Source organism: Gavia stellata, chromosome 11, assembly GCF_030936135.1.
Source record: "Gavia stellata isolate bGavSte3 chromosome 11, bGavSte3.hap2, whole genome shotgun sequence".
NCBI lineage: Eukaryota > Metazoa > Chordata > Aves > Gaviiformes > Gaviidae > Gavia > Gavia stellata.
Genome location: NC_082604.1, coordinates 16272922 through 16412449, shown reverse-complemented (window position 1 = coordinate 16412449; position 139528 = coordinate 16272922). Strand labels below are relative to the sequence as shown.

General features: G+C 46.2%; 3 protein-coding genes across 3 annotated transcripts; 1 reads left to right on the top strand and 2 right to left on the bottom strand.

The window, feature by feature from the left end:
- Window positions 1-47024: 47024 nt before the first annotated feature.
- On the top strand, window positions 47025-50413 carry PLAAT1 (phospholipase A and acyltransferase 1). Its single transcript, XM_059822721.1, has 4 exons — window positions 47025-47059; window positions 47675-47906; window positions 48099-48367; window positions 48754-50413. Exons 2-4 carry the CDS (start codon window positions 47768-47770, stop codon window positions 48853-48855), a joined length of 510 nt encoding a protein of 169 aa, XP_059678704.1. The 5' UTR covers window positions 47025-47059; window positions 47675-47767; the 3' UTR covers window positions 48856-50413.
- A 1005-nt stretch (window positions 50414-51418) lies between these two features.
- Window positions 51419-85176, bottom strand: ATP13A5 (ATPase 13A5). Its single transcript, XM_059822856.1, has 30 exons — window positions 85114-85176; window positions 80012-80185; window positions 78708-78854; window positions 78414-78484; window positions 78257-78337; window positions 77634-77703; window positions 75383-75517; window positions 73023-73095; window positions 72133-72264; window positions 71343-71513; window positions 70949-71106; window positions 70475-70663; window positions 70166-70227; window positions 67353-67503; window positions 65989-66072; window positions 64735-64891; window positions 63198-63315; window positions 62460-62584; window positions 62145-62308; window positions 61435-61557; window positions 60610-60689; window positions 59565-59607; window positions 58631-58740; window positions 57807-57903; window positions 56714-56786; window positions 55942-56116; window positions 54689-54879; window positions 53324-53412; window positions 52370-52450; window positions 51419-51619 (listed from the first exon to the last, which is right to left on the bottom strand). The coding sequence occupies exons 1-30, from the start codon at window positions 85174-85176 to the stop codon at window positions 51419-51421; spliced, it is 3588 nt and encodes a 1195-aa protein (XP_059678839.1).
- An 8491-nt stretch (window positions 85177-93667) lies between these two features.
- On the bottom strand, window positions 93668-136777 carry LOC104258683 (probable cation-transporting ATPase 13A4). Its single transcript, XM_059822968.1, has 30 exons — window positions 136715-136777; window positions 129027-129200; window positions 126378-126515; window positions 124060-124130; window positions 123887-123967; window positions 122934-123003; window positions 121972-122106; window positions 121484-121556; window positions 120699-120830; window positions 119321-119491; window positions 118729-118886; window positions 115260-115448; window positions 114882-114943; window positions 114004-114154; window positions 110995-111081; window positions 110127-110280; window positions 109414-109525; window positions 107433-107557; window positions 106266-106429; window positions 105087-105209; window positions 104373-104452; window positions 103040-103082; window positions 102021-102130; window positions 101108-101204; window positions 100304-100376; window positions 98877-99051; window positions 98190-98404; window positions 96598-96686; window positions 94402-94482; window positions 93668-93889 (listed from the first exon to the last, which is right to left on the bottom strand). Exons 1-30 carry the CDS (start codon window positions 136775-136777, stop codon window positions 93668-93670), a joined length of 3618 nt encoding a protein of 1205 aa, XP_059678951.1.
- Window positions 136778-139528: the final 2751 nt, after the last annotated feature.

Here is a 139528-nt window from a genome sequence, read left to right as displayed (position 1 = left end):
TAGCGGGTACCTGCTCTACAATGACCGCTGCGTGCCCAGCCAGCAGTGTGGGTGCTGGCACAACGGGCAGCACTACCCCGTGGGCTCGGAGTTCTGGACGGACAACTCCTGCTCCTCAAAGTGCACGTGTCCTGCGCGGGGAAGCAAAGTCCAGTGCTCCGATGCCTCATGCCCTGCGGGCCAGTACTGCGGGGTGCAGGATGGGAAACCTGAGTGCCTCGAACAATCCTACGGCATCTGCCACGTCCACGGTGACCCTCACTACAACACCTTTGACAAGGTGACACACGACTTCATGGGCAACTGCACCTACACCCTGGCCAAAGTGTGCTCCAACACCACCTCCCTGCCCTACTTCAACGTTGAGGCCAAGAACGAGCATCGTGGGAACACCAGAGTGTCCTATGTGCGCGAAGTCCTCGTTGAGGTGTACGGCGAGCGCGTTGCCATTGTCAAGAAGGAGAAGAGCCAAGTGCTGGTAGGCAGCGGGGCTGGCACGAGCATGGCGCGGCTGCAAGGCAGGGCTGGCTTTTCTTGGCAGGGCCTGGCACGTACCAGACACCTCCATTGTCCCGGGCCCGGGTGGGTTCCCCTGAAGCCAGTGGCTTGCTTTGTTTTTCCATTCTGGAGGGGTTGGAGGAGGAAGAGGCAAACGGGGAATGTGGCCCGTGTTGTACAGAGGCCCCTGCAGAGTGCAGGACACCGACACGGCTCTGCAAGCCACAGGGGCGTCTGGGTGTGAGGGCATCACGGGCACCGGTTTGCCGTGCCCGGCCTGGCAGCTGGTTTCCCTGGGGCAGGAGATCCCAGGGAGGCCAGGGACAAGTCCAGGGCCCATTGCGGTCTGTCTGCCCTAGGTCAACAACGTGCGCCAGACCTTGCCGGTGAGCGCAGCGGGAGGTGCCATCACGGTGAGCAGGAGCGGCCGCTACATCGTCCTGGAGACAGACTTCAACCTCAGAGTGTCCTACGACACTGACCACTCGGTGGAGGTGAAGGTGCCCACCACCTACTTCAACCTGACCTGCGGCATGTGCGGAAACTTCAACAGCCGGAGAGAGGACGACTACATGATGCCCAACGGGCAGCAAGCTGCGGACTCCAATGCGCTGGGGGAGAGCTGGCAGGTCCCAGACAGTGACTCCTCTTGTGGTGTCCCCGTCCCCTCCCCACCCTGCAGTGCAGAAGAGGAGAAGCTCTACCGATCGGACCAGTTCTGTGGCATGCTGACTGCCAGGCCTGGCTCTTTTGAGAGGTGCCACGCCGTGATCAACCCCCAAAGCTACTTTGAGACCTGCTTCTATGACCTTTGTGCCCTGAATGGTGGCCAGGAGGTCCTGTGTGCTACTCTGGAAGCCTACGCTGACGCATGCCAGGCAGCCGGCGTGACTCTTCTTCCCTGGAGGAATGCCACCTTCTGCCGTGAGTACCTGCCTTGCAGTTGCCAGAAGGGAAATGTGCTGCTCCCTGTGCCCTGAACCTCTGGCCAAAGCAAGTCTTTGGTCTTCCCCTTCCCAGAAGGCTGTCCTTCCTTGAAGACTTGCTGGTCCTAATCATCCCCTTCCCATTGCAGCCCTGCTGTGCCCTGCCAACAGCTACTATGACCCTTGCATGACCGGCTGTCCTGCCACCTGTGTTGACCAACAAGCCCCGCAGAACTGCTCCAAGCCCTGCATGGAGGGCTGCGCCTGTACTTCTGGCTTCCTCCTCAGCGGAGACACCTGTGTGCCCGAGGCCCACTGTGGCTGCCTCTTTGAGGGCAACTACTACAGTGTGAGTGAAAACCCTGCCCTGGCTTGCACCCCTCCCAGGGCACTCCCTTGCCTCTACTTTCCTGCCTGATATGCCGACACTCGGTGTTTCTCTGCCTGCAGGAGGGCGAGTACTCCGTGAGCGAGAACTGCACTCGACAGTGCCGGTGTGAAGCCAACGGCCAGATGGTTTGCTCTGCATTGTCCTGTGGTGAGGACGAGGTCTGCAAGATCCAGCACGGCCAGAGGGGCTGTTACCCAGCCAGCACTGCTCTCTGCCACATCTACGGCGACCCACATTACAGCACCTTCGATGGGAAGCTTCACCACTTCCAGGGCTCCTGCAACTACACGGTGGTGACGGGCTGTGACAACTCCTCCGTTGGGTTCAGTGTCACCACACGCAACGAACATCGTGGCAGCCGGAGATGGACAGCTCTGAACTCCGTGGCACTGTCCGTGGAAGGCCTCCACATTGCACTGCGCAAGAACAAGGCGGTCTACGTAAGCCCCTCCTTTTTACACCTGGGAATAACAGATGCCCTAGGCACCATTAAGGTGCCGCTCTGTCCCCAGGAAGAGCTTGGTATTCGCTGAGCCTGCTGGCGTGCCCACAGCAGAGCACAGCGGGGCTCCGGGTGCGGCAGATATGGCTGCTTGCGCAGCAACAGATTTTCGTCTTGTTCTCCTGGGCTTTCGGTGTGCCACAATTAGAGTCGCTGCTGTTCTCGTACCTGGGCAGGGTTTCTCATGCCATCAGTGCTTCTGACTCACTGGGCCCCGGCACCATCGCAGTGAAGAACAGTGACCTCTCAGTGCAGGGCACCTCTTTATGCTTCCGTCTCCCTCTCTCCCCCTTATTCAGATCAACGGTGCTCTGGCCTCCCTGCCTGCTTCTCCTGCCCCCGGTGTGACCGTTTCCTGAGTGGCTCCTACGTGCGCATTTCTACCAAGCTGGGCCTGCAGCTGCAGTTCAATGGGGACCATGAGCTCCTAGTGAAGGTGTCTGAGAAGCACAAGGGCAAGCTGTGTGGGCTGTGTGGGACGTACACTGGGAGCCAGCAGGACGACTTCATGCGACCCAATGGGGTCGTCGTGCCCGACTTCAATGACTTTGGAGCCAGCTGGATGGTGCCGGATGATGAGTGGCTGTGAGTCCTTGTTCCGTCGCGTAGATGACGGACAAAAGGGAGCGTGGAGGAGTGGAGCTGTGAGGGGCACAAGGAGGGAGGGAGGGTTGGTAATGGCGTCTCACTGTTCCAGACCCCAGGGAGAGTGGGCCGGAGCCTTGGCGTGATGCTTTTCCCCAAGCGGTTGCGATCGCAACTGCCTTGGCCATTTGCTTCTGTCTACCCGATGCCACGGAGGGGCATGGTGGCTGTGGGCCGTGTTGCCCACCCTTGCAAATGACAGCCGCGGGTGCCTTGTTGTAGCGAGGGATCTGGACTCCAGAGGCTGAGCTTTTGGCTGGGAAGGAGGTCAGGAAACGGTGTGGCTGGGATCCACAGGCTGCTGTGAGCTCAGGGCTGTCTGTCTGCTTTGTAGGTGTGACCCAGCCATCTACCCGCCTGCGTCCTGCTCCCCCTCCGAGGAGGAGGCAGCTAACAAGCAGTGTGCAATCCTCACGCAACTCGGTGGCCCGTTCCAGCCATGCCATGCAGTTCTGCCACCCAAGACGTACTTTGAGAGTTGTGTCTATGACCAGTGTGCCACGTATGGCAGCACGGAGCAGCTCTGCGATGACCTGGGCGCCTATGCTGCAGCCTGTGCTGAGGCAGGCGTTGCTCTGGGAGACTGGAGTGCTGGCACTGTCTGTGGTAAGTTGATCTCCTTTGTGGCCCAGATTCAAGGAACGGGGCAGCTGTGGTGGAGGTTTCTCCGTGTGTCACCTAAACGCTCGGGTGGGCCGGCCCTTGGGTGAGGAGACTCTTTGTGGCAGGGATACCGTAGAATTCCTGTCCTGCGCTCCTTTTGCCATGGTGTGGGGGTGTTTGGGAAGGGTGCAACATCCCCATTTGGGAACAAATCCCCATTAAGAAACACATCTTCTCCACCTCTGTTTCACCGTACGCCCAGCAGCTCCAACAACCTCGGCCCCCTTACCAGACACCTCAACGCGGCCTCCACATACAACAACATCACCAGCACCTGGGACAAGCACAGGTACTGTTGTCTCCCATCCATGTTTTTTACTGGCTGTGCTAGGCACTCAGCTCGTGCACTTCCACTTGGTTGGCCATCCTCGCCTGGCCATGAGCATGCCAGGGATGTAGGTTTTCCCTGTGGGACATGGGGAAAAGGTGGCCCCACCCTCACTCTAGGAACTCTGCTTTCCTTTCTGCACCATATCCAGCTTCCACAATGGACTGCAGTTTCACCTGCACATTCGACAATGATTTCTGTGAGTGGGTCCAGGCAGATTACAGCAGCATTGACTGGAAAAGGAACAAGGGTCCAACGCCCACGCCAAATACCGGCCCCTCCTCTGACCACACGACGGGAGGTAGGAACAGCAATCAGTACACAGCGGTCCTTCGAGCAGAGGGATGTCCCTGGGAAGAGGGCGACAGACCTCTTACAACAGCAAATACAGGCCACGTGTTTCCTGGCCTTGATCCAGAGCCGTTTGTGGCAGTGTCCCCCAGAGCCAGAGCCTCCCTTCAGGAAGCCTTCCAGCCCTGGGAATCAGTCTGTGGTACCCGCAGGGCAGGCAAGGACCTGCCATGCAAGAGGGAAAGTAATGCCAAGCTTGATGACCTGTCTGACTCAGGGGAAGAGGAATAGGTCTCTCATTTAGGAGACGCTGGCTTCTCCGGAAGCCAATGATGAGTGGGCCCCAAAGCTGCAGAGCCATGCGAGGATTGTGGCGATGCTTTGGAGGTGGTGCCATTGCCCAGTCCAAGCCATACAGCTGCCGTGGCGCAGAGAGCACGGTTCACAGGTGGACTCAGGGCTGGGGAGGGTTGTGTCTAGCAAAGGACCTGTGTTTGCTCTCCCCTCCTCTTGCCTGCCTTGAACTGCAGTGGGGGGTGCTCCCAGGGCTGTGCTTGGCTTGTCCCTGGCTGCTTTGTCTAGATTTGATATGCCTGTGACAGTGTGGCTCACGCTTTGTTTCAGACGGCTACTACATCTACCTGCAAGGGATCAATGCCCACCCCGGCTTGGTGGCTCATCTGGTCAGCCCGGCGTGTACTTTGGAAGGACCGCACTGCTTCCGCTTCTGGTATCACATGTACGGAGTGGCTGAAACAATGGCCCTGCGGGTGTACGTGACTGAGGGCGAAGACCTAATGCTGGTCTGGAGCAGCACTGGGAACCACGGGGACAGATGGAACTTGGGAGAGATCACGGTGCACAGCACAGGAAACATGCAGGTAAGGGCACGGGCTCTCACTGCCATCTGAGATGAACCGTGCTTTCTAATGGCACTTCACCTATGCGGCCGGAGCTAATGCTGGGAACCGTCCCTTCCCTTAGATTGTCCTGGAGGGAGAATGGGGTGAAGATGTCCGGAGCGACGTAGCATTGGATGATCTGTCCATTGAAAAGGGATCCTGTGCAGGTACAAGGCTTGGCTTGGGGAAGGGCGGCTTGAGAGATGTCACTGACTGAGGTGGCAGGCTGCGCTAGAGGCAGGAGCACAGGCTGTCTTTGCAGTGCCCTGTAGGCCAGTGATGCAGCCTGTGCCCAAGCAGGCTTTCCTCTGGGAGGCTGGAGTGCTGGCACTGCCTGCAGTCACTATTTAGTTCATGTATTACAAGGCCCACGGCCAAGACATTGAGCATAGGTACTGAAGTGCCTAATCTGCTTTTGTCACCCAGCTATGCTGGTGGCAGAGCCCTTGAGTGGCAGGGCTCTTTCTGAGATGACACTCTGCGATCACTGCCCTGGGCCTCTCTCGTCAAGGTGTTGGGGTGTTTGGGAAGGGCGGACCAGCTGCCTGGAACAATCTCCCATGTTGGCACAGATCTCCTCTAGCTCTCTCTTGTGCTAGGTCCATCAACACCAAAACCCACAAGCCCCTTGCCAGGCACTACAACGCAGCCTCCACGCACGCCATCACCACCAAGACCCACACCGAGCTCAGGTACTGCCACGTCCCATCCCCATCTTGTTGAAACTGTTCATTTCGCTTCCTCCAAGGCCCACGACCATGGCATGGAGTGGCTGTAGTGAAGGGTCTGTGTGTCTCCTTTTGTCTCCCAACAACGCTGGTGGGAGAGCACTTGAGTGCTGGTGGTTTTGCTGAGGAGTCACTGTGCAATCCCTGTCCTGGGCCTCTCTGGTCAGGGTGTTGGGGTGTTTGGGGAGGGTGGACCAGCTGCCTGGAACAAAACTCCCATGTTGGCACAGAGATCCTCTAGCTCTCGCTTGTACTAGGTCCATCAACTGCAGAACCTGGGACCGACTTGCCAAACACCACCACGCTGCCTCCGCATACACCAACACCCACACCGAGCTCAGGTACTGCCACATTCCATCTCCATGTTCTACTGCTTGCGGGAAGTGTTCCGTTATCTTTCTTTGAGGCTCATGGCCAAGGGATGGAGTTGCTGTAGTGAAGGGGCTGCATGTCTCCTTCTATCTCCCAACAATGCTGGTGGGAGAGCACTTGAGTGCTGGTGTTTTTGCTGAGGAGTCACTTTGCCATCCCTGTCCCGGGCCTCTCTGGTCAGGGTGTTGGGGTGTTTGGGGGGGGTGGACCAGCTGCTGGAGCAAAACTCCCATGTTGACACTGACCACTTCTACCTCTGTCTCTCCACAGGTCCACTTCCTTCTACACCCTCGACCCCATTGCCGGGCACCACCACGCAGCCACCAACAGCAACACCTGGCACGACGTCAGGTACTGCTATTACTGGTAGCGTTTTGACTCATCTTCAAAACCCATCGTGGATACATGGTGCATTTGCATTGGAGAGCTGGTTTTTGCTTTGTGTCACTCTCCCACCATATTGAGACACACACTGAGTGCTATTCCCTCCCTAGGGTTTGGGTGGGGCACCTGTGCTTCTGGCATTTAGGTGTTTGAGGAGGTTTGAACCAGATGCCTGGAAAAAGTAATCCTGTGTTGACATAGATCTCCACTAACTCTGTCTCTTGGTAAAAGCAGTAGACCAGCCATGGCGCTGGTGTTCTTTGTGCAAGGTGGGCTGGGGAGCAGAGGCAGCAGGAGGTGCTTAACTGAATGCTTCCTCTGGTCCTTCCACTGTCAGGGACCTGTGTGGTGGAAGGAGACCCTCACTACCACACGTTCGACAAGCAGCTACACCACTTCATGGGCACCTGCACCTACACCCTCTCCAAGTTGTGCGAGAGCAACAGCTCGCTGCCCTACTTCAACGTGGAAGCGGCCAATGAGCACAGGGGCGGCAACACTCGCGTGTCCTATGTCCAATATGTGGATGTCGATGTGGCTGGCCAGCGGATAAGGCTGGGGAAGGGTGGAGTGGTGACGGTAAGCACAAGGGGGAGAGGCGGTGGGGCTGCGTGAGAGGAGAGAGCTGTGCCAAATGGTTGCTCCAACCCTGTCTTGGTTTCTGTTGTTCCAGGTCAACGGAGTGGCAGAGGTCCTGCCCTGCACCCCATCCACGGGCGTGCAGGTCTCGTCCAGCGGGTTCTACACTGTGGTCACGACAGACTTTGGCTTGAGAGTGAAGTTTGATGGGAACCATCGGGTGGAGGTGACGCTTCCGAGCACCTTTGGGCAGAAGGTTTGTGGCATGTGTGGGAACTACAACGGGATGGCAGCAGATGACTTCCTGAGCCCGGAAGGGGTGCTGGAGCCAGACTCCACCAGCCTGGGCAACAGCTGGCAGGTGTCCAACGACAGCAGGTGTGTGTGGCCCCCCAGCAGGTCTGGGGAGGTGTTGGGCAAGGGGAGGGTGAGGCACCAGGAGAAGCCCACAGATGACCCAGGGGCCCTTCTCCCTGTCTTTCCACAGCTGCTCAGCCGGACCACTCCCCACCCCAGCCTGCAATGAGACGGACAAGCAAGTCATTGCCAGCAGCCTCTTCTGTGGGCTCCTCACTGACACCAGCGGCCCGTTTCAGATGTGCCACGCTGTGCTGAGCCCCAGCGGTTACTTTGCCACCTGCCTTTATGACCTGTGTGAGCTGGGGCTGGACCACGAGGCCCTGTGCAAGAGCTTGCAGTCCTACGCGGATGCCTGCCAGTCGCTTGGTGTCAAGATACCCGCGTGGAGGAATGCAACCTTCTGCCGTAAGTGCACACAATGCACCACGGATCGTTACTCTCAGGAAAACACAGAATAGGAATGAAAGAGTGGGGTGGGGAATAAGAAATATTTTTATTATGTGCCGTGGGGATTTACAGGTAGTTGTCAGTATTAGAGGCACCATTTTCTGTTTCATTTGGTCAGGTATGACGTAGGATACCCATGGAGCCAAGCAGACCGCAGAGAAAATACAGATTCTTAATTTTTCAAAGGAGAAAAACACAGCACAAAGAAGTATTATGTTCTCCAAGTAATGGCCATGTCTTGTATCTCGGCAGCTGTCACCTGTCCGGCCAACAGTCACTACGAGCCCTGTGCTGCAGCCTGCCCTGCCACCTGTGTTGACCCGATGGCTCCTGCTACCTGCAGCCTGCCGTGCGTGGAGGGCTGTGTGTGCGACAGCGGGTACCTGCTCTACAATGACCGCTGCGTGCCCAGCCAGCAGTGTGGGTGCTGGCACAACGGGCAGCACTACCCCGTGGGCTCGGAGTTCTGGACGGACAACTCCTGCTCCTCAAAGTGCACGTGTCCTGCGCGGGGAAGCAAAGTCCAGTGCTCCGATGCCTCATGCCCTGCGGGCCAGTACTGCGGGGTGCAGGATGGGAAACCTGAGTGCCTCGAACAATCCTACGGCATCTGCCACGTCCACGGTGACCCTCACTACAACACCTTTGACAAGGTGACACACGACTTCATGGGCAACTGCACCTACACCCTGGCCAAAGTGTGCTCCAACACCACCTCCCTGCCCTACTTCAACGTTGAGGCCAAGAACGAGCATCGTGGGAACACCAGAGTGTCCTATGTGCGTGAAGTCCTCGTTGAGGTGTACGGCGAGCGCGTTGCCATTGTCAAGAAGGAGAAGAGCCAAGTGCTGGTAGGCAGCGGGGCTGGCACGAGCATGGCGCGGCTGCAAGGCAGGGCTGGCTTTTCTTGGCAGGGCCTGGCACGTACCAGACACCTCCATTGTCCCGGGCCCGGGTGGGTTCCCCTGAAGCCAGTGGCTTGCTTTGTTTTTCCATTCTGGAGGGGTTGGAGGAGGAAGAGGCAAACGGGGAATGTGGCCCGTGTTGTACAGAGGCCCCTGCAGAGTGCAGGACACCGACACGGCTCTGCAAGCCACAGGGGCGTCTGGGTGTGAGGGCATCACGGGCACCGGTTTGCCATGCCCGGCCTGGCAGCTGGTTTCCCTGGGGCAGGAGATCCCAGGGAGGCCAGGGACAAGTCCAGGGCCCATTGCGGTCTGTCTGCCCTAGGTCAACAACGTGCGCCAGACCTTGCCGGTGAGTGCAGCGGGAGGTGCCATCACGGTGAGCAGGAGCGGCCGCTACATCGTCCTGGAGACAGACTTCAACCTCAGAGTGTCCTACGACACTGACCACTCGGTGGAGGTGAAGGTGCCCACCACCTACTTCAACCTGACCTGCGGCATGTGCGGAAACTTCAACAGCCGGAGAGAGGACGACTACATGATGCCCAACGGGCAGCAAGCTGCGGACTCCAATGCGCTGGGGGAGAGCTGGCAGGTCCCAGACAGTGACTCCTCTTGTGGTGTCCCCGTCCCCTCCCCGCCCTGCAGTGCAGAAGAGGAGAAGCTCTACCGATCGGACCAGTTCTGTGGCATGCTGACTGCCAGGCCTGGCTCTTTTGAGAGGTGCCACGCCGTGATCAACCCCCAAAGCTACTTTGAGGCCTGCTTCTATGACCTTTGTGCCCTGAATGGTGGCCAGGAGGTCCTGTGTGCTACTCTGGAAGCCTACGCTGACGCATGCCAGGCAGCCGGCGTGACTCTTCTTCCCTGGAGGAATGCCACCTTCTGCCGTGAGTACCTGCCTTGCAGTTGCCAGAAGGGAAATGTGCTGCTCCCTGTGCCCTGAACCTCTGGCCAAAGCAAGTCTTTGGTCTTCCCCTTCCCAGAAGGCTGTCCTTCCTTGAAGACTTGCTGGTCCTAATCATCCCCTTCCCATTGCAGCCCTGCTGTGCCCTGCCAACAGCTACTATGACCCTTGCATGACCGGCTGTCCTGCCACCTGTGTTGACCAACAAGCCCCGCAGAACTGCTCCAAGCCCTGCATGGAGGGCTGCGCCTGTACTTCTGGCTTCCTCCTCAGCGGAGACACCTGTGTGCCCGAGGCCCACTGTGGCTGCCTCTTTGAGGGCAACTACTACAGTGTGAGTGAAAACCCTGCCCTGGCTTGCACCCCTCCCAGGGCACTCCCTTGCCTCTACTTTCCTGCCTGATATGCCGACACTCGGTGTTTCTCTGCCTGCAGGAGGGCGAGTACTCCGTGAGCGAGAACTGCACTCGACAGTGCCGGTGTGAAGCCAACGGCCAGATGGTTTGCTCTGCATTGTCCTGTGGTGAGGACGAGGTCTGCAAGATCCAGCACGGCCAGAGGGGCTGTTACCCAGCCAGCACTGCTCTCTGCCACATATACGGCGACCCACATTACAGCACCTTCGATGGGAAGCTTCACCACTTCCAGGGCTCCTGCAACTACACGGTGGTGACGGGCTGTGACAACTCCTCCGTTGGGTTCAGTGTCACCACACGCAACGAACATCGTGGCAGCCGGAGATGGACAGCTCTGAACTCCGTGGCACTGTCCGTGGAAGGCCTCCACATTGCACTGCGCAAGAACAAGGCGGTCTACGTAAGCCCCTCCTTTTTACACCTGGGAATAACAGATGCCCTAGGCACCATTAAGGTGCCGCTCTGTCCCCAGGAAGAGCTTGGTATTCGCTGAGCCTGCTGGCGTGCCCACAGCAGAGCACAGCGGGGCTCCGGGCGCGGCAGATATGGCTGCTTGCGCAGCAACAGATTTTCGTCTTGTTCTCCTGGGCTTTCGGTGTGCCACAATTAGAGTCGCTGCTGTTCTCGTACCTGGGCAGGGTTTCTCATGCCATCAGTGCTTCTGACTCACTGGGCCCCGGCACCATCGCAGTGAAGAACAGTGACCTCTCAGTGCAGGGCACCTCTTTATGCTTCCGTCTCCCTCTCTCCCCCTTATTCAGATCAACGGTGCTCTGGCCTCCCTGCCTGCTTCTCCTGCCCCCGGTGTGACCGTTTCCCTGAGTGGCTCCTACGTGCGCATTTCTACCAAGCTGGGCCTGCAGCTGCAGTTCAATGGGGACCATGAGCTCCTAGTGAAGGTGTCTGAGAAGCACAAGGGCAAGCTGTGTGGGCTGTGTGGGACGTACACTGGGAGCCAGCAGGACGACTTCATGCGACCCGATGGGGTCGTCGTGCCCGACTTCAATGACTTTGGAGCCAGCTGGATGGTGCCGGATGATGAGTGGCTGTGAGTCCTTGTTCCGTCGCGTAGATGACGGACAAAAGGGAGCGTGGAGGAGTGGAGCTGTGAGGGGCACAAGGAGGGAGGGAGGGTTGGTAATGGCGTCTCACTGTTCCAGACCCCAGGGAGAGTGGGCCGGAGCCTTGGCGTGATGCTTTTCCCCAAGCGGTTGCGATCGCAACTGCCTTGGCCATTTGCTTCTGTCTACCCGATGCCACGGAGGGGCATGGTGGCTGTGGGCCGTGTTGCCCACCCTTGCAAATGACAGCCGCGGGTGCCTTGTTGTAGCGAGGGATCTGGACTCCAGAGGCTGAGCTTTTGGCTGGGAAGGAGGTCAGGAAACGGTGTGGCTGGGATCCACAGGCTGCTGTGAGCTCAGGGCTGTCTGTCTGCTTTGTAGGTGTGACCCAGCCATCTACCCGCCTGCGTCCTGCTCCCCCTCCGAGGAGGAGGCAGCTAACAAGCAGTGTGCAATCCTCACGCAACTCGGTGGCCCGTTCCAGCCATGCCATGCAGTTCTGCCACCCAAGACGTACTTTGAGAGTTGTGTCTATGACCAGTGTGCCACGTATGGCAGCACGGAGCAGCTCTGCGATGACCTGGGCGCCTATGCTGCAGCCTGTGCTGAGGCAGGCGTTGCTCTGGGAGACTGGAGTGCTGGCACTGTCTGTGGTAAGTTGATCTCCTTTGTGGCCCAGATTCAAGGAACGGGGCAGCTGTGGTGGAGGTTTCTCCGTGTGTCACCTAAACGCTCGGGTGGGCCGGCCCTTGGGTGAGGAGACTCTTTGTGGCAGGGATACCGTAGAATTCCTGTCCTGCGCTCCTTTTGCCATGGTGTGGGGGTGTTTGGGAAGGGTGCAACATCCCCATTTGGGAACAAATCCCCATTAAGAAACACATCTTCTCCACCTCTGTTTCACCGTACGCCCAGCAGCTCCAACAACCTCGGCCCCCTTACCAGACACCTCAACGCGGCCTCCACATACAACAACATCACCAGCACCTGGGACAAGCACAGGTACTGTTGTCTCCCATCCATGTTTTTTACTGGCTGTGCTAGGCACTCAGCTCGTGCACTTCCACTTGGTTGGCCATCCTCGCCTGGCCATGAGCATGCCAGGGATGTAGGTTTTCCCTGTGGGACATGGGGAAAAGGTGGCCCCACCCTCACTCTAGGAACTCTGCTTTCCTTTCTGCACCATATCCAGCTTCCACAATGGACTGCAGTTTCACCTGCACATTCGACAATGATTTCTGTGAGTGGGTCCAGGCAGATTACAGCAGCATTGACTGGAAAAGGAACAAGGGTCCAACGCCCACGCCAAATACCGGCCCCTCCTCTGACCACACGACGGGAGGTAGGAACAGCAATCAGTACACAGCGGTCCTTCGAGCAGAGGGATGTCCCTGGGAAGAGGGCGACAGACCTCTTACAACAGCAAATACAGGCCACGTGTTTCCTGGCCTTGATCCAGAGCCGTTTGTGGCAGTGTCCCCCAGAGCCAGAGCCTCCCTTCAGGAAGCCTTCCAGCCCTGGGAATCAGTCTGTGGTACCCGCAGGGCAGGCAAGGACCTGCCATGCAAGAGGGAAAGTAATGCCAAGCTTGATGACCTGTCTGACTCAGGGGAAGAGGAATAGGTCTCTCATTTAGGAGACGCTGGCTTCTCCGGAAGCCAATGATGAGTGGGCCCCAAAGCTGCAGAGCCATGCGAGGATTGTGGCGATGCTTTGGAGGTGGTGCCATTGCCCAGTCCAAGCCATACAGCTGCCGTGGCGCAGAGAGCACGGTTCACAGGTGGACTCAGGGCTGGGGAGGGTTGTGTCTAGCAAAGGACCTGTGTTTGCTCTCCCCTCCTCTTGCCTGCCTTGAACTGCAGTGGGGGGTGCTCCCAGGGCTGTGCTTGGCTTGTCCCTGGCTGCTTTGTCTAGATTTGATATGCCTGTGACAGTGTGGCTCACGCTTTGTTTCAGACGGCTACTACATCTACCTGCAAGGGATCAATGCCCACCCCGGCTTGGTGGCTCATCTGGTCAGCCCGGCGTGTACTTTGGAAGGACCGCACTGCTTCCGCTTCTGGTATCACATGTACGGAGTGGCTGAAACAATGGCCCTGCGGGTGTACGTGACTGAGGGCGAAGACCTAATGCTGGTCTGGAGCAGCACTGGGAACCACGGGGACAGATGGAACTTGGGAGAGATCACGGTGCACAGCACAGGAAACATGCAGGTAAGGGCACGGGCTCTCACTGCCATCTGAGATGAACCGTGCTTTCTAATGGCACTTCACCTATGCGGCCGGAGCTAATGCTGGGAACCGTCCCTTCCCTTAGATTGTCCTGGAGGGAGAATGGGGTGAAGATGTCCGGAGCGACGTAGCATTGGATGATCTGTCCATTGAAAAGGGATCCTGTGCAGGTACAAGGCTTGGCTTGGGGAAGGGCGGCTTGAGAGATGTCACTGACTGAGGTGGCAGGCTGCGCTAGAGGCAGGAGCACAGGCTGTCTTTGCAGTGCCCTGTAGGCCAGTGATGCAGCCTGTGCCCAAGCAGGCTTTCCTCTGGGAGGCTGGAGTGCTGGCACTGCCTGCAGTCACTATTTAGTTCATGTATTACAAGGCCCACGGCCAAGACATTGAGCATAGGTACTGAAGTGCCTAATCTGCTTTTGTCACCCAGCTATGCTGGTGGCAGAGCCCTTGAGTGGCAGGGCTCTTTCTGAGATGACACTCTGCGATCACTGCCCTGGGCCTCTCTCGTCAAGGTGTTGGGGTGTTTGGGAAGGGCGGACCAGCTGCCTGGAACAATCTCCCATGTTGGCACAGATCTCCTCTAGCTCTCTCTTGTGCTAGGTCCATCAACACCAAAACCCACAAGCCCCTTGCCAGGCACTACAACGCAGCCTCCACGCACGCCATCACCACCAAGACCCACACCGAGCTCAGGTACTGCCACGTCCCATCCCCATCTTGTTGAAACTGTTCATTTCGCTTCCTCCAAGGCCCACGACCATGGCATGGAGTGGCTGTAGTGAAGGGTCTGTGTGTCTCCTTTTGTCTCCCAACAACGCTGGTGGGAGAGCACTTGAGTGCTGGTGGTTTTGCTGAGGAGTCACTGTGCAATCCCTGTCCTGGGCCTCTCTGGTCAGGGTGTTGGGGTGTTTGGGGAGGGTGGACCAGCTGCCTGGAACAAAACTCCCATGTTGGCACAGAGATCCTCTAGCTCTCGCTTGTACTAGGTCCATCAACTGCAGAACCTGGGACCGACTTGCCAAACACCACCACGCTGCCTCCGCATACACCAACACCCACACCGAGCTCAGGTACTGCCACATTCCATCTCCATGTTCTACTGCTTGCGGGAAGTGTTCCGTTATCTTTCTTTGAGGCTCATGGCCAAGGGATGGAGTTGCTGTAGTGAAGGGGCTGCATGTCTCCTTCTATCTCCCAACAATGCTGGTGGGAGAGCACTTGAGTGCTGGTGTTTTTGCTGAGGAGTCACTTTGCCATCCCTGTCCCGGGCCTCTCTGGTCAGGGTGTTGGGGTGTTTGGGGGGGGTGGACCAGCTGCTGGAGCAAAACTCCCATGTTGACACTGACCACTTCTACCTCTGTCTCTCCACAGGTCCACTTCCTTCTACACCCTCGACCCCATTGCCGGGCACCACCACGCAGCCACCAACAGCAACACCTGGCACGACGTCAGGTACTGCTATTACTGGTAGCGTTTTGACTCATCTTCAAAACCCATCGTGGATACATGGTGCATTTGCATTGGAGAGCTGGTTTTTGCTTTGTGTCACTCTCCCACCATATTGAGACACACACTGAGTGCTATTCCCTCCCTAGGGTTTGGGTGGGGCACCTGTGCTTCTGGCATTTAGGTGTTTGAGGAGGTTTGAACCAGATGCCTGGAAAAAGTAATCCTGTGTTGACATAGATCTCCACTAACTCTGTCTCTTGGTAAAAGCAGTAGACCAGCCATGGCGCTGGTGTTCTTTGTGCAAGGTGGGCTGGGGAGCAGAGGCAGCAGGAGGTGCTTAACTGAATGCTTCCTCTGGTCCTTCCACTGTCAGGGACCTGTGTGGTGGAAGGAGACCCTCACTACCACACGTTCGACAAGCAGCTACACCACTTCATGGGCACCTGCACCTACACCCTCTCCAAGTTGTGCGAGAGCAACAGCTCGCTGCCCTACTTCAACGTGGAAGCGGCCAATGAGCACAGGGGCGGCAACACTCGCGTGTCCTATGTCCAATATGTGGATGTCGATGTGGCTGGCCAGCGGATAAGGCTGGGGAAGGGTGGAGTGGTGACGGTAAGCACAAGGGGGAGAGGCGGTGGGGCTGCGTGAGAGGAGAGAGCTGTGCCAAATGGTTGCTCCAACCCTGTCTTGGTTTCTGTTGTTCCAGGTCAACGGAGTGGCAGAGGTCCTGCCCTGCACCCCATCCACGGGCGTGCAGGTCTCGTCCAGCGGGTTCTACACTGTGGTCACGACAGACTTTGGCTTGAGAGTGAAGTTTGATGGGAACCATCGGGTGGAGGTGACGCTTCCGAGCACCTTTGGGCAGAAGGTTTGTGGCATGTGTGGGAACTACAACGGGATGGCAGCAGATGACTTCCTGAGCCCGGAAGGGGTGCTGGAGCCAGACTCCACCAGCCTGGGCAACAGCTGGCAGGTGTCCAACGACAGCAGGTGTGTGTGGCCCCCCAGCAGGTCTGGGGAGGTGTTGGGCAAGGGGAGGGTGAGGCACCAGGAGAAGCCCACAGATGACCCAGGGGCCCTTCTCCCTGTCTTTCCACAGCTGCTCAGCCGGACCACTCCCCACCCCAGCCTGCAATGAGACGGACAAGCAAGTCATTGCCAGCAGCCTCTTCTGTGGGCTCCTCACTGACACCAGCGGCCCGTTTCAGATGTGCCACGCTGTGCTGAGCCCCAGCGGTTACTTTGCCACCTGCCTTTATGACCTGTGTGAGCTGGGGCTGGACCACGAGGCCCTGTGCAAGAGCTTGCAGTCCTACGCGGATGCCTGCCAGTCGCTTGGTGTCAAGATACCCGCGTGGAGGAATGCAACCTTCTGCCGTAAGTGCACACAATGCACCACGGATCGTTACTCTCAGGAAAACACAGAATAGGAATGAAAGAGTGGGGTGGGGAATAAGAAATATTTTTATTATGTGCCGTGGGGATTTACAGGTAGTTGTCAGTATTAGAGGCACCATTTTCTGTTTCATTTGGTCAGGTATGACGTAGGATACCCATGGAGCCAAGCAGACCGCAGAGAAAATACAGATTCTTAATTTTTCAAAGGAGAAAAACACAGCACAAAGAAGTATTATGTTCTCCAAGTAATGGCCATGTCTTGTATCTCGGCAGCTGTCACCTGTCCGGCCAACAGTCACTACGAGCCCTGTGCTGCAGCCTGCCCTGCCACCTGTGTTGACCCGATGGCTCCTGCTACCTGCAGCCTGCCGTGCGTGGAGGGCTGTGTGTGCGACAGCGGGTACCTGCTCTACAATGACCGCTGCGTGCCCAGCCAGCAGTGTGGGTGCTGGCACAACGGGCAGCACTACCCCGTGGGCTCGGAGTTCTGGACGGACAACTCCTGCTCCTCAAAGTGCACGTGTCCTGCGCGGGGAAGCAAAGTCCAGTGCTCCGATGCCTCATGCCCTGCGGGCCAGTACTGCGGGGTGCAGGATGGGAAACCTGAGTGCCTCGAACAATCCTACGGCATCTGCCACGTCCACGGTGACCCTCACTACAACACCTTTGACAAGGTGACACACGACTTCATGGGCAACTGCACCTACACCCTGGCCAAAGTGTGCTCCAACACCACCTCCCTGCCCTACTTCAACGTTGAGGCCAAGAACGAGCATCGTGGGAACACCAGAGTGTCCTATGTGCGCGAAGTCCTCGTTGAGGTGTACGGCGAGCGCGTTGCCATTGTCAAGAAGGAGAAGAGCCAAGTGCTGGTAGGCAGCGGGGCTGGCACGAGCATGGCGCGGCTGCAAGGCAGGGCTGGCTTTTCTTGGCAGGGCCTGGCACGTACCAGACACCTCCATTGTCCCGGGCCCGGGTGGGTTCCCCTGAAGCCAGTGGCTTGCTTTGTTTTTCCATTCTGGAGGGGTTGGAGGAGGAAGAGGCAAACGGGGAATGTGGCCCGTGTTGTACAGAGGCCCCTGCAGAGTGCAGGACACCGACACGGCTCTGCAAGCCACAGGGGCGTCTGGGTGTGAGGGCATCACGGGCACCGGTTTGCCATGCCCGGCCTGGCAGCTGGTTTCCCTGGGGCAGGAGATCCCAGGGAGGCCAGGGACAAGTCCAGGGCCCATTGCGGTCTGTCTGCCCTAGGTCAACAACGTGCGCCAGACCTTGCCGGTGAGTGCAGCGGGAGGTGCCATCACGGTGAGCAGGAGCGGCCGCTACATCGTCCTGGAGACAGACTTCAACCTCAGAGTGTCCTACGACACTGACCACTCGGTGGAGGTGAAGGTGCCCACCACCTACTTCAACCTGACCTGCGGCATGTGCGGAAACTTCAACAGCCGGAGAGAGGACGACTACATGATGCCCAACGGGCAGCAAGCTGCGGACTCCAATGCGCTGGGGGAGAGCTGGCAGGTCCCAGACAGTGACTCCTCTTGTGGTGTCCCCGTCCCCTCCCCGCCCTGCAGTGCAGAAGAGGAGAAGCTCTACCGATCGGACCAGTTCTGTGGCATGCTGACTGCCAGGCCTGGCTCTTTTGAGAGGTGCCACGCCGTGATCAACCCCCAAAGCTACTTTGAGGCCTGCTTCTATGACCTTTGTGCCCTGAATGGTGGCCAGGAGGTCCTGTGTGCTACTCTGGAAGCCTACGCTGACGCATGCCAGGCAGCCAGCGTGACTCTTCTTCCCTGGAGGAATGCCACCTTCTGCCGTGAGTACCTGCCTTGCAGTTGCCAGAAGGGAAATGTGCTGCTCCCTGTGCCCTGAACCTCTGGCCAAAGCAAGTCTTTGGTCTTCCCCTTCCCAGAAGGCTGTCCTTCCTTGAAGACTTGCTGGTCCTAATCATCCCCTTCCCATTGCAGCCCTGCTGTGCCCTGCCAACAGCTACTATGACCCTTGCATGACCGGCTGTCCTGCCACCTGTGTTGACCAACAAGCCCCGCAGAACTGCTCCAAGCCCTGCATGGAGGGCTGCGCCTGTACTTCTGGCTTCCTCCTCAGCGGAGACACCTGTGTGCCCGAGGCCCACTGTGGCTGCCTCTTTGAGGGCAACTACTACAGTGTGAGTGAAAACCCTGCCCTGGCTTGCACCCCTCCCAGGGCACTCCCTTGCCTCTACTTTCCTGCCTGATATGCCGACACTCGGTGTTTCTCTGCCTGCAGGAGGGCGAGTACTCCGTGAGCGAGAACTGCACTCGACAGTGCCGGTGTGAAGCCAACGGCCAGATGGTTTGCTCTGCATTGTCCTGTGGTGAGGACGAGGTCTGCAAGATCCAGCACGGCCAGAGGGGCTGTTACCCAGCCAGCACTGCTCTCTGCCACATCTACGGCGACCCACATTACAGCACCTTCGATGGGAAGCTTCACCACTTCCAGGGCTCCTGCAACTACACGGTGGTGACGGGCTGTGACAACTCCTCCGTTGGGTTCAGTGTCACCACACGCAACGAACATCGTGGCAGCCGGAGATGGACAGCTCTGAACTCCGTGGCACTGTCCGTGGAAGGCCTCCACATTGCACTGCGCAAGAACAAGGCGGTCTACGTAAGCCCCTCCTTTTTACACCTGGGAATAACAGATGCCCTAGGCACCATTAAGGTGCCGCTCTGTCCCCAGGAAGAGCTTGGTATTCGCTGAGCCTGCTGGCGTGCCCACAGCAGAGCACAGCGGGGCTCCGGGCGCGGCAGATATGGCTGCTTGCGCAGCAACAGATTTTCGTCTTGTTCTCCTGGGCTTTCGGTGTGCCACAATTAGAGTCGCTGCTGTTCTCGTACCTGGGCAGGGTTTCTCATGCCATCAGTGCTTCTGACTCACTGGGCCCCGGCACCATCGCAGTGAAGAACAGTGACCTCTCAGTGCAGGGCACCTCTTTATGCTTCCGTCTCCCTCTCTCCCCCTTATTCAGATCAACGGTGCTCTGGCCTCCCTGCCTGCTTCTCCTGCCCCCGGTGTGACCGTTTCCCTGAGTGGCTCCTACGTGCGCATTTCTACCAAGCTGGGCCTGCAGCTGCAGTTCAATGGGGACCATGAGCTCCTAGTGAAGGTGTCTGAGAAGCACAAGGGCAAGCTGTGTGGGCTGTGTGGGACGTACACTGGGAGCCAGCAGGACGACTTCATGCGACCCGATGGGGTCGTCGTGCCCGACTTCAATGACTTTGGAGCCAGCTGGATGGTGCCGGATGATGAGTGGCTGTGAGTCCTTGTTCCGTCGCGTAGATGACGGACAAAAGGGAGCGTGGAGGAGTGGAGCTGTGAGGGGCACAAGGAGGGAGGGAGGGTTGGTAATGGCGTCTCACTGTTCCAGACCCCAGGGAGAGTGGGCCGGAGCCTTGGCGTGATGCTTTTCCCCAAGCGGTTGCGATCGCAACTGCCTTGGCCATTTGCTTCTGTCTACCCGATGCCACGGAGGGGCATGGTGGCTGTGGGCCGTGTTGCCCACCCTTGCAAATGACAGCCGCGGGTGCCTTGTTGTAGCGAGGGATCTGGACTCCAGAGGCTGAGCTTTTGGCTGGGAAGGAGGTCAGGAAACGGTGTGGCTGGGATCCACAGGCTGCTGTGAGCTCAGGGCTGTCTGTCTGCTTTGTAGGTGTGACCCAGCCATCTACCCGCCTGCGTCCTGCTCCCCCTCCGAGGAGGAGGCAGCTAACAAGCAGTGTGCAATCCTCACGCAACTCGGTGGCCCGTTCCAGCCATGCCATGCAGTTCTGCCACCCAAGACGTACTTTGAGAGTTGTGTCTATGACCAGTGTGCCACGTATGGCAGCACGGAGCAGCTCTGCGATGACCTGGGCGCCTATGCTGCAGCCTGTGCTGAGGCAGGCGTTGCTCTGGGAGACTGGAGTGCTGGCACTGTCTGTGGTAAGTTGATCTCCTTTGTGGCCCAGATTCAAGGAACGGGGCAGCTGTGGTGGAGGTTTCTCCGTGTGTCACCTAAACGCTCGGGTGGGCCGGCCCTTGGGTGAAGAGACTCTTTGTGGCAGGGATACCGTAGAATTCCTGTCCTGCGCTCCTTTTGCCATGGTGTGGGGGTGTTTGGGAAGGGTGCAACATCCCCATTTGGGAACAAATCCCCATTAAGAAACACATCTTCTCCACCTCTGTTTCACCGTACGCCCAGCAGCTCCAACAACCTCGGCCCCCTTACCAGACACCTCAACGCGGCCTCCACATACAACAACATCACCAGCACCTGGGACAAGCACAGGTACTGTTGTCTCCTGGGCCTCTCTGGTCAGGGTGTTGGGGTGTTTGGGGAGGGTGGACCAGCTGCCTGGAACAAAACTCCCATGTTGGCACAGAGATCCTCTAGCTCTCGCTTGTACTAGGTCCATCAACTGCAGAACCTGGGACCGACTTGCCAAACACCACCACGCTGCCTCCGCATACACCAACACCCACACCGAGCTCAGGTACTGCCACGTTCCATCTCCATGTTCTACTGCTTGCGGGAAGTGTTCCGTTATCTTTCTTTGAGGCTCATGGCCAAGGGATGGAGTTGCTGTAGTGAAGGGGCTGCATGTCTCCTTCTATCTCCCAACAATGCTGGTGGGAGAGCACTTGAGTGCTGGTGGTTTTGCTGGGGAGTCACTGTGCAATCCCTGTCCTGGGCCTCTCTGGTCAGGGTGTTGGTGTGTTTGGGGAGGGTGGACCAGCTGCCTGGAATGAAACTCCCTTGTTGGCGTAGATCTCCTCTAGCTCTCTCTTGTGCTAGGTCCATCAACACCAAAACCCACAGCCCCCTCGCTAGGCTCTACAACACAGCCTCCACTCACACCATCACCACCAAGACCCACACCAAGCCCAGGTTCTGTCATTTCCCGTGTCCACCTTCTTCTGCCTGTCCTAACTTCTCAGTTTTCTTAATCCGTGTCCCACAGCCAAGTGACTGTTTTTAATACTTCAGGGTTAGAGCTTTTTCTTGCTCACCCAATCGCACCAGTGGACAGTCCTTCAGCACTGGGACTCTTTCTGAGTAGTCACTGTTCAAGTTCTGCCCTGGGTCTCTTTTCCAATAGTGTTGGGATTTTTGGTAACAGTAGACCAGCTGCTTGATAGTTATATCACATACCCTTTATTGCCATATCCATAAATATTTCAATTACCCTTTTCTATGGCAATTTTTCACCTGTTATACAAGTGTTATTTTTGTAGTATTTGGAAAGTTAATTTAGCGTCCAAATTCTGTTTTTATTGTGGATATAATCTAATTATATTGTCCTAGAAAAGACTGAGTCATTGTAGTTATTGTTATTTTAGTTCTTAGGAATACACTAGAATGTCAGTTTAGGTAAGTTTTAACTGCTTCTTTCCTCCAATTTTAAGCACCAAGTCTTTACATGTGTAAGCTTGTTAAGTACAAGAGAGTAGTAGCTCACCCAGTCAGTTTGAATGTCTTCTGGGTTTTTTTGATAACTGCTATGTATGTAATTCCTAGAGTTTGTGTGTAAGCAGTTAAGGTTGACATGTAGATACTCTAAGTGTACATAAGTGTAGCTATTTTTTTAGCATGCCATTGAAAAGCAGAGAAGAGGTAAGGACCTCTTTTCATTATTTTTTGTTGTTGATAAACACCATAAAACATCTGCAAGCTCAACTCTGCTAAGGTTTGATGGGAAGATTTTTTTTGTTGAAAATGGGAATTTCTTATTAGCACTCAAAACCTCATTCAGCTCACACACACAAATGCACACACACTGTGTAGCTCCACTTGTACGTATTATCACTGGCTAATTAACTTCAGTGTATTTAAAAGTGTGTAAAGGGCATATTGTGTATACAGTGTTCAATAGGAGTTCCATAAATGATGTGAGTACAGAACCCCAGACAGCTGTTAGTGTAGCAGTCTATTCTGACTATCCAACCCCATAGAGTTTTTGAGTAGATTCCTCCTATTTAGGCAGAAATAACCTTTCAGACATGGACACTAATAACTCAGTGCTCACTTTATATAACGATGTCTTAATAACAAAGGTTTTTTAAATATCAAAGCTTTTTGCTCATATTTCTTCCTCAACCTCTAACATTGATTTCTGATACATAAGAATACAGATTCTTTATGGGTCCAAAGATGGGAGGCTGGACTGGGCTTTGGAATATTCGTGACTGATGCCATCACTGTTATATCTGAGCAGCAATTACAAAGTATAACAAACAAAGTGGGAACAAAGCAACTGCAGAAATCTGGTAGAGATTTGGAGGGAATTATTCTGTCTTTCTTTCTTCCCAGGCCGTGCTTCCTGCAGTGCCTCTGGGGATCCACATTATAACACTTTTGACCACAGAGTTCATAATTTCATGGGGAATTGCACTTACACCCTCTCCAAAGTGTGCAACATCTCTGAGAGGCTTCCATACTTTGATGTGTCCACAACGAATGAGCACAGAGGAGCCAACACCAAAGTCTCTTACGTGAAGTCAGTGCAAGTGGAAGTCTATGGCAACCAGATTTCTTTGCTGAAAAACAAGAAAGTGAATGTAAGAAAATACTTGTTTAAAAGATATATATAATATTTTTAAACTGACATGCAGATAAAGAAATATTTTCTCTGATTGTAAGGTTCATAGCAAACTTTCTCTTTTTATTAGTTAAATGTACCTCTTTTAATGAGATATCCAAGAAATTTGCTCAGATGAAGTGTTCTTTAATTACTTCCAGTTCCCTTGTGCACAAGATCATATCTTTCACTGATCTGTTTTAGCTGCTGGTATTTGTAGGAGTCCCAGCAGCCATACACTAACTTTTACAATTTCCTGTACAGGTGAATGGCAGCAGAATGAACCTACCTGTATTTATTGAAAAGAAGATCAGTATTCAAACCAGTGGTGGATATGTTCTCTTGGAAACTGACTTTGGACTGTGGGTGAGATATGATGGAAATCACTATGCAGAAGTCTCTGTGCCCTCTCATTACAGTGGTCTGCTCTGTGGCCTCTGTGGTAAGTCATAGACTTAGTCACTTTTTAGTGAGTTGTGGAGGCTGGTGAACACTTAAACTTTTTTTCTTAGCATGTCATACTTACTCAATGCACAACTAGTCCTTGTCAAATGGAGTAGAATTTACAGCAGTGAAGAAAACTTGCTAGAATTTTTCAGTTTCTAAGAACTGTTACTTAGAAAATTCCTGGTAACATGCTATCCATTTGGAATGTTGTGAAGTATAACTACAAATAACATATTTAGCCAAATACAAAACCTCACCTCAGTCCTACAGTTTAAATATAGGAAGAGTAATGATTTGCACACATCTACTCAAGAATTCCACAAATACATTTTTCTGCTGTTTACATTCTGATATATTTGTCTTTTGTTGGGTGTGAGGAATGCTATACCATTTCATTTTGTGAATCATAAAAACTTGAGGCTGTTTCCACAGCAGAGGACAATCTTCAGAATAGCTTACTGTCAACATTGTCACACTTCCTTGCTGCTGTTTTTTCTGTACTGTTTTAGGAGGTATTTATATAACCTGAATAATCATGTTTGTATGATCAAAGAAAAAAAAAAAGAAATAATAAAAGAAAAAGAAAGAAAAGAAAAATTAGACTAGTAAGGCTTATTTTTACCTACTTTTTATTCCAGCTAAGATAGGCACTGTCTACATTGAAACAAAGCAATGACAAGGATCCAATATGAATAATCCTGATCTGACAGACTTTATGAATAAGAAAGAAAATTCATACTTTATTTCCAAAATTCAAATACCACAAAACATTAGTGCTATATATGAAACAAAACATAGAGGCCGTTTAGAGTCCTGTGAGAAAGATCAGACACAAAGGGCACATTCTACTGTGTTCTGTAAGATATTCTGTTGCAATGGGATAGCAAAGTAAGTAAGAGTCACAGGTGGCTTATGCAGCTGATGAGAGTAGGAGCTCGCTGGAATTAGTCGTGACCAGTAATTTTTCATCAGCAATGTTGCTAATGCCTGAACCTGAGCAGGTTTAGTTGGAACAACACTGTGAATTCCAGGTGATTATATGAAGTGTACTTCAGGATGGAAATGGGACTGTAAAAATTACAGGAGTAGCTTGTCTTGTGAATTTCTGATTATTCTTTGATTTGGATCATCTGAAATTTCCTAGTTCAATTATCTCACGATGGGTTTTTCACACTTTCAATTCAAAAAATGTACCTAAGAATATAATGGTGCGAATAACACCGTTTGATTTTTAGTCCAACATTCCACAGGTAGAATCCAAGGAAACGAGTCAGGTTTTTTTAGCTAAGCAATTATTTCTTGTATGCAAGATGATCCAGTTACATACTAGATACTTACAGACTTCTTGCTTGAAGTCCACAAGTCTCTGAACAGCAGCTCTTGTCAGTGGTCAAAGTCTAAAACACAACTGAGCTCTTTTTATTTTGCCTAGTACACATCAATGTTGCATATATACTCTCCCTAGTTCATTGTAATTTATTTCACAGCCTGAAACCTAGGTTTGTACTTTATATGTCCCATCAATCTCTTTTTACTCTCACAGGTAATTATAATGGTGATCCAAATGATGACAACATAAAACCCAATGGTGATGTTGCAAGCGATTCCACTGATCTTGGACAAAGCTGGCTTGTGCCTGAGAATAACACCATGTATGTATATTAATTTAATCACATGGCATTTGCTAATCAAGCTCTACAAAATCAAACATCCATCCACTCACTGGCTTTGTCATCCAGTACCATTTTACATCTTCTAACTGCCCGTTAGAAGTAGGGACCTGCTCCTTTACCTTAAACAGGGAATGAGAAGAGGGCTTACATCCTTTAAGTCTTGTTTTCCAAAGCAGGAAATGACTGCTGAGTGTGAGGGGGGACAGGACTTCAGTCCAGTTCCCTCATTGGAAACCATAACTGACTGGATCCCACAGGTCTTTCTTCAGCTAAGAATAAGCCTTTGAATAGCCCAGAAGGCATCAAAAAGGGAGTCCCTTCAGTGAGAGGGCTGACATCAGCTTTTCAAAGAAGCTGGATAGTCTTGTGACTGTAATAAAATACACCCTGTTGTGCAGGGTTGTCATGTGTCAATCTTCCACTGAAAATCTGACAGTAACAGATGTGAAACACACACTTGATTTTGCTTGCTTTCCCCAGATGCTCCAGCGGGACAGAAGAGCAATGTGATCCTGTGCTGGAGAGTGAAGCAAAGAAGAACACAGCATGTGGCATGATCACAGACCCAACAGGTAGCATGTTGGTAGTTCTCTGTGAGCCATGTGACAGAGCACTTTATAGCTTGTGCTGTCTCCTCTCTATAGTCCATTGTTCTGAGTTCACATTGGAAGCGTATAAAACCTCCAGTGTGAATGGCCGACATAAAACTCATAGGTGCTTGGTCAAGATACATCAACCATTCGGACAGTGCCAACATGGCCGTGAAGATTATCTGAGAATGTGCGCAGGGAGCCATAGCTGCTCTTTGCTTTATAGTGACTTGCACTCTGCTTGCTAAAAGAAATAGTTCAAAGGGCACTGTCACTGCATGTATTACAGATACTTTATCTGAAATTCTGTACGTGTTCCCTGCATTGGACAGCCCCTGCAGTTGTCTAGAATTAGTGGCTTGCCTAACCAGCAACTCTTAATTTATGTAAGCTATGTTGTATCAATCATGCAAAAAGAAGAAAGCCTGATCCAGAGGGCCAAGTCTCACTGTGCATGCTCTGTTTCAAGTGTTGGCTTAACTTACTAAACAAAGCTAGCCTGGAGCACTCACAACACATTTGCCATGACAGAAAATAGATTGTGGTGGTGAGCTTATAATTTGAAATTTTTTTCTATCCTTCTATATATCTTTCTTGATTTACACAGGAATCTTCAAGGATTGTCATACCAAAGTGCCTCCAGAGAATTTCTTTGAAAACTGTGTTTACGACATGTGTTTTGCTGGTGGACAGGTGACATCCTTATGCTATGGACTGCAGGCCTATGCTGAGTCATGTATCAATGCTGGGATATGCATAGAGTGGAGGAATGCTACACTTTGCCGTGAGTGTCGTGACTTATCAATATCTATTCTGGATTTAAACTTCAAAAGTATGCACATTCTCCTCTACCTTTTTCATGCATGTTATCTCATTTTATGTAATGTTTTGAGTACAGTCTATCTTTTGTCATGTCTTGAGCCCGCTTGAGCTTCAGTACCATTCCAGTATTTCTATAAAACACTAACTTTCAAGAACATTTGGATACATGCAGGTCTAATCATTGAAGTTTTAATAATTTACTATTAGTTTCTTGGAAAAGTTTGATTACATTCAACTGTATCTTATGTGAGCTTCTGCATTGGGGAAATAACTGCTGCTTTGCTCCACTGAAAATCTACCATCCTCAATGTAAGTGGAGCTGGCAGTCCTCCGTACACAAATGCTTATCAATGGCTTTTGGTTAAAAAACTAGTTTAATAAGAGACCTTGAGAAACAGCTGTTTCGAGGAAGTTTACAAGTATTTCTCTACAAAGCAAAGAAATCAAGTTTTCTCACTTATCTCCTGATTAATTCTCTTCAGATGACCTTATGGGAAATTTCATACAGTGAACTCACATTTCTTAGAATAAAGCTTCCCGGAGGTTCCACTGGTGCTGATTTTATGCAGCACTGGGCAATTTTCTGCTTGCCAGACATCTTCTAAAGGACCTTTATATCCACAAAGTACACACCTGGAGAGAAAAAAACAAGTCTTCTGAAGGTCAACCACACTGAAATAAACCATAATTCTTCCTATTTCTTTTGTCTTTTACACTAATTTTGATTATACCAGTTACCACTGTATTACCTTCTGCAGATTTGCACCTTTTTTTTCTTGTTCTTTTTTTTTCTGTGATCAACAATTAGCTCTGTACTGAAACTAAACCATAAAAAAATATTGAGAGATTCTAGGAGCTTCTCAGTCTGGAAAAAGAACTACTGTGACTTTAGAATGGTTTTAAAGCACCTAGTAAATCAGCCCTGGGAGGACAGAGCACAGAGAATTCATATATAAAAAGAAGACAGAGCAAGAAACAAGCTTCTAACCCTCCAAATCATATTAAAACTATGGACATCCAGACTCCATAGTCTGAGGCCATAGCACAGGACCTAAATATCTATGGCCTGATTATAGTGATAGAGAAGACTCAGTCACATTAAGAAGATTGACTCTCAAGTGCTCCCTCCACCAGTAACTCAAATAAAAACTCAACTAAGAACCTGACAAAGGGCAGGTACTCTGGCTAGATGACTGGAGATGTTGGCTGTAATTGCCTGACAGGACTAAGAGATCCTGCTGTAGGGACAGAAGTAAATGAGAGTCATATGTAGTGATTTATCACAGAATCTAACCAGAAACATTTTTTAGGGTTTTTTTTAGGTGACAGAAATGGACAAATCCTTCAGGATTTCTGTAAAATGTAATGTCTTTCCTGGGGAGCATACTTTGAGTGATAGAAGCCCAATTGTACCATGAGCAGGAGGGCTGTGACAGTACAATATATTTTCCTCAAGGGGTCTCAGTGAAAGACAGAGTCAGATTTTTAGTTCTATTTTTAAATATATGGCAGGTGTTCAAATAGTAACTACAGTAATGGGGCCAACAACAGCTGGTACATGAAGACATTCTTCTATTCCCTTAACGGAGTGACTTTATGTCTTTAAACCTGCAGAAAAAGGTTTACTGAACCAAGCACAATTAGTCCTGTATGATCACAACAGACCTACCCTCAAAGCGAGCCTGCAACATTTGACTTCCTTTGTGAGGTGAAGTGCAGGGTGGCCCACCTGTCTTACCCACCCCCACCAAAAGTCACCCATCTCACACAGCAAGAAAATCGTTTGTACACAGAACTCTCCAGTGTCAGACTTTCTAACAGCAATTTTGTGTATTTTCAGGAGCAAACAGTGAAAGCATCAGGAAAACTTTTATCATGATTTTGCCCTTTTGAGTGATCTTATTTTTTGTTTTTCTCTCTAGCAATGTCCTGTCCTGGAGGCAGCATCTACAAGAGCTGTGGTACTAGGTGTCCCTCTACCTGTTTGAACATTTCAGCAGTTGATTCCTGCAGTTCCTTACCAGTGGAAGGTTGCTTCTGTAAGGAAGGCTATGTTTTGAGTGGAGACAAATGTGTGCCAGAAAGCAGCTGTGGTTGTGTTGATGAAAAAAAACAGTATCACCAGGCAAGTTACCTCAGACATTTAAAGAAGAAAAGAGAAAGAATAGGGGATCTCATTCATCATGAGAGAAAAACATGTTAATAACACTAACACAAGTATTATTTACACAATTAATAATAACAAAATAGACTCACTTTGCCAGCCTTCTTGAGTTCCATGAGCTGTGTGGCTACAGTTGCCCAAATGATCATACATCATGCACATTCAAATACTAATAATTTGATTGTTCCTTCCGGTATTACCTTCCAATTTATCTTATAGTATATACTTCACACTCTTTTTTCTGCTCAGCTGGATGAAAGCTGGTTTACCAGTTACCCCTGCAACAAACGCTGCACCTGCAAGGCTAATAACACCATTGTATGCACATCCTGGGAGTGTGGAGTCCGAGAGGAATGCAGTATTCAGGATGGTGTGCTGGGCTGTCATTCCAATGGTAAGTCCTGCCTGAAAATGTCAATTCCATAATTAGATCCTTCTCCTCCTTCTAACCTTATTATAAATATCTTTTCATATGTGATGGCAAGGAAGTCCCAACTGACTGCTGCCAGTGCTAACAGAGGGAAAGACATGATGATCTGTCTTACAAGCACAGATCCCCTTCTGTTGTAGTGGGTATCAGCAAAAATTGATGCTCCCCGAAAGCTTGCAATATCACTTGGGTTCTTTTTGTCTTGATAATACAAATTCAAGTCCCACGTCACCAGTGCTGCAAGCTCTACAATTGGGAATAATTGAGAACTGCATTTCTGAGAGTCTGGGTGATGGCAAGTGCTTTAAGTATCTATGTATATAGATGCAAATTTATTTACTTTTATATTTACACCTATATTTATACATATAATTATGTATTTTTATATAGTTAAGTAGAAAATCTCTGTATTAATCTCAACTACGATAAATCATAGCTACAACAGCATGTAGAAATGTATAAAGAGGTTCATTCGCTGCCAAGTTGCCAGTTTGTACATAATTTACAAATTAAATTTAAGAGACACTTTCTGGAAATTTCTTATTTCCAAATAAATGTCATTGGCATGAACCTGAGACACCTCTGTGAAGGTTTGCCCACATAATAATGATGAGGATTAGGTTGCTGCACTACTGCAGACATCTTTGGTCAGCTGAATCCATGGTGAAATCCAGTCCAAAGTTCTTAGAAAATTTTTTCGCCTTCAGGCCAAGCAACGTGTCAAGTGGCAGGAGATCCCCATTATTTCACTTTTGATGGAATGATGTACACTTTTGTGGGTACCTGCACCTACACCTTGGTTGAGGTTGTCAACACCAACAGTGTCATTCCTATAACCATCCTTGGCAAGAATGAAGACAGAGGACTAAGAGGGGCCACATACTTGAAAGAAGTCTACATAGATGTGTATGGTGTACGAATCACCCTTCAGAAAAGCCAAGGAATCCTGGTACGTGGTGGTGGTCTTTATTCTGGCAAGAAGTATCTTAAAATTAGCTCACTACAGTAGCTGTAGGAAAAAGGGTCTTCATGTTTCCTAAGGAATATGTACGTGTTTGCTTAATACTCGTGGGCACCTCCATTAACTGGATATCATGGGGAAATATCATTTCTCACTAGTTCCCAAGGCTTCTGGTTTGGGTTTATTGTTCTATTGGCCGTATCTTGGAGATGGAGCTCAGGGCCTCCAGGCTGGAGAATTGTTGCCTGAACTAAAGAATGGGGCTCCCCACTTCAATAGCTGTTGTCAACACAATCACCTGTAGCTAGCTAACAAGAGCAGAGGAAAAGCAAGTCGTACTGTATTGATCTAGAATAGCACAGGGATCCATGGCAGTACCGGAGGCAGGGAATCGACCCTATGGGTGGGTAAAAGCTTGCTCATTACCAGGGATCTTTCCAGCTCCCTGTTAAAGGCACAGGCCATGAGTCCTGCCCAGCTGTCCTCACCTAAAAGGCTGATTCCTGCAACCCATACTTGGAATATGCAATGGTGGAAGTGTAAAGGAGCTAAAACTGTCATAGAGAAGTCTTCAGCACTGAAAGGAATATAGATTGTGAACAGAAAAGCTTTCATGGAAGAATGTCCATACTGACAAATGACATGTCTCTCCAGTTGAACAATGAGAGAGTCTACACTCCAGTGGAGAACCGGTTGCGAGGCGTGTCCATTGGAAACGTTGGCAGATTTATAGTAGTGGAAACCAACTTTGGTGTGATAGTGAAATTTGATGGCAATCACCATCTGGAAATCACCCTTCCACAGTCTTATTTCTCAAAGGTAAGATATAGTATGTAAACATCTGGCGCTGTTTCAAAACCACTGCTTTGTGCACTTAAATTTCTTTTATTCCTGTGTTTTGCTATTGCATCTTTCTTTGTAGCTGTATTGTAACACGTGTAATTTTTTTCCTTTCTATTTTTTTCTCTTCACAACAATTTCCTTGTGTTCCAAGGGGGTAGTTAAAGAAAATGACCTGGCTAGGGGAATATATCCAGCTTGTAGAATTAAATGCCTTGAAGCCTTAGGGAACAACAGATCTACTGCAGTTTCTATTTTATTTCTCCATGGGTGCAGTCAGACACTAGTGAGTATGTCTGAAATGTGTAGTACAAGATCGGGTGGTGGTGGTGATTCAGTCACATCATTTCATAGGCGATGAGTAAGAAAATATTGGGGAAGCTGATGTAGAACAGATTTGCTTAGAATATGGTTCTTGTTCATTTGCAGGTCCGTGGCATGTGTGGTAACTTCAATGATAATCATGAAGATGATCTGTCCTTGCCCAATGGTACACTCGTCAGTGTCACACAGTTTGGAAATAGCTGGAAAGTGGAGGAAGACAGTGATGAAGGGTAAACGTAACTTCTTTTCATACCTTCCATCCTCCTTTGGGAAGCAGTCTCCTTTCAATTGTTTTGACTGTTTGCTACTTTGTACCATATAAGTAGTGTATATGAGACTTTTCTCTTCTTAAATTTGAAGCTCAAAAAAAAGCTATCACCACAGGAAACCACTGCATAGGCCAGAGAGAAACCACAGCCATTCTATTGATCTACATATACACTTGGGGAATTAGGCTTTGGGGCAGTCCACAGTGAGGACATAGCCTCTCTTTATTTTACACTGGAAACACCTAGAGCAGGACGATGGTGTTGGGGAACAGTGAGGGCCAGCAGCTCCCTAAGGGATAGGGAGCCAAGTGTGATAACACAGCCAAGAGAACAGTGGCCTCACCAGCCAGGGCCCATCCCACACTACCCAAGCAGGGCAAGCAGGGCAGGCCCAAGGGTGGAAGCCAGGGTCAGCCAAGAGTCCAGATCACCACACAAGTTTGCAGTGATGAGACAGGTCTGAGGTCAAGCTGAGAAGTCGATCCTCTAGTCAGGGTCAAGTTCAGTGAGAGTAACAAGGGTCAGACACAGCATGGTGATTGCCAGGCAGGTCTACTTCTGCCTAATCTTTCACTCATAGACAGAAAGAAGACTGTAATCTCTAGCGTTATTTGTTTAATACCTTTCAGCAGAAACAAATTTTTCAGTTTCAGTCTCCGTCTTACATATGTCTTGAAACTTAAATGCAGATGTGTCTGTGCTTTCATGCAGTTGTTTATCAGACTTAAGAGAAGATGATGTTCCTCCTTGCACTGCTGAGAATAAACCAGTTATTGAAAGCCAGTGCAATGTCCTAAAGTCAGACAAATTCAAAGCATGTCATAATCTAGTCAAGCCTGAAGACTTCATACAGATGTGCATCTATGACATGTGCCAGTATGATGGCATGAAATCCGCTCTCTGCGACATAGTTCAAGTCTATGTGGATACCTGCAGGAATCATGGAATCACCATTAAATGGAGGAATAGCACATTCTGTCGTAAGTGCACAAACAAGTGAAAAAACTGAAAATTGGATGGCTGTTAGCATGAAAACAAATTAGCAGTATTAGGTGAACAAATTATATAAAAGTCAATTAAACCCAAACTCTCACAAAATGCAATTCTATTACTATGGTTTTATGACTCCATTGTTGCACTGAACTGTGTTCAGGTTGAGCTAAAACCAGTGATAACTCAGGACTGGACAAGCTATGGATAGTAATGTAGAGTCAGAATGGCTTTAGTAGCCAAATGAGTGTCATGAGACTAGAAGGCTAAAACAAAGTGGGATACTGTGTTAGGACACAAGGCTTAACGCCACTCACTGTGTTTTAAATGAAAGCTGGCAATTTGGCCAGTTGTTTATTAAGGGTCACGTTCTCGGATTATTTTCTAGTGTATGTGCCTCACTGCACCCATTCAACAAAGCTACAAACAAATTATTTAAAAATATGTAAAGATTACACAGTGGGTTTCTTTTTGTTGTTTTTACACAATTTAGTATTACATTGTGGAATTAATTACCACATAATATTGTGGAGGACAAAACAATTAACTAGTTAAAAAACAAGCCAGATGAATATTGAATAGGTCCATCAGAAATTCCTAGTTGCCTCCTTGCCATGAGTAGAGCAAAATAATGGACAAATAAACCCTTTGTCCTGCTACCCTGTTTCTTGAACTGTCCTCTTACGCATCTCAAGTCATTGGCAGAAATGGGGTATAGAGCTAGATGAATCTTCAGTCTGACAATGCGTATCTGATGTTCTTGCCTATGTTTATGTCTGTGGTTCATCACTGGAGGGCTGAACATTCTAAGGAATTTGCCCTAAAGATTCCCATTTCTAGCAGTGCCCAAATAGGCATTTGCAGCCGAACTGGAATACTGAATCTGAATGATCTAGCACCAGGTGCCACCAGTTCAGGCATACCTGTCATAGAACAGAATCAGCAGCTCCAGAGAGGGTTCTCTGTTTTGGTTTTGTCATTTTTTTAAATAAAATATAAAAAATCAAAACTGGTTGATGATCAAAATCAGCTATTAAAAGGCAATTCTATACTACCATTTTATAGGCAAAGTTGTAGCTTTCAGGCAGGCACATGTGTTTGCAGTGCACTTTTTAAATGTATTTAATAACGCTGGTTCTATTCTCTTCACCCACACAGCATTGCCCTGTCCATCCCACAGCCATTACACGGACTGTGTCTCCACCTGCCCATCAACATGCAATGACATTTTTGCCTCTTCCCTTTGTGAGAAGACAGAAGAGTGCACAGAGGGCTGTGAGTGTGATGATAATTATGTGCTCAGTAATGGCAAGTGTGTACCTCTGAGCAATTGTGGCTGCAGGGATGATGACAACAATTACTACAGTGTAAGTAATTTATATGTGCAGCAAATCTCTGGCTGCAAAACTTGTAGAAAGTTAGTCTCCTGTCTATCTGAATGAGAGAGAGAGAAATCTTCAGGGTCTGCCTCTTAAATACTTTTCACCTGATTATTAAAAGCTGCAGGGTCAGGTAGTAGGAGATGCAGGAGCTTGGTACTTCACACCTGAGGCCAAAATTGAGGCATATTTGAAACTAGTCAATTGATCAGAGTTATTCAGGCAGTCTGTCCTAGTCCTGTTTTGTGTTCAAATTCTCACATGAAAGAAAATAAGATAAATGGACTGGGATCCCTCCTCCCAGGTTCTTGGTGAGGCTACCCCTGGATTGAACAGTTGTGGAATCGCCATCTGGATAGGTTGCACCTAGCCAGCCCCCACACCCTTTGCTATTGAACTTTTATTGCATTGCAAAGCTGAGCACCTTGATAACATATTATTAACACAACTTGCGTCCAGGCTGGGGAGACCTGGATAACTCCACACTGCACCAAAAGATGCCAGTGTCAGAAGAATGGTGTCATCAAATGTAAGAGCTATAGCTGTGATTCTAAAGAAACCTGCGTGATCAAAAATGGAAAACACAAGTGCAATCCAACAGGTATGTGCAGTCACATCTTCACTTGGTGTTCCATGAGGACTGGAGAGGGAGGAAGGATGTGGGTGTCCATTCTTTCTTCCATGGCACTTCCAGTCTTCTCCACAGAGAAAGAAGGTAGCTCTTGGAAAGAAGAGAGTGCTCTTGACGTCACATTATTGAACACAAAAAGGCCTCAGTTCTCAGAATAGAAAATTCCAGTACAGACAGAGAATTTGTAGAGGGAAATGGAACAAGAGTGAAAATTTACTTACATCTAGAGATTTGGCAGTTCAGTCTGACTAGTTTAAATAAAAAAACAGAAAAAATATTTGCACTGCATCTACCAAAACCAAAACTCAGATATGTCTGTGAATCCTTTGGCAATGATCCTGTTTCTTCCATTGCATGTTGAATTGAGAACAGAAAAAAATAAAGGCAGAACAGGACAGAGCAGATCTGAACAGATACCTAATAGGCCAGTCAGACAACTTTGGTGCTTTTCGTTCAATACTTGCTTTGGCTAAGCAAAGTTAATCCCATATTCTCAGGTAAATTGGATTGTTTAGGAGATAGCTTGTTGCCTAGTGCCTCTACACTTCAATTTTGAAGAATAATATGGGATAGGTCCTACTGTATTGATCATCAGTACAAGAGCATAATGCAAATCCAGCTACCCCTTGCTCCATTTTGGCAAAATACCACAGCAGAGGCACCCCAGCAGTCTTAGGGAGAGCCTTGCTTCTGGGACAATGGTTTGCTCTGCGCTCCATGGTCAAGGAGAATTAGACGATAGTCGCTGTGTCTGATCGTTAGGTCTGATGAACCCAATGATGAATTTAGTAACCTCAGAAGAAATCAGTGTGGCAGCAGCGAACCAGCCAAAATTAGACATTGCTTTTCGTGTTCCAGTAATTTTGTAGCAACACACTGTTGAGGATTATGAAACCAACATCCCTAAGAGCCCACTGCAAGCCATGCTATATGGCAGAGTCATTCCTCTGCAGAGGACCAATGTGCACAACTTAGTCTCTATAAAGCGTATAAGCCCCCAAGTTCTGCTTCAGTTCAGTTGGCTCGCACTGGTTCTCAGCAGAGGAATGAGTTTCCCTGGCCATCTCTCCATTTGAGTGCCCATTCACTAGGGTGATGCCTGAGCACCCATCTTTATTTTAAGAGACCTGCATGCTAGCAGCAATCATTTTTATCTAGTTTATTTTAAAGTGATCCATGCATAGGATCTGGCACATGCACATTCAGACTGGAGAGTAATGAAGCTCTTCTCCTTTAGGTTTTGGGAAATGCCGGATTATGGGCGACCCACACTACATCACCTTCGATGGTCTGGTGCACCACTTTCAAGGGAAATACACGTATATTCTGGCTCAGACCATCCCTGACCTACCTGATACTCTGACACAGTTCAGTATTGAAGGCATGAACCATCCTTTTCATCGAAGTCGACACATTACTTACCTGAAAGAGATTCTCGTCAATGTTTACAATCACACAGTGCGATTCAGGCAGAACAAGCAGCTTGTGGTAAGTCTGTCACTGACTGCAGAGCACAGAGCCCTCCCTTGAACTAAAACACCTTTGAGTAATAAATGTCTGTTTTGAAGAATTTAAGTATTAAAGTTAGCTGTATTATTACAGCAGTGCTATGGGGCAACCACAAATGTGATTTTTCAGTTGTGTCAAGTCTTTTTTCTCTATAGCTATGAAGGATATCATTCTACTTCGAACAAATAAATGAATAAACAGAGATTTAGGAATAAAACACCAAATATCCCAAGACTTACAATAAAACCATACAAATTTTTATCAGTTGTAGGGAAATGAGTGAATTATGCCAGGAAATCTTCATTTCCTTCCCCTTTACTGGTGCGTAAGAGTATACATAGCTCATATATACATTTTTAGCTCAATATAGAAATCTCTTTGCATGATATGAAAATACTGTGCCCAGATCACTTTCATCAATACATGATTTTATTAACTTTAAAAAATTGAATACTGAGGTTTTTACCTGGTTAAATTATCTGATATATTTATCATAAAACTAGATAAGAGGAGTGTTCATTTGTAGCACTGACCTGTACTGAAGCCAGATTTGAATTTGGCCTATATATTACGAATTTTAACTTATTCTTTCCCTGTTAGCTGGATGGTGTGAGGGTGAGACCCCCTGCTAGTCCGCATGAAGGTATTCGTATATATCAGAGGACAACAAGAATTCACCTGGAGACAGATTTTGGCTTATACCTGAGCTTTGATGGCAATCAAAATGCAGGTAAGTGATACTAAGACAATGTGCAGGAATATTTATGCACTGTCTCAAAAAATGTTCTCATTCCAAAAGAGGTCTAAACCCAAGGAAAAATTAGAAACCTTCACCCTTGGAGCCTATGGCCCTTTGGGATAGGAACTTCCAGAAAATTAAAACAAATGGTGTTTCCCAGGAACCAGAAAAAACATAAAACTGACATTTCTTTATCTGGATCCACCTGAACTTAGGAGAAATGAGATGTACAGTCAGACTGTTGTACTTTTTTTCATGTTAAGTAAGGCCTGAGTGACAAAAACGAAGGCAAATCACTTAAAATTGCTGATCAGGATGATGGGGTGAAGTCTGGATCTGCCCCTTTGCCAGCTTAACCCAGTCATAGGACTGAGGTCCTCAAGCTATACAGCTGTGAGTGCATCCTTTTACATGCTTCCTCTCAAGCCTATTCCAGATAATCCCATTCTTGAGTGTTTCTCAGCAGGACTCTTACATCACATATACACAACTCACTTATGTAAGTTGAACCCACATTACCTCCTCTGTTCAAAGCAGAGTTACTCCTGATTTACAACAGAATATAGCCATGTCATTTCTGAGTCTATGGTGAAAGTGCCAGGCCATTTATACACATGACCATCACTCCAAACCCTAAAATTCCAACTGCAGAAAGAAAATGTCTGGTTTTATAGGAACTCTGTTTCTCAAAGAGCAAGTGGATTGTAAGTGAAGGGCAAAAAGTGGGTAGTGCATTCAGTTTGTTGCAAAGCAGTAAGCAGCATGTATTAAGAGTACTCAAGTGGTGATGTCATGTTATATAATACCTTGTTGGCTGCAAGAAACAACTTTTTTCATGATTCATGTTGCAGAGCACAGAAACAGTCCTGTGAATACATGTATGAACATGTATGTTCAGGGCAGTGTTCATATCCCACGCATGAGGCCCATGTCACACTACCAACTCTGATCTGAATCATGAAATGTGGTACTTGGCACTGCTTTCCACCTTTTCCATACACTCAGAAGCAAAGATGTCTGTGTAAGGGCTTTTTTTCCTTCTGAACTTCCCTAGATATAAAGCTGGCCAACACCTACAGAAACAGAGTAGAAGGTTTGTGTGGTGACTTTGATGGGAGATACAGAAATGACTTCACAAGTCCAGATGGTGTTAGGGTGAAGAACGTGAATGTATTTGGTGAGAGCTGGAAAGTTCCTCTGAAAAGAACAACCTCTCGTCTCAGGTACTTAATTTTCTACTTAATATCCATGGCAAGCACAGCCACCAGAAGTGAGTGAATTAAGTCATAGTTAATATCCAGGAATAACTACACTGTCTTATTTCTGGTCTTTCTTCTTCCCTTGGTCGGTGTGTAGGGACTTTTCCTTCTCATCACTAAGGTGAACTATCAGTGCCCTTCTATCTAGGCAAAAGAGGCCTGAACTACCACTGCACTACTCCAGTTCAGTACCCCTATTTGGAGTCACAGCCATTACAACTGCTAGGGCACAGGGATGAATAAGATCATGATTCCTGGCAAAGATAAATATATCATGTTGTGCTGGATGGGCCTGATGGAGGGCAAGTCCTGGGTCAGTGTCAGCCCTCCTTCTGGAACACAAAGGTAGCTTTGAAATTCATCAAGGTGAATTCACAATTCTTCCCAGAAGAGGTTCTTGAAGAGTCTGATTTCCTTACTTTCGTGGCTATCCAGTGTTTTCTGCCAGTACACAAAAAGTAAGGACATTCTTTTGAGTATCGGTGAGCGTGATACTTGTGGTCAGGCAAATTCTGTGCTAATTAGCCATACAGAACATTGAAACAGGTAGGGAAAGAAGTTTCCTCCCTCCCTCCCTTCCTTTCTTCCTTCCTTCCTTCATTTGCTTTGAAAGACTTTTGGAGGTTGCTTAGCCACTAACACAGAACTTTTACAGCAAGTAAATAGAATTGTATTTGCTGTCAGGATATAATTTGGCTGCAAAAACTTGTCTGCCAGAATAGTAGAAAGCAGTATGTAGGCTAGTGTTGAGCATAAAGGGGCTCTGGAGGCTATGCCTACAAGGGAATTCTGGCACTTCAGGCGTGCAGCCAGTTGTTCAGGGAAAGTGAGCATGTGTCCAAGAAATAGTGGCCTATTCCATCTGCATCATTCTGACTAAGTTTTGTTGAATAGATTGGATGAAGGAGGCATTAGACGAAGCCTGTGTCGTGCGGAATCTCCAAAGAGATAATTACAGCTATCCCTTTTGATTTAAATACCCATATATCTCTGAGATGGTAGGAAGTGATCTTTGATTTGCTTTAATTATCTCCTTCCGATTTAGGATAAATCATGAGAGGGAAATAAGCTTACACTTACACCACAAGGCAGAAGTACTCTTGTGGTGTTAGAGAGTAGTACCATGAATGCTGGATGTACAGAGAACAGGTGGTTTCATAATGACTTCATTTACAGACGAGATGTCAACTCAAATGATGAGTCTGAGGAGGAACCAGATCCAGGGCTCTTCCAAGGCTGCAACGAAAATCAGCTGGGGCAAGAAAACAGAACTTCAAGATGTCAAATCCTGATTGACTTGAATGGTCCTTTCGTAAAGTGTCATTCTACAGTCTCACCAAATTTCTATTTCACGTAAGTGTCTACTGCAGACAGTTATTCTCTCCATTTGCAAAATCATTTTGGCGTTAGTTTCTGACAAGAACTTTGCACCTTCAGTCTCAAGGGTATTAATAGGAACTGAGGACAGTAAGTGTCTGGAGAACTGGGCCCAGTGATTCCATTATTGATATATTTAAATCCCCTTATTTATTTTTACATAAATGTGATGATCTGTCTTTCCATCTATTTAGAGTTTCACTTTTCTGCTACCTCTAGAAAGTAGCTTTCCTCTTTTCCTACACAGATAAAGCAGCAGTGTTAAGCATTATACCTGCAGGCTGGGATTTCCAGTGTGCTTACAGTTCTCATCCACATTCAATGAGAATTTAGCACCTGGCTCTATTAGTTTCCTTTTTAGCAATTCTAGCTTCAGAAAATCTAGCCTTCATGCTATAGCCACAAAGGCTGAAGCTGTCAGTGACACTTCTTGAATCTTTCATGAAGAAGTGCAAAAAACAGATTAGTGAAGAGTAACTAACCTGATTATCTTCAAGAAAGTTCCTTCTGCTGTGTTTCAAGGCTGCTCTGGCCTCCTACATATACAATTCCTACACACCTAATTTTGAGCTATATGGAACCTGTTGATTCATCCCCGCATTCATCACTCATCCATCATCAGTCACAAAATTGCCAAGTAGTTGCCAGTTTTCTTTAGTCATATCATTGTACCTAATGTTTAAAGATAGATAATGCCAACCTCAAAACTCCTCTTAGCTGTGAGAAGAATGTAAAGGTATCTTAAGCCAAATAAACTGGACCACTGGCTTCAATGTATATATCCTGATTCTTAACATAGGCCTACTTTTCTCCTCACTCTAGCATTTGGTTGGGCAGCCTGTTCTACCTGCTTAGTGGTTGCCTGATTTTTCTGAGGTCCTGCATACTTGCAGATCCCATTCATCTCAGATCTCAGTGCCTCTGAAAATCAGGCCATGGATATTCAGATTATGAGCAAAGCTGAGAAGGTAACACTGGCAAACAAGCACTGGGTAAAACAGAATTCTGTGTCAATATTCAAGGCATATGGACATGGAGGGCACCCATGTATTGAAAGAAGTGTGTAGTCCAGCTATAAGACTTAGTAGCCCTAAAAAGTGCTCTATAAGCAAGATGCAGACATGCTAGCCCAAAACAGAAGCAGATAGCAAAGAATAACTTACTGTGACAAGTGGTCAGGTACCTGTTTATTGCTTGTTCATAATACCTTGCATGTTAGCAGCGAGGCTGGGGGTTTTTTTATTCCTCTGTTTTCCTGTCAGCCAGGTACAGGAAAATGGAACTAACTCAGAGTTAGGCAGAAAAGCAGCTGAAAGTAAACAATAACAAAGGTATTGGGAATGAACACTTTCTCATGTTGCACACAGGAGCTGCCTATTTGATATGTGTGTGCAAGGAGATGAGGATGCTACCTTATGTCACAGTCTGGAGGAATACGTGCTGGCTTGTCAGCAGCAAGGAGTCAGTATGGAAGGCTGGAGGCAACAGACAGTTTGTGGTAAGCACAGGAAGAACCAGCATGTATGGTTTCTGCCTAAAGGACTCTTAACATCTGAGGTTTGAGGCTTTTCCTAGATGCACCATATATCAAAGCTTCTCAGGGAATAGAAGCATGTTGATTCATGCTTCAATCACTGTTCACAGTTTAGCATGCACACTTGCTCTTCTGGCCTCTCTTCTGTGTCCTATGCTGACTTTTGCATTTAGACCCCAGCTTAGAAAGCTACTTAGGAAAGCAAAGCTGTCAGCTCCCCTGTTGTCAGAAGTTTTGTGAGAGAAAAAAATGTCCCCATTCCCAACCGGGAAAAAAAGTTGAAATTTTGGAGACCATCACAAGTCACAAATCTGAAAGAAAAACATCTCATTTCAATCTCTTTTTAAATCTACAAAATATACTAATTCTCTTTTGCCTGTGAAATTTCAAGATAAAAAAGATTCAGCTGAAAATGCCAAATCTTTCAGACTAAAAAATGCTGAAATAAAACTTATAATAATCTCAAACCTTCTTTTCCTAATTTTTTTTTTTCAAGCTGGGAGACTCATCAAACCATATTTCTGCTGCATCACCCACAGTTAGATGACTTTGTATTCCTAGTGAAACACAGTTCCCAGAGTTGTGAAACAGCTCTGATACTTGCAGGGATGGCTACCCTGAATGTGTGAGAAGTTATGTGAGATCAGTGAACACCAGGAATGAGATCACAGCATACAAATAGCTTTGACAATGCATTTCCTGACTTTGGAGTGCTTTACTTACAACTTCAGTACTATTATATATGTATGCACATCTCTGTATGTGTGTTCATGATATTGCCTCCGACAAAATGGTAACGTCCTCTGGATCTCAAAGGGCATTGCATAAGTAATGCACAGCAGCCTGCTATAACTGGTCTCTCCTTATTTTTACAGGTATATCATGTCCTGCCAACAGCAACTACAGTTCATGCATGTCTGCATGCCCAGCATCCTGCAGTGACTTGACCAGCCCCTCTGAGTGCGAATCACCTTGTGTTGAAGGCTGTGAATGTCTCCCTGGCTATGTTCTTAGTGGTTTTGACTGCGTGCCTTACAAACAATGTGGCTGCACATACCTTAACAAATATTATGAGGTACAGTCTCTCTGTGGGTCGGACAGCTCCCGCAGCACCAAACAATATTTTCTTCTGTTAATTATTTTGACAATCATCTCCTCATTCTCCTCATCATGTAATTTTGCATTAGAAACAAAGAGCAATTGTTTCTAATAAAATTCTGTTCTCTGGAGGAAGTGAAGAGAGTAGATGATTACTTGGTCTGCCTCTGAAACTCTGCCTGCCAGAATACTCAAGGCAGGCACTTGGACAAAGTATATGATTACACACTGACCTCCATGTTAATTCTTCACCTTTATTACGCTAAATAGTTGCCTCATAGGCTCTAAAGTTTACAACACAACAGTTAGTTACAGAGAAATTGTGTCAGTCACTGTGGTCCCTCTCGTCTCAGTAAAGAGTGGTATAGGCAGGGTTGAGAGCCTGTAGAGTTGGCTATGACATGAAGAGAGCCCCTAGCAAGGCTGGACTCTGAGGAATACAGAGAATCCTCCATTGTCACTGCAGAATAGAATAGCTTCATAATCTCATAAATTTCTGTTTTAACACTAGAGATTTGGTACAGAAAAGGTCTAAGCCAGTAAAGATTGTTTTATGGGAGGAGGGAGACACACACTACGAACAGGTGTCACTTGCCAGAAAAATGGCACATAGCATTTCCACATTGCCTTGGAGGCATGATGTGATACATCTGCCACTTTCTCTTATCTCCAGCAACAGTTAGACATTGTTGGTTGCATATGTACCCCACCCAGGGCTAGGATCTCATACCCCAAACTCTTCTTTTGCCTTCTTTCTTGGGCCATCCTTGAGTTTCAAAGGCTGCATTAGTACGCTGCTTGCTTTCTTTTTTGTACAAGCTACTAAAAAAAAGAAATCTGCCCTGTTGCCATTCATCAGGAAGTCATCAGACACAGTAGCATGGGGCCCCAGTGCTCCATTCATGTTTTTTCTGGCTGATTTTATTTGATGTTTTTTAACATTTAATTGCCGTCTTCCAGATTGGAGAAATATTCACCACTGATGATTGCTCTCAGAGATGCCAGTGCACAGAAAGCTCCACTGTCTCCTGCTCTAACATAGTGTGTGGATCTGATGAAATCTGTGGCATTTCAAACTACAGTCGTGGATGCTACAGGAGTGAGTCAACAACTATCACATTGTCTTTGATGCTAAGAAGTCTTGATTTACTGCTTATAGGACATCAGTGGGTTGGGGATAGTTGCAACAGAGTGGGTACAGAAGAAAAAGCATACTGGGCATCTTGCTCTGATGCTTCACAGTAGAAACAGTGTTTCTTTCCCTTATTCCTGTTGTCAAGTACAAGTAATGATGTGCCTAAAAATACAGGGGATGTCCAGGATTAGGAGTCAGTGTAATCTAAGCAAGAACAGTTCTCTCAGGGTTGGATTATCTGAGAGACTGAAGTGTTTCTCCTTCCTTTTTGCTAGGTGGACCATGTATGCCAAATCCTTGTAAGAATGATGGAGTTTGCTCTGAAACTACCAACAGCCCCTTTCTCCCCTTCTACTGTGAATGTTCAGAACTGTACACAGGACCAAGCTGTGAGGCTGAAAAGATAGGTAATGAAACTATTTTGGATTTCACTGTCTGCATTATACACACCACTTTCAAAAATTGGTGTCATTATGGAGAAGACTGAGCTTGCTCTTCATTTCCATGCTGTAAATTAGTAACCCAGTGGGTGAGAGCCTGTGGTCATCCAAGTAGAAAGAAGGGGTCAGATCCCCCTGTGGAGAGGTGCTAGAAGGCATGACAGCAGGGCATACAGGACCTGGGTCTGACACCACTCCAGAAAGCCACATTCATCAGAGAACACAGTATAAACCAAGCAGACAGGCAAGGGCTGAGAAAAACATTCTATTCATAGTATGGTTAGCTTTAACTGACAGGGCTTTTATTTCTTCTTCAGCTGAAGACCCTACCACAGAGGATCCTGAGTCAAATACAATTGCCATCATCATTGGAGTTGTGGCAGGCATAGTTGTTATCATCATTCTCATCTCCTCTACAGTGTACCTGTACAGGTAAGGTTTTTCCCATCTTTGCTACATTCAGCAGAGTCAAGACATATACACCCCTTTTAGAACCTGTAAACCTCAAAACTCCCATTAGTCATATACCTGCAGAACCAGAAAGGAACCACAGCATTCAGGATCTCATTTGAGGAATGTGAGGGAAAACTTAGCTTTTTCTACAGAAATGAACATAAGCCATTTCCTTTACACAGGGCATATGCATCACTATCACAAAACTTGGGGCTTCTCCAAAATCTGACTTCATTCATGCTCACACCATTATTTGGCCTCTCACTACAGCTAAGAACAGGAATTTAAAATGGTTGTTCTTTCTTTTTTTCCATCATACAGAAGGAAGAGAAAGATGGATACAGCTGCGAAATCAAGGGATTCTTCTTTGCAACAGTCTAGGGATGTATTGGATGACAGAGTACATGAGCAAGATTTTGGCTGCATCGTGAACACTGCATTTGATCAAAATGAATCCCAAAATACGTACTTATAGTTAGCAATATTTTTCCAATTAATTTGTATTACTTTCTGCTCTTGTATTTTAATAGTATTTCTAACACTTTAAGAAATGACAATAAATTTATCATTGCATTTCCTAAAACCTTTGAAATTGTTCATCTAAAATATCTCTCAGATCTCATGTTGTAGACCCCAATTGAAATATGTCCTAACTCACGTAAGAGACTGTGGTGTCTTCAGAGGCTGTTTGAAAAACACAAAGTCCAGACAGAGGTTGCCAGCACAAGTGTGCTTCATACCATCACACACCTCTGATGATAGATGTACAAACTGTAGACTGATGCAGTCAGACTTAATTATAGCATCCCAGGCAGGTCGTTCTGAGATCATCTTACCCAAATCCTTCCATGGGGAAGGGATTAGCTGACTGAGCTGGACACAGTTCTTACACCTCTTCTGGCAAGGCATGTCCAACTGGGGAACAAAGTATATAAGAAGACACCGAGCTCATCTGGTGACAGGTGTGGTAAAAAGGATGACCCCCATCACCCCCCTGGGAGTCCTGGACTGAAAGAAGTGATTGCTTGAAGGAGAACTGCCTCCTTGCTGTCAGGGTGGAGTGGACAAGAAGTAGGCTTGGCATCAGCTCCTGGCCTGTGGGGGCTAAGCAAGAGCATAACTTAACAAAAACTTCCTGAAGAATGACATCCTGTCATAAACTCTCCTTGGGGTCTTTGCAAACTCTGAAGCTGCCACACTCTGATGAATGTGGATAGAGATCCGCATCGGCTCAGTCCCAGACCATGCTAAGGACTCCCCTGTAGCAGAGGACCAAAGGTGTTTGTGGCAAGGTCCAATAACATGCAGTGTGCGAGACACCCACCCTGTGACAGACCACTCACAAGGCTCAGGGGACCGAGGCACCGCCTGGGCCTTGTACAAGCCCTGAACGAATTTCCAGTGCCATGAGCGAAGGTTTAAGATGTAAGGAATGCACCATTAAGGTTTCTCTGATGCTTTTCCAGTTCTTTGCAGGTTCATTTCTGATTACGGTGAGGAACAGTGAGGGCTTCCCATTGTTTTTGCCATAGTGTTGGTTATAATTTACTTACCCTTTCTCCTTTCTCTTGTATCCATAAACTCACGTGTGCTTTGGCCAGAAAAGTATTTGTAACCTCCATGAACAGTTAGGTAGATAAAAGGTGTTTTATTCCAGTCCATTCAAGAATATGCCAGCTGTCCCTACATGCACAGTGCGGCTATTTTGGAGAGGGTGTGAATGGAAATGGGCTTTCAGCCTCGTAACATAATGAAAATGAAACAACGCAAGAGACCCACTCGTGCGCAAATGAACTATCAACCATATGCTGGAATTTCACCACAATTATAAAAGCACCTCTCCTGCCTGTTCAGCAGCAGCTTCCTATTGTGCTCTCAAGCTTGCTAACAGGGCGATTCTGTGAACGCTGAGCGGTGCTGACCATGCTCGCCTCCCCTTGCAGCCGGTGGGAGCACAGGTCAGCACGCACCCTGCAGGATCGCAGCCTGGGCTCTCCCAAGCAACAGGGCCCAGATGTGCCCAAGTAAAGCAGATTTCTGGGTTTCCATGGATACAGGTGGGGTTTTTTTCAATACCACAAGAATTGCCTTGGCTTTCTACTACAAAGCTTTGCAAACACTTCAGCCTTGAAACAGAGGGTGATATAGAAAGCAGAATTACAATTCAGTGCTGCTCTGAATTAACTATTTCACATCAACAGAAGCCAGGAAGATGACAAACCTTCTGCTGCCCTGATCTTTTAAATCACCTGGCTTGCTCACCTGACTTTAGAACAGCTGGGCTTTAAATACACCACTTAGTTCAACTCAGAGGACAGCGTTGTTAGTGAACCCTCCTTTTCAGCATACTGTGCCAACCACAGCCAAGAAGACAGCCAGACCTGCTCGGCTGTGCTCACCCCTCAGCTCTGAGGACTCTTGCTGGGCACAGTCATGAGACTCCTCTGCTGTCGGGAGGGAAATTCCCGGGCCACCACATGAAAAGCCATCCTAGAAATATCTTTGCCCTAAAACGGCCATTGGGATTTATTCTGAGCTCCACCTCCTTTGCTTCTCTTCACCACCGAAGTGAAACGGCAGCATCCCCTTTCCCTCTCGAAAGGTTTCCTGGTGAGGGATGCTCGCTTACCCCTGGGCCCCGCAGGACAGCTGCCCCGGCTCCGCACACCGGAGCCCACCCCGCGGCTGGCGGAGCGCCGGAGCCGTGGCAGAGGCTCCCGGTGAGGAGGCGGTGGCCCGCCTTACCCGGGAGCAGGACGAGCATTTCCACCCGACGGGCGGTTTTGCCAACACTCTCCGGAGAGGAGCCTCCACCGGCAGAGTGGAGCAGAGCGGCTACTCGCAGGCAGGAAGGGCCGCCCGGACCGGGCAAGCACCGCCTGCCCGGAACCCGCCCGGCTCCTCGCCATTTATAGCGGCCGGGAGGAGCCAGGACCCAGCCCAGCTTCCGCCGCTGCCCCCCCTCCCCGGCAGCAGCGCAGCCACAGCGGTAGCGGCAGTGGGCGCTGGGGGTGAGCGGGGCGCTGGGGGGGGGCGGGATGCAGGGGGAGCTCCGGGGGTGGGAGCGGGCGTCTGCCAGCAGGGTGTGCCCCCCCGGGGTGCCCGGTGCTGTGCTGCAGGGGTGCGGGCGCGGGTCTGCCGAGCTGCTGGGGGTGCCACGGAGCCTGGGACGGGCTCGGCACCCCGGGTGCCATCCCCGGGGAGCTGCGAGCCTCCACCGGTGCTGGCCCAGTGCCGGAACAAGCAGAGCCGCGAAAGGAGCACGGCGGGGAGCGGGCTGCGCGGGACCGGACCCGGGGTGGGGGTGTTGCGGTGGGAAGAGTTGAGACCGCTGGCCCGGGGAGGGGGCAGTGAGGCGGGGCGAGCGGGGGACGGGCGCTGCGAGCTGGATGCCGGCCCGTAATGGCTTCACCCTTCGCCTGCAGCGCTCGGCGGGACGGGTGGCGATTTCATTTCTTACCCTGCGCCAGCCCGTCGCTGGCAGGCGGGACCGGCCGTCCCGAGCCAGGGCCCCGCAGAGAGGGGGACCGCCACAGCGGCGGTCGGGTGCCACCCGACGATGCTCCGCATGCGGTATGAGCATGTGCCAGGCCCTAACGATCACCCTGCCTGCGATCCCCCAGCAGATGCCCTGTGCGCATCCCAAACCTCCCCTCTCCACCGTGCCTTGCATTGAGCCTGCTCAGCAAGAGGGCATGTCCTGACCTCACGCTTTTGAGATGGCAGCTATCGAGAGCTTCAGTGCCACCCACCCCGGTGACCCCCAGCCTGGGGACCTGATCGAGATCTTCCGGCCAGCTTACCAGCACTGGGCCCTCTACCTGGGGGATGGGTACATCATCAACGTGACGCCCGTAGGTAAGGCTGGTGCAGCCCAGCAGGGTGCAAAGGGGGGATTTGGGGTGACCCAGGAGCCCTGTCTCCCTCCGTGGCCCACTGGGGACCCTGTGTGTGTAGATAGCATTTCCAGAATCCAGCCTGCAGCCCCTCTGAGGTCTTGGAGGGGCCAGACAGGGCCTGCCTGGCTCATCCCATCCCTACCTTCTCTAGATGAAGGGCCTCCAGCCACATTCGCCAGCGCCAAGTCAGTGTTCAGCAGAAAGGCCCGGGTGAGGATGCAGCTCCTGAAGGACGTGGTGGGAAATGACACCTACCACATCAACAACAAGTATGACGGCACCTACGCTCCCCTCCCAGTGGAGGAGATCATCCGGCGTGCTGAGTACCTCATCAACCAGGAGGTGTCCTACGACCTGCTCGGCAACAACTGCGAGCACTTCGTGACGCAGCTCCGCTACGGTGAGGGGGTCTCTGACCAGGTAAGTAACATGGGGGAAGCCCCTGCATGCCTCACAGTGCACCTCCTTGCTGCTCTGTGTGAGCCCCTGGACCAGGGCACAGCACGCAAACTGCATGGGGACAGCAAAGCCCCAGGTGTGGGGTCCAGTCACTGCCTCTGGCCTCACCGGAGACCCTGGCCCAGGAGGTTCACTATGGTCTGTCTGGACCTTAATAGAGCCCTCTCACTGAATGCCACAGCCTAAGGGTAAAAGTCTGGGTGTTACCCCTTCTGCTTATGGGGCAGGTGTCTCTCATTCATTTAATTGCCTTGATTATCCCTGCCCGCTCTTCATTAGCATGTCTGGGGGTAAAAAAAAAAAAAATTCATCACGTTTCCAGCCTGTGTTTTACTTTTCCTTTGCAGGCCAACCGAGCAATCAGTGCCATTGGGTTTGTAACAGCTGCCGCCGGTGCCTTCTCCTTGCTGGGCTTGCTCCAGAGCAGATCCAGAGAGAGGCAGTACTGACAGGCTGCCAGGATGAGCTCGGAGCAGGGCAGGGAGCCCCTGGCCAGGAGGGACCCAGGACAGTTTGTGGCCACAGCTGCCACCGAGACTTACTAACAACCATGTTACCCCTTGCTAAGAGCAGCACTAGCCTGTTTGCCACATCTGCTTTTATTTCTGTGCCTGTGATGATTTTTGTGGTAGTCTGGGAGCGCTTGCAAGCAAATTCTCCATCCTCGCACCCCTGGTGCTCTGCTGAGGGCTGGTGCAGGCTTTCTACACACATCCCATTTTTATCAACTACATCCTGTGGGCTCTTTCTGTGAGTAACCTATTTTAACCTGCTTGAAGAAACATTTTTACTTTTTTTTGTTTTTTTCTAAACAAAAGTAACGTAAAAGTATTGCTGAGGGTTTATTGTGTGTCCTCCACCTGAGAGCCTGTGCAAGTGGAAAACCCCAGGTCCCCAGGCCTGTGGAAGGGCAGACAAGGCACGTGCTGTGTCTGGGAGCCTGTGCCTGCGGTGCTTAAACTGAGCCGCTCCTGCGAGGGCAGGAGGTAGGAAGGAAGGGCAGGTCTTACAGGCTGTATCCCTCAGTGTTTTAAATGAGTGCTCTGTTTTTGGCATGATGGTGTTTTACTCTGTTTTCTCTTGCCTGCAAAGTATCCCTTCCCTGGCTCCTCTGACTCCCTTTGGGAGCAGCAGGCCCCCGTCTGCGGGGATCTGACAAACCCAGCTAGCTTTTTCTCTGGCAGCTGTTTGTTCCAGGTTGGGACCACTGTGCCACTGAAATTTTCCTCTTCATCCCTGTAAGTGCAATAATTGTTGGTATTGGACCTAGTCAAGCTTACTAGATGAGCTTTAAGGTCCCTTCCAAACCATTTTATGATTCTACTCTTTGGTCTGCCAAAGCACTGAGGTTTAAAGAAAGACCACCATGGGCTGCAAGGGCAGCCAGGAGCCTTTGCCCCTGCAGCTAGGGCCATTGGCTCTTCAGTGACCAGAAGCTGAATTTAAGCAGTTTGTAGCCCCAGCACAAGATCGATCTTCCTCCAGCCAGCAGGAAGGCAAAGCCAGGGTCCCTGCAGTGCTGTGGGTGTTGTACCTGGAGAGTGAGCTGTGTAGCACCTATGCCTCATCTCCAAATCTACAAAGCCCCGCTATTTCCTTGTCACAGAGCTGACATATGGCTTGGCTTAGAAGAAAAATGTTTTGCAAAAGTGTGGTTTATTACTCTTTACTGGGGGTATCTGGCTTGCACATTTGGAACCATGTTGTTTGCAGACCACTTGTAAGAAACTAAATTCTGTGTTGCTTTTGCCACAGGCAACTGCCTGGACTGTAAGAAGAGATGAGAGCAAAAGAGCTGTCTGTAAGAGGCTTGCTATTTTTGTCTGCTCTTAACATGTACATAACAGGATCAGAAGCTTTTTTTAAACATCAGTTGTTTCAATGTTTGAAATAACAAAGCCAAGACTTCTGGTCGTAATTTGTAGTGCCCTCTGTTACTACATTTAAATACAGTTTTTCTTTTTTAATATGGGAAAACCTATTATAATAAAACTGAACCTGAAAGTCCTTTTTTGCTTCCTGCAAATGTAATCAAAATTCTTTCATGGCTAAACTAATTAGGTGGTTGAAAATCTTGAAGATTGAAGAGCAAGTAGAGAGGGACTCAGCTTCTTGTACCTGGCCAGCAGCTGTGTGCCAGAGCACGTTAAAACCCCTGCTTCTTGGGATGACCTAGTTAAAGCAAGAAGCCAAGGCTTAGCCCTGCTTTCTACTGTGTGACACCAAACCTGGGCCAGGACCTGGCAGTGGGAGAGTGCAAACTGGGGGTTGCGTGCGTGTGTGTGTACAGCAGCTAAGCTTGCAAAGGCAGAGGACAGCACAAGTGGGGCGTATCTTCGCCAGCCTTCCCAGCCTGGTCTTACAGCAATCTGTGAGCTTTAACCTTTCCTGTACTCAGAGCATTGTGTCTGCACTGGCAAGGGAGAGCTGGGTGAGGGCAGCGTATGCACCCTCTCACATCTGTAATTCATTCTGGGATGCGAGAAAACTGGAGTTACTTCATTAGGGGAACTTTCTTGTAGTTCGTGGAAGCTGCAGTGTTTCATTTAACTCAGGATTTTGCAATTGTACACGTGCTTCTCTGTGCAGTCAAGATTAGGTCACTTATTTTGGACTGCCTCTCCATGAAACCTGGTGGGTCCATTGACAGGATTTGGTGGAGCAGTGGCTGAAATATGGAGTGAAAGTGTGGTGTGGAGCAGCAAAAGCCATCGCTTTGCTGTAGTCAGTATTTTTGAGCCTTTATAGGAGATGTTGGCAAGGCCCAAGACCTGCTGTTGCCATGCAGTAGAGTCAAGGCTGTTAGTTTACAGCAGCCAAGAGAATAATCCTTGCCTGTGCTCTGGGGCACAGCCAGCATGGGCCCAGCCTGCCCCTGAGTGGATGGGTTTGTGCAGGGATTTCAAACATCTGAATCTCGTGCACATTGAAGGATGAAAACATGGGCTGTTCAGTGCAAGCTGGGGAAGCTGCCAGCACTACGCAGCCCCGTGCCTGGCTGCAGGGTCTCGCCTAGTTCTCATCACTGTGTTCGTAGATGGGGTTAACGTAAGTCTCATCCGTGCTTTTTGCTGCAAAGTCTTTTGCGTTTACGGGAGGCCAGTTGGGATCCCTCTGCAACATCCTCTGCCATTTTCGGTACTGGCTGTTTGACTGGTACCCAAACCAGGCTTTAATCAGCAGCCAGAGGTGCTTGTTCTGCAAGATAACATCCTGTGGAGTGACACGGCAGAGGGTCAGTGCTGTTGCCCTTCACTGGAAGGGAGGACCCCTCAGGGACCAAAGCCATTCCTTGCTACATGTGCAACCCCCGTGAGTCCCATGGCGCTGGGCGACTGTGTGCATTCCCCTTCAGTAATACGGCTGCCAAATGCCACCTTTCTCATCCACAGGAAGGCTCTGCTCAGTTACACCGGGACAACACTGATCTCTGTTTAGGTGAAGGGGATAATGAAGGGGCAAGATTTTCCTCCTGGGGCTGTGGGACAAGCAGGCACTGCTGCTCCTTGCAGGGGACAATACCTGGTGCTGGATACAGCCAGCCTTGATCCACAAAACACTTTAGGGCTTAGTCATTACTGCAATATCCAACGGCACGAGCCAGCACAGTCTCTGGCCTGGTCAACTGTAGGACAAGAGGGAAATGGTTGTTTCAAAATCACTGCCTAGCGCCTGACGCGTGCTGCGGTCTGCTCCCCTGCGAGCCAGGGCAGCAGGCTCCTCCTGGGCAGCTGCAGTTCAGCTCGCTCCCTCTCTAAAGGCGTAAGAGATGTGGTCTAAATCATCTCTGGGGCTGCATAAAACAGATTTGGCTGACATACATTAAGTCTTAAGGAAAAAAAGAAGGCCTGAGGGTTTATGCTTCTGCAGAGAGAGCACGTTGCTGCAAATGGGGTTAGAAAGACCTGACCAGACACTGCTGCTGTTCACCCTGGGGAACAGGCAGTAAACAAATGCACTCACCTCCGTAAAAAAAGATACGCAAAAGGTGACCAAGAGCATCAGTAAGATGTAAACTCTCCAGATCACAGGAGTGCAAAGAAACTGTTGGAAAATACATGAACAGAAATTAGGTTTAAATACCTTGCCAAGATTTGCATCTGTTCCTAATGGTTTGAGAAGCTGACTAACATTTTCCCAGTGGCAAGCATGGAGGAGGCAGTAGGAAGTGACAGTAATTCCTTGTCACAGAGATCTTGGAAGGTTTGGTGCCAGATTCCCCATGGCATGGAGCTGCCTAACTCATCTTGGCTACTTAAGCTACTGCTGAAACCTGCAGATCAGATGCCTGGGGCAGAATCCAGCACCCAAATACTTCTGGGGAGCTGCAGCTAAAGCACACCGTGCGGCTCCTCTCCCTCTGTGTATGCCCACCCTAATGCCAGGCCTCCACCCGAATCCATCCCGTGCAAGATGGCTGGAGAAGAGCCGCAGGGCTCAGCCATTCTCGACATCGGGCAGCAGAGCTGGAGGCAGCTGCCTGCGCTGTGCCCTGGCTGAGCGCCCGGGAGGGATGAGGCAGCTGCGGCCCCGCGTGAGCTCATAGTGCTCCAGGAGGCGGCGGGGGGGTCAGCAGCAATCCCTGCCCACTCCTCCGGTCAGCAAGCTCTCTCCAGCAAGCAAAACCACAATCCACCCTATTGTGCTTTTCTATTAAGAAGAAAAGCTCAGCAAGCTGTAACCACTTTTTCTTCTCCCTGTTGCCACCCAGTCTTTAGGGGAGAGGAGGGCTACCTCATTGATCAAGCCCTTGTCAGAAGGATGTTAGAGAAGTTTGAAAGGGTTGCCCAGTCAGCACCAGATCAGCAAATTAATTTTCAAGATGACTGTAGCTGTAGCTTCTGCTCTGTATGCTTAAGTAAAGGGCCAGCAAAGTATATGTCATGAAAAGGAAATGCACATTCCATTTGCACCTACCTGCATGCCACCGTACACAGCATCAATGTCGGCGAAGAAGAGGAAGAGGCAGACTGCAAGCTGGAGGGCGAGGACAACCGAAAATATATCTAGGGAAAGAAGAGCATTTGTGGCCCTGGGAGGGAGGGGGGTTGGTGACCAAACTCTGCAAATATGGTGACAGGAACCCCAAATGCTAATGCTGTAAAACTGCTATCATGTAATATGCCTTTCTTTTTTTTCCCCCTAAAAGAAGAGCTGTGGAATTGAAACTGGAGGAGCTACCCCGCGGCAGCCTGTTGCAAAGCTCACCACCTACACTGTTTTTTTCTTGCACAAGTGATTTGGCACGTTCCGATTCTTATACAACCACAGAAAACTGCCTCAAAAGGGCACTGCTGTGAGCCACACCAGCATCTCTTCCCCTGTGCTCGCTCCTCCACGTGCTCAGCCATACGCCTGCACCGCAGGCAGCAGAGGAGGCTGCTTGTTCTCGTGGGCTGCCCTCCCCGGGAGGGCCGGGTGCTTCTGCGACTGACAGGGTGCAAAGGTGGGCTGTACCTGTGCCTTCCACAGGAAGGGTTTGTCTGGCTTTGCATCCTCTTCCAAAGGAGCAGGAGGCCACAGCACAATGGCAAATGGCTCAGACATCCAGAGATGCCAAACTCCTGGCAATTACCAGGAGCTGAGCATCTTAAAACTAGCTGGTAAATTGGGTCAACAGTTCACAACAGCCTCCCCAGGGGAGGGACCTGCCTTTTAACAAAATACCTAAAAAAAAATTCAACTCTGCTAAGATTAAGCAAAGTCCTGCCCTCTCATCCATGAGCTGCAATTGCAAAGGAGCTATCAGTCAGCCGATGGCTAGAAGGGCTACATGATCTTGGCAAAACTCAAACAGAAAAAGAAAAGTTATTGTGAGAGGATTTTAACAGTGATATTATCATGGGCTTTTCTCTCTCATATCTAGGAATGAAAGTCAGGCAAGGTAAGACTGTGAATCTCAGAGGAACTCTCTTTGATGTATTTTGAAACAAATACATCTGATCCTCATATGCTCTCTGTGTTCACAATAATACACAGTTCTGCTCTAAATCCAGCCCATCATCTTCTGGAAAGCACACATTTTCCAAAACAAGATGCAGCCTCCTTTTTCAGCTCTGCTGCTTCTTATCTCCAGGAAGAAGCTAACATAAGCAGTGCTCACTGAGCTTTTTTAGAAATGGAGAAGTAGGAGCTCACATACACCAATTATTTTACATGCCAGGCACTGGTGTGGGTACAGAAAAGTCCGCAGCATCCCTTCCTTAGCAGCCTCTCCTGCCAGGGTTATTTTGGGGCAGGAATGAGAGTCTGTGGAGCCCATGTTACTCCAGCTCTACTCACAGTTGGTGTAGATGGGCTTCCGGAAGGGCTTTCCCTTGGAAAAGACAAAGGCCACAATGATGCAGTTGATAGAAGACAGTGGCCACAGCGTAGTGTCTTCGTAACTGAGGACAGTGCTTTGGGCGCCGCTGTTGGTACTGTTTCCCACTGGGCTGGTGGGGGACACGGTCTGGTTCCCTGGAGAGCAATGTCTGTAAGGTAACACCCAGCTTTTTGTTCCTGCTCTCTCCAGCAACAGTAAGCTGCAAACAGCAATGCCCTTTTCTTTCCGACGCAGCCTACGATAACCAGATATCCCGCACAGGAGTGAAAACCACGTTTTAAAACAAAACAAAAAACAAAAAAACCCCCTCAGCCTAATTTTCTGGTTTGGGCCAAAATCTTGGCTCTCAAGCGGGCGATGAGAGCAGTGTTCAAGAGGCATGACTATGAAGATGTGTGCCCCAGCTGCCTGCACACCCCTCCAGCACACTGGCTCTGGATGCATCCACGCAGCCGCAGGGAAATGGCCCCAGCTGAGCCCTGGCATCAGGGAGCGTCCGCATTGAAACGCCTCGCTGGGCCTCCTGTCCTACCCGTTCACTTTGCGTAACGATAAGCCAGCCTTTAATATATATTAAAATATATATTATATATATTATATTTAAAATGCTATAATGCAATTCGGCTCTGGACTATGGAGGGAGACTTTTTACTTTCACAAGCAGGGAAACGAGCCGACTTCCGACCTCGCAACCGTTTTTTAAGCCGAGTTGGATTCCAGAAAAACCCGGTCCCAGGGCTGTCATCTCCCGGAGGAGCTGTGCCGCCGGACCCCGGGAGAGGGCAGCAATGGGGAGCGGAGGGAGGCCGGCCGGCCCCACGGGCGCCCCGAGCCGCTCTCCCGGCGCCGCCCGGCCGCGCCGGGGATGGGCGCCCGCTGCAGCCCGGGGCGGCTCTGCGGCACGGGCACCGCCACTTCCCCCCATTTCCAGATGCGCAGCGCCATGCCTGCTCAGAGGAGGCGGTTGAAAAACACGGGTGTGTTCGCCCGCAGGCTGGCCCGCTAGATTTCTGTGTGGCATCTGCAGCAACTGAATTTTGTCCTGGCAACGCTCTGCTGAGGACACACACGGTTGGGGTGGGGGGGAAGTTGTCCCGCTCGGGTCCTGCGGAGTGCCCGGCTGCAGGCCAGGGCAAGGCTGGAGGGTCCCTCGCACACAGCAACAAGGTGATCTGCAAGCTGGGGATCAGCGACAAAAAGAGGGACTTACCTCTGGCTGGCCAGCGCTACATACCAGGGCTGCTGCTTCACCAAAAGGAAGCCACAGGTTTGCATGCTTATGGTAAAGCACACGTTGAGGATGATGGAGAGCAGCAAGGGAGGAGAGATGAGCTGTCCGGGAGGGCGATAAGGTGCCAGCTTTGGATAGGCTTCAGTCAAGCTCACTGGAGAGAAAACAGAGACATTTGCAGTCCGTGGCAGTTCAGCTCACCAGCATCCCTCTCTGTTTGCTGGGCAAGCAGAGCCGCACACAGACCCCCGTCCACTCATCACCAGTAAATGCTGCAAAGCCTGGCTCTAATAAGCAAGCAAGAAATGCCTTTGATCTCCACTATTTTCCATCTGAACTTCCATCTGTATCCCCCCCCTCAAGAGAACACACAGAGAAGATGGGGAATATCATCCTCACTTGCAGGCGGGGATCTCCACTGGGGTCTCAACGCCAGCAACACGCAGGAGGCCAGGAGCTGAAGTTACACTGTCTGAGCCCCACTAACAGTCAAAAGAGCAACTGTTCCTCTTCCAGTCAAGTCTCACATCCAAACCCTATCGGTTACGTACAGAGTTCTGCAGCCGTGATTGCGAAACGACTATGAGCCAAATCCCACGCTCTGGGCCCTGGAAATTGCTCTAGCATCAATGCTTATGATGTTACTGACAGCAGAACTTGGCTTCTCATTTTAATTTTTATTGGGAAATGAAGTCAACTATTTACACTCAGGCTCTCAAACAGACGCAGCTGACTTCCCTGAGCTGCTTACTTGTTAGGCAAACCAGAAGGGTAATGATGACATCTTGTATCAAATACTGGTGATTCCCAAAGATTTGCAGTTGCTGGAACAAAAACAAAGTCAGCACCACCTGAGAAACGATGACAACTTTGACTATACAAACTGTAGCATCCAATGCTATTTCAGGGCAATGTCATGCCAGCAACAGCAGCCTCACAGCCCTGATGCACCTCCACGAAGACTAGTAAGCCCAGCTCGTAGGCTGTCAGCTGGGTCCCACTGAACCCCTTGCTAATTCATAGCACTTCTGGGCAACCCAGTGGCGTTTGAATGTTTTCCCACCAGATACCAATGCCCCTGGACCACCCAGATCAGGTCATGTACTCCCAGGCCACAGTAATAGCAATGACAGCCAGAGTTTCCCTTTATGCCAGGTTTTAAATGTCTTTGGGTAGTGGGGACATGGACAAAGTTGGTGTGCCCAAACTAGTGGCTGGGGAAGCTGTCCCCATGTGGTGACCCACCAGCGCTCCCTGTTTGCCACTAAGCCTTGGCTGTACCTTCCAGATTCGCAGCAGCTCACTTTGCTTTCTGCCCTTCACCCTCTGTGGGACTGTGCACACAAGATGTGCATGAACTGAGTCAAGAGAGGTGCCCAGAGTAAATGCATACATGAATTTCCTTTGCTGTTTTCTTTTCATGGATTAAAATTTTAGAGGATTCATCACATACTGCTGATACACAATGGTGATTCTTCCTTAACGACCCTCCTTCATCTGCCTGAGACACTACTTTTTCAAGCTTTTTTTCCAGCTGAGAGAGGCAGTTGCTCTCCCAAAGCCCCCGTTTTACAGCAAGTCCTGCTCTTGGGCCTCCACCACCCAGCTAGGCAGGACTCACCCCCCTTCTATTTCCCTTTCTTCATTTGGAAGAGGTGAAGTTTAATCACTGAGCTTTTTCCACGATTCTGGGGATCGCTACAACCAATCTACCCCCTGCTGGTAACTATCCAGCTTTTCACATCTTTGTTATTCCCTGAAGCCCTGTATGCCTTTTCTTTCCTGAAGATAAAAACCTACGGTGAGCACAGCGTACTGATAAAAGATGGGCAAGAAACACTTACCCAAAACAGCAGTGCAGTACCAACAAACTGAATCAGGCCGTAAAGGGTCAGGTATTTAACCACAGCAAAGGAAGCAACCAAAGCTGCTCGACCTTCCCTGCTCAAAACACAAAACAAAGATTAAAACTTCACTTACAGCTACAGTACTGTGGTTTTAGTGCTCCAGACGGTTTCTGCTTCTAAGGAGGGTAACTCCTTTTGTTTAGGATCTCTAAAAAGAACAGAAAACAGTTCAAATTCCATATACAAATATTTGAGCCTCAAGATACTGCAGAGCCGCTTAACTACCCTTCATCTGCAGTGTTTTGTTTCTTTGTTTTCATTCTGCAGCCACAATTTTAATACCTGGATTAAGGTGCAGTTGTTTTTTTCATTACTAATTTGCTCAACAGTTCTGGGAATCAAGCATATTTCTACACAAAGAGGTGATTGTCTTTGCATACATTTGGTTAAATGGCTTTATTACTGGCTGCTCCATGGCTGTGTGCAGCATATGGATGTCAGTATTTTAAACTAATGGCAAGCAAATCTATTTTGTGGTCACTGTTATACCTGCCCTTTCACGTTTCTCTCCTGCTGTACCTGTTCCGAAAATATCAGCCGCCATGGGCAATGCTCTCCTAAAACCACAAAAAAACCTCCCAGCACTGGTATTTGAGGATCAAAACCAATTCAAAAACCCTTCTGCTGTATTTTATATCGTTAGTGAGGAATTAGGTTTCACTTCACAGCATCTTTGAGGGTAGCGCACGCGCACTCGCCACCCCACACACTGAGCTCACAGCAGGCAGCAGCACCCTGAGGGCAGCACCCAGCAAACTCACCTGATCAGCTCCGGCACACACTGGATGTTGGGGATTTGGGAGGTGAAAGGCGAGGCCACGGATGCCTCCTGCTCTGACAGCGATATCCCTGCATGGGCCATTTTCAAAGCCTGAAATCCACAGGAGTGAGAAGGTGGAGAGACACCCATCCACCCCTCCCACCCTGCACAGTATGTTTACTGGTGCTTTACAAGTTTTGCTTCAAGTGTCCTTTGCAATTGATCTTCCTCTATTCTGTGGCCCAGCTGATCTCATTTTCCAGATATCTTCCCTTCCCTGGAGCTTAAATATTTCTTTTGTTCATTTAATCCCATTATACCTATTTACAATCCTTTGAACTACCCTGTATGCGGTTTCCCACACTGGAGTTTATGCATACCTCTCCTGTTAAACAGTCTCCTAAAGTATTTAAATTACCACTTTATCCTCTTTCTATTCCTTTCAATATGCTGTTCATATTTCTTTTATTGCTGTCTTATGAGCTCCCTGTTATCTGGCCTTGTCACCTCTGGTTTAGTGCTCAGGTGTAGGCTATGGACAACTTTTACAAAGCAAGCTAATGCATCCTTATAAAATTATATTATGATAACATTTATTATAATAATATACTAGATAATATAATAATTATTTTTATGGCTAAGACCCTCAAATTTTACAATTGTTAATTTGAACAAATATGTAAGAAAAAGTCCTGTGCCCCTATTTCTGGGGGTGGGGAAAAAAAAAAATCAAGAGTAATCCTCTAATATCATGTATGTTAGTATAAACAAAAAGCCTGTAGATAGTATTTTACAGTGACACTCTAACCAAGCGTACCCATCAGCTAACTTGGGAAGCGCTAGTGACAAGCAGTGTTGGGCAGCCTCTTGTCACGGCATTCCTTAGGTTGAAAGAGATGAAATGTAACAAGAACGGGAGATGAGCTCCTACGTACCCCACAGTCATTGGCACCATCACCACACATACCCACGTAGTAACTGGTGGAGGAAGAAGAAAGAAAACACATAAACCTTGCATGTAGCTGTTTGATCCCGCTGGCTTAGCACTTGCGGTTACATCAGAGCAGGGGCCTCATGTTGGCCCTGGAGAAGGCAGTGGCTGTTTCCAGAGGACAAGTGGTATATGGGGAGAAGTTGGGGCAGAGTGCACAGAGCAAAATTAGGGTTAAGTTTTGAAAGAGACTGTAATGGCAAAGGGAACGCTGCCACTTTATACCAGCCAGTGTTTTCCCCTTGGTACCAGGGGCCATGGAAATGGAGCAGGGTGTGTACATTTGCAGCAGCTCCTGCGGCTACAGCTTGGCTTTTACCGGCATTTTCTCCTCGACTGTCTTTGTAGACCCAAAGACACAGGAATTGCTGAAATAATACGGCAGCTCCCAGAAGACTACATATGAGGTCCCTCTGAGAGGGCAGGGAACTTCATCCTCCGAGGAAGCACCTCATAACCAATAATTAACTGTTTCTTTTTCAGAAAGGTATCGCATCTTGTTTATGCTTAGCAAGCAATATCCATATTAGCGTGAGTCCTCTTTGGGGGGAGGAAACATTTGTTTGGGGGACCTGAAGGAGCATCTTTGGGGTCAAACTCCCAACTGTATCGCGTTGTTTTCAGCTTTGCTAAAGCTGCAGCCAGGGCAGCACCAGCAGCTGTGCGGGAGTTGCTGGGTGGTGGGTATTTGTGTGCGAAGAGGTCTGCCTCTCCATTTTTATCTCAGCCTCATTTAAGGCTGCCTTCTGTACGGCACCAGCGAGAATCAGTGGCTCATTCCAGGCAAGGGGTGCAGGTACTCCTGATGCAGAGGGATCCCTATAGGGAAACTGGGAGGAAGGCAGCCACAAAGGATGCAAACAGGGGTTGTGTGTGGAGGAAGGGAGGGTTGGAAAGATGGGCCTGGAGCAGCGCTAGCTGGGATGAACACACTTCAGAGAAAACATGTTATTAGTTTGGTTCAAGAAGAAAACAAAAGAGAACCTTACTTGAGTTTCTGAAACTCTTCAACAAGGCTGGACTTCTGGCCAGGAGACATCCTAGCAAAGACAGTCGCGTTGACCAGTATCTGCAAGAAAGAGCAATGGGCTGCTTTGGGTAGGCATTTGTGCCTCCATAGCTCCACCGAGGCAGGATCAGGCTTCCCTAATGGGTGCCTGACACTTGTAAAACCCTCTAATCCCATCTCCCAAACCCTACCATGGTTTTGCTTCTCTTAGGGTTCAGGTTTCATCTAACATCAGATTTATCCTGCTCTGTTTTCTGCCTTGCCTGCTCTGCAGGAGCTGCTGGGAAGGCAGCAATCACCACGTGCCCAGCAGCAGCCTTTAGAGCAGCAAGGCGTTACAAGTGTTTCCCAAGTGCAGAACAGATGGTTGATAACAGCAGCAGCAACCATCTCGGCCTGAGGTTTCTCCTACCTGAAAATCTGTCCCAGCACCAGCTATTTTATGGACTGGGTGAGAGGACTTGAAGATTTCTGCTGCTAGATGTGGGTATTCGTGTTCCTGATGCCCCTGCTGAGCAGAGGCCATTGCTAGCTATGGGAGTGGTACATGTGAATGGGGTTGATGTTTTTAATTAAACTGAAACTGGGAAGGTGACCATGGAGTAACTCCACTGCACTGCTGCTCGCCTGTCATTTGAGGTCTTAGAAGATGCTGAAAGCAAACTGCTTGGGTTAAACCTGGGTCATGGTGGGAGGCTGCCAGGAGTTGTCAAAATGTGAAGTGAAAAACACCTTTCTCCAGCTGGAACACCACTGCCACTTAATAAAACAGGGAGGGTAAGTGCTTTGTTTCATCTGAACTTACTTTTGGCAGCAAGTTGTAGAAGTACTTTATTATAACCTGATAGGACTTCCCATTCATTGCAAAATGGTAGCTGGAGGTTTCTCCTTCCAAGGTGATCTTTTCCTCGGTATTAGCACATACCTCCTAGAAGTAAGACAGCATTTATTCTCAGACTGAGGTTGTAATATGCCATTTCACTTCCACCTCGTCAGCCTCCCACCAGGCAACCAGGGACGCAGCCTTCTGCAGCATCCTTTTGTAAAACTTTATGCCTAGCAGTACTTGATTTTCTAGCTGTGTTTCCACGCATAACTAATCCCGGTTAGCCACGGGCTGTTATCTTAGACGGTGAAGTTTGGTCCAGCAAATAGTCACACAGACCAGTATGTATAATTGCATTAATTCTGCACACTTCAAGTGTGATTGAAGTGGCCGCTGCATCTGCAGAGCCTTGCCAGTTATTCGTGTAGTTATTTTGTATGTGGCCCTGAGCAAAGAGCCACAGTATTAATTATTTCTCCCTAATAGGTGCATGGTCCATACCACACCTCCATATACCCTGGGGTAGACACAAACTAGCCCCCAGGTTTCCTCTGTTCCTCAGAGCTACTTCCAAATCCTTAGCTAGGAGTCCAGGCCTAAGGAGCCTGGACATTAGACATTAATTAGACATTAAAAGTGTTGTTAATTCCACCTGGCACCCAAAAGCAACCATCCCTGGCTGTGCTTACACTGAAAGCAGCTGTGTTTGCTTCGCTGTCTTCTGCCAGTCGCCAGGCAATGGAAGCTGGAGTGGAGCCCTCCGGTTCGTTTGCTTCGACAAGGATGACTTTGCTGCCTGTGTGAATCATACCCGCGTTCCTGGCCACCGTGACAGCTGTCTGCAGGTTGTCCCCTGCAAGGATAGTGGAGAGGCAGGCTCCTCACATCTGCCATGGCACGGTGGCAGCCCAGGTAGAAACCATGGGTGTGCAACGGAGGAGTGAATCTCTCCTGTGTGCCGGCAGCAGCCAGCACGGCCACAGGAGGAGCCTGGGGGGATTTACCTGTGACCATGACGCTCCTGATGCGGGCAGCAGCCAGCTCTTGTAACACGGGCTTCGTCTCCTGCTTCAGGCGGTTCTCCATCACCAGGAGGCCCAGGAACGCCAGCCCAGACTCTGCCTCCTCTCTTGGAGCAAGGACAGAAACACACGTGCTGTTTCCCATGGACGGCACAGAGAGCAAGGCTCTCCCTGCAGTTTTTGTTCAATGAGAAAGCCACGCTCAGTGGGAAACATGTTTGCTCCACAGGGAAACACAACTGCTACAAGTTCAAGACCAGCAGTGCTCAACAAGCGCCAACGTTTCTGCAGCTTCAGCCAAACTGATGATCCGCTACATTGCTGTCTCTGGGAAGGAGCAGTGCAGCAGAGATGCATGTGCAGAGAGAGGGACAGGGATTTGCAGGAAATGGTTGGCTGAAACCCACAGATTACAGCATACAGAATTTCTATTGCAGTCCCAATCCGTTGCCATATAGAAGCACAATAACCAACTTCCATTACCCTTTGATAACAGATTCTGAAATTCAGCTCAGTGAGCCTTGCAAGAGCAGTAGTAAAGCAGGCAATTAACAGTGTAATCAGCATCTGCTGAGAAGAAGGTGTTATATGGCACATCTTCCCAATAGGCTTCCTTTAACAGGAGAGGAGGGGAAGGTTTGGGTCAGGGCAGGTTGGTTTGGGGCAGGTTGTAACAAATAGATAGGAAAGCAACCCCGCAGCAATACCAGCACACCTTACCTCTCTAGGTTGCTCACGTTTACATCCTTTCCTAGGTTTAGCACTTTATGGGCCAGGGCAATGACTCTGAAGCCTTGGCTTGTGTATGTCTTAAGCTCCTTTAAGAAATTAGCTGGGACTGTTTACAGGAAAAAAGTTTTATGGTTAGAATATTCCATCCTTGCCGATTGCTTTTCTAGGGTTAGATGCCTGTCCTTTAAACCACTTTATAGCCTTAGTTACAGCACTGTGGCCTCTCATAGAAGTCAGCTGTTTTGTACCAAGGCTATGTAACTGACTGTTCAAATAAGTGATCTAAGCGTCTGTTTTATACTTTTTAAATGCATGTTAACGTACAGGTAGATAAGATGAATTACTGGGCAGAGGACAAATGACTGGCTTAATAATTCGGTCCTAAGCTTTACTGCATACATTCTAAGTGACTAAGAAAATTGTTTTTATCTTTATGCCTTAATGTGAGAATTCTCCCAAATCCTAAATTTTCAATTCTCTGATCATTCCCATGACTCTAAAAGCAAAGAGTTCCTTTTAACTTTGCAGAATTTTGTACTCACTACGTACTGCAATCACAGCTTTACAGTGCAGTACCTAATTATTCATTAAGCTGTAATCAATATAGAAACAATCAAGACAGGATCAGAGGAGCTACTTAGACACCCGAGAAAGTGGAACATAATTTTGAAGACATATTTCTTGCGGATAGTGACTTGTTTGGAGGTTTGTGTCATTAGATCTTAGGCAGTTCTAAACTAAATCTTTCCATTGTCCCTCAAAACTGTTTTCACTCATTTTCAGGTCAGTGCCATCTGAAATAACAAACCACACAGCCACAGACCATTGGTACTGTGTTTGCATGGCATCCTTTTGAAGTATTCGGTGAATGTGACCCGAGTTTCAAGTTTGCAGACAAAGTTGAGTATAAGCCTATAATATTGTTCACATACAAAAAATAAAAGCCTATGTTTACTTGCAGAGAGAGGACAGAAGTCTTGGCTCGAGTGTTAATACCAGTTATCCTTAATAACAGTAATTTGCATGTCCACAGCAAGTTTGCCATCACTGAGATTTAAAGCCTTTGCAAGCTGGATCAGTAACTCAGTTCTGAATTTACAGGGCAATAAATTAGCAGGAAATTTAAGAACTTGTACAGCACAACACACTTGCTGTAACACATGCAATCACCATGATCCTACATCTCCTCTGGGTATCTTGACATACTAACATTATTTATGCACTATAGCTTCAGCTGATGCAAGTGAGCTAAGGGATGAACCTCAGGCTGTGCACCTCACTAGCTGTTGGTCTGCATGCATCTTTAACTTACAAACAAGCAATGAAAACTTGTTTGTAGCATTAACTAATGCCATTTAACAAGCCCAAGGCTTGCTTGTGGTAAGAGTCATTCACATGCAGTTGCAGTGTGGCCAGTGGGAGGAGCGAGCGCTGAAAACCTTTTAGGATTAGAGCCCCAACATAAAGTCTGGTTTGGATTAAGTCCAAATAAACAGTGTAAATTTGCCCTTTCCCAATTCTATACCAGTTTCTTGTGTACAAAAGCTGGACACTATTTCTGGTGCTCCTTTCATGTACAGGTCATACTGTTCCTCTCCGATCTTCTGTGAAACAACAGACATCCTCTGCAGCCCAGAAGAAAATGGGAATTGATGTAGGATTGCTATTCCTTCCACAGGAGCCTGGAGAGGTCAGGAAAGTGAGATGTTGAGTCATTGGTTACACAAAGCAAATCCATTCTGAACTTCAGCTCATTTGAGGCTTTCTTGCTAAGGTGATTTATTATTAATAGGAGATTATTTCACTTTTGCTGCCTTCTATGGGATCAGATCACTGATTAAAGGTTTAGGAACCACAGTCTCAACAACTCTGCCTTCCCAGCATACTTCCCAGGAACCTCAATGTTTTTCTTTATATTTAACTGGTTTTCCAAGCTTTGTCCCATTCTTCCTCTTAATAAACAAATATTAATGTAATATTCCTGCATTTACAGTCCTGGGAACTGAAATTTGATGTGTTACAGTGACATTACCATGGGAACAGAGCAATCCTAAAAACAAGATTAATTTCCTTGTTGCCACAGCATTGCCTTCCCAGTATTGCTAGCAGAAATCACACTCCTTCCATTGGGAGGATGCTGGCTGGTTCAGCATTTGGACTGGAAACATAACAATTTTTGACTGTCAAAACTTGAAGCTTCCTAAGTGTACTTTTAAGAGGAAGAGTGAAGCAAACAACACTGTGTTATGGGGTGATGCTGATAAATCTGCTAGTGGGGTTGCACGACCATTACCAGCAGGACTTATGGACCCGTGTCCATGCTTCTAGATGTAATGCCTTGTCCTTACTCACATTGCCTCCTCCTGCAGATGAACTCATGCTTTAGACACTTATTCTGTTTACATGGTTTCTCTGCATTAGTTTCCACTTAAACTGATTATGTAGTTTCATTTTGCCAGCAGCTTCACAGGGTGAGGACTCAGAGAAGTCTGGATCTTTTATTAGGGCAGATAGTGGAGTTGGAAATGAGGGGCTTTTAAGGCACATGAAGTGCTTTAGAAGCCACTTCAGAGCAGCATCCCCACTTTAATCAGAATTTGCTTTTCTGGTCTTATGCTTCCAGAGTTTTTTGGGGGAAGATGCAACACAGTACCAAGAGTGGTTGAAAGGCATTTTGTGACCGCTAGCTCAGGCAAATGAATAGCGCATGTGCTAGGAGTTTGCACATGCTGCAGGTTGAAAACACACAATATTAATTCTCATAAAGAACTGGACTTACACTGCTGGCCTTCGGCCCCGGTCTAATGACGCAGGTGTCGAGAGCACCAGCCCCATCCTGAGCTGTGCTGGAGTCATCTATCTCCTGTACAAGGAAAAGTGTTATTTCAGTTACTTTTTTTTTTTTCTGGCTTCACACCTGTCTGTTAAAGCAGGGGCAGCAGCACATGGGAGCGTGTTTCCCCCTTACTGTTGGCACCCAGTTGCAGAAGTGTTTTGTTATGATCTAGTAGGTCTTCCTATCCACCATCAGTGACAGCCTCCCTGCAGCCTTGTCCTTAGGAGAAGCCTACACGGCCCTGCATCTTTTGACTTGATGAGAGTAAAAACCTGTGTCAAATTTTGTGGTTTCTCTAAACTCAAGTTCCACATAAATTTAATATCATATCAATGATGAAGGGAAAGAGAAATAATTACCCTTATCTTGCTGGTTTGATCTTCCAGTCTCCTGCTTTTGAAAGACTCTCACTGATGTTCTGTGCAGGAACAGGGTGGTAATTTTTAGTGTAGGATGCTTTTAGCCCTCCAGCTCTGTTACTTTACGTGCTGCCAAGGCTCATTCACCCTTAGTCCCCTTCTGCTGTCATGTGGCTGTGCTGCTGCCTGCTTTTCCACAGGAGCGAGCACCAGCCTGATGCCTTCCCACAGTGCTGCTGAAAGAGCTGCCATCTGTTTTATTTATTGATTAATCTCTCTTGAGCAAAAGGTTGAAGGAGAAAAGATGATGAGGCAGTTAATTGCAGAGACCCAGAACACCTCCAGGCTAGGACGTGGCAGGGAGAAGAGGAGCCCCTTTCCTTCTTGTCCCTCCTCCCATCCTGCTCCCATCCGATCTCCCATGGATGAGCCCCAAGGCTCAATCTCTTGCCTCCTCCCCAGGTCTCTCCAAGACTTGCTGTTCACTCAGCTGGGGGCTCCAGCCTTGGTTTCTCCGTAAGGATGTCCCTTTGCTAATCAGAGATAACAGCCTTTAGCATAAGGGTATAAAAACCTGCCTGTGCTTTTCCTTGGCTGTCTTGTGCTCTTTGCACCACGTGGCCAACAGCGTGGTCTGATCATCTGCTTCCAGCAAGCAGCAACCAGGCTCCCCCTCTGCTTCCTCACACTCCAGTGTTTCCAAATCAGAGCAAATGCAGGCAGCCCCAAGGAAAAGGATTGCTGGACTATCAAAAACCAGCCACAGTGCTGCAAATCTGTCATGAGGTTAGTAGAAATAACAGAGCAAATTCCAGCTGTTATGACCAGGACTGCAAAGGAGTTTCCCCTACAAGCATATATTTGAGCTTGACTTGTGAGTAAACCCCCGTGGGCTGGGTTGGGAGTGCCCATGCTTTGGATGTGTGCAGAGGATGCGAGTCACATTACCCAGTGTGTGCCCTCAAACATTTTCAGGTCCAGCGGATCTCCCTGAATCTTCTTATCCAAAACAACCAGCGAATGACAGCTCACCATGGCTCCGCACACAGGTACCCAGGGCAGAGGAGTGCTGGATGGGAACTTATGGATTTTCTGAAACCTGATTAAAAGCAGAAGGTTAGTGGGGCCGCTTGTAAGAAGGATGCAGAGACACAAGTCCTCAGCTAGTGCATACAGGTGCTGCTCTGCTGCATTCAGCAGAGCTGAACCCAATAACTGCAAGCAACACTCTGTCCTACCCATCCTTCTGATTAACAGGTCGGATACGTTCAGGAGGCCAAAAAGTACCCAATAATTAATTGGCACGAGTTCAACTTGATGTGAAGTAACTGAGATGGTAAAACACTCGGAGGGGCTGGCACAGGTACAGGAGTCCTGCTTGGCAATTGCTGTTTGGTATTAGACAAAGCAGAGAAGACACTATCGGGGAGGAAACAGCTTGCAGCAGGGATCTCAAAGTAGTTTGGCAATGTTCCCTAGGAGAAGATTTGTGAAGCTGCAGCATGGAAAGGGTGGTTTGGGCTGGTGCTGTGCACCTTCTAGGGTGGATAAGTACCATCAGCCCACTCTCAGCACCCCTGAGAGCAACGTGGGAGAGCCATGAGGAGCCTGACCTTTACTTCCAGCTGTAGATTTTACTTCTGCATAGTCACAGACACCAGATGATTGTCCCTCACACCTTGGTTTTAAAAATGGGTAAGTTGGTTGACTCCTTTTGAGTTACGCTGAGGTGCGCTGTCAAAGATTCATGCCCCGATGTCTTTCTGTGGATAGCCTTGAGATTTATTCCCTCCTTGGCCCAGCAGTACTGGCCGAAGACATGCGAGGCTGGGCTGTGTGAAGGCTCTATAATTTCATCATGGAAGTTATTTCTCAGAGTTGTCTCTTCTCACACACACATTTTCCCCCTCTAAAACTGTCTGGCTGACAAGCTGTGTCTGCTGGACCACAACACAGCCCATTACTATTTAGGCTGGCATGTTAAAGAGAAATGTAAATAGATTTTATTTACCTTTGATCACCACTAGCATTCCCTGTTACTAACACAGGCACAGTGAAATGCATCTGGAAGTGAGCATCACGACAGCAAGCAGCTCTATTAAAAGGAACAATGAATCCGGGACCTGTTATCCCTCTGGGCCATCCAAGTCTGTTCTGTTTCCAGCAAATTATAGCTTGTTCTCAGCCTGGTCATAATTGGCTTATTAATTAATTAATACTTGAGAGACACCGTGAAACTGCTAAACACCACATAAAACCAACAAACATTTATACCTTATTAAATATACAATAGGATATTTTGTAAGTTGAATTAAATTCCTTTACTGTCATTGCCTCACAGTATTCAGCTTAGCTGACAGCTAGTCTTATAACACGTTTAAAATGTGAACATTTAAGAAAGAGTAATTATGCAAATAGGCTAATGAGATCAATGCAGACAGCAACAGCTCCTCCTTGCATTTTGGCAAACCACCAGCACTGGTTCCCAGCTGGGTGCAGATTGGACATGTCTGCAAAGACAGCCTTATGTTTTGATACCTTGCAGAGGTTTTTTTTTATTATGTGAATTTATTCTGACTTATGGATCCAGTTTTGTTCTGCTGCTCATGTGAGCAAACACTACCTGCAAGCCTACCGTGATGGAAATCATTCTGGCACTACCATGAGCTGTCTTTGGTGGGCTCCAAGCCTGTTCAACACGCATCTATTCAGTGTGACCTGCCTGCAGCACTGGAGGGGGACCAAGAAGAGACTGTCCTATGTGCCTGCGGTTTGGTCCCACTGGAAGAGTATTTTATTGGTTGACACTTATTAATCTCCTCTCATTAATTTGGATCAGATAGTAATTTTCTCTCTGTCCTTTGAGGAAGTATTGGGAATGTGATTATTCTCCTCTCACAATGAATTCATCCTTTCATTCATTATGGCATGATTATCTTTGTGGTGTTGAAGTATCTGATATATTAACAACTACTAATGAAACCTGGGAGTTGATATGGGGTGTGTGATTTATGCTAGCCACTGCAAAAGATTAATATTTTGAGTCTGGCATAACATGCACTGCAGAGCTGAAGACTGCTATTGTATTACAGCAATATGAATTAAATAATATAATTCTGGGTATAGTCAGGTTTCATGTTTACATAGTGGTTATTTCTTGAGGATTTCAATGGTCTTTGGGCTTGGAATTTAGATGGAGCCTGCCATGGGTTTGAGGGAGTCCCTAAGGACACCTGAGCTTTGCAGGTCAGATCTGTGGTCTTATGGAGTTTTCTCACAGCATTTACAGAAGGTAGATGAGATTTGACAGGCTCTAAAGTTGGCAACACTTAATTTCAACAGAGGGAGCATTATCCTAACATTTAAATCATGAAAGGTTTATTGACTAGATTAACAATATTTATTGAACTCTGCTGAGAATGACCTAATTGAAAAGCTCTGTGCACATTCTCCAAATCCCCTCAGGGTAATTAAAAGAACTCACGCTACTGATGATTTCTGTTTGCCTTGAATTAGCAGTGACCTTTATGGCTATGCCTGTCACAGCAGCACCCAGATGACCTCCTCAGAGGGAAGGAGCTGAGTAGGGAGCAGGGACACCCATTGCGCTCTGCCTCCCCAAATGCACCCAAATATCTCTTCTTGCTGCATGCTATTTGCTGTGTCTCCATATCCTATGCAACTGCCTCTCTCCTACCTAGACATTTGGGCAGTACATTCACACTGGATATTAGTCCTTACTAAATGAAATCCTTCCTTACCGGCTTCCCTCGGAAGGGATGACGCCCCACAGGTCCAGTCCATCTTCTGTCAGCGTGCCTGTCTAAATTTAAATAAATACCTAGTTACCCTGCTACTGCCCACCCCTTCCTCCTGCCACATCCCCAGATGTCCTTCCCCGGCTCCCAGGCAGGGTAAGGGAAGCCTCCTGCTTGCAGTGTGACCCTGCTGCATGGGCACCTGTAGAGGATTCTTCCCTGGGGTTAGAACAGGGTAGATGGGGCTGAAAAAAAATACCTCATGTTCCTAGCAGCCCCCAGCATCTTTCAGTGCCCCAGGAAGCGCCTTACCTTGTCAAAGCAAACAAGGTTGATCTGCCCACAGATATTAATCCTCTGTGGGCTGATGCAGAAAATCTTCTTTTTCTTTAGCCTCCGTTGGGCATAAACAGTGCCTGTTGTCAAGGCAGCGGGGATAGTGGGAGGCACGGCCACAGTGAGGAGGAAGAGGGCCATAGCCACCACGTCTGCCACCGACTTCTGCAAACAGTGAGAGCAACAGGGGCAGTGAGGTGGGAACAGCCTCCCTCCCCTGCTACGGCCACTCTCCAGAGGACGGGTCCGACCCTCCTGCCCTGGAGCAATGCACCCCAAGCCCTGCCCCTGGGGATGACAGATGTATTCTGCTCTGTTCTGTCCATCTCCCCCACCCCTATTTCTGGCACCTGAAAACTGAATTACAGAAGTGAAAAATATTCCAAGGATCTTGAGTGACCAAGGGCTCAGAGCTGGCACCTGTGGCGTGGAGGCATCCCTCATACTTACCTTGTGGGACACAAACACACACACGGTGTAGATGAGTCCGAACATGCCAATGACAGAGAGACCTACAATGAACTTGAAGGCATCTCTGTAGAGTTTGAAGTTCACTGGCTTGGGGTAGAGGATGGATCTCACCAGGTCACCTTTAGCTGTATCGAACCCTGTGTGAAGACATGTACCATGCATTGTGTACATGACATAGCGGCATCGTACCACATTGGTGCTGTTCAAAAATGGTAACATTGCACAAGCCTTAACCATCAGGTGGCAACAGGCACTTCTCGGGGACAGCAGACCTGTGCTGCTGGACTTGAACGACAAAATGAAACCAGCCCTCCTACCAGCCTCTGGGGCTGACGCTTTCCCTCTACTGGTTAGCAAACAATAAACGAAATACCGGTTTGCAGCACGACAGCTCTCGCTGGCCCTCTGCCCGTTGGCTTCGTCTGTATGACTTCTGTCCCACAGAAGAGGACATGTCTCCGATAGTCTTCCATGCTGTGGGTTTTCCAGGGCATCAGACTCTCCGTGAGGGGCAAGGGGGTTTTAGTAACTGGAATGCTTTCACCTAAGAACAACAGCACGCAGGTTCACTTAAGGGGATTTAAAAGTCTATCAGATTCTGTATATTAGAAAGTGATGGCACCCTTTAGGTGCTCAACTTGCCTGACTAATTAGCTTGCTTACGTACTTACACATGTCAATTTATGGTGACAACCATTATAGTTCTAGTTTCACAGTACATCAGATGGCTTCTCTGAGCATTTTCTATCAATGGGCTTGGGCCAAATTTTGCCCCTGACCCAAGTTCACGCCTTGTAGTGGCTCGATGTTTAGGTATAACACTGACCCCTATGCTGATACCTTGCCTGCTTGGACAGAACTGCTGCAAGATCAGAATCTGAAAACTCAAAAAATACATACTCAGTGTATGAATATTTTCACTTTCTATCCCTGACAGTATATTAATCCTACTTGTTTTTAATGTGGATAAGAAATGTTTCACAATGGCAGTGTTCAAAAGCCCAAGACGATTGTGAATTATTCAAGGCACAGTTTTTCCACTTCCTGCTGCAAACTATTCTAATAAATAGTGAACAATTTGCTGTCAGAACAGATAGAGATGTCTCCCTGACAGACAGTCTGCTCTGCACAGGGTGTTAGCATTTCAAACTCCAAGGCTGCACCTGTGAGCATCCCTTCATTGACAATGCAGCTTCCATCAATCAGGACGGCATCACATGGGAGAGGAAGCTTTTTTCCATCTAAAAGAAACATGTCTCCAGGGACTAAGTAACGGGACTCCAGCTTTTTGCAACCTGTAGAACAATACACAAATAAACTTTACTTGTGCACAAGTTCTGGGCAGTTAAAAAAATGTTTCAAGGCACACTCATCATCACTAAACTTCTACACTGCATGATTTAAGGCCAGTGCTCTTAGAAATAATACCTACTGAAAAGCAACAGCACAAAGATAGGCCCTTGTCTAAACATCTCCCTCCAAGTGGTTGTCTTCAGTTTTATTTGCTTAGTGTCCATAAAGCACTCTGACCAAGAAAACCTATCCTCCACCCTAACAATTGCCCATCTCAACATCTTTGGGAGGCAAAAATAGCTATAACCCCTATTTTATGGGCAAGGAACTGAGCGCATACCTCGGTGGGAGCCATATATCTAGACTCCTTGAAAATCACTCACAAGCTATTTGGCAAGATTGTGAAAGTAGCCTACAGCAGAGCAGGGAAGCAGGTCTCGGAGGGCCAGAGTTGTTATCTAGTTACTTGTTTGTGAAATTAAATTTTCCAAGCCCTTCTCAACTCTTAACACAAATTACTAGGTTCATCTGTATCATTACAGATGATAACGATACAGATGCATCATTACCGCACTGCATAGGCTCTGCCCACACTTCTCACCACCCTGCCCAGCTCACCTCCCTCTGCCCCGTTCTCCCTGCAGCTCACCCTTCACATTGCAGCCATAGAAACCAACAGGAGCTGTGCAATTCCAGATACATTTCAACATGTTAGTTAATTATACGGGCTGGTGAGGAAAATGAGACGCAGATGACTCACCTTCGCTCTTCGTGCAGACTGTAACCTGGACTTTGTTATGCTCCTCAACGAGGTCATGCAGCTTGGTAGACTGCTGTTGATGGGAAAGCAATTGCAGTGTTGAAACACCAATACTCAAGTGAAGCAGCAGGTTACAATTCAGTGATCATGCTAACATCACAGAAACTGAACTCTGCTGAGTTATCCAGGGGAGGTTTCACATCCCTTGTTGTTGGGTTGCGAGTTCACCAAGTTAACCTAGAACAAGCTGCTGTGGGAACATGGACCTAATTTTCTGTTTGCTTCTGATTCATGCCGCTGTATCTCCCTCAACCTTCAGGGGGCTGTTCCTGCTTCATGCCAGAGTAAGTCTCTTTAGCTGCAACGTTGCTATCTGTATTCCCCTCATAGAGGGTTTCTTTGCACTCAACAGTTTTATCCTTGCTAGGAGGCTATTAACAGGACAACCAAGTTGTAAAGACTATAGTTACAAAACTGTCATTGCAAGAAGGAAAACAGACATTCTAATTCAGATGGGTGTCTGTGCTTTGCCAGCTTTTGCAATCTAATTCAGACAATTACATATCCTGAGATAACGATGAAGTCAACTGTCATTGCAAGGCCATTAGAGAGAATGCCTTATCTTGATTTAAAAGTTGCAACTGCAAAAAACTGATCCCCAAGTGTGGATTTCTTCATTAGCATTATTCATGTGAATATGTCAAGCCAGTTTGAAGAATATCCAGAGGCCCCAAACATTGTAATTCTTCCTGCCAAAATTATCAGCCACACAATAAAACCAGCCTTGCCAAAGAAAGCTGAACGAACCTTATCTATTCTTCATGCTCTGCAATACCAGGACGTGACACCAACACTTTAAGTACAAAGGTGCGCTCAAAGAGATGCGAGTGCTCATTCAGCATGGAAGTGCTAGTCATCCTACAGATATTAGTCAGAGATACAAAAACGTGATGCACAGCCAACACACCTGTGCTGGCAAAAGCCCCAGCTATTCACAAAGCCCTCGCTGAGATCAGTGTGAGGCAGCAATAAAAACATGCCCTTGGCAGAGCAGAGGGTGCGCAGGAGTGCCTCGTCAGCACAGCGCACCAGTGAGCACATACTGCCCAGAGCCCCACGAGCCCAGGGGCCTGGGACTTAGGCAGGTAATGTGCCGTGTGCTTGAGTCGATTCAAACAAAAGCCAGCTCCTTGAAGGGCAGATTATTGCCTCCTCTTGGGCAGCACTTCACAGAGCAATTTGCTATACCACCTTCTCAAGGAACCTTTCTAAGGGCCAAATCTTGCCCTTCCCCAGTAATTCAGTGCAAGAACAATGATTTTAGCAGTGAATTCGGAGGCAATGATGTGAGCTGTGCCTGGTTTTGAAGCAGAACAGGAATATGACAGTCGGGTCAGTGCACCCCAGAGCTGCTGTCCCTTCACCCTGCCACCACCTCTAACCACTTCACACTGTCTGCAGGAACTGTAACTCTCAATGCTGTCCTCTAGCCCTTATATTTTTCCTGAAAATTAACAAAACATTTACCAGAATCCAGGAATTCCCAGTTCGTTTTTGCTTTTAAATCTTGAAAATGCAGAGGAATGCGATACCTGAAAATCCAGATGTGAGAGACTAAAACATTGCCTGCCAGACTCCTGTTCCTATCACTCTTCCCCACCTGTACTTTCATTCATAGTTTCTCTTTTTTCCCTACTATATCCTTTCTCCATGTGATTTTTGCCTTCCCTGTGTATTTAAAGTGGGCTCTGAAATGAAAGATGTTTTCCCAACTCCCAGCTCAGTGTTCTGCGTTTCCAGCAGGAAGCACCAGGAAGCTCATCTGGCTGCGTGAGGATACTCAGTGCCAGGCAAACATTGCATAAGGCTCAGCTCGATCTATTTGCCTTTTCCATAGAGACTGAAGGTTTCAAGTTTAAACACAGGTGAATGCTTTAGGTAAAAAAGTGAATGAGCTGAGACTATTAGAAAATGCTTCCAAGCAGCTGTGTCCATGACAGAAGTGTTGAACAAATTTGAGAAATTAAAAAAAAAAAAAAAAAAAAATCACACTTCTTTTTGCTGTTAAGACCTGCTATTTAGCAAACTTTAAGAGAAGTGAATCCTCCTGAAATTACAGTAGGAACCAGACTCATGGATCCACCTTCATAAAGTCTCACAAAGACTTCTTGGGAAGTTCAAGACCCCCAGGTATGACCCTTTTAACTCTCCTACAGAAATAAATCCATAATAATACAGCAGAATGCACAGCAATAAAAAATAACCAGAAAGAACATATAAATAGCTACTTGTGTCTGTGGTAGATGAAATAGCTAGCAGAGTGCAAGATGGGGAGCTGGCAATCTGCGTGGCAGACTCACCTGTCTGAGGTCGTACACAGTTAAGCCAACAGAAATGATCGACAGGATTATGATGGCCACTGAATATTCAGTGTAGCCTTGGCTCAGCCACAGCGTGAGGGTGAAGGCTTGGAACACGTAGAAGGGGTTTAAAATCTGCAAATGCAAATGTAACGCTTGTCAGGGCATGGCCATAACACACATCAGGAGAGATGGAGTGTGGGAAAAGGCGAGAACATTTCATTACAGTGTCCAGGAGTCTTAAACACCAATTTGAAGGGCTGTTTTGCCGTCCCAAGGCAGCATTCTTTCATGGCTGTTTTAGAGCGTTAATAGCCTCCAGCTCTGAACTTACCAGCTTACACGTAGTTTGTGGTGTTTGTAATTAAAAGCTGTCGCTAACCAGTTACTATGCAACAGCTTCTACACTGGCAAGTTTAAGTCAGACTTCAGGGACTGTAAGTCAGTTGGTTGCCCACTGTAGCCATCTAACAAAGGTGACCTTAACATTTCTGATACTGAGTAATCGCTACACAGGAGATACTACCCAAATGTGAAAAAGAGACCAAATTACAGTAAATGCCTTTGATACTTTGTGATTTAAGAAAGTCACTACAAATATGATATTTATTTGGAAAAATGAAAAATGGCAAAGAACAACTAAGGGGCTGCGGGGCCATCAGTAATCAGTCTTAGACTACAGCTAAAACGAAAGCTTGATTTCCTTGTACTTCATACTTTTGGCTACTCTACATCGCGTCAGTCTTAGAATACCAGTCATCACTCACTTTAATGTGTTATGCTAAAACAGGCAACAAGCCCCACTGAAGTCTGGGAATATAATTTTGGTTATTGTGGTATCTAGCTAACAAAAGATTTTGATTAAGTTTTTCAGAGATTTGCCCACCACTTGGCTTGTCTGAAGGAGTGACAGACTTTTCTGTAGACCTGGTATAACTAAAATAGCCACTGAAAGAGGTTTCTGCATAAAGATTGGAACTGAAATGAATTATTCATCTGACAAATTTGGTCCCTCAATGATAATTTAATACTTTCTGACATTCGGTAGGATCAAGAGACAGACACTACATCAGGATGCCAGTCTTCGGCCACTGAAGCTGTATCTGGACTGAAATGCCACAAGCTTATGAGGACCAGTCTGCCTCCAGGCACCACCATTAATATTTCAAACATGAAGCTCCAGCCTTGGATGGAAGTGCAAAGTTCAAATTAAACAAACTTTTTAGAGTGCTACACTGGAGTTCTCTTCAAAACTATCTCCAGAGGGCACTGAAAGGTTGGTAACATCACATCCAACCAATTTCAGGAGCCCTGGAGCTTTTCATGTATTTTGTAGGGCTTCAAACAAACTCCACTTAAAGTGAACACAGGTGACAGGACACTATCCCATATGCAAAGCCTCTGCTTACAGGTTGGCAAAAATATACATCCAGCATTTCTATATGCAAACTCAGCAAGTAACAACCCATACATGTGTCTCCTCTTATCCACAAGATGTGTTTGTTTTGTTCTCTGTAGAGGAAGAACAGTCTTGCAGTGTGTCCTTATTTATGCAGGGAAAAAATTGTCTTGCGTCTATGTTATAGGAGGAAAGGAAGTTACTAGGTGAACACAGCAATTATAGGAATTTTGCAAATGTTTTCCTCCATTCTAAAGCACACTCCCAATTTACACTGCTGTTGAGGCCACAAGCAAGCTTGTACAATGCTTTGTACTACCTTCAGACTACTAAACCAAGGCTATTAAAGAGGAACAATTGTGCCTTAGTTGTACCAATAAAATTTTCCCTGCAGATCATTATCAAGAGCCTACATGAACGGACAGAGTTACTGATGTGGCTGTGGTCAGTCCTAGCAGTTGCAGAAAGCACGAGCACTCTAGGCACATGTCACTGCTCAGTCACAAGGCAAGATGTCCCAGCTCATGGGAGATGTTCAGTTGGGAATAAGGGCCTATAGCAGAGAAGGAGGACATCACTCCCCCCCACTACTGCTCTTCAAGAAGGGACACAGTCATCATACGGGAAATATTTAGCTGTTATAAGTATGCAGCACCAAGCATCTTCTTAGCTTCCTATTTTTCCCTGTAACCTTCTGCCAGGAATGTGTGCTAAGAGCCATATAGGAGGTTCACCAACTTTCCTCCGTGGCTTATGCCTATGAAGCATTAATCACCCCATCCCAGTGTGCCCAGGTAAAGTCTTCAAAACACTTCAAACCTGTCCCACCAAGTGCTAGTCTGACTTACTGACCTCTTTAAAAAGTAACTTCCAAATAGGACGAATTTCAACTTCGATGGCATTAGGCCCACACACCAGCTGCCTGTAGAAGGTAGAGAAGAGTTCCCCATGTTATAGCTTAGTCACGTAGGGTAAGACTTCATGTGAAAAACTGTGCACCCAAATAACATTAACACTTCTTTAAAAAAGTAAGTTCTGGGGGGCACCATATGGCTGAGCAGGACAAATAAACCTGTCAGGAAGCTATTGTATCTGAGACGACTTTACACAGAGGCAGAATTTTACTGTTTCCTTCCTGAAAAGTTCATCATTTTGCTGCTAAACCCTGTGATGAGCTTTCCAGAGGGCTTTTAAGGAGACGATGGCAAAGGAAGCCAGTCACAGCTTGCTGTGCCCTGAACCCCAGGTGGAACCAGTGGCATTTTCCGCAGACTTAGCCTGGCATCACTGAGAAGATATGAGCTCAACAGAGTGTAAGTGATAATGATTTTGCACCTTTCCAAATGTCACCCATGCAGTTTGCACTGCCTTACTTCTAAGGTGAGTAGCAAAAAGCTCACATGAATTTGAAAGGAAGAATTAATAGGTCACACTGTCACAATTAGCTGATACATCTACTCGTATGTAGACTGTACCTGATCTCCTGTTCTTCCCTTGTAAGGCCAGCTCCAAACTTGTGGTGTATGCTGTGACATGTGTTGCTGTCTTCTAATGATCTAGAATAACAGGAGAAAGTTCAGACAAGGGAGTCCCCTACACAAAGGGTTTTAATAACGGGCTGTTGACACTCACCCAACTTTCTTGAATTCTTTTACAGAAAAGTCCCAAATATAACGGATTTTCTGCACCTGGATACACCTCATCTGCAAGACCAAATAGCAAAAATTCCTTTTGCTATTCAAGGGAAAGCCATCTTACTGTTACAGAAATGCTTCCCCATGTTTTAGGGGAAAACTTGAGCTTATGTAAACAGGGTTTGCAGGAAGATGCTGACAGAGCACCCTTGGGAGCCTCCAGGTGCCTTCACTCTTATTTTCACCCACCTCCTCCCTGCCATCTTTCTTCTCCATTTTATAGATGACTTACCTTCAACTGTGGCTTCATTATGGCTCTGTTTATGACAGAGTCTTTATCAGCTACAAGAGGACCACCTGAATTACTACCAACAGGTAGTGCCAATGTGGATAAATCAATCCAGGTCACCTTCTTCCGGGTGTATCTCTGAAACTCATCCTAGAGAAATAGAGCACAGATCAGATACAAGCCCAAAATGTTGCCTGTGATAAGGTTTCCCGACTCTGGGAAGTATATATGAGATTCCCAGAGAGCTACAGTACTGGGGCATCATTGCAATCATTGCAAATGTTAAGTCCATAGTAACAGGGATGTTAGTATCAGTGTTTTAGTACCAATCAGTAAAGCACTTCAAAGTCAATCTTGCAATCATCTCCATTTGCTTTGATTCACGCTGCAGAGTCATTTCAGAGAAGATGAAACTAAATGAGAAGATGTGCTTCAATAGCTACTGGATGGATATTCAGTCTATAGGATCAGACTAGAGCTAGCTGGAAGTAAAAGCTTTCTGAAATACTTCTGGTGTGGACATTGAATTCTCAGCACCAGCTGCTTTGCTCTACAAAACTCCTGTAACTGTGTTACTTGTTATACATCCATAGCCAAAAGCAACTCAGCTTTACTGCTATACATGCATTTGTCAGACCAAATTGTCCTTTAATCAGTTTAGTATAATGTAACTAGTTACAATGAGCAATAGATTACTCATTTAGCAGTCTGAGTGCATTTATTTCAGCAGTATCATTGCAATGTGAGAGCTAAGTGTCTTAAGCATTTGCTCTGCTAGAATTGGGTTGGATTTTAATTTACAGTCATGGAGTCTTAGAATATAACTAATGCCTGAAATCAAGCTCTCTGAAACCCACCTCCTCAGCATTCTCCAATAACTTTAAAGCAGAAAGGCTACTAACTGCCACAATTTCCAAAGATAATCCCTCTGCTGAAGCCAGTTGGCTGCACCCCATGCACATAAAGGAAGGGAAGAGGCAGAGCTGTTTCATGGAACATGTTATTGGCAGAGGGCAGCTGCTGGAGCCTGTGGATGGGCAGCAGCAATGACCGAAATCTTCTTGGTGTCCAGCCTTCAGGCAGAGTAGTTGCACTCTTGTTAGTGTAAACATGCTCTTTTACAGTGTTTCAAACTCTGCAAATAAAAATGGTTGGTCCTCTGCAGCTTGACTCGCTCTGCCGCTTCACTTCCAAAAGTGGAAAGGGTTATTAACCTGCTACATCACCCAGACAAAGACAGACAGGCTGCCCTAACGGTGAAAACAATAGTTTCTGCAAATAACAATGAGCTAGGAGGGTTCACCTACTGTTGTTCTGAGCAGAACAACGTCCGCTTCTTCCAGGCAGCAGCGGATGCAGTTTGCCCACACATCCCACTCTGGCTTCCAGTAGAACAGCAGCAGCAGAGCCCCACAGGACAAGATGTATCCAGCAATGCACAGGGCTTTTCGGCAGCCTTGGGTTTTATAGCCAAAAATCTCCTGTACAGCAAAGAGAAAGCATTCTTTCTTAACAAGTTTGACCTTGGTGTTTGTTCATCAGGAAGCCCAAGCTTATTGAAAAGAAAAGCTGGTGAACTGAAGCCCTCCCTCATAACTGCTCAAGGTCATTTTTGGAAATGAGAGTTTGCTGATTGATACAACATAGTTAAGAATACAGCAGAGCTGCTGAAAGGAAGATGCTGCTGGGCTGCTGCCAGCAGAGGAGCGTTCTCACATCAGCTCTCCCAGGATTAATGAAGAATTAACTCCAGCCTGGAGCTTTTACCATCAAGACTGCAGCTGACCCATCACGGTAACACTTCTCTATCTACAGTGTTAGCATCAAAGAGCCCTACCTGCCACCCCAGAGGATGTCTCCATGCAAACTTAGTGCTGACCGCTGAAATCTACCTTGCAGCAGGGGTACAGAACCTGCCTCAGAGAAAGAAAACTGCCAAGCCCCAAGCAACTCCTCTCAGGTACCAGATATCATACCTACTGGTGTGTTATCTTCCACACGTACACCTTATCTTGAAAACAAATATGGAAGGACTCTTTTTGCTCTGTATACTCTCTTCCAACTTATTCCCCAGGTTCTCTGTCATCTTCCCTACTTGCCCTTTCATTTTGATAGCCTGATGGTCATCTGTTCAGTGACATTCCATTGTCTGTGAAGGAGATTGTTAAGTCCATAGCTTTAGATTTTCCCCTTGAGAAGAACTTTGGATTTTTGTACCCTTTGGTTTGCTTTAAACCTGCCCATGGGGCTATCAATAACTTTAATGCCTGTAGTGTAACTGGATCCTTCTCTACAGGCTGGGTGCTTTCCGAGCCCTCTCAGCACCCTGCAGGGCATGAGGGAAGGGAGGAGACCCTCCATCCACATCTGGTGACTCACAGCACCCAGGGATGCCAACCTTTTCGACATGTCACCCACATCCAACCTGGCCACAGCTCACGGCAGTGTGACAGCAGCCTGGGTAGGTGCCACCCAGGCACTGCAGCCCCACATCCACCCCCTCAGCAGCCGCGTGTCTGTCCCTTTCTACTTCCCCTCAGGCACCAATGCAGGAACCCAGGCAGCCCCCACCATGGGGCTCGCTTTGTGCCACCCATGCTATGGTAGATTGTATAAAAGTTTATTTGCAAAAAGAATTTTGGTTTAAGGCTGAGATGAAAACCTCGAAAAAGATTTAATTTGTTGTATTGCACCCACTGCTGGGGAAAAAAAAAAAATCTATTGCTTTCTATTCCTGCTGCAGTGATCCATTTGTTTCCCTATACAGGGCACTTCCTGGGCACCTCCCAGCTCTCTTCCCTAGTCCAGAAAGCCGAGCTCCAGGCAATTCCTGCATCTTCACCCTAGGGCTGATGGCAAGGGCAGGAGAGCAGCCACACTCAGAAGCAAGCGAGGAAGCAGCAGCATAGCAGACAAGCAGCTGCGATGCTGCCCTCCCCGCGCCTGGCCCATCGCTCTGGCACCAGCACAGATGCTGCCAGCCCCCCACTGCTCATGGGTGCTGCAGGACAGGCACATGCAAAGAGCTGCAGGAGCAATCCTGTGCCATCACCAGGGTGAGATACCTGACCCAGACCACATAACAATTACCCACCCACAGGGCAGTGGGTGCATGAGGCACCTGCCCCTGAGGAGGTACCAAGCGACCCTGCAGATATAGGCAGAGGTGAGTAAAAGGAAATGCTTTTGTACATCTACTTGTGACTACACTGAATATTTTTCCAGAATAGTTTGACAACTAAAGTATACAATGTGGTGGGATAGTGTAACCTATTGACACGGCTTATGTAGTTGAGAGGCAGGGGAGGAAATGGTGTTTTAAATTATAACAAAAGAGTAAAAATGAGGAAGTCCCACATCTGAAATACATGTCAGAGAAATGCCAGAAGGATGACTGGTGCTTTACAGGATAGAGTTTGCAACAAAGCAAAGGTCCTTGGAGAGGGCTTGTACAAGCAATTGTACTGGTTCAACTTCAAATATAGTTTTCAAGTGATTTAAAGGCAGTAAAGTAAACACTTATTGAGGTTTGAGAGAGCAATTAACTTGATTTATCTGAACTCTAATCATAATCAACATAAACTAAGCTGAAATCAATGCAGCTCAACTGAAATAAAGATAGTCATGCAGCCCTTATACCAGGTTAGCAAAATCTGTTTCAAAACAGCTCTGTAGCTTTTAGATGCGCAGCCCTGCTGTATACAAAGTATTATTCCTTCAGAAACCACAGAAGTTTAAATCAGTAACTACAAATGGTGTTTTCAGGGTGGGAGGACAAACCACAGTGCCCACAACTAAGGAAATTCAAGGAGGTTTTTCATTTGCTTGCCTTTTCATAGCAGGATTTTTATAAATACACTGCAAATGCAGGCCTGGAGAATAAGGAGCCTGTTATGGGGGTGGCTGGAATGACCGGAGGTGTGTGGGACCACAACTCATCCATCACCCCACAGGGATGGGAGAGGATCAAATCTGCAGCCAAAGGTGGAAGGCAGGCTGGGGAAGAGCTGTGCTGTGAGGGCTGGGTGAGTGCAAGGCTGGGAGTTGCCCAGCGAGAGCATTTGGGGAGAGAGCATTTCTAGCGTGAGCCGAACAGGAGCTGTTGCAGCAAGTAGGGTTCTAGCACACAGCTATATCCTAAGCACAGCAACTGAGGAACCCAAAAATGCATTCGTTATGATGGAAGATAACCAATAGAAGTACATTGTACATGTCTAAAAGGGGTGGTTTAAGTAAGTGGAGTGGTGCTGTGAGCTCCTAACATCCAGGGTGCTGGGGAGGTGCCCTGTCCCGCAGGCTGCAGGACCCCAGCACAGCTGGGTCATGCCAGGTCCTCACCACTGTGCCGGCATGGGGCCAGGCAGGAACCCAGTCCTGCCGGTACCAACAGGATCCCAAGTCCCCCGGGGCAGAGAGATGGCCTCGGCTGGTGCAGTCAGTCCCCGTAGGGCTGCAACACGTGGCCAATCAACTGGATCGCTCTGCACAGGCGAGGTACAAAGGCAGCTTGTGCTAGTGCACAGCCTGTCCTCAGAGAACACACACTGGGTGTTCACCCAGCACTGAAGAGGAAGTACTGAAGGCCAGAGCTGAGGGAACCCCCGTTCACGGCTGATTTACCCCACTGAGCCTGTCTGCAGTAAGACATTTTCCAAGAAGAGCAGTACCTGGAAGCAAGGCTGCTCAGCAAACAGGACTGCAGGAAGATGTTTTATGAAAAACACCTCTCAGCCTGACGCAGCCAGCCTTGCACAAGGCAGGCTGTGTCAGCAGCAGGGCAGAGCCGGGGCCCTTCTCTGGACCCTTCCCTGCCTGCAGGGTTGCAGCCACAGGCTGGGTGGGGCGAGGGGGTGTCTCCTGGAAGTGCATGCACCTCATCTGGGGTGCACAGGCTCCCAGCTAATAGGCAGCTTGTGGCAACAGCCTCACTCCACCCACCCTTCCATCTATCTATCCTGGCCCTCCATCCTTATCAGGGAGTTGGCATCCTCATTGCTTCTTATGCAGGTAGAGGCAGGCATTGAGGGCCATATCCACACGTCAGCTAGTGACCCCCTGAAGAACACTGTAGCAATCAGCATGACACAGATGATCCCTAGCTGACTCCTTACCTGTCTCCCACAACAGATTTTGCATTTTGTGCTGGATCCAGGCTGCTGCAACTGCCCAACCTCCCTAGTCTAAAACAAGCTCACATAAGCAGCAGCCAAATCCCAGTAGGAATGTACTGAAGGCAACCAGGGAAACTGAAGCCCCACTGGTATTAGTAGCCCTGCAAGCGATCCTGATACAGAGATGCAGGTGTGCTCTGCAGGGCAGGACCTCTCCCACCTGTGCACGCCCTGAGTACCTGCATCCCCATGACAGGGGCACTTTCTCAGTCCCCAAGGCAGGCCGGGCCAGCAGTGACACTGGAGATGCTGGGAAACACCTGCTAGCAGCCTCTGCTTGCAGAGGACAGAGGCTCCTGTCCTGGGAGAGTGCTTCCAGTGCATGCAGCACATACAAATCTCTACCAAATACAGGAGTGACAGGACTATATTTTACACCTGTGCAGAGGCATTTACTTGTGTGCCCACTCTGTGCACTGGAAATATCTGGATTCCAGTTGTTCCTTGCACAGAAAGCTGTAGGAGAAAGCCTTACTCCCATCCTCACCAAACTCACTTCACGTTAGCAGGTAGAGGAAGAGTTTCCAACTCGTGTTTGCAAAGCACTCAGTGCAGCCCTTTCAGGCTGCTGCACATAATCAATAATCAATCACAATCAAAGACAGAAACTAGATTCAATTAACATTAATAAAAAACCCTTGTAAGGACAGAGCAGCTCCCTAAAAGCTGCTGTAAAAGACTGAGAAACAAGGGATTCCTGCCATGAGAGCTGTGTTAGACTTCAGTCATCTGCCCAATCTTCTAGACCTGCTAAGCACAGCAAAAACCCTTGCATTTCAGAAGTGATTTAATCACAACTTCAGACAATTGCCCAGGATAAAACTCATTTGTAAGCACTTTCCCTATGACTTGCTTTCCAATACATGGACCCAGTAAGGGAAAGCATATCCATTAGTAGAAATCCTCACAATTAGGATGGAAAAGACAATGGAACAGACAGTGGGGAAAGGGACACTGCTCCCTGGCCAGATGAATTCTGGTGGGCAAAGAGGTCTCTTCCATGTTTCATGCCTTTGGACTGAAGTAGTATGTTCCTCACTTAGACCTTACTTTGCAAAAATCAGTCTCAGAGTCAGCAAGAACTGGTCCAGGGTTTTGCCTTCACCAAGGCTATGTTGAAGAGACAGAGCCAGAATGGGGAGTGAGGGTGAAGAAGCAGCAGAGGCATATCCAAAATGGGCGTGTGGGAAAAGAGGTGCACAAGGAAACAAAAACCCAGCACGGTCCCGACTCCTTACCAGCTCATTTTCTTCATCCTTGTTGAGGAGCACACTATGATCCTTCCAAAGCTTTTCCTCCATCTGACCACGTTGTTTTCAGTGCTGGATGTCCTTGTTGGTGGGGTCAAGCAATGTTGAACGCAGTTACTGACTTGAACTCAGGCCAGCGTTAAAGTCAGCTCTCACCATGGTCCTGTCTGCTGCCTTTGAAAGCCTCACAGTGCACACGCTTCTTATTAGGCTCCCAGGAGAGGGAGGAAAATCCACCCTCACGTGTAAAGCCCTTAAATGCCTTGCTTATGCAAGACGTGCGTTTCTCTGCCTCCTGGCTTTGCTGCGCTCTGCCTCGCCAGGCTGGAGCAGAGCTCTGGTGGCTGAGGCGGGGAGGGCACCTGCCATCCTGTGCGGGGAAGATGGCTTTGCACAGGGCTCGGAGGGAAATCGAGGCATGTGGCAAGGAGAAGGGTGGGAGAGTGCCGCAGCCCCGCACAGAGCTGATCCCGGAGCAGCCACCCTAGCACCGGGAACCGCCTCCAGCACGTCGGAGAGAAGCATCTGCTCTGGGGAGATCAGAGTGTCCGGGCCTGGGCTTGGTTTCAGCGCAGTGGAGGTGCATGCTGGAGCAGTGGTTTTCAGGCATGGATCCATGAACTTCCCCACTAGCTCTGGGCATTGCCTCAGACGTGAGCTTTGACTCAAATTCTGCCTGAGTTACAAGGAAAGAGCAACGGGGCTGGATGACTCTTTTGGAAAAGCCCAGCTAGGTGACACAGGACCCTGGCACAGCACGCAGCATGAACCCCTGTGAGGCAGGGAGAGATGGGGGCTCCAACCACTCCCCCTGGCAGGGACGGCAGCAGCAGGCAGGCTTGGGAGCCCCACTGTGCATCTTCCAGTCTCGTGTCCCAGCTGCCAGTGTTGTCAGAGACATTTTTTCAGGCATTAAACGTGATATTGCTTTGTCTCCCCCCATTCTCCTTCTGTCACAAAGTCTGAAAACAACCATTTATCCAGGCAGGAAAAATGTGCTGTGATATTGTCCTGGAATAAAGTACATTTGTGTGAATACAGACAATGGCTCTGAGTTTGCTCAGACACTTTTTGGCTCAGCCACAGCGAAGCAATTCTCTATCACTGATGAGCCCGGGGGATTTAAACTCCATAAAGAGACAGTCGTTGCACACGGTGTATTTCCCCAGTGATGGCAAATCAGGAGTTCTTCCAAATTCTCCTTCCCCCAGGTGGGAGAGAGAACGATGCCCAGGGATTGCAGTACAGCATGTCTGGAGTCCTGTAAGACTCCCTCAATCTGCAGCTCCATCCTGGAAAGAGTTCCAACAACTGAGAGAAGCACCTTTCACTAGGCAGGCTACTATGGAAATAAAAGCATTTATCCATGTTTCTTCTCTTTGAAACAGAGCAAGGAGAGGCTGTCTGGCCATAGGTTGACCAAAGAGCAATTTTCACTTTGCTGCACCCTGAATCTACTTGGGACTGGCTCTTCATCGTCCAACCAGATCCATCTTTGGGGGGTTCTGCCAGCTGCAGTTGTGTCCATGAAACAGCAAAGATGGACCAAACACTGAAGAATCCTGAAAAATCAGGGGGGGTGTGGAAAAATACATTTTTTTTCTTTTTTTTTTTAAGCATTACCATTTTGAACTGTCTAAAGCCTGAATTGAATCAGATTTCAACATAAGTATACAGTCCCTCTTTGTCTCCACCTCTCCACCAGGAGGGCATCAATAAGCTCATCCACCACACTGTTCTGCACATCAGCCACTGTCGTGCAGCTCCCTGTGTTACCGAAAATCGATGTCCTGTAACACCTGGACATGATACACTTTCAGTCATTCCACTCCCTAAGGTTTTCAGAAGCAGTGCCCATTTCTAAGGGTCTTGTACCTGGCCCTTAAACAAAGTCCAGCTGTGTCCTTTGAGGACATTCTTGTGGGAAAAGGTTTGTACATAAAGAGATAAAGCACAACCCACTGTGAGCAGGTGATTGCCTACTACCAGCCAACGCCTCCTGTAACTCTCCAGGAGAGGGAAACTCAAGAGAGGTATCATTAGCTGGGTGGTGTTACTAGTTCTATTTCGATCATCGAGAGTGAGGTTCATTTTGTTTACAGGAATATGACCTCCAGTCTCTGGCCAGGAGTCTCAGCAGTTTCCCTGCGTGGGGCAGCAGGATGCCCTCCACTACCACTGCAGCCTGCACTTGCAAAGTGCTCCCCGAGCTGTGTGGGACACCTCCAGCCCCAGCCCACCAAGCTGTGGAGCTGGCACCTGAAAAGGCAAAAAAGAAGGGCTTAGGGAATTACAGGCTGGTCAACACAACTTGAATACACAGACGGGTGTGAGAGAAAAATTCTTAAGGAGTCAGTTTGTAAGTACCTAGGGGATAATAAAGTGATAAGGAGCAACTAACATGGATCTGTCACAGGAAGATCCTATCAAACCAATCTCATTTCCTCTCTGAGAGGGAGATGCTCCAGGGAACAAGAGAGAAGCAACTAATGTGGCACATTCAGACTTTTGACAGAGCTCCCTATGAGATAAGAAGATACAGAGAAATAAGATTCTTTTATGATGGGCTGAAGGGCTGAACCCTAAGTAGGTGTCAGTGGCTCGCTGTCCATCCCAGGGGACCCAAAATATTCACGTTTTTGTTAGCAGCTTGGATAACAGGATGGAGAGGACAACTGAAAGCTGTTCATGACACTGAGCTGATGGAAGCACCTTCTTTAGAGGAAAGAAACAACGCAGCATGATTTTGGGATGCTGGCCAAATAGTCTGAAATGACCTCATGAAATTCAGTAAAATGCTGCACTTAGTAGCTGGAGGAAACAAGTACAAAATGAGGCAGTGGCCAAGCAGGTGTATGACAGAGAAGGAGATGTAGCTAACTGCAGGTTGAGTTTCCTCTTGCCAAAAATGTCACTGTCATTCTGAGCCACAGTAGCAGGAGGCTGGTGAGATCTGTAAGATGGGAGGAAACTATTCCAGTTGGCTCACTGTTAGCAAGTCCTTGGCTGGAGTTCAGGCTCTAGGAAGGTGTGACCTCAATGGCAAGAGTGCAAATGACAATGACATGAGAAGTTTGGAAAACATGACCCATGAAGAAAAGCTGAATAACTGAGTTTGTTTAAACTAGAAAAGAGAAGGCTGAAGGGAAACAAAACAACTCTTATAATAGACAAAAGAAGGCAGTCAACTATTTTTTTTCTCCTATTCTTATTAGACAATAGGAGAAATCAGACTAATTTCGTGTTAGATTAAACAATCAGATTTTCAGAGTTAGTTTAGATATTCAGGAAGATTTTCTAACTTAGAGGATAGTAAAATACTCAAACAGGCTACCTAGGGCAGGGGGAGATCTTGTGCAATAGAAGATTTTAATGAAAAGCAGGACATAATTTGCCAAGGATGATCTAAGGATAGGTAGATCTTGCCTCAGAGCAGGGAGATGGCCCAAATAACCATGCCAGGTCCCCACCAGCCTCACGCTCCTGTGATTTCTGCAGAAATCCCTGTCCAAGCTCAGTAAAGCACAGCCTAGACCTTAATTGCAGTGGGGCAATGTGAATTCAGATCCAGGTAACTGTATTTAGCAGGATCATTCCATTTATTCTTGGGACCAACCAGCCTGCAATGAGACACCTGCACAGCAGTGTCTGTCAGGACTTACATTTCTTCAGTCCCATCTGTATTTTTTCTTGTGTATTTTCTGCTGGTTTGTATTTCTCCTGATGTTCCTATCATTCTGCCCTCCTCTCTCTCTCCTTCCCTGGGCTCTGATCAGGTTTATTCCTAGTACTGGTGAGTGTCTGATACCAAGTTATTAAAAAAACTTAGCTGAACTGAACAGCTGAACAAAGCTATTGAAGAGAAAAGCCATGCTTTGATTTCAAACCCTTTCTCCCAGTGTCCAACTGCTAGCAGTTACCACCTGGTCCTTTTACCCCGAATGCCCTTGCTCTACCTGCTGTGCCCCAGCCATCTCACCTGGTCCTTTTACCCCGAATGCCCTTGCTCTACCTGCTGTGCCCCAGCCATCTCACAGGTTAGGTTATCTGAGTGCAGTCCTACCAGATGTCTGAGATGATTGACATTGTTAGAGCATGTAAACAGACCACAGGTTTAACAACTGCATTCTTCACTTCATCTGCAGGTGGTGGAGCCAAGACTTAAAAATCATCCAGATTTGTCCTGACCTCTTGAGAAGCACGGATGAGACAAGCTGTTGGTAAGCACAGTCAACTTTCCAGTAACAGCCAAAAGGATTCAACATTTGCTGGGTACCTACAGGCACTGTGCATGGATCAGGTATCAGAGGTGTTGTAGCTGTACCGCCACAACTCCCCATGTGCACTAATGCATCATCCTGGAGAGCGCAGTGGGTCAGCCCACGTAGGAGACTGCTCTTACAGGGCCAGGCGCCTCCAGCACTGGGCTAACTCATCCCCGATGAGCTCAGGGGAAGCGTGTTGCTCTGTGCGTGGAGAAGCATGCTGCTCTGTGCAGTACCCCCTTCAGCTGTGCACACACGGGGAAGAAAGTGCTGGGGAATTGCTCTAAAACATGCCACCCACCAGCAAAGCAAATAAAACATTAGGACCTTCGTCCAGATGGGCTGAAAGTTGACAGGGGGCATGGCTTGGTGCTTTGTCTTGGGGAAAATGGATGGATAAAGGCATCTCAGAATCGCTGATGGCTCCTGGTCCCTTCCCCCAGGTTTCTTCACCTGGCACAAGCACCCACTGCTCTGAGCCTCTCGGCTTACCAGGACAGACTGTTTTGGCACTCTCCACAAGAGAACAATCAAGAGAAACCTGAATTATAGCCTGAAAGCCTTTCTCTTCCTCTTTCCATAGCAGTGCCCAGGTAAGCCCTCAGCATCAGTGTGCACCTGCAGAGCTGTGTGTTATCCAGGGGAACATGATGGGACCTGTCCAAGGCAGCATCCTGTAGAGAAGGGTCCGCATCTTTTAAACTGAGCTTAGTTCCTCCATTGGTTGTGTGTGCTGCCAAGCAGGCTGAGCTCTAGAGTGCTGATGAGCAGACAAAAACTGTGATGACTGCATCAAGATAAAGAAGTCATAAAAAAATGGGAAGGACAAAAATAAAAGTTTCATGAACTAGGAAAAGTGTATTTCAAAAGGAAAATCAAATTTTTAAATTAGCTGTTCAGAATGCCTGCACAGCTCAGTGGATTGGCTGTGCTCCAGGGAGTCTGCCCCTTTGATTTAGTTGTAGAAAGCTAACCAGGATGGACAGCGTCGACTGGCAAAGATCACTGGGGGTCTATCCAACTGGTGTCCACTGCCAGTCACAAAAGGAGAAAGTGAGCCTGGAGCTTCAGTCCTCTAGGGGATTCTTCAGCTGTGTTTGGATAGCTTGGACTGCAGACAGGGACTGTGGAAGCCACATCCAGAGCTGTCAATTTCTCTACCCTTATGCAGCCTCAGAATTTGCAAAACACTTATAATACTCCCACAAAACAACTCTTTTCATTAAGTGGCTAAGATTTATTTCTGTTTCTCTACTGTTCTGTCAGTGTTAAAAGCTGAGAGTGCCAAGCAGCAAGTTCGAACACTCAGAACTGAGCGCCTACATTGCACCAGCCTCTCTTGCGTGCACAAGTGAGGGTGGGCAAAAGGAGCGTGGCAGGTGCCTGGCAGGTAGACTGCAGGTGGGAAGATGCTTGGCACTGTTCATGCCATCCTGATTTCCAGTAGTGTAAGATCCTTTCAAATTAGAGAGACCCGCAAAATGCAAAATGCAGACATGAATCCCAAAAGCACTTGAAGCTTTTATTTTTGCTTATTCCTCATCCTGACCCTAAATACATTCCCAATCCAAGTTTAAGGGGACCAGCCCATCACTGGGATGTGGAGTGGGACCTCTGATGTTCCACCAGAGGTGAGGGAGCAGAATACAGGGGCTTTGATGTGTGCATATGAGCTGGTTTCTGCAGCAAAGAGGTGCATAACACATCGCTTGTCTCCCAATGGCCAGCGTTATGCTATATAAGCAGTTCAGTGTAGCTGGGACACACTGCATAGCTCTGCTGATTGAACTGTGGCTGACGCCACTGGGGAAAGATAATAAAATGTGCCCCAATATGTCTGGAGACATTGGACTTGAATAGGAAGATGGAACACAAGACTGACATCTTAAGGAATAGCCGACGTTAAATATCACCTAGCATCTGAATTCTCTTGCAGGTAAGGCTGTACTTCAGCAGCAAGCAAGCAGGTCTGTATCTTGTCGACCCTACAAGTGGCACAGGTTTGCCACAAGTTCACACTTTTATACTGTCAACTGGGACATAAACATAAATTACATGCCTAGTCTGCAATGCTATTGCAGCTGCCAGTTTATCACATGCAGCAACATATTTCTTGTGCACGGGAGTTCATAAAAAGGACAGTGAATTTTGTCTCCAAGGAAAGAAAATGTTACTGCATCTCGAACAGAGGGTGGCAGGAGTAACTCCACTAATCTGTTCTTACAGTGTCTCCTGAAGTTACAAGGACTCCATAAAGCCTCTAGCCTTCACTTACCAATGGATTTTGCTGCAAACTGGGAACTCATCCTAACTTTGGAGACATTTTTATGAACAAATGTGAACGATTTCTGGTTTGTGTCGTGTGGCTTTGCGGCAGATATTTACTGTTAGGTAAACTGCAGTAGGCAGGAAGGTATTTACTCCATTTGCTTGTGTCAAACTTGTCTAAAATGGGGAAAAAATTGCTTTAAGTCAAATAAACATTCAAGTCGAAACGTTTTTGATTTTTTTTTTCTTTTTAGATAAATAGTATTAATTATTTTTTGATTCAAGCTAAATTCTTTTCAAACATTGTTCTGGTACAAACATGTTGAATCAAAACAATCCATAATATCTTCTGATTTGCTCTTGGTTTTCCCGAACTACGTTTTACTCTAAAAGACCAAAGGAATCTTTACCATGACTCCCAATCGGCCTGATTCTCTGGGCTTCTGTGGCAATGCAAGAGTGCTTTACTATTCAATAGTGGGAACATACAGTCCCTAGTGTTAAAGTGCTCCCAAAGTGCTCCTCAGCTCCACCCAGGAAAAGCATGGGCAAGCTCCAGCTGTGAAAAACAAATTGTGCAGTCAGTTCAGAGAGGAGAACTCCCCTGCACACGTTACCCAAAGAAGGAAGTGTTCCTCTTGGTCCAAAGCCTCCCTGACTGGTATCTTGTTGTTTACCCAGCTGGGGACAGAGATTGCAAAATACGGTGAGCCAGAAGTCAGCCTAGCATCACAGGGCTAAGAGAATATGTGCTGGTAGAAGCTGCTTTTTTTGAGTAGGTAAAGCCTGCAGAAATGTGCAGTGCTGTTCTGTTTATGTATGGCAGAAGCAGCACAGCACAGTGAGTAAAAGTCACCATCAAAGGTTAACAGGTGAGGGATATCAGTTGATGAATGACACATGCTGTGTAGCATGTGCAATTATGGTTGGAAACCAGAGCCAAAACCTCAGATGGTTCAACTTCAGAGCATGCCACAGAATTTAATGAAATTATTCTGAGACCTAGCTGACTCCCTGTCTTTTAATTCAGGCCTTAGGCCCTTGGAGGTAGTAGCCCCTTCAATATCTGCTTCTTTTGGCACTGGTAAACCAGGAGCTGATGCCAGGCAGCAGCCCAGCCATGCAGTATCCACTCTAGTAGAGCAAGCTTACACCACAAGGAACAGTAGACTCACAGAATGAGATCATAATTTGCAATTATCATGTGTTTCATTCTACTTTTTTAAAATGGGTATCCCAAACAAATACTTCCCTCAAAAAAGAATTGTTAAACAATGAAATCATTCTGCTCTGTAGGTCAATAGATTTTTCACTCAGAAAATGCAAGTACCACATGTTTTAAACTGAGAAGAGGGCAAAGAGGTTGCCTGGTAGCAGTGAGCTCGCAATAGAGCTCTGCATTGTTCCCATCACGGGAAGAGCACAATGGTGCTAGGAATGGACACTTCTAGAAGGCTTTGGCTATCTGTAGCTCCTTCCAGCTCCAGAAAGCCAAGTATTGCCAGAAAGGGAAAAAACCCCAACAAACGCCAGATACCAGGCAGCAGTATCTGAAACCCCAGGAGCTACAGGAACCCCAGGACCTGCCTACGTTCAGCAGCCTCTATCAGCAGTAAGTTCTACTTGCTTTCTTGAAGGGGATGTCCCCAAAGGAGTGCTGGTGTCTGAATTAGCTACTTCTCATCTGGAGGAGCCCCCACCTTTATGGATTGCATAATGCAGTTCAAGAGGGTGTTTTCAACTATGAATACTTTGCCAGTATTCAGCAAGTTGTTCCATTTACAGCTGGCAGCCATTCATACATGGGCAATGGGACAGGAGAAACACTGTTGTGGCTTTATGCTACTGCAGCCAGCTTTTCTGCTTCCAGTTAATTTAAAAATAAGCCACAGCTGGTTAGTCTTAGAATTCAGGGGCAGTGATAGGTTGGTGCTTCCTCTTATGTCTCTGAGACAGTCCTTCTACAGCCAACTGCAACTGTCCTAGACATGTGCCCTCTGCAGTTTCCTTCAGAGTGCGTCCTCATTGCTGTCAAATGTTGGATTGCTATGGCCTCCCATATTTCCCTCTACTGATATTGCCACAGAATCTGAGAAGAAGGTTTCATTCAGAGGTGGCCAGGCTGAGTCCTGCTCTAACACTCGCTGCAGCCTCTTGTAATGGCTTTTTGAGTGGTACCGGAAGGTCTTTTTCAGCAGCAGCCATAAGGATCTGTTCTCGATGACAGCTTCCTGTAAAAGCAAGAACAAAAAGAAGATTCTGGAGGACGTAGACAGCAGTTTTCCCTCTTCATCCACAGGACACACACAGGGCAAGTAGTGGAGACCCAGATTTCCCACCATGTCCTGCTCATCCCTCTCCCTTAAATAGCCTTTTACTGACCACTTCTCATACCAGCTCCACCAGAGCTCTCCACCAGAAAACTGGGACCAGGTCCTCCTGAGAGTCTTCAGGATCTGAGTAGAAAACACCAAAGACTGCCCGTATTTCTCTAGCCTGGGGCAGGGCCTGATATATCCCACTCACCAGAGGAAAGAAAAGGTGGTTGGACCTTGCATTCCCTTATATCTGATCATTCAGATGTGGGGCTTTGAGGAAAGAGAGTAAGGGCGAGGTAGCAGCAATGGCTCCTGTTTTACTAGATATTCCCAAGCTGGGCTGAGGAGGAGGGAGAAAGAGTGAGACCTGAACCTTTCATCTCTCCAATTAGTGCTGACAGGTACATTCAATGAAGCACGCTCACCTCGACAAGGAAGGACACAGCAAGTGTGACTGCAAGCATTATCACCATGGAGATCCGCCACGTGGTAGGGGTGCAAACGAGCTGGGAAAAAAGCAGAAGTTGTTCAACATCATGTGTGCATACTAGACACTGGTGGGAGCTTGTGTCATAGAATCATAGAATCATTTAGGTTGGAAAAGACCCTTAAGAGCATCAAGTCCAACCGTAAACCTAACACTGCCAACTCCACCACTAAACCATGTCACTAAGTGCCACATCTAAACATCTTTTATATACCTCCAGGGATGGTGACTCAACCACTTCTCTGGGCAGCCTGTTCCAGTGCTGGATAACCCTTTCAGTGAAGAAATTTTTCCTACTATCCAATCTAAACCTCCCCTGGCGCAACTTGAGGCCTTTTCCTATCTACTTGGGAAAAGAGACTGACACCCGCCTCACTACAACCTCCTTTCAGGTAGTTGCAGAGAGAGATAAGGTCTCCCCTGAGCCTCCTTTTCTCCAGACTAAACAATCCCAGTTCTCTCAACCGCTCCTCATAGGACTTGTTCTCTAGACCCTTCACCAGCTTCGTGTCATCAAAAGCCAGAATCCCACACTGGCTGTACACTGCTGATGAGCCAATATTGCTACTTGTCTTGAGGAATTATTGATAAAGATGCTTTTAAACTTACGATACAGCAGAGAAAACTGTACTCCAGAACTGCAGCAGGAAATCTAAATGCTTCCTTTCTTTCTAATATAGAAAATAGTTCGAAGTCTGAGTATTTCAGCTCCAAACCCAGCCCCAGCTTCCCACAGCTGGCAGCACTGGCTTTCTGGCTGTAGCTCAACTTACTTTGGAGATGTAGCTCAGATCCAAAATTTGGATCAGCAGTTTCTACAGGGCTAGACTATTGCAGAATTTCTTACTGCCACTCCCTCCTTTTCTCTTCTCAGCAAATCAGGTGTATTCCCTCCAGACAGCCTGGGAGTTTTGCAGTTCTCCCCAAAGGCATTTTAGCCCCTCACAGCTGTAGTGCTGACAATGTCCTGGGTCATCACAGTCCACAATAGGACTAAGACTTGCTTTAAAGTGCCATCTCGTGGCAGATTCTTTAACTGTGTCTGCCCGCTGAGCTGCTGCTGTGGAAACAGTTACATGGTGAGGCAGCTTTAGCTAGGCTGCTTGGCATTCAAAATCCCAAGTCCGTTCCTCTTGTCTGTATTTCTCTTTCCATGTTTCATTATTTCCATTTCTAAATCCACTCGCTCACTGTCACATAAACATACAGGACTGGAAGCAGCATCATGTTCAGTACTTGTTAGTCAAAGCCACCACACTTCATCGTTCTGATTACAAACATACCGAAAAAATAGCTGTTTGTTGCTTTTGTTGTTTTGTTCCTGTGACTCCTACTGCAAGGCTGTGAGTGTCACAGTGGAGGAGGTTAACATCTCCCAGCCTCAACATGCTAATTGCCAGGTCCACTGACAACCCTGTCCTACAGCTGATGTAGATCTTATCCTTCCTTTGCATTTCCCCTAGGATGGATTTGCACAAGGCAACTCCCAGCTTGCATTCTGCCAGACTAAATAAAGCCAAGCCCTACTAGTATTTATTAATCAAGGATCAAGATAGATTCTCTATTGATATAACAGCCCCACTAGTCTGTCTCTACAACTGTTCTAAACCCGAATGCTGCTTTAGGAAACTGCAGGCTGTCTGAAATTTAAACAGGGAGCCTGAAAATATTGGGGACTGAGAACTGAGAGCTGCCGTGAGTGCCGACTGGCACTCTATTCTTGGCTAGAGGATCAGTGTGCAGAGTAGCACAGCCTGAGAAACACAAGTGCATGGTGCTTTAGTTTAAACTTGCAGGGCCTAGACCCTTTCTTCTCCTGGCTTCACAACTATCAAGCCATCAACATACCAAGCATGGTAAGCTTAGTGATGCCATCTTCTGTTGAATGGACGATGCACTGAAACAATCAAATGTACATGTGCAGCTGTCCGGGTGTCCAAATGCACAGACCTTAGTTTGGAGCTACCATATTTCCAGAAGATTCTTCAATCCCATCATCTAAAATCCATCTCTTTAAATTTGATTTGTCTTTAGAGGTGCCTGCAAAACTCTGTGCCTTTTGTTAAAAACAATCCCAGTGCACTTATAATGGGACTGGCAGTAGGAAGAAAACCCACCTTGGAACAATACTTACATCCATGCTAGAGTAGAGATCATCAATATCAGCAAACACCAAGAAAAGGCAAATGCCCAGCTGCACTATGAGCACCAGTATGAACACATCTGAAGGAACAAGAGCAAGCAAATAAAACCACAGGTTTATGAGCAAACTCAGCTGCTTGCCTTTACTACAGAAGATTGCAAACATTTTCTGTGTCAGTCAAAAAAAAAAATCCATGAGATAGGAAGGAACTTTCAGCAAAAGAAAAATGAACAGAGTAAAACCCCAGCTCTACTCAGTCAAGTAGCTATATGTGAGACTGGGACAAGCCTTGTAGCCACAGATTTAAAATGCCAAACAAGTATTTTGAACATTCAATCTGACTTCTCACATCTGAGAAGCCTTAGATCCTTCCAGTGAGTCTCACTCTGAGCTCAGTGTCTCCTGGCATTCAGAAAGGTGTCCAGGATGTAGTCTTGCTCTTGTTGATATGATTACGAACTCTGCCCTCAATTTCAGTGATATCAAGACTTTGCTCTCGATCAGGATCTAAAGAGTCTAAGTAATGGAGAATCTATTGCCCTCCCCATCCGTAGGCAAATGTTCCAATGATGAGTAAATTAATTTTCCCTTCAAGCTGGCATGCACTGAACTTCACCCCCCCAGCCACTCACTCTGGTTTTGCCTGGTTCTGGGAGACTGAATGACCCCCTCTTCTGCTGTCTGGGAGGAATATCCCCTCCTCACTATTACTATACCAAAACAGCAAAGCCATGAAACCTGCAGCATTAATTTAACTCTTCAGCAAAAAAAAAGAACTGAACAGAGCTTTGCCTGAGAGACAGCTGCGGGATTTCTCCCACAGAGAAAAAGAACAGCTCTCCTACACCTCACTGAAACTTCCAGAACTGCCACAATCACATGTGTGCATCTTCTCTTCACATGACAGTCTTTCAGAGGCAGAACAGACCTACTAGACTTCACTACAACCCCTTCAAGTTATTGCCTCCTTTGATGTCTCCTCCTTAAAGAAGTTACTGGTCATAGAGTTAGCAAATGCTAAATGTCTCTGGTTCTGAAATAGGAAACAGGGCCTCTGCAAATGCACAGATTTCATTGTGTGTTCTGAGACGGGCCCAAAAGAATGCCCTGAACATGAGTTCTCTCAGATACTGCTCAACCAGCATGCTTTGGGGAGACACGCACAGGGCATTTCCAGAGTTATTCTAAAGACTAAAGCAAAGTCTTATTCTGACTCTTCTTGAGATGTGTCATTCAGGCTGCCTTAAGTAACATGATGCTTCTGCCAGCTAACACCACCTTCCTGCTACTCCTTAGAAGTTTTTATCAAACTCCATTTGTCTGTTTCAGAAATCCAAATGCCAAGACCAAGTTTTTAGCAGTACAGAAGCACAAAGTGTGGGCCCAGCTCAGAGAGCTGCTGGTCACAGGATGCCGCTGGCACTAAAACTTCTGAAAAGGTGGCCTTCAGTCATTTAGAAATCTAGTATTGGGTTTCTGCTTTTTTGGCTGACATCACTTTGTTCAAGTTTTAATTTTTCCCTAGTGAATTGACCTCTTAACTTGACTTACTCACAGATCTCTCCCTCTCTCCCCATACTTACAGTTTGTGTAGATGGGTTGCCTGAAAGGCTTTCCCTTGGAAAACACTAGTGCTACAATGAGGCAGTTGATGGTACTTAGCAGCCACACTGTGGTGTTTTCATAGCTCTTGTAGCCATTGTCCATTTGCCCATGGGCTCCATCTCTCATCCCATGGAGCCCCAGACTGGAAATAGAGGAAGAATTCTCCATGTGGTTGTTCATTGAGAGGCAGGCGCTGAAAAAGTGTGTTACACTGGTCAGCAAATGATCACTGCCCTGGTTATTTCCCCCAGCTTCCACTACCACTATCAGGAATCCTCCCTCACAGCCATGATTTGCTCCTGCTATCACAAGGATGTAGGTTATTGGCAATGTCCTCAATCTTACCCACTGGGTTGAGCTTGCTGCACTTGGCAGAGCCTGAGCTCAAACCTACTTGGATACCCTGGTTTTCCCTGCAATCAAATACTCCTCTTTGTGCTCAACAGAAGCATTCTCACCACATGCACTGTGCTGCACAGTAGACTTGCTGGAGAGCTTAGGGACCTGCAGACAACACTAGTTAATGTGTTTGCACCCTGTGGGGAAGCACAGGGTCTGCCTGCAGCTGCTGATCAGGCCTGTAGTTAAGCTGATCAATGGTATCATACAGACCTGTCCCACTAGGTCTGCCCTGTGTCACCCAGAGTCCCACGGAGGGAACCTACCTGTGTATATCGCTCTTGGAATACCAAGGCTGCTCCTGGACCAGCAAAAACCCGAAAATCTGCATGCTGAGGCTGAAGAGGATATTAAGTACAACAGAGAGCAGCAATGGGGGCGAGATGAGTTGGCTAGGAGGCCTGTAGGGAACCAGCTTTGGATAGGCACCTGTGAAACTCACTGAAACATGCACAGACATGTTTACTAGCGTGTCCAAAATACAAGCAGGGCTGCTGTATATTACTGACTTTTATCAATGTCCAGCACTTTTACAGTGTATAATGTTTTTTATAATACATAAAAATGCTCTATCAACTACAAAATACAGAGTAGCTTTCTTACAATATCTTATTGGCCCCAGAAGAGATTAATTAATGGCATCTGACTATCATGAGGCATTTTTGGAAAATAAAATGTTGGATTTTTATTTTATTTGGCTACTGTCAAGCCCAAGGATATGAGGATATGTTCAAGCTCTCCTGTTCCCTTTCTGTCACTTGTCAATTGTGGCTTGGGATTCTCTGTTGCCCATGTTCTTGTGCATCCTTCTGGACTAAGCACCTAGTGCCTGGTTATTTGAGCTGGTAGAGGACTGCATTAGCTGACCCAACAGGTTTTCCTCTGTTCTTAGGTTTAACAAAGTTATCCAGTCTTTGAGTAAAAGAGCTATACAGAAAGCCTTGATGCGGTGTTCCAAATGGTAGCTTTTGGCACATGGTATTGTGGCTGACCCTTTTAGGCTTGGCTGACCCTTTTAGGCTTGATTTAATCAAAGCCTTTTCCAGTTGCCTGTGTTCCAGCAGGCATGGAAGACAGCTATGTGCTTTTGTTATATGCTTTTCATGCCCCTGCCCTTGCCATTGCTGCTTCTAAACCTCTCCCTGCATTTACTCTATCTCAACAACCCCATCTTTCTCTTTCCCCTCCAGCACTGGTTTCTTCTCTTATTTTTGGCTTACAGCTTCCTGCTCTGTATTGTCTGACCTCTGTCATTTCTTTCTTCTCCATTTTCATCTCTCTTTCCTCTCATGCCTTCTGCCTACACAGCTTCAAGTATGAGTTGGACTCCAAACAGTCGATCCCTACACTTTTTCATTTGGGCATGGATCCTTAGGTATCTTCCTAATCTGCCTTCCCAAGTCAACAGGAAAAAGCCTGAATAGACTTTCCACTGCATTAAGTCTGTTTTTACTCCTTCTAGAGATAACACCACAGTTATCAACAACCTACATGCTCAGCAAATGCAGCACTAAGAATTACCCATTTCAGAGATTTTCTCAAAGATGACGCCACCTCTACTAATCTAAACATCCTCTACTTTATGTAGTCTCTCTTTTCTCCCTTTCTGTACATAGAATTATGCATTTCCAAGGAGGTGAAAAATATTTGAGATCATTCTCTCATTAATACATAGGATGACTAAGGGGCTTACTTGTCACACCAATTACAGTGGTAATTGCCAGATCTTGGAACAAAAACTGGTAATTCCCAAAGGAGTTTAGTTGCTGAAAAGAGGAAGAAAAAGAAAAAGAATCACAAATCAGTCATTTGCCGTGGGCTTGTTTATATCATCTCCAGAAAGCTGTATTATTTTCATGGAGCTAATGGTCTGCTGTTTGTTCTGAAATGCTGCTCAGCAGATAAGGGGAGCACACAATCCACCACCCTGCCAATAGATTTGTCATCATTGGGCCTTCAGTGAATACTCTCATTTTGTGCATTGTTTGGACTAACGACACTTCCAGTTCACTCAATGCAGTAAAAAAGAAAGCTATTTGAAGAGATGTGCATTCTCAATGCTGGGTGACTTCTGAATGCAAAGGCCTCCTCTCTATTTGGGAAGAAGACATGCAAAAGTGGTTTAAGGCACTCCAGGGGATTTTGCTTGCTGTCAAGTTAATTCATGCTTTAAATGCTGAATAAATTGCAACAGCACATGCTTATGCCAGATTCTCCCTTTTTACAGACATATACCCTCATCCAAAATACTGTTCAGTCTCTCAGCCTTCTTTTTGCCCAGCTTGGATCTTGAGCCCACGGGATGAAGTTAATGGGAAGAATCTTTCCAGTTTTCAGCTGAGGGTACAGGAGGACCATATGACCACGCCACAGAAGTTTGCAGCTCAGATAAAGGTAAAGCTCCATACCCTAGTTTTATTGAGGGTTTTATGCCATGTTTCTCCTACAAAGGAGTAGTAGCTCATCCAGTTCTAACCAACATGTTCCCAAGACATACCCAGTACAGTAGGAGAACACCAAGGTACTGAATGGTGCTGTACAGTGCCATGTACTTGAACATGCAGAAGGAAGTGACAAGGGCAGCACGGCCTTCTCTGTGTGAAGACATGAATAAAGGACAGCAATTAGGTGATGGGTCTGCTCCTGTTGCCAGTACTCTCAAAAAGCTGTTGAAAAACAAGGCACAAGTGTCACAAGTAGAGAAGTCTCTGACAGTATCTTGCTGGGCGGTAAAATAAATAAGATCTGGCCTGAATGAAAGTAAAATCTTCACTTGCAGAAACCTTGCTGCAAGCAAAAGGGCTTGATTCCAGTCATCTCTCTTCCCAAGACTATGATTTACCCCAGTGAGTTTTCCTGCAGGCATTAATAGTGCAGGTAACAACTCCATATGAGGAAAAATATACAAAGCCAAGCAGCTGCTCAGTGAGTTCAAACTAACAAATCCTCTCCTCCTGCAGTGAACATATAGTATCCAACGAGGGTAATGCACTCTGCCTGGTTATTCATCTGACCCAGTAAGCAAAATCAGGACTCTGGCATAACAGATGTTAATGTTTTGCTTGCATAGGGTACCAAAGGCAGGGCCTAACAGTAGTGTACAGGTTGATTTGTGGACATTTGATTCAGCTTTATGGAGCATTGTTCATTTTGCTATTTCTTTTCCATTTAAAAAACTGTTAATGACATAAAGCTCAGCTGTAGATGCCCTTCTTCTGTAGTTTTGAGGGAATTAATATGTCTTAAAGGAATTTCAGATGGGAACTAGACAAATGGCAATTTCAAAGTCACGGACATTTATTTTTCTCTAGATATGTACATTCTGGCTTGATGGGAACACCCAACACTAATATTTGAGAGGAGTGGGAACTGTCTCCTTTATGTAAGAGGAAACAAAAATCCATGCTTACCTGATTAGCTCTGGCACACATGCTATGCTGGGGGTTTGGGATGTGAAAGGTGAAGCCACAGATGCCTCCTGCTCCGACAGTGATATCCCTGCATGCGCCACTTTCAAAGCCTGAAAGTCACATTCTTCTTCAGCACTCACAAACCAGGAAGACGCAGCAACTGATATGTCAGCCAAGAAGTGACCCCGTATTACAGGATGCGTGCTGTGAACAGCAGTCCCTCTTCACTCCCTGGGTGTGCTCCACCCAAAAGTTTCCTCCAGTGGGATGTGGTTGAGGCATCGGGTCCAGAAGAAGAATGGGGATGACAGCATGGGAAAGTCCATTTTCCATAGACCCCAAAGCCATCCACTACCAGCTGCAGAAGGCAGTTTTGGCTCTGCCTCCTTTGTCAGCACTTATTTGCAGTCACACCTTATGCAGAGAGTCTAGGTTCTCTGCTTTCTTCCCCCAGGAGAATCCTTGGGACTTTTTGTTAGGACAAGTGAGTGCTTCACTGCCTAGGTGGCATTGCTATCACTGCCACAAGGATGTGTGAAGTCATGGTGTGAACTGAACCTGCCCAGAAGGGAGTTACAGGTCCCTCCTGAACATGGACCCTTCCTTTTGGAAAAAAGAACTTTCTTGCACTTTAAAATTGTGCATTTACAAAAACCTTGTAGGGCTACAGCTGTTCCCCATGGAAACTCCTCACCACCCTAGTCTTCTCCACCCCCAGACACTGAAGATGTTGACAGAAACCTCAGTGGAGGATTTGGAGAATCCTCTGGTGTTTTTTGCGATGGAAATTAATCAGTCCTTGAGACCACAAACTGCAACAATCTCTGCCTAGGACAGCTCTTGCATGGTAAGGACCTGCTGTGGGATCAGGCCTGAATCAGTACTGTTGCCACTAGAGTTGCTCCGTGAATAAGCAGAGCACTCCCATCTCCAGCAAGTGCTCAGTTTGGGTTATTCTACTGGCCTTGCATTCATTTTTCATTTTTTAAATAAATATATGGTAAAGAATTTTCACTTACCCCGCAGTCATTCGCTCCATCTCCACACATGCCCACAAAGTAACTAAAAAATAAAGTGATGTACATTCAGTACTGGGGAAAGTGAGATCTGTAAACAGGAGGGAATCAGAGCCTCCTTCATGCAAGTCATTTATGCAAGTCATGCGAGCTTTTTGTTAAAAGCCCTTCTGGAAAGCTGAAAGACTGAAATACAAGCCCAGGACTCCGGACTGTGCATGGGCCTTGGGCTTGCACTCGGATGTACCTACAATAAAGAGCTTCTGCTGTGACAGACTGAAGAATATATTAGCATGAAATTTTATGTTTACTACAACAGACTCAGTCTCCCACCCTCACTGGGTTTAAGGTCAATCATAACAAAGGAAAGGGCTAATGGTGAGAGCCCTGCTCAGAAAGGAAGAATTGCAGGCACTGGTATGTCATGTTCACTGGGAATAGACATAAATGGGGACTCTGCTTTGGGGTCCAGTCCTGCCAGAATCTCCTGGAGAAGGCAGAGAGTGACAGAGGCAGCTGGAGTAAAGAGAGAAGGAGAACATGGGCTTAACAGGATATTTGAGGCTGAAATAACCTTATGAAATGATGAGGCCTAAAAGTAAATCCTTATATCTGCAGCATCCAAGTAAAATCAGCCAAGTGCTTCAGTAGCTGACTCACTTGTGTCTTTTACTGCTGAGGCCTGGATTTCAGTGTAGGGGAAGTTCTCACTGGGAGGCATTGATGGTGGTCCAGGGAGGTAAGACAATGGTTGGGGTGCTCACAACTGCTCACATCAGGCTGATAATCTGAAACAGCCTAAATCTTATTCTGCTCTAGGGCAAGGTCAGGGGCTAGCTAGTTGAGGGTGGGGGTCTTCAAAAGACTTGGGAAACAGCTGAATAACAGGCAATAAGACACCTGGGACTCAGGAATATATATACACCTCTATGACTGTGAGCAGCACAGGGCATATCCATCCAGACTGCCCTGCCATGTTTTCTAACCCATCACACTGAGTCAGCAATAGTGCAGTAAAAAGACTGCTAGCATCAGAGAAGCTGCAGTGCTGGGAGACATTCCTAAAAATCTTGGGTAGACAAATGCCCCTTCTTCAGGCCCAGAAATCATGGGAGTGTTAGGACTTTGATGGGTTGCCAAACCAATGTGGACTTCAGTGTCTCTTCTTTTACAGGCTTTTGGAATTTAATTGCCAAGTTGTATGTCTGTAGAAGTTTCAGTTTTGTGCCCTTCCAGGAAACGCTACATTAGACAAAAGCTTGCTCTTACTAGACTCTTTTCAAGCCTGGAAATTCATCAAACACTTCCTAACTCTTAGTGCTCATTATGAACTTACTCTAGCTTTTGAAACTCTTCTACAAGGCTGGATTTCTGACCAGGAGACATTCTAGCAAAAACTGTTCCATTCAGCAGGAGCTGTAAGGAGGAAAAAAAGAAGTGATTTTTTAAGAACTTGAGGTAAGAGTCACACTGATTTCAGTGATAATCTCAAATAGAAACCACCAAAAAGACATTTCCAAACAACTGGTGCTAGACTCTAAAGCAGGAAAGGCTGATGATCAAAGATAAAAGGTATCTTAATTAATATTTTGAAAAAAATAACAATCACAATAAGGACAAGAGGTCTGGTGTGTCATTTGAGTTACCTGATGAACACAGATTACCAGGCAGGGATTTACTAGAAGAGAATTCATGAGACTATCCTTTCCATAAAACAGACAAGTCGTGCTGGATTGCATGCTGTGTAATACCATGTTTTCTACTGTTCTCCAAAACATGACAGAATCAGTGCTGTGCAAGGGCCAGGCATAGGGGCACAAATGTTCTAAGTCCTGTCCTCACACCATGAGGCAGGTCTGCTCCTCTCATGTGCAGAAAAAATCCAGGGATCTTCAGATCCTTCCCCATACGTTAGTATCAAAGATTCATCCAGCCCATAAGTATTTCAGGGTTAGAATGTCCTGGTACAGATCTCTTCAGCTAATTATATCAGGACAATCCGAATCTACTGAATGGCAAGTCTAATCCAGTTAAATGATCCAGATCTTACCTTTGGAAGTAAGTGCCTAAAATGCTGTGCTACAATTTGGTAAGATTTTCCACTCATGGCAAAATGATACTGGCCTGATCCCAATGCCAGCCTGATTCTTCGTTCAGTCTGACTGTCATCCTCCTATAAAACAAGACAGAACGAGTGCTGCTCCCAGGTTCTCAAAAGCTATTATGTGCATTTACACAAGCACTGCTACAAACAAAGAAAAGGACATACCATGGGGAGAGCACTTCTGAAGACTCTGGGAGACCTGGGTTCAAGGTCGATTGCCTTTGCCTGGATTTGTAAAGGGATTTAGGCATATAATGCCATTAATTTCAGTGTGAACTAGGTGCTTCATATGTCTTAAAAGCTGGCCCTCAGCATTGCCACATCTGATAGAATTTATGCAACAGTGCCAATCTGGTGGGCTGCACTGTAAGAGGGGCTAGAGAGAGCATATGGGCACCATAGCTAGGCATGCCTTTTTGCAGTGAAATACAGTGAAGACACTGCGCAGGCTGAGCTTTGGTAGAAAGCAGCCCCTGCAGAGATTCCCTACCATCTGCCTGACTCTAATACTTCTCAGAGAAGGGTCAGCACCTTCAGACATACTTTTCAAGGAGAGAGTAACTGGTCTCTGTCTCAGTTTCTTTGTGGAGATGCTTGATGAAATATAATTTCTTAGCATAGCTAGTCTATGATTCACTGCGTTTATGTAATTTCTCGACAGTTAATCTGTGTTTTAATTCTGCAGGTATGGGGAAGTGCTAACTCTCTACCTGCTTGAGAAGGGCTGGTTCATTCAGTGAAGTTCCACAGATTTTAAGTTCACATCTATACTATCAAATTTGCCTTGCAGGGAAAGGAAACATGCTTTAAACTGGCATCAGCTAAGCATGAGGGCTAGAAACAAATCTTTCATGGGTTTCTGCAAAACTGTTCTCAAACCTAGTTAGGCAGTTAGCAAAAACACGTTCACAAGGTAATACTAAAGCTACGAAGGAAGCTCTAGGGGAGTACATTTTTATAAAGATCCCTGCATTTTAAACACTTTTCTAGCACATAACATTCTGACATGCAGACAATGGCGAATGACTGGTCTCTGTTATACTAGCTTAATCCCACTGCATTATTTAAAGCATTCCAGCTTAGTTTGTTTTCCTGCTGCACAATACCTGCTTCTTATATGCTCACCAGGCTTCCGTAATCTTCAGTTTTGTTTTCTTCTAGTGGTTTCCAGGTTATAGATGCTGAAAAAGATCCAGGTATTTTGTTTGCTTCCACAAGAATCACTCTGTTTGTTGGAGAAATCATCCCAGCATTTCTGGCAACGGTTATAGCTGTCTGAATGTTGTCACCTAGAAAAATCAAGGGGAATGTTATCTAAAAATTTCTGCAATGAGGAATTGTTTGTGGAGGAATCATTAGCCTTTTCCTGAATTCCGAGTTTTCAAATATATCCGCAAGAATCAGTAAGATTTCAGTGTTTGTGCCTAAGAAAGTTTTTTATAAAAATCAAAACTTTGCAGATGAGGTCTGTCTCAGTAATTAGACGTATTTTCATCTGGAAATGAAGTATTTTCATTCTCATCTGGAGGTGAAATATTTTCATCTTCAACTTGAAGAAATCCAGATGGGGAACGTGCTCCTAGATTATGTGTTTTCGTCAAAAAACAATAAGGGATTCAATGCTAAGTTGCTGCTAGTATCACGGATTCTCATCAATTGGCCTTAGATGACTTTGGTGTAGGATGTGTGCTGAAAGGGGCAAAGCCCAAAAAGACAAGATCTGTGTGGCTCCTGGAAAAATGTCTTTGGACAATGGAAGAACAGGGGGTTATCCTATCCAAATCCAAACCAGCCCTTCAAGAAAAAAAGGGGATAAATAGGGACTGGTAGGCATGAGTTACCAAATGTCATAAGGTTCAGTGATTTGTCCTGGCATCCACGCTCCATCTCTGCTCATTTATGACAACAGGATTTAATGAGGCCCTATAAAGAGGGGATCTTGCATGACAAGTCTTCGTGCATGCCATCTGATAACCTTACCAGGGAGAACAAATGGACTCACTGGAAAGCATCAGAGGAACAGGAAGGCTCTGATCTGTGGTGAAAGTGGAACAGATTAAGAGTTAGCTATCTGACACAGCCTGATAAAGTTGTCAGGAACATAAACCTGCATGGTTCAGCTCACGTCATTATTACAACACAGATGCTTCTTGGACTATAATTGTCTGAAAGATACAAATGTCTGTGCCTTCCTACCAGTCGTGGTGACAAAGCAGCAGACTGTTCACTCAAACATAGTTGAACTCCCTGTCTGGCCAGTGGCCACATAAATAATCCACCCTTTTTAGATACCTGTGACCATAACACTCCTGATGCGGGCAGCACTGAGCTCTTCCAGGACAGGCTTTGTCTCCCTCTTTAATCGATTCTCCATTATCAGCAGACCCAGGAATGTCAGATCAGATTCCACCTCCTCCCTAAGAGTGAAGAACAGACAGACAGATTTAATTATTCTTTTTGCCTTTGGCCTACTTTCGCATTGAATTTGGTGATAGCCAATTATAACAGTTAACCATCCCACCTAACTCAAAAGAATTAAAATAACTTGTTAGCTTTCAGCAGTCCCAGGCTGTCTGTCTTTTGTGGTGCTATTTCAACACCAGCAGGGCTTGCTTCCCACTGGCAGCAAGTGGTGCTGGTTGCGTATGGAGGATCTTCACTTGATTTTTCATCCTTCTATTCTCTTCTTCCCTTGTTCTGAAGAATGAGTTCAGTACATAGCCAGCTTCCAGCTCATGTTTGCTTAATTACCAAATCAAAAAAGATCCAATTTCAACCTACCTGCTCCACATACCAACATGAAGTCTGATGGATAAGTTGGACTGTTTTCCATTCATGCATCATCCTTAGCAAGCATGAAAAAGCACCCTGAATTTCCTGCAGGATTCCCAAACTATGGTGGTCTGATTTGGAAAGTTCATGAACACTAGTCCTCATTTAAGGACTGTACAACAAAGAATCACACCTTAGTAAATGTATCTGCTACTCTTGACAGTAGGACCTGAGCAAACACCATGTGGGAACTCCAATTCTGTTCTCTCCTACTCTTTTCTTTACACCTGTGCTATTGCTTCGTTTACAGTTGAACACATGCAGTTGAGAACACGATTTGCTAAACAATCCCATCCCTGAGTCATAAACTAGAGGTCTGTCAGGGAGACAGGTTGACTCTGAAGAGTCTGAAAAAAAGAAAAGCTTTCAAACACTTATTTTAGCCACTGTAGTAAGGAGGAGGTGATGCCAAACGCTTGCATGGCAGTCAGAGTAGCTGAGTCAGGTGGTGTCTGAATAGTCACTGCTTTCATAGCAGATCTTGTGTTTGACCTCCAGTTTTCTTTTTTCTCCTGGCAGTATATACATCACTCATGCTATAACTGCACACACAACTGCAAAATCTGGGCCTTATCACACACATTTGCTCATTGGGTTGGATAGGTCTATTATGACACCTGTCACAAGAATTAAATAAACCATTTGCACTTTGCCTCAGTGTCATTGGCCCTTTCGGCAAAGCAAAAAGCCCTGTGAAAGAGCAACTGAGCTCCATCTGGATTAGGACTTGCAGCTAGTAAACAGACAGGACAGCAGATGCTAAGTATCCACAAATGTTTCAGAACTGATGTTTCTGGAGTATTATGGGCAAAAGCTAGAGGCATTTGGGTAAAAGCATATGGATTCTTGTGTAGGTGTTCTTGTGTGAGGCTTGTGGAAAACTAATACCACTAGCATAGCAGAAGAGTTTGCTGGCTTCTCTAGAAACTAAAGAGAGCTAAAGCTAGAAAGCTAAAGGATTGAACCAAGACAGCAGCAGCAGACAGTTTGCTGACTTTGACTGGGCTAGAGAACGGGCGGTATAATGGGGGTCATCCGCTGCCTTTGCTTAATCAAGGAGACAGAATAACAGCAAAAAAAGAGACTTCTTTTCAGCAGAAAGCCTCGATAAATCTGCAAGGAGATTGGTAGAAATGATGGACTGAGGGAGCGGTGTACTAGACTTCAGAGTGTACTAGAGTTCTACTTCCTATGTTGATCCAAAGTAAAGAAATGTGTAAGGATTCTGGGCATGTGCTATAAGCATGGGGTAGTGAAGTGCCCTCTACCTATTCTCAGAAAGACCTATAACCAGATTTAAATCAGATTCCCTCTGGCCTGAATCTAACAAAACTCTGTACTACAGCCCTGCTCTTGGCAGGGGTGTTGTGGTAATGGTACTATGTGAGGCACCATTGGCCCATGGCTGAATGTGACTGATAAGAAGTAGTCTATGGCTTACCTTGTTAGATCAGTAGCTTGCTTCCCTGCTTGCAGAGATTTACATGCCAGTCCGATGACCCGAAAGCCCTGTACTGTGTAGAGCAGAAGCTTGCTTTCAAAATTCGATGGGACTGTGCAAAAGAGGAAAAGATAGTTCATCAGGGCATTTGACTGCTTTCTAATAAAATGAAGCCTTGGAGCAGGGAAGGTCCCTGTCCCAGAGAGCAAATACACTTACAGTCTACCAATAGGCCAAGGACATCAAGGAAAGCTGCTGAACTGAACTTTGCTCAATAAGAAAATCATTGCTTCTCCTCTATCACTTTGCACTTAGGATCCTAAACTATTCTGCAAAGACTTACCTTCTTCCAGTGTGTCATGAAGGAGCTGCGCTCTTCTAGCTGCCCTTCCAAGGCTTGGAGAAAAAAGAAAACTTTTTTTGGTGTATACTGGACCAGTAGACAACTTTTCCAAATATCTATTCTGGTAGAGACTGCACACCTTGTACAAGAGTTGGTACTTGCTTTTATCTCTTAGCAGTCCTTTTTTGCTGAGAAGGGCTGTATGAGAGCTTAGCCTTAGGCTTGGAGCACAACAGAGAGACTCTAACTTTTTAGGCTGAAGTAGAAAGTCTTAGACCCAGAAATCTCATTCGGACCTTCCATTTCATTGCACCATCAAAAGTCACTTATACATACGTGTTTCTAGGAAGCATTTATAAATATTAGTTACCTGTTTCTGCTCTACATAACATGGCTACCATTTCTGGAGCCCCTTTTGTGAAGACCTGTTGTTCCCCACCAATTTCCTGAGCAATGACAGACATTCTCTGCAAGGCTGAAGAAAATGGAAACTGATGTAAAATGGTAACTCCTTCCACTGGGGCCTAGGAGAAAAGCAAGTGCATTAGATACTATGGCAAGGATTTTAAACTCAGGCCAAAGGATTTTAGGTTTATCCTTTGGGCCATGGTAAGAAGTTAACCATGTATAATGGGCTGATTTGTCACAGTGGGACAGAAAGGACTGATATTTAAAGAGGAGGTGAAATTTGTGCAGAAATATTTAGCTTAAGCATTAGGAGAAGTTCACTGACAGTTTTAGCAGACTATTAGATGTAATTTACTGAAAGGAACTCACTAGTCCTGTTTCTTTAACAAGACTCTGCTAGGTCTTACACTAGTCTTGCAAAGGGAAAATGGATGTCTGAAAGCACCCCTGCCCTGCTCCCTTGGTGTCTGTCACCAGTAATGGTCTGACATCAGCTACCAGACTCTGCTGCAGTCCCAAATGCTTTTAGAGATCTTTAACATTCAGCTGAGTTTGGATTGAATCTTGAGCCACCAGGACAGGCAAATTCCTGAGCTGGACAATCAGTCATCCAGCATCGCCCTGCTTCTGGTGTGAGCAGCAAGCTCCCCAGCAAGCTCCCCTCTTTCTAATGAGAGAGAGACAGGCAATGTCTCTGCAGGCAGTACAAGAAAGACGAAGTGTGGAAGAGCTGTCTTGGACTAGGACAACCAAGCGTTTCTCTACTGAAAGGTAACTCTTACACTGACAGTTTAACTTGATTATGAACGTGAATCTTGCAAATAGCTTACACTGCTGGCTTTAGGCCCAGGCCTAACAATTGTGGCATGTGTGGATCCTTGACCTTCAATCTGGTGCCCACTGGAATCATCTATCACCTGTGTATTGAAAGACAAAAATGTTTCAGATCACAGCACCAGTAGAGCTGAAAGGAACCTCAAGGAATCATTTAGAGCTTTTCCTTCCCTCAAAACAAGGTATCTTATTCATTCCTGAGGGAGTTCTGTCTGATCTCACACTAAAAGCCTCCAGTAATGGAAAACACACTGCCTCCCTTGGCAATCAAATCCAGAGCTTCACCAGCTTCACAAAGATACTGCTGTACTCTTGCACAGCAAATAGATTATGTCCTCTCGCTGACGAAATCCTTTATTCTTTACAATCCACTTAAATATGCAAAAATATTTAGATATAACATAGACGCAATGGGAAAATAATAAATAAGAATTTGTATTAATGTAGAAAGCACCATCCTTTGCTCTTGAAGTATTCCACAAATCAGCTGGATATTTTAATCATCACAACGTGACTGTGAAGAGCAAAAATATTTTATGGTGTCAAAGGGCACATATCACACAGAATCACTAAGGTTGGTAAAGACCTGTAAGATCATCAAGTCCAACCATCAACCAACACCACCATGCCCACTAAACCATGTCCCACAATGCCTCGTCCACACGTTCCTTGAACACCTCCAGGGATGGTGACTCCCCCACTTCCCTGGGCAGCTTATTCCAGTGTTTCACCACTCTCTCAGTAAAGAAATTTTTCCTAATATCCAGCCTGAACCTCCCCTGGCGCAACTTGAGGCCATTTCCTCTAGTCCTGTCACTTGGGAGAAGAGACCAACACCCACCTCTCTGCAACCCCCTTTCAGGTAATTGTAGAGAGTGATAAGGTCTCCCCTCAGCCTCCTCTTCTCCAGACTGAACAACCCCAGTTCCCTCAGCCGCTCCTCATAAGACTTGTGCTCCAGACCCCTCACCAGCTTCGTCACCCTTCTCTGGACACGCTCCTTGTAGTGAGGGGCCCAAAACTGAACACAGTATTCGAGGTGCGGCCTCACCAGTGCCAAGTACAGGGGCACGATCACCTCCCTGCTCCTGCTGGCCACACTGTTTCTGATACAGGCCAGGATGCTATTGGCCTTCTTGGCCACCTGGGCACACTGCTGGCTCATATTCAGCCAGCTGTCAATCAACACCCCCAGGTCCTTTTCTGCAGGGCAGCTTTCCAGCGACTCGTCCCCAAGCCTGTAGCGTTGCATGGGGCCAAAGTGCAGGACCCAGCACTTGGCCTTGTTGAACCTCATACAGTTGGCCTCGGCCCATTGATCCAGCCTGTCCAGATCCCTCTGCAGAGCCTTCCTACCCTCGAGCAGATCAACACTCCCGCCCAGCTTGGTGTCGTCTGCAAACTTACTGAGGGAGCATTCAATCCCCTCATTTAGATCATCGATAAAGATATTAAATAAGACCGGCCCCAAAACTGAGCCCTGGGGGACTCCACTTGTGACCAGACACCAACTGGATTTCGCTCCATTCACCATGACTCTCTGGGCTTAGCCGTCCAGACGGTTTTTTACCCAGCGAAGAGTGCACCTGTCTAAGCCACGAGTCGCCAGCTTCTCCAGGAGAATACTGTGGGAGACAGTGTCAAAGGCTTTACTAAAGTCCAGGTAGACAACATCCACAGCCTTTCCCTCATCCACTAGGCGGGTCACCTGGTCATAGAAGGAGATCAGGTTGGTCAAGCAGGACCTGCCTTTCATGAACCCGTGCTGGCTGGGCCTGATCCCTTGGTTATCCTACACGTGCCCTGTGAACGCCCTCAAGATGAACCTCTCCATTATCTTCCCTGGCACTGAGGTCAGGCTGACAGGCCTGTAGTTCCCCGGATTACTCCTGTTTCACAGGAATTATTTAACAGAATCACAGAATCACCATGGTTGGAAATGACCTGTAAGATCATCAAGTCCAACCATCAACCAACACCACCATGCCCATTAAACCATGTCCCACAATGCCTCGTCCACAAGTTCCTTGAACACTTGCAGTGATGGTGACTCCACCACTTCCCTGGGCAACTTATTCCAGTGTTTCCCCACTCTCTCAGTAAAGAAAATTTTCCTAATATCCAGCCTAAACCTCCCCTGGCGCAACTTGAGGATTATTCCTGTTTAATTTTTAGATTTGATGGGTGTCTACCTAAGGCTGAGATGGCAAGATGATGCCCCTGGGGAAAAACATTCTCTAACTCCTGTCATAACTGGATAGTTTATTCCTTGAAACTTGGCTGTTTTACATATTTTGCAGATACAAAACAGACAGGTGTTAAGTACAGATGTTGTCACCCATGTAACTAGCTAATCCTGCCCTGAATCTCTTATCTTGCATCAGCAATGTCTTGTAGCTATACCTTCCAGCAGGTAATTATGGGCTGGTTTCCTCTTATCCATCTCAGATTTGCAGCCTTTTAGTTTTCATTTCCCCCCAACCGATCAGAGAGTGAATAGCAACACTGATGGTTGTTTGTAGTTAATGCGACAGAGACTGAAAGCAGAGTGCTTTCATAGGGGCATGGGATTTCAGATCTGAAGATGGTAGAAATATCTCCACATTGACAGAGCTCTAACAAAGGTCAAAGTCTTGTATCTAGTTCAAAGCTGGCAGAAATCTTTTACATGCTCTGTAAAAGCAGTCTTAATCTGCATATGTCACATCTGAGACTTCCTGTTATCTGGCAGCAGCCACAGTCAGAGTTAATACCCCAGTGGGGTTTGCATGATATCCACCATTTCCAGTCAAACAAGCTAAGTACTCATAGTATCCCTAGGTGAAAGCTCTAGGCAGAAACAAGGAACATTTCTCCAAAAGCATGTGGTATCTCTTCTGGGTTTTAGCTGTTTTACTTCTGTGTGGGAAGTGGCTATTTGCATGGGAGCGCTTGGGACATTTCTCCTTTGCAAGAACACCAAAACTCCCCACCACTAGTTGCATAACAACAAAGCACAGCTTTACCCAGTTAGTGGCCTCAAACATTTTCACATCCAGTGGATCTCCGTGGATCTTGCCCTCCCAAACAATTAGTGAATGACAAACCGCCATTGCTCTGAACACTGGGCCCCAGGGCAGGCTGTGGTCCACAGGGAAGCTGTGAATATCCTGGAAGCTAACACAAAAGAGAACATAAAAATTATCATCAGAGAACACCAAACAACATATGACTAAAAGAAAAAAAAAATCCTAAGTCAGGGGACCGTTAAAGTCCTATCCTGTGGTCAGACTACAAGCATGTTTCTGGGGACTTGTCCTCCCCCATGAGCTATTTGTCATGCACCTATTAAAGGCTGAGATACACGTGCTCATAATATGTGTATTCTGCATAGTTAAGGAGTCCATTGGGATGGACAGAGGAACAGATTATGATAAAATATCTTCCTTGCGGCTTGTGTAATGGCTCCTGAGCTGTGAGGCTGATGTAAGTTTGAGCATTTTTGTGCATGCACGTTTCTGGAAATGTAAATGGGCAAAAACATGGGCATTGAAGGAACTGAGCAGCAATCTCATGGGTAACAGTGACTTCCTGTCATAAAGGGTTGGGGCACCGCTGCAGCTTTGAGATCTAACCCAGTATGTCTACTGCAGACTACCCTGCCTGGGCATGCTTGCCAAATGCTAACGACAGTGGCTGCATCTTTTCATGTGGAGCAGGACCACTGGGATAAGGCAACAAACTCATTTTCCAGAGGCTATAGAAATAATATTGGAAATCTAAACATGGGGAACTTCAAACTGCTGTTTGACATTGTCTTTCAGATTTGTTCATATGTCTAGGAGGAGAATCCAGTCACTATCCCACCAAATTTAAATGCCATTGGTGTGTCAAGGAGCCTTACCAGTTTCTTTCACAGGGCAGCAAGCCCCAAAGATCCAGGCCATCTTCTGTTAAGGTGCCAGTCTAAGTTAAAATGTACATTTAAATTAACTTCCCACATGAGCGCTCCAAGAGGAACAAAACGCGAGACTTATTTTAAGACGTTACTGTCCAGAAAATGCCAGCACAGTGCAGAGCAAAAGTGCTACCAGCCAATTCCTAGATTCCAAGAAAAACAACAATTCGCACAGTGTCTGTTCAGATGACACAAACTTAAGTATGCAAAATTGGTCAGAGTATTTCTACAATACAATGGAAATGCTTGATCAAAACCCATACTCTCCCACCCCTAGCGTGGCTCCCATTACTAGTAAGAGAGTAACCACCACATAGCAGTTACTTTGTCAAAGCAGATGAGGTTCAGCTGTCCACACATGTTGATCCTCTGTGGGCTGATGCAGAAGATGCCCTTTTTCTTCAGCCTCCGCTGGGTATAAATGATCCCTGTTGTTAAGGCAGCTGGCAGGGCTGGGGGGACAGCAATAGTGATAACATCCAAAGCCTTCTTCACCACTTCTCCTGCCTCCTCCTGACATAAAACCAAAGGCAGTTATCAGCAAGAGGGTGGCAAGGAGTGCTGCTTGGATTGTCTGAGTGTAGCCCTTTCATCCCTCCTCCCCTCCACTGCAGGGGCTTCAGGCTGTGCTGTTTTCTGCCCATGGTCCATTACATATTCATCTCCCTAAGAAATTAATTGCTTTGATTTAACCAAAGGCTTTAAGGCTACACCACTGCTAAAGAGCAGCCTCCAGGCCTTCCTTCATTGTCCATACCAAGAAACCTGCCAGGCAGAGCTCACAGTCTCCTCCAAAGCACGTGAGTTCAAACATGCCAGCTAGGTTACTGCACCTTCAGTCAAGCCCACTTTCCCATGATACAGCACACAAGAATTGAATCTGCTGTTTATATGGGCATTCATCCAACTGCCTACAGGCACAGCTCTGGACTCCATGTTAGGGTAACAGGTGAGACATATGGAATGGCGCTGAAATATAGGGAAGAATGCATGAGCTAATGATTTCTTCTGACCTTATGTTCTAGGAGTTGTGAAAGGAAATTGCTTTTACCTGCAGGAAGAGACATGGAAGTAAAAGTTACATTTCTAAAAGCAATCTTCAATTTGGGAGCTTAGAGGTCAGTGTAAAACGGACTACCAGTATGCTGAATGTCGTCACTGTTACTCTTGGCAGCTGATATCACTGCTAAAGGATTGAAAAAAATTCAAATTGGGGTCCCAGAACTGAAACACTGCAAACTAAAGCTGATCTGCAAACCATCATAGAATTCTGTTATCACTGCTTCTGAGCTTGGAACTTTGACCATAAATCATGTTGCATTTGATGTGCTGAATTTCCATCATGTTCTCATTCTCCCTTCATTGATACTGTTTCAGACCACAGAAGGCACCAGCTTGATAATATTTTGTATCTATTTTATGTTAGAATGAAGCACTTACCACCTTTAGATAAACATAGTCACAGAAGAGAAAGCATTTAGTATATCATGTGACTGAAACTTACACCAGTCTGACAAGACAGTTTCAGCTGCTGTGGTAACATCAGCATGTGTTTTACATATTACAAGGGAGAAGTTAAACAGAAAAAAAAAAAAGGAAAAAATGCAAAGCAGACACCAGGATGTGTTCTTAAACACACTTTCTTTGATATCCCGAGGGGAATTAATCTTCTGAGCCAATTGATTGTAGATTATTCCAAAAGAGAAAAATTATTCAAAAGCTGACTTGCAGAATCAACCTTGCAACTCAGGACTTGGACTTTACATTGGCGGATAATTATCAAGGCATGAAATGATTTCTTGAAAGTTTTTGAATAAGCTCTAAAGCAATGAGGCTTTAAAAATTGCAGAACTACTGTTTACAGTGTACAACTATTTCTCACATTGACCTTGATCCATGAGAATGAGTGAACTGTTTTTAAAAGGGTTTCAGGCGAACTGTCCAGAGATTTAGAGACCAACATGGCAGGGCCCTAGGCACACTAATAGGCCTTAATTACCCTCACTAGCCTCACCTTCACCCACACCCTCTGTTCTTGGGTTCATGAGCTCCATTTAAGCTCAGGCCTGAGCCTTCAGTCCCTGTCTGAGCCACGTTTTAGGTGTGTACCTGCCTCTAGCACTGTCTCCTAGATGGACACCTTTAGACATGAGTTGCAGCCTTGCCTCTTGTCCTCATCTCCTTCTGCTTCTGACTGGTCTGCCCGGATTATTTACCACTTTCCCTTGCCTGGGACTACTGATGGGCTGTTACCAGCACCCAGCTCTCCCCACCACGTTCAGATACTGTGTGACTGTGCCCTGGTCGGTAAGGGAACTACCTGTGCTCTGGTCAGCCTCGGCTCCTGGCTTCCCCTCCTCTAGGGAATAGCTGCCCCTTGCTGCTTCCTGACACGGTAAGTCTTAGTTCTACATTGAGAAACTTGATTAAAATTATAATACATAATTAATCGACCCTTGATGTATATGGCACATTAGAGAAGAGCTAATATAGCCTTCACAGAGGGAATTAATACCCCATAATCCTCCTGGAGAACTCTGGAAAAAATCAGTGGAGATGTGTGTGACTCAACTGATACAGGATAGTTGGCTTTGCAAAAGTTATTTCCCAAAAGCTCTCAAGGATATTAAGCTGAGTGATAACTAAGTGAAGGTGATCTCCCTTCCACCCCCTCCTTCCCCCACCAAATGACTATACAAATATACGAGGAAAAAAAAAGGCAGAAGAAAACAGGGAGTTCTTTGTAACATCAGTAATTTGCAGGGATCTGTGTTTACACCTGTACTGTTCAGGGCTCTGTAACATGGAAGAAAGGTGGCTGAAGGGGTGGCAAATGATCTCTAAATCATTAATAGTGCAGGAAACATCAAATAGAAAGCAGCTATTTGCTACTTCTCTAAAACAAGTATCTACAGTGCCTTCAGTGATTTAGACAGCAGCTTTAAAAACATTTTTACGCAGTACATAATGAAACTGTGGGAATCATTGCCACAGATGCTGTCAAGTCCAAGGCATAAATGAATTCAGAAACGTATTAAACCACACTCTGGGAGATTTTCAGTGGCTGTTACAGCTAGATGGTCTAGATACAAAAGACAGCTTACTGAACTGTTAAGCCTTTCTCTTCAGGAAGTTAGAAGACTAGACCAGGGAAGAATTGTTCTATACTTGCCCTACTTCCTAACCAGTTTCCATAAGCATTTGATACCAGTTACTCTCAGGGACAGTGGACAGGGATAGATGGGTCTTTGATCTAAACTGAAGTTTTTGGAAAGCTGCCTTTTCACAATGACGTATCAGTCTGTGTCCCATTTAACCCATGACTCACTTGTGATTTTTCTAGGAATATATAAGAAGTGCCACAAAAACTCTGTAAAAGCTACTTGCAGACTGCTAAGCTCTTGGGATCTCCCATTTTCAGAGCTCTAGAAAGCATTATGCTAATTACATGCATTGATAATTACATGTATCAGCAAGCACAGGGCAGGCAACACACAGAGGCAGTCGGCATACAGAAGGCTGCTGCTAAGACATGCAGTGCTTGCATAGGATTTGCTAAGACCTCAGAAGAAATGACTATTGGGAAACAGTGGGTTTTGGCACCTTGGAATTGAATGTATGCAAGCGTGTGTACTGTCAAAAATTCAATTACATTGTAAAATGGCCTCATATACTAAGGCAAAAAGGAGAGTGACAAGGACCATATTTTTATACATAAATGTATATGAAGCCACTCAGGTTTCAAGTCTCTTGAAACTGGGTGTGACCATTTCTCCTGCATTTAGTAACTCACCCCATTAAGTGCAAATACACACACTGTGTAGATCATTCCAATGGCTGCAAATGCTATGAGGCACATCAGGAACCGGAGGGCATCTCTGTACAGCTTGAAGTTCATGGGTTTAGGGTAGAGAATGGACCTCACCAGATCCCCTTTGGCTGTATTGAAACCTGAAAAGACAAACTAAAATCATTCCAAGGGGAAAACATTTCCAAAAGTTCTCTACAAAGAATGGAGAGCTTTAAAATGACTCATAATTTCTGTAACTCAAGAAAGAAGGCCCAGATCTTTCATTTCATTGTATGTGACCTACTCTGCAGAATATAGAAAAAAACTAATTTTGTCTTAAGGAGGAGGATTTTTTCAATGTCTCAGAAGCAAAGCAAAATTCTTCTTTGCAATCATATGCTAGTAGTTTCTGTAAAAGTTATGCAAGCAAAGAAACAATGCATAATAGCTTAGCACAGCCCAGAATATCGATTCTCCATCTGACTGTTGTGAATTTGGATTAACGCCTTTAACTTAATGTTACAGGGCACATTAAGACAGACTGTTGCAGTAAGAAAAAGCATGAAAGGAAAAGCAAACTGAAGTGTTGACTGACCAGTCCGCAGCACCACAGCTTTCACTACTCCTCTGTCATCTGCCTTGGTCTGTATGACCTCTGTTCCACAGAAGAGGACATGTTTTTTGTAATCCTCTGCACAGTGCATTCTCCAGGGCTTGAAGTTATCAGCTTGGGGTAAGTGGGTCTTTGTTACTGGAATACTTTCTCCTAGGGAAGATTAGCTCAGATGAGAAAAACTGCAGTACACCTTAAAATCAGCCTGCTGACTTTCAAATAAGTACAGTATCTAGATATCTAGATGGTAAGTTAAAGGTATTTACTAGAGAAACCAGATTAGAGAAATGTTACTTTTATATTGTGACATCCTCAGAGTGAATAAGAGTTTGAAGCCTAGCAAGCAAACAGACTCTGCCACAGAAAAGCTCTCCTCTGCATCAGTACAACAGCTTCATGTAAGTCTGAGAACTGAAAGCAGTCCAAGGGCTCCGAACCCTGGCTGTAGATATACAGACTTGAAAAGAGACCTGAACTGGTGTTGCATGACTCCACTTGATGGCCACAAGTTGTTTACCTAGTTTGAACCTCATGTGTGGGTCACTACACTATTCCCTTAGGTAGATTAAACATGACATTCCCTATTTCCCCTTCCTAGTAAAAAGAAGAGCCTTTAGTTCAATGCTTGACAGCTGACAAATATCCTATTTATGTCAGAGCAGATACACTAAGGTGAGGCAGAAGAAATATTTTCTGACAGCTGAAGCTTTCTAAACGAGAGGGTTTCTGGAATTTCTCATTTACATGAAATTTCAGAACTGCGGGTTTCAGTTCAACTCAGACCACGTCCAAATTTAAAGACAAGAAACAGAACTATGAACATCTTCTGCATCAAAAATCCTACTTTGCACTCTCACACCTGGTGTGTCCTCCACTGCTATCACATGAACGTGGGGCTAAGTGTCTGGAGGGCTAGACAGACACTCCAGCAGGTTGGAGATGTTGCAGCGATCAGCAACAAGGCATTCAGAGTGACCAAGAGAAACCCCTGCAGCCTGAGCAGACTGTGGGCCCTGTGTGGGAACAGCTTTGCTCAGCTTCTACTGTTTCTTCTGTCCTGCTCACTCCTCTTCACTGTCCACTCTTTCCTTTCTAATCAGAGGATCCCTTCCTAAATTCTGGACCCCAGAAAGGAAGAAAAGGATGAACTGCCCTTCCTAAAGTCCATCTTGTCTGTTTAGATAAGCTGGGGCTAACTATAATTCAGTCTTTATTATAGCGAACATCCGAAAAAATCCCTTTCTAGACTATCTCATAATAAGGGTGATACATGATAATACTGTATGTCCTGTATCACTGGCTGAAGCCATAGGGCTATGATGATGTTTTAATGGTAAATCGGGGAGGGATGAGCTGTTACCTGTCAGCATGCTTTCATTTACAATGCACTGCCCGCTGATTAGGATGGCATCACAAGGCAAAAGAGTTTTGCCCTCTTTCAAAACCAGCATATCTCCAGGAACAAGATGGTGTGATTCCAGCTCTTGGAAACCTGTAAGTGACATGTAATGCAAACTTTGTGCTTCACATATTTCTCTGTGGTATGGGGAAAAATACAAGGAACTACCTGCTGAATAGACTGTTAATTCTTTATAATGGCTGATTGATAAACAAAGGACCACAAGTAGGACCTAAGAATACAACCTCCGATATTTAGAAAAGCCTAGGCATCAGTTCGAACTACAGAATTCCTTCTTATCTCCCCAGGAGCCCAACCAATGGTTATTGTTCCAATGTGCTGACCTAACTGAAGAAGCTTGGATCTACATTTCTCAGTTTGACTCTGTCTTTTTGGATTGTGCTCTAAATACCATGGCAATGAACAGACTTTCCATGGAGTAATTAAGTGGATTTACAGCCATTTAATGGCTATGTGGTTGGCTTTGTCAGCACTGCTTTAAGAAAAATGACTTAGTTTTCCTGATATTTTTTTGCTACGGCTGCGCTCAAACAGTTATGAATATGATTGATGTGCCACAACATACTTCTAGGTCAAATTAACCCAATCTGCAGAAGCTAGTTAATCGAGCTGAGAGACAGAAAAGGAAACTGCTCTAGAAGGAATTTGACAATATACATTCTTGGGTTTGATATAAATTGCTATAGAAATGAAACACATTGAAGAAAGAAGTGTACAGGAGTCACCTTCCTTATTTCTGCAGACAGTGACCATGATGTTGTTATGAGACTCAACCAGTCTGTGCAGTTTAACCGATTGCTATAAATTAAAGGAGAACACACAAAAGTGTTACATCTTACTTACATGATGCAATTCATCCACTAACAATTATTCCCTTTTGTTATTTCTGGTTATGAGAGCCCTCATGAACTGGGGTCTGGCCCTGCCAGGAACTATACAATCATACAGAGAAAGAAATTCCCCACCCTAATTATGGAGAAGGTGTAACAAAAGGTTACAAAGTGAAGCACTGGAATGGGGAAGGGAGGATGTGGGTAAAGAACCACACAGAGATTATGATGACTAGGAGGCCAGGCCATTGCACCTGCTGCTACACAACGTCACGAGACTAAATCTGAGTAACTCTCATAGCACTGTACGTGTGCATGTTGTAACATCCTGGCCTTTCCCAGACATTAGAAATAAATCCTCCTTGTGGAAAAAGGTGTCTCACCTGTCTAAGATCATACACAGTCAAAAAAATGGAGAGGAGAGACATGATTATGATGGCAGTGGCATACTCCATGTAATCTTCAGCAAACCACAGACACACACTAAACAGCTGGAACACGTAAAATGGATTTAAGACCTGTTTGGAGAGAGAGCAATACTCAAGAGCTGGCCACATTTAAATGGCTCTAGTTATACCCAGCCAGTCCACCCTGTTAGAAATGGGTTGGAATAAAAGCTATTGAATTAAGTGTTATGTCTCCTGACCCCCTTTCTAATTTTGTTAGAAGTGGCTTCAGTGTAATCAGATCGGACCATCTCCATCTGACAGAAGGGCCAAATAATCTGGACCAATAGGATGTTATTTGGGATGTGAATGGCTCAGCCCAAGACTTGTTTTGCTTGCTTCTTCACAAGAAATGTAACAAAGGTGAGAGAAGAGCAGGTTGTGCTGTGAGGATGGAGCTCCCATACCATAGGCACATCTCCACAAACACTCTGCTTAGGCCACATATAGCCAGTTCTTGTCTGAAAAAGATACTGGTGCTTTACATGGTGCTGGGGCCAGAGTCATGAGCTCATTCGATCTCTCTGCAGCTGTAGGCATTTACCAGCTACTGCTGTTCACTTAATCTCTGCTAATTAAGAGACAGCCTTTGCCTGGAAGGTTTGATTTCCAGTGCAGCTTGTAAACATTTGCTGACCCTTCTAAGGCCAACAGAATGAGCTCCCAGGACACAGATACATATAAGTATGAAGCAGCCACACAGGCATGGGGATGGGGAACAATGGAGAATAAATTAATCTATGGTGATTTCATGGAACAGCTTTAAACAGGATTTGAAAAAGGAGTGTGCTTGATGCATGAGTACTAGGAAGCTAATTCAGACATAGACTCCATTATATTCTATATGCACACTCTGCCTCCCCAAGTAGCCTAGAATAAAAGCAATAGAAATGCTTAACCTCTTTGATGAGTAGTTTCCAAATAGGGATCACTGGAACATCAATAGCGTTTGGCCCACATATAACTCTCCTGTATGGGATAAAGATACATCACTTACAGATAAAATAGTGACATTGTAGCTCACTCAAGAAGCTGCAGCTTTCAATAGTCCTGAGAGCTTGTATCGATCCCAGTTTAAAGGCTGTGAGGATCTTTCTCAAAGAAAAAGATAAAAAATTAAATGCCCCTACAGTGCTTATGTCAGAAAAGATGACTGTACCAGTGAAATCTACTTAAACAGACAAGAGGTGTAACACAGCCTTTCAGGCAAATGTTTCCATCACACAAAAATTCCTTTGAAGCACCATAAACAAAGGAATTCTGCACCTAAAACTAAATGATCTAAAACCAAATAATTTTGCATGAAGTTAAGGGTGATTTCAATGTAAGATTCAACATGAGCTAAGGTCATGAGCTAGATTTTCAGTATTCAATCAACTGAAGATCATTTCTTTATTTAGCAGTTTCAGGATTTCCTATTCTGTAAATTGTCTAATGATACAGTAGTTTGTGAATAATTGAACTGAATAAATTCAATGACCAGAACTAATAGAAGTTCAATACAATTACATGGACTCCCACTGAAGGAGCATACACACAACTTATCTGTACTGTCTCACAGAGACGTTCTTTTACTCCAAGTAAGAACTGCTTAGAGTTAGTTACAGGACATAGTTATTTCCTGATGGAGAACAGTAACAGTGATGAATACTGAGACATTTCAAAAACTTAGACAAGGAATACACAACATTCTTTATCCCTTTTCATTCAATTTTTCATGCATGGCCATTTAATCTAAAATTATGTGAATATTAACGGATACATAAGAAACTCAAGGAAGGTGCGCCAACAGCAGTGAATTTACATCTCTTTGAAATACATATGTTGAGTACTTGTGTTTTAAAATGTGTACCTGACATTCTGTTCATTGCAGGTGAGACCAGAACCAAATTTGGCATGTACAGCTGAGCAAGTGTGGTGGTCTTCTAGGGCTCTAAAATATAAAGGGAGTGTTTTCCTTAGGACATTATTCACAAAGAAGCTTAACTTCCTCAGAGACTTGTGTAACCAGGGCACTGAACTCACCCAACTTTCTGGAACTGTTTTGCATAGATATTCCAGACATAGCGGATTTTTTGAACTTGGATGCTTTTCACCTGCAAAACAAAACAAGTACAACAATCTAGGCAACACGGCAAACAAAAATACTCCCAGACCTGCTTAGAGATCTCAGCAAGGCTTCCTCACTGGGGTCAAGCACAGATAAAGCAAATTATATGGGGGGCATAGAGGGAGAGAAGACATGATTGCATATGCTAACTCCCTAGCTATGTTATAGAATGGGGTCCCCACCTCAGTGCAGGTTCCAGTAAGCTTTACAGATCTTTAGGTCAAGCAAGTACAAAGCAGCATTCTTCTCTCCCCATTCTGTGAAGCAAGGAATACAGTCCCCACTCTCATTTCACATATTGAAGGGAAGAGATCACTGATGCAGTGGTGGGTATGCGGGCAGTTGTCAAAGCCCGTCTTCAGTCAACAAGTCCTTTATCTTCTGTCTGGCTCTGAGGAAAGCAGGGGGCTTTGGGCAGTTTGCAGGCATGGTGCCGAGTCCTTCAGCTGAACAGATACGCCAACAGACAAGAAAGGCCATCCCAGGATAATTCCTGAGTCACTGCTAATGCTAAGCCCTTGCAGAACAGTTACCCATTAGGCACACACGCTGCCATTTATAACTTGCAAAAGGAGTCTGTCCTGTCCTGCGTAACAACGAAGCCTATTAGAGATAATGGCACTTTGTATCAGCTGGAAGAAGGCAAGGCTACACACCTATACACATAAGTAATAAAGAAATCAGCTCGAGGGGACTCTCCCTACCCAGTGCAGTACACATTATTATAGGCCAATGAAATCTATACTCAACTCATACACTGACTCAAAATGGAGCTATAACCTCAGTCATTAACCTAACAAGAGTTCTGTAGTCAGGATTTCATGCAATCGGAGCTGCAATATTTGCAATGCTGAAAACTGGAGTGGGAAATGAGGGACGCAACTCGCTGCTGGAACAGGTCCTGGGATAGCTCTTGGGTACTACATGTTACTCTGTGGACTTAGGTAGCTTAAACAGCAAACAGGTTTTATAATTGACATATAAGTAGGGGCTTTTGAATTGCTAGTGAAGGATTAAACTGTTTGCTCTTTGCTGCTTTGAAATCTGTTCTTTTCTATCTAGATGTTTTGATTGATATGAAAGTGTTGTTCAAAGGGCCTATTATTTGAGAGCAACATTGGGCTTTTTTAAGTTACTAATTCGATCCTCTGAAGAATGTTACAAACCAGTCTTCACTTTCATACTGTGCCAGTTGATTAACCTAGCTGGAACTGAACTCTCTTATGTACGTTAATATCTGCCCACACGAAACAGCAGTAATAGCAACAGCTTTGCTCAGCTGAAGTTAGGTTTATAATGAAAATATCTACTAAAAATTGCTGTAGATATAAAAATAAATGCTAACAAGTTAGTTAATCTATTTCCTGGAAAGGAATATAGCTCTTTTATGGGTTCCCCAGTGCAGTGATCTAGTATCTATAATCAAGAGCCAGATATTAGCAAATGTACCATTGCATTCCTATTGCTCATGCCAATTTAACGTGTAATGCTAAGCAAGACATATAACTGAACTGCCTGGTACTTGTTCTAAAATGGGGATAATTATATTTGCTCAACTCATGCAGGACCTTGTGATCTGCTTGGATCAATTAATCATCTACCTTCTCCCCAGTGCCTCACTGGGATCTCAAAGCTATGGAACTGGCAGACAGTCAACAGTGCAAGACCTGACTCCAGCGATTGTAATTTAAAGCACAAACTGGTGCATACAAAGGCAAGAAAACAACATGTGTTTCAGACCCTCCTTGATGAAACATTTCTGGAAATACTGATGCAGCTCTGCCTAGGCACTTTTCTGTTCTATTCCCCTTCAGCTGCATTCATCCCTGTTTCATGTTACTGTGGGAGCTGTGATGTTGGGTTCCTCAGTATCCCTTCAGACACACAGCCACCTCTAAATTCCTTGATTCCTTTGCCAGGAATGAGCTTTTGATTTGGAACGCTGATTCTTCACTACCAACCCCAGTGTCTTGCAGCTCTCCTACTTATAATGTAGGTCTTCTCTCAGGAGTAGTGAGGATTCTTTTTTCATAACTCACCTCGGAGTAAGAGAGGATTTTTACAGAGGTGAGTACAGTTCTTCAAAATCTCTAGCTTGTTTTTCCACAGCTCACTGTGTTCACCAAGCTGCAAGTTTCTTAGCTGGATACATTTCACAGCTCACTTTCACTCTGTGAAGCATGGCTGAGATTTGCTATTATCTCCCAGATGCTGCAGGGAATACTTTACTTACTTGCAAACTTGGCTTCATTATGGCTCTGCTGAAGATTGAGTCTTCCTCAGCAGTGGTTGGATAACCCGTTCTACTTTTGATAAGTGCAGACACAGAGATCCACGTCACAGCCTTATGAGAATAAATCTGAAATTCATCCTAAATGAATATAAAAGAGAAGTGTCACAATTTCCCTGAAAATCAGACCAAACTCACTATCACCTTGGAGTGAATGATTACAGTAGGCCTTTCTAGAGGCTTTCTAGAGCTCCAGCTTTTTTAAAGAACTAACCAACAGGGGTGTCCCAACACCCGTGATAAATCAGCAGAATGGGAGCGGAACCACGGTCCTGTCAAAATGTGAGTACTGCAAATAATTCACTGACCGCAGCTCTGGTGCTTGACTGATAAGGATAGAATGTGAACACCCAGGTCATGATCTAGGACAGGCAAATAGTACAGGACAATCTGAGATGCAGTGATCATACTGTAAAGGGAAGATCAAAAGGAACACTGTACTGCAAAATGGATGTTTAGTGCCAATACCTTTTCACAGTAATTCCTGTGTTAACACTTCATTGGAACACCATGCCTCCCTTATGGTACCTTAGACAAGCTTTTGCCACAAAGTGAGTTCATGATCTTGCTATTTTTTATAAAATAAGTTCAACATTGGAATTGCCTGATAACTAGTGTTGGTTGTACAGTCTTAGAGATTAGAGCAACTACTGTAATAATTACCCACATGTTAAGTTTCAGTCCGAACACTGAACCACATGCATTAAAGCCAACTATGAGACTGACTTATATATCATATGCAGTGTGTGAGCAGTTTGGCAGATGGAAAAACCCAATTACCTCAGCCAGCCAGGTTCTGAAAGCACAGTTATTAAACTTCGTTTGGAAATTACAGCACAAAAAAAAGATTATGTACCAAATATGAGTCCTTTTGAATAATTTAAGGGTTCAAAAAAGAACTTTAATAACATTTATATATCTTATTTATTTCTGCACTTTTCTTCTTAAACTGGTATTTTGAGTAGAATAACATTTATTTTCTGATATTTATCTTTAATTCAAATGTCAGAATTAGTAGACATTGGGATGCAGATTGAGGAAGGAGTGAATAACACAGGTGCTCATTATTTGAACTAAAGTGAGTCAAAATTCAATAACAAAAATGAGTTAATAGGCTCTTATATTGCAATTGCAGAGATGATGATGAATTATGAATGAAGGTTTTGTGTGACGCAAAAGAGAATTCCAAGGATCAAGTTGATGGCATTGTTTGTATCCTTATTAGCAGTAGCCATCACATTGGAGAACTGACATAATCAGAAGGTAGGAAAAAAACTAAAAATGTCATTTTAATACAAAGAACCACGAAGGAAATCAGAAATTGTCAAATGCCCAGAGCATACTTTGAGAGAGCTTCCTGGTAACAAGAATGTACAATATGATTCAATTCTTGTTTAATTACATAAAGGATCATTTAAAAACTCATTTCTTTGACAAGTTCTTGGCATAGCAAATCCACTTAATATGACACACAAGAATAGGTAATTGAAAATGCAAACTGAACTAAAGATTAAAAAGGAAGATTAAACCTAATATGTTTCTTTAAAAAAAAAAAAAACATAGTCCCAGCCTATTAGGATGCAGATTGTTTCAATATAAAATATTCAACTGGCAGATCTGTGATTTTAAAACCCCAAGATTTTAACTGCATGCTGCTCTGCTCATTTAAGAAGGCAGCTCAAATACAGTGCTAGCAAGTGATCCATTTTGCAATTGCACATTTTGCAAATGCCATTGTTCAGGAATCTTTGAAGCAGAACAAATCAAACTTCTGGAAGTAAACCAACCCTGCCAGCTCCTGGAGTATTCAGGCTCAGCTGGGATTCAGAGTCAAGTCTCAGTTTGCTTCTTTTAGTGTTGCGGTAGCTTGCATGAAATTAAATCAGGGTTTGTGTACGTTGCAGTGCTTCAGTACAGTCCTCAAGAGATAGAAATCTGTATTAGGAAACTACTAGCAAAACATAACAGCCCTGAAAGCATTAACTGCAGGATTGCAGGCTTATTGGACATGAGGAAGGGCTGATGGAAAATGGAAACATACAGTCAAGAAAACAGGCAGTCTAAGCTTGCTGTCTTCCTTATACTTATCCCTCATCATGCACTGTTGGACACTGCTGGGGACAGAGCTAGACAAATCTTTGGTTTAGCCCACTGGCTAAATTTTGGCAGAGAGGGGCAGCTTCACCAGGACAGCCAAGTGAGGGTAAAAGGATCTGCTGGACACTGCCAAACAAACAGATGCTTTAGAATCTGGAGCACAGATCTGTAATGTAGAAAGCACAGGGATGGTGGAAGGGAGGAGGGAGGATTGAGAGTGAATAACACAGTCTTGAAACCACAGATGTTAGGTTTTTTCATCCCAAATTCTTTCAGCTTGTTGTCTGATCAGCTGTTACCCTCCATTGCAATCATCATCTTACACATAATTTGTAGAATACTTCAGAGTTCTTTAGATCAATGATGGTAAATATAAGATATTATTTCAGGAAATCAGCAATGTAAGAGATTTCAGCCAACGGGATTCCTTCCAATTAACTCATGTTCCAATGAACTACATACTAGGACTAATATAAGATTAAAGTAGACACCTACTGTTGTTCTAAGCAGAACAATGTCCGCTTCTTCCAAGCTGCAGCGGATGCAGTTTGCCCACACATCCCACTCTGGCTTCCAGTAAAACAGCAACAGCAGAGCCCCACAGGACAAGATGTATCCAGCAATGCACAAGGCTTTTCGGCAGCCTTGGGTTTTGTAGCCAAAAATCTCCTGTACAGCAAAGACAAGGAAAAATTAATTACTATTTCTCTTAAAGAAACATCTGGAATACTGCATTTTCCCCTTATCCACTGCTCTCTCATAGGTACTGTTTGGTATGGTACTGTGAAAAAACAAGTCATACAACTTGTATTTGGCTGCTTTGTGTGTCCTAAACATGACTAGAAAAAAATTTTGCATGTTCCACAGAAGTTTTCATCCACCTTCACAAAGTCTGGATTGCTGTAGTCTGACCAAACTTCTAAAATAGTTTTATGTAGTTGTGAAATTCAGCATGAGACACTGTTACGTGTGTGCATGAGTTGGAATGATATCAAAATATAGAGGCTCTAACCTTTAGGCCCCAAGTCAGGAACACAGATTTGCCTGGTCAGCTTTTTTAAGGTCCGTGAGTGAGAGAGCTGAAGAACTTGACTACATCTGCACTGGGGGATGGAGAGTGGTACAGACCCACTGCAGCAGCTGAGACAGTGCCTGCTTCAGAATCAGAAGCACTACTGCTGTTCTGCCATAGCAGTGAGTCTGCATTCATGCACCTACGCTTTAGAGACTCAGCTAGTGTCTCTGCATGGTGCCAAATGACACTATGTGGCTGCACCAGCTGAAGCTGCTTTGCACAACTCGGCACAGACACAGCCTTTGTAGGGCTGTTACCGTCTTCCCTGATAGCTCCAGGATGGGGATTTGGGACTTTGCCAATGTGCCATTGTCCTAACATCCCAAAATAATAATAATAACTGTTAGTAAGAACAACTAATGAACGCTTGCAGAATGCTTTACATGTTCAGAGGGCCAAAGGAAGCTACTCACTGTAGCTGTATGAGTAGGTATTATTATTTCATTTTTAAAGCTGGTGAAATTGTTACAGTGAGGCAAGGTGACTTGCCCAAAACTTCAAAGGGATGACTGTCAGCATTACAGTTTAAGAGCTGCCAGGTCTTGGTCCCATGGCCAAATTCCCTCTCAGTATTGCTAGCAGGGACTTGGTAAAGGTGAAATGAAATGTATACAGTGAATTTATAAAGGGGACCCAGCCCTGATCTAAGATAGGAGACTGCATGGCTGCAATTACATCGAGTGACCAGGAGAATTTGCTAACATAAGGGTTAAGATTCCTCAATCTCCTTCTTCCTAGTGTATCTGCAGCAATTGTGCAATCTGCTTCTAAGATCAGATATCTGCAGCCACAGATATTGCAAGATCCATTCATAAAGTGAGAAGAAAAGGCAATGTAATTGGAAGGATGAGTAATGCATAATTCCTGGTTCTGTGCTGGTGTCTTTGCTTGTAATGAGAAACACAGGCCCTACCCAGTGGTTCTACACACTGCCTCAGCCGACCTGCTCTATGTCATTCTCCAAAAGACAGAACCTATCTTCCTAGGTAATCTCGGTGGGGTTTCTAAAGGGAAGAAATTGGCACTGTGGCAAAAAAGTATGGTAAACTACACAGGGAATTGGCTTGCATTGCACAGGACCTGGTTATACCACCTTGAGATGCACACGCTCAGCACTTTCAAAGGCTTCTATAACCTCTGAGCAGCCCACAAAAATAAGGCAACTCTGCAGCAGAGAGAAGGAAGCTCATGGAGGACAGCAGATAGGCAAGGTTGCTAGAAGGTAGTTGGTGTGGCAGTCATGTGCTATTAATATTCACATGCTCCTATAAACAGGTAAAGGGCTCTCCATTCACCTGTGTCTAGTTGTATCCTTAACAAAAAGGTTACAAAGTTAGTGTCAGCACCAGCATACAGAATAGTACACAGAACAATGTGACCTTACTGTTCACAGCAATGGCTTACTAGCAAGATCCAGATGCTTGGATCCAGACTTTACAGCTTGTGAGCAAGGCAAAGGAACTCCCAAGGAGACAGAGACGCCTAAGGGAAGAACTGTTAAAAGAACATGCCTTCAGACTTACTCCAGTAAATGGCTGGACCTGGAATAACTGGAATAATATTTTCAAATTGGGATGAGCATGAATATCAGGGTGGGGAAGAATAAGATTGCTGTCATGTGCATCTTGCTTCTGTCAGTGAATCATTCCTTTAATTTCCAGCTTTTGTGCCTTACACCCAAAGTCTGAGAAGTCAATAAGACTGTAGATAACGCAATTAAGAAGGGAGAGGGTGGGCAGTCGGCATATGATTGGCAGTCATTTGGGATCATCTTCCGTTGGCAGTGTTCTTCTCCACTGAAATGCTGAATGATTCCCCAAGCCTGATATGCCAACCTAACCATAGAGCTAGGGCAGACTGTCTTTCTCTGCCTAGGAAACCAGGCACCTATATATCAAAATACGCATCTAAGTCCCTCTACACCTGCATATGTTTCCAGGCCTTTGTTTTCCAGAATAGTTTCCCCTCAAAAAATGGTTTGATCCCTTAGATCTCAAGACACTTCCCAAAACCAAGCATGCATCAATATTCCTCATCTTGAAAACTAGGAAAGAGGAAGACAAGGAAAACAGCTCAGCTGGGAAAAAAAAGCCATGCTCTTAAGACATCCACTACGTTGTCTGCTGGATCTTGCTGCTTCTCACAAGGAACTTTCCTGAGATAGACAGATAGATACCCTTGAGCTGTTCTGACCCAGTGCACATTCTGCCCTATGAACACAGGTGTTGGTTCAAGTTTGTTGGTTTGTGTCTTGATGAACGTGACATTTCTGAATATAGGTGTTCAGGAGCTCTACAAGGAGTAAGCTGGGAAAGGATAAACATCAGATGTTAACTGCTGTTTTGTATCTGGATGTCCATGCAGGAATCTAAAGCCAAAGCAAAGCATTTCCCATGGTTTGGAAATGTCTGGAGCAGGTTACCTGGGCCACATCCTTCAGAAGTAAAGCTAGGCAGGGAAATAGTCTGAGCTCCAAACCTAGCTTGTGCTAAAGTTCCCTGGGCCAGAACCTTTCAATACTTAACTTCAGAATAAAATGTTCTGTTAGGTTGAGGTGTTTTTCCTGATCCTGTGCCTTCAGCTGGAAGGACTATAGCAATGAATGCTGCATTCATAAAAAAAAAATTTAGTACGTAAATAACTCCTTGTTGAAACAAAAACAGTATTAGTACAAACACTTCTCACTTGTCAAATAAGTCAACAGTGGAATTCTTTAAAAGAATTCTCAAATCCATTATCTTCTCAAAAAAAAAAGGTGAATATTAGACCCACAACAGAGGTATTCACAATATTCATGAAGAAGGGGGGGAACAGGCACACGCATGATGCAGGTTTCTCAGCAGATTTATCTAGCCATGTGAATGCCTTACAGTAATTAGGGTTTGGAAATTCTTCAAGCTTATTCAGGATTCAGTAGGCCTATACTACAAAGATCTCCAAGCAAATGCATGTCCACTGTGGCAAACAATACTTCCAGGGCTGGCAGAAATCCTGGTGTTGATGTCACCAGTAAAAACATGTCTGCCAGGTTGGTTTTATGTTATTAAGGGAAAGAGAATAACTTTTGCTGGGTTGTATTTCTTCGCACAAAGAGGCTGTGCTGATGCAGACATGCTTCTTTTGAAGACAGGTTTGATGAATACAGATTTGCACCTTGACAACTTTTCTACTGTGTGAGCAGCCTTTTAGGGCTCAGTGTGTGCATTTGGCATACATAACAATACACAGCCAAATAACCTGGGTTCTTGAGGGCACCAGACCAAGAGATGGTGGAAAACAAAGCTAAGATTAGCTATCTTTAAGACTCCAAAGGGCTTCTCGTTATCTCACAGGAGGTAGCACTGTCTACAAAAGAGGCTGATATGCAGGGCTCATCTCATCTCTGTAGAATAATTTTTAATAATTGTAGTGTATTGTAAAACTTTGTTTCCTTATCTGTTAACATCCCCTTTCTCTTGAGACTCCCAACAGCCAGAATAGTGACTAAAACAAAATGGTTTAGCTTGTGAGTGAAGGGTCTAGGGAGGGGCCATGGATTATTGGACAGAAAAAGCTGCCAGACCTGCTCATTTGGCAGAAAATGTGCTTATTCCAAGAAATGTTCTTAGCTGCTTTTACAATCATACAAAGCCAGCATTCAAGGGCTTATCACTCTAGTGTCCAGTAAGTCTTTGTTACTTATGTTTAAAAGAAAAATTGCATGTAACTGCCAGGTCATCTGCACAGCAGAATTTAAATGCAAAAATCAAACAAGTTCAGGCACCCTTTTCTTTGGTGAAAACAAGGCCTGTAACTACCAGCAAGGAGCCTAAACAGTGGCTGTGAACTATCATATTTCTGGCAACCCAATCACCAGGTATCCTATTACGAACAATCTGTTGCTATAACAACAGATAATAGGATTAAACTTGAAAGACTGGTTAAGATTCACAAGGAATTTAATAACTGAATCTCATTCTTCCCAACCGGAACCTGTTTCATCAGAGGTTTGTTTCCGTTCCCTCTGAAGCCAGTAGCAACATTCACTAGTGTTCCATTAGGAACAAGGTTGTGCCTTTCAGATTCTATCTTAATTTTAAGAGTTAAATTTTTCAAACTCAAAGTATATAAAATTCCTGGATCAGATTCCCCTCAGAATTTTGGCATCCCAAAGGAGGCAGACAGCTGCCAATATGCAGTGGCAAACTGGGGTTCACCAGCTGACTGACTGCAGTTTTCCTATTCCTTCAGACATAAGCAACTGGAAGAACACATGGTTAAGACAGGCTTCCGGCAAATCCTTCCTGAAGCAGCAGCCTGTTGAAGTCTGTCACAATCTTTTGCACTGCAGGACTTACGCTTTGCTCTTCAGGATTTGTGCAAAGGGCATGATTAGTTCCAAGCTGTACAGAGAGGAGCATCAAATAGGCAGAGGCATAAAGCTGTGATTTTCCTCCGTCTTCCTATTCCACTAACAATTACTTCCTCTCAAAAACACCTCCAAGCAGATCTTTCTGAAGGGAAGGAAAAATAAAAGCAACCTAATTCCTAAAATAACCCCTTCCTATTACCATACCTATTAGCCCTCTCTGAGGCAAGCTGCTGTGTCCAGAGTGCTCTCACACTACTGAGATCTTTCCGGTACTACAAATGTTTATGAAGAGAGAAAGATATCATCTCACGCTCCAAATATACATTGCTAAGTTTTAGCTGGGTACCAGGAGAGTGAACTCTCATTCAAGTAAATGTGCTCCAGCCACATAAGGTAATCCCAAAGATGTGCACATGGATATATAGGGTAGATTTCCTAAGTCAGACTGATTATTCTTAAATAGAGGACTATCTAGCATCTCAGCTGTACCAAGAAACAGAAACACTGTAGAAAACTTAGAAGTATTTCTTCTCATTAGAGCTCCCCAACTTTCCTCAGCAAAATGGACAGCTAGTTCAACAGAGAAAAGCATTGCATGTCCAGAGTCCAAATGAACTACTTGCATACTTTCAAAATTACTGGAACTATTTCACTCTGGAAGAACTGGCACCTGCACAATGTCAGCTGTTACATTATTACACCAAGTGATACGATCTTGTCTTAGGAGTCAAGAACTGGTTGTTAAAAATTTGGTTCAGGTGGATTAAACTGACTGTTTGATGTTGAAAAATATTTTTCATGGCTTAGAATTTTAAAAAAAATGTTGCAGGGTCACTGAGACCACTATGCGCCAGTGCCACTTGCTGTGGCTGCCAATAATTTAAAATATACGATTTTAACAAAGAATGCCTGCACATAATTCTCTTTTACCCCATGTACTCTCCTTCTGTCCTCTGCTTAAACACAGCCTTCTTTGTCTCTTTCTTCACAACTTGTCTCACCTATGTCTCACCTACATATTACTTTCTTTTTCACACAAATACGCACACTAGCTGTTCTCTCTTTCTATACACACATTGTTTTTTTCCCTAGTCCTCTTACACCCTCAGACACCCTCACAGATATCTTCCTCCCTTTCCAATACTTGTAATTTTTTTCTCTGTCTCTTACACATACATAACAAAGACACATACATACCTGCCAAATCTAGCACAATTTGGCTATGGTTTTAATTGCACCTACTACTCAACTGCTTTATCAATCTTTTTTCTGTGATTTTCATTTGGGAACCCCAGGTGAACGAGCACTGCTCATGCTCATGCTCAGCACCAGACAGTCCACTTAAACCTAATTAGCTCAGGCTCAATTCTGGCATTGCTAGTGATAGTGCCAGTAGTGGGAAGAGAATGACAGGGTGTTTATGGTCCTAGAAGGACAGGGGCAGGGTGGAGCACAGACACAAAACCAGGAGCCGTTTGGAGATGGGGAACAGTGGCACATCAGCACCAGGGCTAGAGCCAGGAGCGGGGTGCTGCTAGCAGGTTAAGAAACTCAGCAGCAGAGCGAGTTGAGTTCTGCATTGCACTGAGCTAATTAGTCCCCACCCTCAGAGCCAGTGCCTTGCACTTCCTGCAGTGCTCAGTTCATGCTGCTGGATGACTCTGTACTGCATTCTCCAGCACATCCCAGATTACACAGGTTTGTATTACACAAGATATGACATCTCCCCTTCCCTGGATGGCAGAGAGCTGACTGAAAATCTACATTGTATCTAGGGATAACAAATGTCCACATTTTTCCATGACATAGTCTCTTTTTCACTAAAATAGAATTCTCAGTGAGTAGATTTTGAAGATTTCTCCAAGATTTCTGAAAGTGAACAGTCAGGTCAGCTTGTAAGTGACTGTGTTTCACCAGCTTTGCTGGGGCTGTTGCACACCCAGAAGTCCTACACACACTCATAGCAGAGCTACAGTGGCTCTGCAGCATGGGAATTTTGAGAAGCACTGCATTTACCAGACATGCATGAGAACTGTTGCTGTACAGTTGCATCATGGGTCTGACATCTCCAGCAGAATCTGTTAGACGGACAGAATGCATATGTGATGAATAGCTGATCCGTAACACGCAGTAATGCCAAAGCAGCTAAGCAGCACTGAATTTACTATAATCGCGTACTGGGCTTACTATTTAAGAGAAGCACCATGCAATAGATCAGCTATTTCATGTAAATATAGGACTTATTTCCACATGTTACGGAATGCATCTAAATATACTCCTCCCTGGGAAACTCTGGAAAGAAATATGGTAGTTCTGTATTTAGAAATCCAGCTTTATGCAGGCACTTAGGCTGGAATAGCATTGTCAATTCAACAGATTGCATTTGCTAATAATTTATGCAAACATAACACATGTGGTTTTACGTTCCAGAGAAAGCCAAGGTTCCCAGACCTCATCTAACTGGATCTGACCCTAGAGATTCAGCTGTCAAATGGTTAGGAACACTGCTCCGGTCCATCCCTCAAGCTCATATAAGACCACTTCCACCTAGATTTATAATGCCACAGCAATAATCTGTCAAGCCACCCCCTGTTGGAAGGGATAACCAATTAAATCCAGTGGACACATATATTTTCTTTCTGCTATGGGAACACCCCCACCATCCAAAACTAAATTACAGACTGTAGCGTTTTATTGCAGAACATGTGCCATCTGCTGCTTCAAGTTGAGAAAGACCTAGACAGAGATACGACTCACCATTTCATTCTCTTCTCCCTGGTTAAGCTTTGCATAATGGTTCTCAGCAGGATTTTCCCCCATGAAATGACCCTCTGGAGACTGTATAGAGCACCCTGAGGACAGATCTTCAGCGTTGTGTGCTTGAACTTCCACATTGAGGAAGTACTCTAAGTACACACCTTATAATTCTGCTGATGTTTGAAGAATGGAGCTCCTCCCTCTCTGTGGGGTTAGCAGGTAACATTCATCCCTCCTCCCTTCATTCTGTTGTTGGAGTTTTGTGACTGTGAGGGTACATTCATTCAAAGACACTGCAAGAAAGAAAGTTATATGGCACAAGTGTTTGCCACAATGTGACTCCAGGTCATAACTCTAATAGGTGCAAGCAAGTGCTGTTGGCATGCAACTTTCAGGGGAGGGCAAGAGAGGAATATTTTTTCTTCGAGAGATTATGGAATCACTGGAGACCAGGAGTGTGTCCAAATGAGAAGGAAAATAAGCATTGCTGCTGTTACACTCTTAGCAACCAGGCTGAACTAAGTGTCCAGCTGTGATCCCCACATACGTCTGGGAGAAAAATTCAAGCTCTGGCATTGCAAACAGGAGCCCCAGTTTGTGCAGGTGGATTTATGCACTGACTGTGCGTCAGGATCCAGCTATGTAGGATCTGTAACCAGTATTTTTATTCATTATTAAGAATATCATCATGGAATGTCTTCTGACCTCACCATATAGCTTTGGAAAACGTCAATGAGGTTATTTACTCACTCCTGGGGGAAACTGGAGTTCCCCACTAATGTCAGTGAGCTGGATACAAATGTCTCTGACCTCCAAATCAGGGCCAAAAGGCAGCTGGCAGAAAAACAGCAATGAGGGTTTTATCACCTCCTTTTTCTGCTATTGTCAGGCTGCATTTGTTTATTAGTCTTGTGATTCCTTCTCATTCTCACTACTATTTCCTTGTCCTTTGCTACTTTTTAAGAAGTTACACACCAAATATTTTAGGAATGAGGTCAGAAAAGGCAAACCTGTTCCTCCAGCAAATATGTTAAGGAAACTAAAATATTATTTCTAGGGTGACTGCAACAGATCAAGAGGTGCCAAGTTAGTTCCTATTCATTAGCATTTTACTTTCATGTGGCATGGACTTGTACAAGTCCCAGACATCTCAAGCACCAGGAAAGACCACTGCCTATCCTGCAATGGGCAGGCTCAGAGAAACTGAAATGGGAGAAATGCAGGGAAGGGAGAAGAGAAAATGAGAGAGCTAGGTCAATTAATACAATAAAAGTTGTCCATTGCTAATAATGTGAGCCAGGCACAGATCTGCAAACCCAGTGTGCATGTATGTACAGCACAGGGACAGATATGTTTGTAAAATGCTGGTGACAAGCAGTTTGCATTGAGCTAAGTTGTTTGGTCTTGACACATAGCACACTTTCACAAGGAACCCTGGCCAGAGGCTGGACAGAAAAGGATATAACTGTACTAAGCTGTGTTAAGGGTAATTTGTTGCAACACGACCAAGGGGGAACAAGATGCTCTGCAGACCCCAGCTTCTGTGTTACCCCTTCCTTCCCCCCACTGCAACTCTGAGGCTAGCTTTGAGCCTTTCAGCTTTTCATTTTGTTCTTCTCAAACCCAGCAACAGGAACTCCATTTATTACATGAGAATCACAATTTTCAATTAAAAATTAAGAAGAAAGAATGCAATAAAGTCCATTTCTGATAAACCTGATTACACGGGAAAACTGAGCAGTGCTATCTAGAAGCTACAAAAGACGGGAAAGAACTGCAAAGGTACCTTTTCCAAGGCAGGCTGATGATTTTGGGAAATGGCTCATTATTTTGGGAGGTGCCAGGGGTGGAAACAGGAGTGCCACACACGCTTTTTCTTCCTGGTCAGCTTTTGCTGCTTCCCCAAATGTCAGCCTTGCTCTTTCTAGTGTCTGTAGAAGACTAGGGTGTGGTAGGGGTCCTTGGCTGCCCTTTCACAGAGAAAAGAGATGAGCTGCATGCACAGCATCCCACCAAACCTGGGTCTCCAGGGAAGAATCAAGGCTCATCCAATCTGTTCACTATTCATAAGCTTAGTCCAGTTCCTACTGACAAATTCTGCTGCTACAGAACACCCTTATTAGGGAGAGTTATATCTTCACAACTGAAAACAAAGAAAAAACATATTAAAGGTGTAAAACATTCATCATTTCCATAGTTTGGCAACCTGTCATAATATTCCAGCAAAATCTGTTAATCCAGAACCAATGAAGATGGTGGAATTTGTTCATTTTCTTAAGCAGGTTCCCTGTCTTCTGGGGAAAACACCACTAAAGCAGCCTAAATTAGAACCTTTAGTTATATGATGCCCTCTACTGTTCAGAATAAGAATTACAGATTAGTTTATAAATAAGCTATTTGTATCCTATCCAATGGAGTATCATTCTTATTTTTAAATTGAAATTTGCCTAAAAAAACAGATATAGATCACAAAAATAACTGATCAAGTTAAAATACAAAAGCAAAGGTAAGATTTAAAATATAGTCACTTAAATTTATGAATAAATAAATAAATCTAAAAGCAAGCAAGCAAGCAAGAGACAAAAACGTGCCTCATCTCATCCCTACAACTTTTACCTCAGTCCTGAAAATACATACATGTATCATGTCATCCTTATGCAAGTTATTTTGCTCTGAAAAATCCCACTGTATAAATAGAAGCCTGGCTTATAAAACACCCCAAATCTCTCTTCTGTTTAGCTCAGCATGTGATACCCACTTCTGGGAATACTACAGAAAGGAATCTGTGAACCAACTGGCAACAGTCCACAGGAC

Excerpts from the sequence above, each read along its gene's own strand:
- PLAAT1 (XM_059822721.1), top strand. The coding sequence starts at position 47,768 with ATGGCAGCTATCGAGAGCTTCAGTGCCACCCACCCCGGTGACCCCCAG. Across the intron at positions 47,907-48,098 it reads CATCAACGTGACGCCCGTAG|ATGAAGGGCCTCCAGCCACA; the intron begins GTAAGGCTGGTG and ends TACCTTCTCTAG. Across the intron at positions 48,368-48,753 it reads GTGAGGGGGTCTCTGACCAG|GCCAACCGAGCAATCAGTGC; the intron begins GTAAGTAACATG and ends TTTCCTTTGCAG.
- ATP13A5 (XM_059822856.1), bottom strand. The coding sequence starts at position 85,176 with ATGGAGGAAAAGCTTTGGAAGGATCATAGTGTGCTCCTCAACAAGGAT. Across the intron at positions 61,558-62,144 it reads CAAACACAGCTGCTTTCAGT|GAGGTATGTGCTAATACCGA; the intron begins GTAAGCACAGCC and ends TCTTACTTCTAG. Across the intron at positions 60,690-61,434 it reads TCTACAACTTGCTGCCAAAA|ATACTGGTCAACGCGACTGT; the intron begins GTAAGTTCAGAT and ends TCTTTCTTGCAG.
- LOC104258683 (XM_059822968.1), bottom strand. The coding sequence starts at position 136,777 with ATGGGGGAAAATCCTGCTGAGAACCATTATGCAAAGCTTAACCAGGGA. Across the intron at positions 129,201-136,714 it reads AGGGAGAAGAGAATGAAATG|GAGATTTTTGGCTACAAAAC; the intron begins GTGAGTCGTATC and ends TTTGCTGTACAG. Across the intron at positions 114,944-115,259 it reads ACCTCATCTGCTTTGACAAA|ACTGGCACCTTAACAGAAGA; the intron begins GTAACTGCTATG and ends ATTTTAACTTAG.